The sequence below is a fragment of the Salmo salar genome, chromosome ssa04 (assembly GCF_905237065.1).
Source record: "Salmo salar chromosome ssa04, Ssal_v3.1, whole genome shotgun sequence".
Taxonomy (NCBI): domain Eukaryota; kingdom Metazoa; phylum Chordata; class Actinopteri; order Salmoniformes; family Salmonidae; genus Salmo; species Salmo salar.
Window position 1 is genome coordinate 26080291 of NC_059445.1, and position 113019 is coordinate 26193309.

The 113019-nt window shown below is 43.2% G+C and overlaps 3 protein-coding genes across 6 annotated transcripts; all 3 read left to right on the forward strand.

Moving 5' to 3' along the window:
* Positions 1-23901: 23901 nt before the first annotated feature.
* LOC106602764 (spermine oxidase) lies at positions 23902-50430 on the forward strand. Its single transcript, XM_014195606.2, has 7 exons — positions 23902-24152; positions 31452-31686; positions 32775-33001; positions 43186-43359; positions 45407-46157; positions 48388-48548; positions 49865-50430. Exons 2-7 carry the CDS (start codon positions 31479-31481, stop codon positions 50012-50014), a joined length of 1671 nt encoding a protein of 556 aa, XP_014051081.1. The 5' UTR covers positions 23902-24152; positions 31452-31478; the 3' UTR covers positions 50015-50430.
* A 3799-nt stretch (positions 50431-54229) lies between these two features.
* si:dkey-37g12.1 (atrial natriuretic peptide receptor 1) lies at positions 54230-83185 on the forward strand. 4 transcript variants are annotated; one of them, XM_014195603.2, is made up of 27 exons: positions 54230-54540; positions 55050-55240; positions 55464-55585; positions 55691-55780; positions 55902-56047; positions 56169-56299; positions 56435-56581; positions 56702-56856; positions 57197-57332; positions 57867-57964; positions 59353-59491; positions 61241-61319; positions 62972-63068; positions 63879-63977; positions 65983-66060; positions 66249-66353; positions 66490-66561; positions 66728-66896; positions 67198-67350; positions 67440-67629; positions 71494-71637; positions 72048-72192; positions 80364-80432; positions 80990-81164; positions 81413-81511; positions 82020-82111; positions 82804-83185. In XM_014195603.2, exons 2-27 carry the CDS (start codon positions 55054-55056, stop codon positions 82849-82851), a joined length of 3165 nt encoding a protein of 1054 aa, XP_014051078.1. In that variant the 5' UTR covers positions 54230-54540; positions 55050-55053; the 3' UTR covers positions 82852-83185. The 4 variants fall into 4 exon arrangements, with proteins under 4 accessions (XP_014051078.1, XP_014051080.1, XP_014051079.1 ...); XM_014195604.2 differs by having other exon boundaries at positions 54231-54540; positions 72069-72192; XM_014195605.2 differs by lacking the exon at positions 80364-80432.
* Positions 83186-96181: 12996 nt separating this feature from the next.
* Positions 96182-97801, forward strand: LOC106602795 (trace amine-associated receptor 3-like). The gene has a single exon (XM_045717643.1). It carries the CDS (start codon positions 96273-96275, stop codon positions 97479-97481), a length of 1209 nt encoding a protein of 402 aa, XP_045573599.1. The 5' UTR covers positions 96182-96272; the 3' UTR covers positions 97482-97801.
* The last annotated feature ends 15218 nt before the right edge of the window (positions 97802-113019 follow it).

Genomic DNA, 113019 nt, shown 5'->3' on the forward strand with positions numbered 1-113019 from the left:
CGTTTGACCAGGGTCAATAGGGTCCTGGTCAAAAGAAGTGCACTACTGGGAAATAGGGTGCCATTTGGGATGCAAACCAGTGTCAATTTGTGTCCATTGCATTTTGGAACTCAAGCAACTTCAGCAAATGATGGCTTGAAATTCTAGTGAATGAAATCTTATATCCAAGTTGTTGTAATAGAGAATGGCGAATACTAACTGTATCCTCTTCCTCATAACATAATGTAACACAAACTAATTTATTCTCCATAAAAGGGAAATACTAGAATGTTTAAACCTCCTTATGTTTGTTAGAACAATTCCAGTGGGCAGAACAGTTGAAATTACATTAGTATAACCATATTACAACTGGTTATACAACTGGTTGTAATGTCATTTCAACCAGCTTTGCTCACTGCATTTAAGAGACAATTGAATTTTAGACTGAAATAGAATAGCTTTGGTTTGTGCTTTTCTACTCTAGTTGGAATTTTGAGATACGCCAGCCTGCTTGTTCGTCGTCAATGGGAGATTTGCGCAACAAATTGTATTACGCAAGCAGATCTAAAGTAAGTCTTTGTTCCTCTGTTATTATCTGTCATACATTTTAACCTACTTTTGGCGTTCTTATTGTACTGTCTTTTGATGGCTTTTCATCAAAGCCTATAGAATAGTCAATGATAACTCTGCCCTCACAAGTGTCTGGATCATTTTTGAATTGCGGCGACTTTTGTGTTGTTCACCTTTGCAACCATGAAAAACACTTTATAATGACAAATAGTTACACATACATTTTTTTGTTTATATTGAATTGTTCATTAATAATAAACCATAATAAAAACGTTATTTTGCAGTATAAAGGACCCATATGGGCAAAAATCAAAAGTAGTGCACTATAGAGTGAATAGAGAGCCATTTGGGACATACATTGAGGCACACTGGCACACTCTAAAAAGGCCCTTCCTGCATGTAAACCAATGCTGATTACACAATAGCAAACAGCCATCAAACACTGGCCCGCCGTCCGGTCCATTTCCATCCTTCCATGCGCCCATGCCCTGATGGAGCTGGTAAAATGCCCAGGATTCACATCGGTTGGTGCTGGAGAATCGCTCGATGGGGCGTGCAAAAGCCAGTTGTAGCCGGCTGACTAACTCGTCTTCCACCAAGTTCCTGTGCATGGTCCCACCAACCCCCCCTCCCTCCACCCCACCCATGAAAAGGCACTTTCTTTCACTCTTTTGTGTGTTGCATGAGCATTTGAAAAGGGGAGAGGGAGGGATGGAGAGATACAGTGTGTATCCAAACCGGGCCAGACTCACAATGTGTCGTCTATATACCCCACTGGAGACACAAACAGAGAGGCCATTATACTGAATCAACGGCTCGACCAATCCCAAGCTAACAATCCACTCTCTCTGTTCCTATTTATTCAGTGAACGCATGCAAATTCAAGTGCCAATCACGTAACACCGGCTAGCCCCGCTTCCGTGGACCAGACCTGCATCCTGTGTACAATAATGAAGATAACAAGGAAGCATTTGGTGCAAGAGGATAGAAATAGGAAAGAGAAAAGACGAAGGAGATGTGTCGCCAGTTAATTGCGTAACTGCTTCAATAAAATAATTGGCACAGGTTGTTTCTAATGGTGTGAATATTGCTGTGGGAATACTACAAAGCTCTATACGAAGTCCCTCACTATTTTAGCTGGGAATCCCCCAAGGCTCTGCACTGGGTCCCTTCCTATTTTAGCTGATCTTAAATGAGACTAGGATACCCAGGCTCCATCTCATGTCAAACTGCTGATTACATTAATAGTGCTTCTCTACTACTGTATTACTGTGTATTACATCCTGCCCTTAGTAGGCCCCTTTGATTAACGCAAAGGCTGTGTCAGTCATGCAAATGGTTGTCCAAGCTGTTAGAAGACAGGCTTCAATCTGACAAAATAAGACCATCCACACACCATGTGATGGATCAAGTGTGGGACAGTCAGTCCCCCTCAGCAATCAAATAGTTGTAACACTCATGACTGGACATTACGACAGTGTACTACAGAGCTCGGTATTATTGCGTGATAGCGCCTTCATAAAAACCTTATCTTTCAATCATACTACAGTATACTGTTTTTGGCATTATGTTTCCCAATAATTATCTCCTTGGAATTCCAATGCAATTTCAGACTATGCCATGAGGTAAAATGATTTAGATTTAGCCTGAGTAACTAATAAACATTATTTTCCAACCATCTTAAAGTGACACTTCAACACTCTTTTGGGGTAATGTAGAAAGCTGAATGTAGAATGCTATTTTCCCATTTGTAGACCCAATAGTGTATATATAGTGTATATAGGTTATTTTAATAAGTTGGCGCCATACTGTATGGCTGCTGTCTTGCGTGCTTTGACTCAACTTTGCTATCTTGTGATTCTTTTGGCGTTTATCTTTTTTGCACGAAATGTATCCTCTATCATTTCCTATGATCGAAAAAACATTTGAAAATCAGATCGGCAGTTACTAACCTCAATTCAGGCTTTAACTTTGACTTCGACTCATCTGCCGAGCTGTATAAGGCCATAAGCAAACAAGTAAATCAAACAAAGAAGTCAATTTTTTTCCAAGATGGCGTAGCAGTTCAGATGTCCTTTACCCTCCTCTTGTCGTGTCCCGTGTATATATATATATATATTTACATATTTTTTCTTCACATTATCTTTTTACATTTTTTCTTCTAAAACTCAACCTCAAAGCACTCTCCTGCAACCCGCCTCACCAATTTAAAAAAGAAAGTATTATTTACCTAAAATCCGAAATCCACAACAGAAGCTAGCCAGAGGTTAGCCATTTTCACTGGCTAACGTTGGAGTTCAGCTAGCCACGGTTAGCTGTCCTCAGCTATCCATTAGCTCGAAAAGCTATCGCCAGTTTTTGTACAGCGCGACTCAGACCAGAGCACACCGGACCTACTCTCTCTCCTTTCCCCGATTTCTACCGCAGGCTCTGGACATTTACACCTGGATCTTGCAGCTAACTAGCTGCTACCTGAGTGACTATTGGCAACGTCGGTCCCGGAATTAACACACATTATCGCGGAGCTAGCCAGCTGAAGAGTTCCGTCAGCCACTCGTGGGCTTTTCCTGAGCTAGCCAGCTGAAGTGTCTCCTGGGCTACAATCACCTATCCTGACCCGCTTTACTGCTGATGCGGTGCCCCATCGGGCCTTCACGACTGGACCACCGACGTTATCTGCCCGAGGGAGTTATCCAACTGGCCCCTCCGTCGCGACGTAACCTGATCGCCCATCTGCGGCCCACTAATCGTTAATCGTTAGCTGTCTTATCGGCTGCGATCTGAATAGGTCTATCGGACACTTTTCTTGGGCCACTATAACTAACTATTTTGCCAACTTGGACTGGTCCCCCCTTCCACATGGAACCCCACTAACCCACAGACGGAAACGCATGAGGTGGCTAAAAACAGACCTCCCTCCATCTTCCACCAGCTTGCTACCTATGGCCCTGCTAGCTGTCTGAATCTCACTGGACCCTTTGATCACTCGGCTAAGCATGCCTCTCCTCAATGTCAATATGCAATGTCCATTACTGTTCTGGTTAGTGTTTATTGGCGTATTTCAATGTAGAGCCTCTAGCCCTGCTCATTATATCTTATCCAACCTCTCAGTTCCTCCACCCACACATGCTATGACATCTTCTGGTTTCAATGATGTTTCTAGAGACAATATCTCTCTCATCATCACTAAATGCCTAGGTTTACCTCCTCTGTATTCACATCCCACCATACCTTTGTCTGTACATTATACCTTGAAGCTATTTTATCGCCCCCAGAAACCTGCTCCTTTTTCTCTCTATTCTGGACGTCACAGACGACCAATTCTTATAGCTTTTAGCCGTACCCTTATACTCATTCTTCTCTGCTCCTCTGGGGATGTAGAGGTGAATCCAGGCCCTGCAGTGCCTGGCTCCACTCCTACTCCCCAGGCGCTCTCTTTTGATGACTTCTGTAACCGTAATAGCCTTGGTTTCATGCATGTTAACATTAGAAGCCTCCTCCCTAAGTTTGTTTTATTCACTGCTTTAGCACACTCTGCCAACCCGGATGTCCTAGCTGTGTCTGAATCTTGGCTTAGGAAGTCCACCAAAAACTCTGAAATCTTCATCCCTAACTACAACGTTTTCAGACAAGATAGAACGACCAAAGGGGGCGGTGTTGCAATCTACTGCAGAGATAGCCTGCAGAGCTCTGTCCTGCTATCCAGGTCTGTACCCAAACAATTTGAACTTCTACTTTTAAAAATCCACCTCTCCAAAAACAAGTCTCTCACCGTCGCCGCCTGCTATAGACCCCCCTCGGCCCCTAGCTGTGCTCTGGACACCATATGTGAACTGATTGCCCCCCATCTATCTTCAGAGCTCGTGCTACTAGGTGACCTAATCTGGGACATGCTTAACACCCCAGCCATCCTACAATCCAAGCTTGATGCCCTCAATCTCACACAAATTATTAATGAACCCACCAGGTACAACCCCAAAGCCGCAAACACTGGCACCCTCATAGATATCATCCTAACCAACGTGCCCTCTAAATACACCTCTGCTGTTTTCAACCAAGATCTCAGCGATCACTGCCTCATTGCCTGCACCCGTAATGGGTCAGCGGTCAAACGACCTCCACTCATCACTGTCAAACGCTCCCTGAAACATTTCAACGAGCAAGCCTTTCTAATCGACCTGGCCCTGGTATCCTGGAAGGATATTGACCTCATCCCGTCAGTAGAGGATGCCTGGTTAGAGGAGCCCTTGGTTCTCCCCAGACCTGACTGCCCTTAACCAACACAAAAATATCTTGTGGCGTTCTGCATTAGCATCGAACTGCCCCCGCGATATGCAACTTTTCAGAGAAGTTAGAAACCAATACACACAGGCAGTTAGAAATGCCAAGGCTAGCTTTTTCAAACAGAAATTTGCTTCCTGCAACTCAAACTCTAAAAAGTTCTGGGACACTGTAAAGTCCATGGAGAATAAGAACACCTCCTCCCAACTGCCCACTGCACTGAGGATAGGAAACTCTGTCACCACCGATAAGCCCACTATAATTGAGAATTTCAATAAGCATTTTTCTACGGCTGGCCATGCTTTCCACCTAACTACCCCTACTGCATTCAACAGCACTGCACCCCCCACAGCTACTCGCCCAAGCCTCCCCCATTTCTCCTTCTCCCAAATCCATTCAGCTGATGTTCTGAAAGAGCTGCAAAATCTGGACCCCTACAAATCAGCTGGGCTTGACAATCTGGACCCTTTCTTTCTAAAATTATCTGCCGAAATTATTGCAACCCCTATTACTAGCCTGTTCAACCTCTCTTTCGTGTCATCTGAGATTCCCATAGATTGGAAAGCAGCTGCTGTCATCCCCCTCTTCAAAGGAGGTGACACTCTTCACCCAAATTGCTACAGACCTATATCCATCCTACCCTGCCTTTCTAAGGTCTTCGAAAGCCAAGTCAACAAACAGATTACCGACCATTTCGAATCCCACCGCACCCTCTCCGCTATGCAATCTGGTTTCAGAGCTGGTCATGGGTGCACCTCAGCCACGCTCAAGGTCCTAAACGACATCGTAACCGCCATCGATAAGAAACAATACTGTGCTGCCGTATTCATTGACCTGGCCAAAGCTTTTGACTCTGTTAATCACCACATCCTCATCGGCAGACTCAGTAGCCTTGGTTTCTCAAACGATTGCGTCGCCTGGTTCACCAACTACTTCTCTGATAGATTTCAGTGTGTCAAATCGGAGGGCCTGCTGTCCGGACCTCTGGCAGTCTCTATGGGGGTACCACAGGGTTCAATTCTTGGGCCAACTCTTTTCTCTGTATACATCAATGATGTCGCTCTTGCTGCTGGTGAATCTCTGATCCACCTCTACGCAGACGACACCATTCTGTATACTTCTGGCCCTTCTTTGGACATTGTGTTAACAACCCTCCAGACGAACTTCAATGCCATACAACTCTCCTTCCGTGGTCTCCAACTGCTCCTAAATACAAGTAAAACTTAATGCATGCTCTTCAACCGATCGCTGCCTGCACCTGCCCGCCTGTCCAGCATCACTTCTCTGGACGGTTCTGACTTAGAATTTGTGGACAACTACAAATACCTAGGTGTCTGGTTAGACTGTAAACTCTCCTTCCAGACTCACATCAATCATCTCCAATCCAAAGTTAAATCTAGAATTGGCTTCCTATTTCGCAACAAAGCATCCTTCACTCATGCTGCCAAACATACCCTCGTAAAACTGACCATCCTACCAATCCTCGACTTCGGCGATGTCATTTACAAAATAGCCTCCAATACCCTACTCAACAAGCTGGATGCAGTCTATCACAGTGCCATCCGTTTTGTCACCAAAGCCCCATATACTACCAACCACTGCGACCTGTACGCTCTCGTTGGCTGGCCTTCGCTTCCTAATCGTCGCCAAACACATTGGCTCCAGGTCATCTACAAGACCCTGCTAGGTAAAGTCCCCCCTTATCTCCGCTCACTGGTCACCATAGCAGCACCCACCTGTAGCACGTGCTCCAGCAGGTATATCTCTCTGGTCACCCCTAAAGCCAACTCCTCCTTTGGTCGTCTCTCCTTCCAGTTCTCTGCTGCCAATGACTGGAACGAACTACAAAAATCTCTGAAACTGGAAACACTTATCTCCCTCACTAGCTTTAAGCACCAGCTATCAGAGCAGCTCCCAGATCACTGCACCTGTACATAGCCCATCTATAATTTAGCCCAAACTACTACCTCTTCCCCTACTGTATTTATTTATTTTATTTATTATTTTGCTCCTTTACACCATATTATTTATATTAACTTGGAACTTTCTTCAAATTATAATTCTACCATTCCAGTGTTTTACTTGCTATACTTTATTTACTTTGCCACCATGGCCTTTTTTGCCTTTACCCCCTTATCTCACATCATTTGCTCACATTGTATATAGTCTCATTTTTGTCTACTGTATCATTGATTGTATGTTGTTTTACTCCATGTGTAACTCTGTGTTTTTGTATGTTGTCGAACTGCTTTGCTTTATCTTGGCCAGGTCGTAATTGTAAATGAGAACTTGTTCTCAACTTGCCTACCTGGTTAAATAAAGGTGAAATAAATAAATAAATAAATAAATGCTCATCCAGATGCGGCGCTCCTAGTGGCCGGGGACTTTGATAATGGGCAAACTTAAATCTGTTTTACCTAATTTCTAACAGAATGTCACATGTGCAACCAGAGGAAAAAATGCTATGCTAGAGGACTGTTTTGCTAGCACAGAATGGAATATGTTCCGGGATTCATCTAATGGCATTTAGGAGTATATCACCTCAGCCACCGGCTTCATCAATAAGTGCATCAACGACATCGTCCCAAAAGTAACTGTACATACATATACCAACCAGAAGCCATGGATTACAGGCAACATCCACACCGAGCTAAAGGCTAGAGCTGCCGCTTTCAACGAGCGGGACACTAATCCGGATGCTTTTAAGAAATCCCACTATGCCCTCAGACGAAACATCAAATAGGCAAAGCGTCAAATACAGGACTATGATTGAATCCTACTACACAGGCTCTGACCCAGCCATGAGCTGCCCAGTTATGCGAGCCTTCCAGATGGGCTAAATGCCTTTTATGCTCATTTCGAGGCAAGCAACACTGAAGCATGCATGAGAGCACCAGCTGTTCCGGACGACTGTGTGATCACGCTCTCCGTAGCCGATGTGAGAAAGACCTTTAAACAGGTCAACATTCACAAGGCCACAGGGCCTGACGAATTACCAGGACGTGTACTCAGAGCATGTGTGGACTAACTGGCAAGTGTCTTCACTGACATTTCAACCTCTCCCTGACTGAGTCTGTAATACCTACATGTTCCAAGCAGACCACCATAGTCCTTGTGCCAAAGAAAGCGAACGTATCCAGCCTAAATTACTACCGCCGCGTAGCACTCACATCCGTAGCCATGAAGTGCTTTGAAAGGCTGGTCATGGCTCACATCAACACCATTATCCCGGAAACCCGAGACCCACTCCAACCGTAGATCCAATCTTATACCGCCCAAACAGATCCACAGATGATGCAATCTCAATCGCACTCCACACTGCCCTTTCCCACCTGGACAAAAGGAACATCTATGTGAGAATGCTGTTCATTGACTACAGCTCAGCGTTCAACACCATAGTGCCCACAAAGCTCATCAATAAGCTAAAGACCCTGGGACTAAACACCCCCCTCTGCAACTGGATCCTGGACTTCCTGACGGGCCACCACCACGTGGTAAGGGTAGGCAATAACACATCTGTCAAGGTGATCCTCAACACGGGGACTCCTCAGGGGTGCGTGCTCAGTCCCCTCCTGTACTCCCTGTTCATCCCCGACTGCGTGGCCAAGCACGACTCCAACACCATCATTAAGTTTGCTGACGACACAACGGTGGTAGGCCTGATCACCGACAACGCTGAGACAGCCTATAGGGAGGAGGTCAGAGACCTGGCAGTGTGGTGCCAGGACAACAACCTCTCCCTCAATGTGAGCAAGACAAAGGAGATGATCATGGACTACAGGAAAAGGAGGGCCGAACACATTCCCATTCACATCGACGGGGCTGTAGTGGAGCGGGTCGAGAGTTTCAAGGTCCTTGGTCTCCACATCACCAACAAACTATCATGGTCCAAACACACCAAGACAGTCATGAAAAGGGTATGACAACACCTTTTCCCCCTCAGGAGACTGAAAATCACCGCCTGGTATTGCAACTGCTCAGCATCCAACTATAAGGCGCTACAGACGGTAGTGTGTACGGCCCAGTACAGCACTGGGGCCAAGCTTCCTGCCATCCCAGACCTATATACTAGGCGGTGTCAGAAGAAGGCCCAAAAAATGGTCTTAGACTCCAGTCACCCAAGTCATAGACCGTTTTCTCTGCTACCGCACGGAAAGCTTTACTGGAGCACCAAGTCTAGGTCCAAAAGACTCCTTAACAGCTTCTACTCCCAAGCCATAAGACTGCTGAACAATTAATCAAATGGCCACCCGGACTGTTTTTACATTGCTGCAACTCGCTGTTTATTATCTATGCATATATTTTTTAAACTTTTGTTTATTTTGTAGATATTTTCTTAACTCTATTTTCCTTAAACTGCATTGTTGGTTTAGGGCTTGTAAGCATTTCACGGTAAGGCTGTATTTGGCGCATGTGAGAAATTCAATTTGATTTAATTTGATCTGCCCTGGGCTCTTTGTATACAACGTTTCCTCTTGGGTATCTTCGGGATACCCAAGAGGAAACGCTGTCGAAAAAGAGGCAGGAGTGGAGGTGTCCTGGTGAGACTAAAGGCCTTCCCACACTGTGAGATGCTACCAAATTAAAATATTGAAATCAACCTGGCCAGATTGTATGATTTACTTCAGTTCTGTCGTCACATTCTGCGATTAGCATGCAAGGCTACATCAGCTGACGTAGGCTATGTCAACTGCAGCGGTGTATTTGATCTTCACATGTGCATGCACCAACAGCGCAAGCCACCCAAGTGACTTAGAAAAAACTGAAATGATGCATTAGAAATAGTTTTCACATGCAAACTGTATGTTTGAACTCATAAATGAAATCGGTCGCTGTGGGAAAAATGTTTATTTTGATTGCCCATTTTGTGCATTTATCAAAATCCCATCAGGTAATCTGATATAAGATGTCATGTAAACAAGATTGTTAGGGAAATAATTATTCTTGCAAAGCATGTAAACATTTAAATCAAAGTATTATATTAATCTGACTTCATTTTGTGCATGTTCCTATTGGTCAGTCACCGGGATCGTCTCGTAACACTACACAATAAAGGCTCCAAATTTCTGATACTGACAGAACTTTGTCGGACTGTATGACTGCATGTGTTGGTACTTAATCGGCAGACCTTTTCACACATTTTTTTTATATATATATATATATTTTTTTGTCATTTAGCAGACGCTCTTATCCAGAGCGACTTACAATGCATTTAATGCATTTTTTTCTTCTTCGTACTGGCCCCCCATGGGAATCGAACCCACAACCCTGGCGTTGCACACACCATGCTGGCGTTGCAAACACCATGCTCTACCAACTGAGCCACAAACAAACCAAGAAGATCAACAATCATTTACGAGCTAAGAATTGTCCCACGATGTGGATATTTTGTCTGGGACGGAGAAATTGTGGCATAAGACAGCTAAATTCGTACAGTCAATTTTTGATGTTATATTGTTTTCATGTGTATCTGAGCTATTGTCCTTCAAGCAAATTCTCTCACTGATCATCCCCAAAGCCAACACCTCATTTGGCCGCCTTTCCTTCCAGTTCTCTGCTGCCAGTGACTGGAACGAATTGCAAAAATCACTGAAGTTGTAGACTTTTATTTCCCTCACCAACTTTAAACATCAGCTACCTGAGCTGCTAACTGATCGCTGCAGCTGTACATAGTCCATCTGTAAATAGCCCACCCAATCTACCTACCTCATCCCCATACTGTTTTTATTTGATTTACTTTTCTGCTCTTTTGCACACTAGTATTTCTACTTGCACATCATCATATGCTCATTTATCACTCCAGTGTTAATCTGCTAAATTGTAATTATTCGCTCCTATGGCCTATTTATTGCCTACCTCCTCATGCCATTTGCACACACTGTATATAGACTTTCTTTTTTTTCTACTGTCATTGACTTGTTTATTGTGTTATTGGCTTGTTTATTGTTTACTCCATGTGTACCTCTGTGTTGTTGTTTTTGTCACACTGCTTTGCTTTATCTTGGCCAGGTCGCAGTTGTAAATGAGAACTTGTTCTCAAGTAGCCTACCTGGTTAAATAAAGGTGAAATAAAAAAAGAAAAAGAAAGCAGGTAGAAAGTTGGCCGGCATGACGTAGCATTTCGATAAAGCTATCACTAGACTTGAGGTTAATAGGAATGCGACTTTTAGATCGTGAAAATGTCTATCATACATGTCAGATTTAAATACCAGTTTTCTGAGCCATTCATCATATTTTTGCAATATTCCTACCTCAAGAAATGTGTAATATAACAGAGGGTTGTCTGCCTCTTCAGTCCAGGGTGCATTGCATTGTGCCGTTGCATGGCCATTACGAAATGTCAGACTCCACTCTGCGAGGCACATCGATCTACATGTTGAACATGGTGATATTGTAGACTCCTAAATTGATAGTGCAGTTTGTTTAGGTGATTTTACAACTAATACACATGCTGATATTCACTTTGGTATTATTGTGTGGAGCTACGTTTGCTAGCTAGCTACTTACTTACTTACTTGGTTTTGGGTGTATTTTTTTCTTTAAGGTGAAGAACCAGCTATCACTTCCCTCCATCGAAAGTGGTCACTTGATAGTAAGATGGACCTCCAATCGCGGATTTGCTATCAACGGGACTCTCGTAACTCCAATATTCTACATTTTTTCTGAAACACGGTTTTTGGACAAGATAGCCCCTATGGCTATCAAACTTTGATGGATTCTTCATTCATTGAGAGGACAGAACATCAGATTCAGAGAAACCCAGACGGGGAGGGGTATGTCTCTTTATCAACAGCAAATGGTGTGCAGACTTTAGTGCAGTGGAAGTCTCTACCTATTGTTCACACGTTTGGGAATACCTGGTCAAATGCCAACCTTTCTACCTCCCGCAAGAGAGTTTTCATCTGTTATCATGACTGCTGTATATATTCCACCTCAGGACAACAACAACAACAAGCTGGCACATGACGAACTGTACAATGCTATAAACAAGCAGGAAACCATGCACCCGGAGGCTCCTTTTCTTGTTGCCGGTTATTTTAATTCCGAGTCAGTAAGACATGTGATGTCCAACTTCTATCAACATTTCTCCTTCACCACTAGGGGTGCTAAAGGACAGAGCTACCACTCACAGGGCTATCACAGGTAACCCCAAGGCTATAGCTGAGGACACGAACATGTACAAGAAGTCCCGCTACGACCTCTGCTGAGCAATCAAACAGGCAAAAAGACAGTATCGGATCAAGTTGGAATCCTATTATACCGGCTCCGAAGCTCAACACGTGACAGGGGATACAGTACATTACTGACTACAAAGGAAGCCGTGATCTGCACAATGATGCCTCTCTACTAGATGAACTAATAACTTTTATGCACACTTCGACAAAAACAACACAGAGCCCTGCATGAGGGCCCCCACTGATCCGGAGGATTTTATACATTTATTTAATCTTTATTTTGCCAGGTAAGACTGGGTGAGCTCTCTTTCCGGGGCTGATGTGAGTAAGGTTATTAAATGGGTCAACACGTAAGGCCGCAGGGCCAGATGATATTCCAGGGCGTATCCTCAGGGTACATGCAGACCAGCTGGCAGGCGTCTTCAGTCTGTAATGCCCACGTTTCAGTCTGACTATCACTCCTGTTCCCCAAATCTCTAAGTCATCCTGACACAATGACTACCACCCTGTAGGACTCACATCTGTAATAATGAAGTGCTTTGAGAGGAAGGCCATGGCACACATCAACTCCATCATCCCAGACACCCTGGACCTACTCCAATTTTTATACCGCCCAAACAGATCCACAGACAACGACACTGCACTGGGACTGAACACCTCCATCTGTAATTGGATCCTGGACTTCCTGACTGCCCCAGGTGGTAAGTGTATGCAACAACACCTCCACGGTAGCCCCCCAGAGGTGTGTACTTTGCCCCTCCCTGTACTCCCTGTACTTCCATGACTGTGTGGCCACGCATGACGCAAACTCCATCATCAAGTTTGCTGACAACACAACGGTGGTATGCCTGATCACCAACGGCGATGAGACAGCCTTAAGGGAGGAGGTCAGAGACCTGGCAGTGTGGTGCCAAGACAACAACCTCTCCCTCAACATCAGCAATACCAAGGAGTTGATCATGGTCTACAGGAAACAGGGGTGGGTGCACACCCCCATCCATATAGACAGGGCTGCAGTGGAGAGGGTCAAGAGCTTCAAGTTCCTCAGTGTCCACACGGTCCTCTCACACCAGCACAGTAGTGAAGAAGGCACAGCAGTGCATCTTCTCCCTCAGGAGGCTGAAACGAATTGGCATGGCCCCTCATCCTTCAGAACTTTTATAGCTGCACCATTGAGAGCATCCTGACTGGTTGTATCACTATCTGTTATGGCAACTGCACCACTTTCGACTGGAAGACCCAGTGGGTGGTGTGGACGGCACAGCACATCATTGGGTGTGAGCTCCCAGCCATCCAGGACGAACAAGCCGGCGGTGTCTGAGAAAAACCCAAAGAATTGGACTCCAGTCACCGAGACATGGACTGCTCTCCATGCCGGCAGGTGGTACCAGTGCATCAAGGCTCAGACTCCTTAACAGCTTCTATTCCCTGGCCATAAGACTGTTGAATGGCGAACAACTACTGCTCCCCCTCACACCTACGCTGCTGCTAAAAGTATTATTGATTCGATTTATTACTACAGCGATGTTGCTGTTCATTGACACTGAGACTCTTGCACACACACACGCACACACACACACACACACACACACACACACACACACACACACACACACACACACACACACACACACACACACACACACACACACACACACACACACACTAGCATCTATCTCAATCTCATCAGACTGTTAAATATACATCACTAGCACATTAGAGGCTGCTGCCCTGTATTCATCGACTTGAAATCACTGGCCATTTTAATAATGGAACACTAGTCACTTTAATAATGTTTACATATTTTGCATTACTCATCTCATATGTATATACTGTATTCTATCCTATTCTACTGTATTTTAGTCTATGCCGCGCCAACATTGCTTGTCCAAATATTTATATATTCTTAATCCCATTCCTTTACTTCAGATTTGTGTGTATTGTGTGTATTGTTGTGAAACGGTTAGATATTACTTGTTATATATTACTGCACTGTTGGAGCTAGAAACACAAGCATTTTGCTACACCTGCAATAACATCTGCTAAACACGTGTATGTGGTAAATAACATTTGATTTGATTTAACACACACACACACACACACACACACACACACACACACACACACACACACACACACACACACACACACACACACACACACACACACACACACACACACACACACACACACTTACAGACACCCACGCTGCTGCCTCACTGATCACTTCCCCTTTCTTCCTACAGATCTACAGGAGACTTGTCATGTGGTCGTCATGTTGTTCCCTTTCCTCCTATACTATCCCATGAAACACACTGACCTTCACAAAACCCAGTGCATGGACTCACTCTTTGAAGAAAACTCAGTGGCCGACCAATCAAATGGAGCCATATATGGGGCTAAGTGTTTCGACCCAGGGCTTTTGAGACAGAGTGAACCTGTGCAGACTTTGTTCAAGAAACAGCATCTGTTATTTCTGACCACATTGTGTGAATGGGATTTCTCATTAATTTCTTTTGGTCTATTGGTACACAGACAAGGGGATAGTACAGTCCACCTTCAGCCCCTTACGAAAACACCAATTGAAATAAAATGGCATCCGCCAACCAACATTGAGACAATTTTCAATAATATCATTTTTTATTGAAGCTTTTGTAAAAAACAAATTCATCAATTCAATTGCTTTCTTTCTTCAGAAACGAATCGGCTGGTTTGATAATAGCACACTTGGCTGTCACATTACATTTGAAGAAGTATTAAATTGTCACAGATTGTACCCTTTTAAAATTAAGTTGTCCCTCTGAATGCATCCAGCGTTCTGACGAAAGTCATCCGAGAAGAACAAAACAGGTTCAAATCATTCATTTTCATCCCAGACATTTCAATGTTCCTGTCTAATAGTGATCCCTGTTTGTTACAAGCTGTACAAATTCACTATAACAAACACAATTGCATATGCAGCTTCTAGATCTGCTTATTTGGCTCCTATGAGCTATTTCTGTGGGTGATGGTTGACTGTTTCAACGCCAACGTTCTGATCTCTGCAGTTTGCGCAGACAGACAAACAGATGAACACAGAATGACAATAGATCCCAAAGTAACAAGACAAAAAGCTGTAGGAGAAGAGTAGTTAGCTTCTGCTCGGAGGCTGAAACATCTTCATAATCAGAGGCATGATGAGAGAGAAATCAACAGAGTGGGAAAAAGATTGAAGAAGAGGAAGAAAGAGGAAAAGAAAGGAAGAAAGAGGAAAAGACAGCAAGAAAGAGGAAAAGAGAGTGATATGGCACGTGAACGACTGTGACACTTTCCAAGTATAGTTATAGTTTTCAATGTTCAAAATAATTTTTCCAAAACGAAAAACTAATATTTTTTTCCCTCTGGTCACAGTCAGCCTGTCTGCATGTGTTTCTTTTAAATGTGAACACAAAGGAGCTCAACTGTCATACCTGTGATGAATACTACCCCTTTAAATAAAAATGGCTCCATTTTATGATAAAAATAAAAAACAAATCGGTTTGCTATTGATGTGGGGACTTCTGGTTCCCACAAGTATAGTTAAACACATCCGCAGACACACACACGCACACACACACACACACACACACACACACACACACACACACACACACACACACACACACACACACACACACACACACACACACACACACACACACACACACAGTTCACTATGCTACAATAGTTGTCGTTTTAGGAAATCTTCAAAAGCATTGGGTTATTATTATCAGGGATTAGCGTTGGGGACAATTCCTTTTTAATTGAGTAAATTCAAGAAGTAATCAGAAAATCTAATTCCACATTTTCTACAATGCTTCTCTAAAACAAAACAGTGGAATAGGAATGTCAGGTTTAATCCTGAAATGACTATATTGAAATCAAAATATGTCATTCATTGGTTTAATATGTTGGTAATCCGTTTTATAAAAGCAATAAGGCATCTTGCGGGTTTTTGGTATATGGCCAATATACCACAGCTAAGGGCTGTTTCCAGGAACCTACAGAGAAAACAAGTGGTCTTTAGAGATGTTAAAGGGTCAGTATGCACAGGCCACACCAAAACAAACAACTCCCCCTACTGCCTGAGGGGTTTCCGTGGAAAGTTGTGTACACAAAATGACTGGTTTCCAGTGATGCTCATGTAGAAGACCCTGTTACACAAAGGCCACTCATTTTAAACAGGTGTTGGACCACTAAAAAATCAGGCAGATATGTACACTCCCCCTACGTACTGTATTTATTTGGACAGTGAGGAGAGAACGTTTTGGATTTGAGAGAAAATGTTTTATATGAGGTGACAGTACAGAATGTCACCTTTATTTGAGTGTATTTGAGGATACCCTTTACTTGAGAGTATTTTCATACATATCTGTTTTACCGTTTAGAAATGAAAGCACTTTGTCCTCCCAACTGAATGTGTCATAAGTATTTTGGAGTCATTTTTATTGTAAATAAGAATAGAATATGTTTCGGAACACTTTTACATTAATGTGAATGCTAACATGATTACATGTAGTGCAATCATGAATGAATCGTGAATAATGATGAGTGAGAAAGTTACAGAGGAACAAAGACCATACCCCCAAAACATGGGGGAGGTAAGCATTTTTTTGGGGGGTATGATCTTTGTTCCTCTGTAACTTTCTCACTCACCATAATTCAGGATTAATTCATGATTATCCATAATTCATGTAGAAGTGTTCAGAAAAATAATCTACTCTTATTTACAATAAAAGTGACTCCAAAATGACACAATACATTATTCACCATTCAGTTACTACTGGGCAAAACATAATCTGAAACACAACCAAAACAAACTGCAAATGCATCATATAGTCATAAGCTTGATGTAATCATTGCGTACTAGGAGTATGAGACCCATACTTCTTCATGAATTTGTCCAAATAGTTATGGAAAAAATGTGTTCTTCAAATGGGAGGACTAGATACATAAAGTGCTTTCATTTCTTTAAATGGTAAAACAGATATGTGTGAAAAAAACCCTCAAATAATAGGTGACATTGAAACATTCATATGAAACATTCAATCTAAAATCCAAAATGCTGGATTATAGAGTCAAATCTACATATTTTTGCTTCACCAATATAGATACGTAGGGGAGTGAAGCTGTCCTCACATCTCCTCTATCTTTTAGTCTAGTACTCTCTGATGGAAGGGTTGAAGATACTCTTTAATCAACTAATACTAAAAGGTTTAACTGATTGCAGGACTGTCCACGGGCTATTATTGTCCCTCTGGAAACAAAAGGCAGATTAGTTCCCGGCCCCCTGGAACACCCAATGATGGATGGATAGGCACTGAAAGGGTTTTGCTTTTGCCAACTGCCCACTCTTATCCTCAGACAAACTCTGACAAAGACCTCTTTGTAGGGACAGACTGTTTATAGTTTGGCCATGATGAATGCTGAACACACTGAGAACACATATTTCAACAGTACACCGTGCTACAATGGTTGTCGTTTTAGGATATCTACAAAAGCATTTGGTTATTATCAATTCCTTTTCAACGCAGTTCAAGAAGTAAACTGAAAATCCAATTCCAATATTCCACAATGCTTCTCTATAAGAAAAACATGGAATAGGAATTTTAGTTTTCCTCCTGAATTGACTGAATTGAAAATTAATTGACCCCAACTAGGGTTGAAAAATTCCAGTAACTTTCCACAAATTCCCAGTTTCCTGAAATCCTGGTTGGATTCCGGATTTCCTATTTACACACACAGGATGGCGTCGGCAGACACGGCCACCCTATTTCTAGCTCCTAGCCAACTTTGCATTATTTCTTATGAAATTGTTTAGTTTTTTGTGTTATTTCTTACATTATTTGCTCAGAATGTTTGTTGCATTATTACCTACAGCCGAAAATAACTTTTGGATATTAGATCGGCGGTCACTCACCAGCATTTCGACCAGAAATTAGTTTGAACTCCGAGGCAGTTCCAAAAATCAGGCACTCGGGGCGAGGATCTCCTTCCAGCGAGACATCAGGGACTGTAACACACTTTGTTTTATGGAATCATGGCTCTCTCCGGATATATTGTCCCCTTCAATTCGGCCAGCGGTGTACTCCGTCCATCGCACGGACAGGAAGAAAGAACTCTCTGGGAAAAAGAAAGTTGGAGGTGTTTGTTTCATGATTAACTACTCACGGTGTGATTTTGGTAACACACAGGAACTCAAGTTCTTTTTGTTCTACCAATCTGGAATACCTCACCATCAAATGCCGACCGCATTACCTCCCGAGAGGATTTTCTTCGGTCACTGCTGTGTATATTCCCCCCTAAGCTGACACCGTGACAGCTCTCAAGGAACTACACTCGACTTTGTGCAAACTGGAAGTTGCATATCCTGAGACCACATTTATTGTAGCTGGGGCCATTAATAAAGAAAATCTGAGGAAAACGCTTCTGAAATTCTATCAACACATCTCCTGTGCTACTCGCGCATCGGACACTCATTGGATCATTGCTACTTCCCCTTCCGGGATGGCTACAAGGCCCTCCCCCGCCAATCCTTCGGCAAATCAGATCACGCTTCCATTTTGCTCCTCCACTCTTATAGGCAGAAACTTAAACAGGAAGTGATAAGGACTGTTCAACATTGGTCTGACCAATTGGAATCTATGCTTCAAGATTGTTTTGATCACACAGACTGCGAAATGTTCTGGGTTGCCTCTGAGAAAAACATTGACGTATACACTGACACGGTGACTGAGTTCATCAGGAGGTGCATAAAGGATGTTGTTCCCACTGTGGCGATTATAACTTACTCAAACCAAAAACTATGAATAGATAGCAGCATTCGTGCCAACCACTGTATTTACCCACGGCAAGGTGACTGGGAACATGGAGGTGTACAAACAGACCAGCTATGAGCTCCGTAAGGCAATACAAGAGGCAAAACTACAATACAGGGACAAAGTGGAGTCACAATTCAACAGCTCAGACAGAAGATGTATGTGGCAGGGACTCCAGACAATCACAGATTATAAAGGGAACATCGCGGACACAAATGACTCGTTCCTGGACAAGCTAAACACCCTCTTCACCCGCTTTGAGAAAAACACAGAGCCGCTGACGTGGGCCACCAACGCTCACAAGGACTGTGAGCTCTCATTCTCTGTGGTCGTTTAAGCATGTTAACTCTCGCAAGGCTGCTTGCCCAGATGGTTTCCCAATCCATGTCTTCAGAGCATGTGCATTCCGGCTGGCTGGAGTATTTACAGACATATTCAATCTCTCCCTATCCCAGTCTGCTGTCCCCACTTGCTTCAAGATGTCCACCATTGTTCCTGTACCCCCAAAACAGAAGCTAACTGAACTATATGACTATATGACAGTCATAGTAAGTACATTTTTCCTCAATAAAGTAGTTATCAGCAAAGTCAGAGCTAGTAAGGGGGAATCTAAAAAAGAAGTAGGAGGGCCAGAGCTGGCAGAATGGAGTGGGAGGGTATGGGTGTAGGGTTTGAGCATAGCCTGAAAGTAAGGAGGGGCAGTTCCTCTTGTTGCTCCGTAGGCAAGTACCATGGTCTTGTAGTGAATGCAAGCTTCAACTGGAAGCCAGTGGAGTGTGTGGAGGAGTGGGATGACATGGGAGAAATTGAACAACAGGTGGCCTGCAACCTCCTGGATAAGTTGCAGGAGTTTGATGGTCAAGTGGGTAGCCCAGCCAACAGCGAGTTGCAGTAGTCCAGACGGGAGATGACAAGGGCCTAGATTAGGACCTGAGGCACTTCCTGTGTGAGATAGGGTCATACTCTACAGATGCTGTAGAGCATGAACCTGCAGGAGTGAGTCACTGCTTTGATGATTGCAGAGAATGACCGGGTGTTGTCCAGGGTCACACCAAGGTTCTTTACACTCTGGGAGGGGACACTTTGGAGTTGTCAATGTGATGGAGAGGTCTTGGAGCGGGCAGGCCTTTCCCAGGAGGATGAGCTTGAGGTAGTGGGCCGACATCCAAGCTGAGATATCTGCCAAGCACACAGAGATGTGTGTCGCCACCTGGGTGTCAGAAGGGGGATGGAGAAAAGTAGTTGAGTATCAACTGCATAGAAATGATAGGAGAGACCATGTGAAGTAATGATGGAGCCGGGTGATTGGTCTATAGAGAGAAGAGGAGAGGGCCTAGAACCGAGCCCTGGGGGACACCAGTAGTGAGAGTACGTGGTGCAGACACATTCCACTCCACGTCACCTGGTAGGAGCGGCCTGCCAGGTAGGATGCAATCAAAGAGAATACCCAGCCCTGAGAGGGTGGAGAGGAGGATCTGATGGTTCACGATGTCGAAGGCAGCGGATATATCTAGAAGAATGACAACAGTGGAAAGAGAGTCAGCTTTGGCAGTCAGAGTGCCTCTGTGTCACAGAGAAAGCAGTCTCGGTTGAGTGACCCGTCTTGACCCTGGTTAGGGTCAAGAAGATTGTTTTGAGAGAGATAGCGAGAGCGTTGGTCAGAGACAACACGCTCAAGAAAAAAAAGAAGGGATACCATTCTATAATTTTGACGTCAGAGGAGTCGAGTAGAGAAACGGCAATGCCATCCTCCTCTCTTTCATGTTGACGGAATGGTATATGACTATCATACAGTACACACTTTTATTTTTTGTTGTCCTAGGCTACCTGGCTAAAACGCTTGCTCGCTAGCCTAACTTCCTTTCATGGGCAGCGTTAGCTAGTTAACATTAACCTTCTACACCCTTCCTTGAAACGTAGTCACTGTTACTAGCTGGGTACCACCCAGTACTCGATAGTTCACCTTAGAGACTGCTGCCCTATGCACATAGTCATTGAACACTGGTCACATTAATAATGTTTACATACTGTTTTACTCACTTCAAATGTACGTACTGGATTCTAGTCATGGCTCTTCCTATATAATTATTTTTAAAAGAAAAATAATATTGAACCTTTATTTAACTAGGCAAGTCAGTTTAAGAACAAATTCTTATTTTACATTGACGGCCTACACCGGCCAGCCCCGGTCAACTGTAAGTAAGTGCTGTTATTGTGAAGTGGAAACATCTATGAGCAACAACAGCTCATAGCGAGTGGTTGACTACACAAGCTCACAAAATGGGACCAGCATGTAACAATCGTTCTTCCTCAGTTGCAACACTCACTACTGAGTTCCAAACTGCCTCTGGAAGCAACGTCAGCACAATAACTTTTCGTCGGGAGCTTCACAAGCCAAAGATCACAATGTGCAATGCCAAGTGTTGGCTGGAGTGGCGTAAAGCTGGACTCTGGAGCAGTGGAAACGCATGCGTTCTCTGGAGTGATGATCTTGGGTTTGGTGGATGCCAGGAGAATACCACCTGCCCGAATGCAAAGTGCCAACTGCGAAGGGGCGGCAGGTAGCCTAGTAGTTAGCGCATTGGGCCAGTAACTGAAAGGTTGCTAGATCAAATCCCCGAGCTGACAAGGTAAAAATCTGTCGTTCTGCCCCTGAACAAGCAGTTAACTCCTAGGCCGTCATTGTACATAAGAATTTGTTCTTCACTGACTTGCCTAGTTAAATAAAGTTTGCTGGAGGAGGAATAATGGTCTGGGGCTGTTTTTCATGGTTTGGGCTAGGCCCCTTAGTTCCAGTGAAGGGAAATCTTAACTTTACAATATACAATGACGTTCTAGACGATTCTGTGCTTCCAACTTTGTGGTAACAGTTTGGGGAAGGCCCTTTCCTGTTGCAACATGACAATGCCCCCATGTACAAAGCGAGGTTCATACAGAAATTATTTGTTGAGTTCGGTGTGGGAGAACTTGACTGGCCTGAACCCCCTGACCTTAACCCCATCAAACACCTTTGGGATGAATTGGAATGCCGACTGCGAGCCAGGCCTAATCGACCAATATCAGTGCCCGACCTCACTAATGCTCTTGTGGCTGAATGAAAGTCCCCGCAGCAATGTTCCAACATCTAGTGGAAAGCCTTCTCAGAAGAGTGGAGGCTGTTATAGCAGCAAAAGGGGGAATAACTCCATATTAATGCCCATGATTTTGGAATGAGATGTTCGACAAGCAGGTGTCCACATTCTTTGGGCCATATGGTTTATTAAGTACACCATCCTGTTCACGAAAATGGATTGCTCCTACAGATGGTGAGTCACGCTGCTGTGGCTTTTCATATAAAACAGGCAGACAGGCATTGAGCATTCAGTTACTCTTTGATTGAACAACCCATCCTGCCTGGTGTCAACAGTACAGGCTGGTGGTGGTGGTGTACTGCCGTCCAATCTGCAGCAACTGCATGATACCATCACATCAGCACGGACTATCATCCCTGTGGAACGTTTCCGAATCCATGCCCCGAATCCATGCCCCAAAGAATTCAGGCTTTTCTGGAGACAAAGGGGGGTCCGACCCAGTTCCTAATAAACTGGCCGGTATATATACACTGAGTATACCAAACATTAGGAACACCTTCCTAATATTGTGTTGCACCCCCCCCAGGCATAAAAATCTTTCTTTAACCTATCTCCTTCCCTTCGTCTACACTGATTGAAGTGGATTTAACATTAATAAGGAATCCTAGCTTTCACCTGGATTCACCTGGTCAGTCTATGTCATGAAAAGAGGTGTCCTTAAAAAAAAAAAAAGGGGGGGGGGATTTTTGTGTTGTTTCATAATGCTAGGTATTACTGCACTGTTGGAGCTAGAAACACAAGCATTTTGCTGCGCCAACATCTGCAAATATCTGTATGCGACTAATAAAATGTGATTTGATTTTGATTTGATTCCTTCCTTATTGCAGGATTCTTCCAACCGGGATTTAAAAAATGGGAATTTTAGGGACGTTTAGAATTTTGGAACTCCAGACCTTTCTGTAGTTTGAGTGACACACTTCAGTTGAGCATCTTCATCTCGTAAACCAGCACCTGCACAGTTAATTTACTGTAGTCCTTCTATAAAATTATAATTTATCCAGTTTTTTTTCTAATTTTCTCTCAAACACTTTTTCCTAGAGTCTGACACATGAATAGCTCCGCTGTTGGCCAATATACAATTACAGTTTGTGGTGTCTACACAGGATCCTTTCTCAGTTAGCCATTGTGGGCACTCACCTCAGGCAGTGTTGGTTGGGCTGGTCTTCTATGGACAAGTCAGGGTTGCTCATATTAATTAAGCCCCAATGCAGTCTTTTTTTTATTTAATTTTTTTAATCATCACTGTATGTCTAATAAATCACTGTGTGTGTTTATTTTAATGAAAATAAATCCAAATATATTTCAATTGCCGTTGAAATGCTCAGTCTGATCGTGTGGTTGTTTTGGGTTGGGCCAGTAACCGAAAGGTTGCTAGATTAAATCCCAGAGCTGACAAGGTAAAAATCTGTCGTTCTGCCCCTGAACAAGGCAATTAACCCACTGTTCCTAGGCCGTCATTGTAAATAAGAATTTGTTCTTAACTGACTTGCCTAGTTAAATAAATGTTAAACAAACAAAAATAAAAACAATATAGTTGCAAATATATATATATATATAGCCCTGATTGGTAGGCAGGATTGTCTAGACTGTCTAGACTAGAGCATACCCCATACCACTTCAAAGTAAGAGGATACATATTATGCAAATAAAAGATGACTGGTGATTGGTTAAAATAATCAGATTGTGATGTTATGGTCTAGGCAAAAAAAAAAAAAACATGATCAGTGCTATTCTGGATCCTTGGGACATCCGTACCCTAACCTTAACCTTAACCCATACCTTAACCATAACCCTTACCCAACCCTAATCTTAACCCTTACAGTAACCATTGTTAATGTCAACTTCAATTGGGGAAGGGAAGTCCCAAGGATCCCGAATAGCAAGGACCAAAACTCTATCCCACCTGAACAGGCTGAAATTCTAGGCATTTTTTTCTCCCCAAAAGCTGTTAAACTAAAAGTGCATTTTCAGAATGTTATTTCGATCTCATATTGTGGAAATATTGGGTAAATCACGTTTTTGATTGTACTGCTCCTTTAAGCGGGGAGGCAGCGGCAACATGGAACTGGCTGCTTCTGGTTTCAAGGCACATATAAATACAAAGCGGAGCCGGGTACGAGGAAAACACAAAGGAGAAGAGGAGAATTCTCACGTTTAAAACTGAAGACTAACGGAGTCAGGTAATGAGCGCCTCCTGAAATCAAGCTTGTTTCCTAGAAGGTAAAACATGTAAAACGCCATTCGTCGCAGTCCAGTCATGGTTATAATATTCATCAACATTGTGGATAGCAAAGAAGTAAACAGCTGAGCTGCAGCTGTCAGTAGGCTACGGTGTGTACTTGTTGTAGGCAAGTATATTTATGCCTAGTGTTGAATTATGTGCCATATTAGGCTACAAAAAATAGGTAGCCAATAAAATACAATGTAAATGATCCTAATTCGATTGTTTACATCGCTTTGTAAAATTATGCTGTTGGATGTTCAAAACATGATTGCAATAGCCTAAGTTTAATTCTGTGTAAAATGTGTATACTGTTGTATTTTCTATTCCGTTTTGACTAGATATTTCTCCCCATTGAATGGTTTCAGTGAATCAGGATATCTCACAGAAGAAGAACTAGTCGTTCTTCTTTGTTTCAAACTGTGGTCTGGTGGTCTGTGTTGCTACTTTGACTATTACGTGGCAGAGGATGAGATACACACAGCCGTGCGTAGCCTGTCTGGAACTCAACGCTACTTTCTCTGTGGTCAGCAAAATAAACTTGACAACTTCAATTACATTTTCTCCCTCTTTCCGTCTCTATCTTGCCTGTATTATTCGTCCCTCTCTTAATTTCATATTATATGAATAGAATATGAATGGGATGGAATATAATTTTATTCAATTAGCTTGTTTTACAATGTTATTGTAATTTGATTAAATCCCAGTCCCTTATCTGTAACCCAAGGAATAAGAAAATAGATGGAAAAAAATCATTACAGCTGTTCTTGCGAAATTCCACTAGTTTATGCATGAATAATTACCAGCATATGTACATTGCCTAAAGGTGTAATACCCTTGTTCTACAAAATAAGTCAAGGTTTATCGTTACGTAAAGTAAAGAATATGATCTGTCTGGACTCAATGCTGTCAGGGGGTATCCACATATCTTCACCATTCAGAATCATCGCTCTTTGTTTTCAACCTTTTCAAAAGGCACTACTGTCCATTGTGCACCACCCGACCGCATTCCAACCTGTTCCCCTTCCGGGCAGTACCCTTTTAACTGCGGCTTACCTTTGGCATTACCACTCTTGTCCTAGGGGCACCGCACGCCTGTTTATACGGCTCCAGGGTGGATGACACCCGAGCATCAGTTCTAGCACTGCCAGCCAGAGGCCCTCCCCTAGCCCTAGCATCCCAGCTCTGGAACACCGGAGCTGGGAGAGAGGTGTGGAATTTCTGGGGCCTGTCTGGCACTGGACCCGGGCCCCCAAGGCTAGAGCGCTCTTGTCCTTTTTGATGTCTGCGGTCTTGAGGAAGTGAGACGTCATGTTGCCACACTAGCAAGCACTGTAGTGCGCACTAGGGGTTTGATCCAGACCAGAGATGTTCCAGGGTTGTCGGATATGGCATGAAAGCAGCTGTGGAGTGGACTGAAGTGCAGACGGTGAGGAATTGGATGGAGGAAGGGTGTGTGTGTGTTTTAGGAAGGCCGATATTTGGAAGGAATAGGGTGGGGGTGGCCTTACAACTCAACAAATGACAGGCAGACTTCTTTTTAACCTTACAGTCCCTTTTTATGCCCTGGCCTGCCCCTGGAAAGAGCAACCTCGAGCAATGTCAGTCAAATGTAGGCTAGGTTGCTCATTTCTAGGTCACACACTGTAGAGTTCCTCACCCCGGTCCAGCCCCCGTTAATCTGCATTCTGCGGCATGACTAGAGAGAGAGGAGTGGTGACATGTGGTGAGTGCGTTAACCAGCCAGGGATAATGGAATCACAGCGGCTCTATGTCTTGGTCCGGGGAGGGAGAGAGGGTGTGTGTGTGTACATACACACGTGTGTGTGTGTGTGTACATGCACACGTGTGTGTGACAGAGAGTGTATGTGACCTGGGAAACAGCAGCCCAATTCTGTGATCCTTTCTCTGCAAATGTTATTGCTGTTTTGTAGTAAAACCATAGTATTACTGTAATAGTACTAGGCAGCTTTACTGTATATGCAATACACTAAATACACCATCCTAGGACATTCAATACCTTTTTACTCTCCTGTGATTCAGAAAGTAAGGCTGAATGTGCGTATTGCCATTTTACCCAGTGATTTATAGTAGTGCTTGCATACAAATCCCATATTGCTTCACAAGTAAATGTGGATGCAGGAATAAAGCTTTGGAGAAGCATATATCATGAGCAGGCTTTTCTGTTATTACAATCAGAAAGGAAGGCCATCTTCCTACAGAATCCCTGAAGGAATCCAGGGCCCACTAACAGTTTGTCCCAAATGGCACCCTATTTCCAGTACTTTTGACCAGAGCCCTAAGTAGTGCACTATTTGGAACACTCTGTGTCTGATTTATTACATAGTTACAGGCCCTTCTAGCCTCTGGGAAAGGGGATACCTAGTCAGTTGCACACTGAATGCGTTCAACCGAAATGTGTCTTCCATATTTAACCCAACCTCTGAGTCAGAGGTGCGGGGGGCTGCCTTAATCAACGCTGGCCCAACACTCTTAACCACTAGGCTACATGCCTCCATAGAGTGACTGTGGTCTTACGGATGAGAAGGGGTATTTTTCCGGTTTAGATGTGTCACCTTGTGTTGTGGGGAAGGAACAAAGGGAACGTGTTTGCTTTATCTTTTTCCCTGGATTTCCTCTCACTCGATGAGAAGCATCCCTAACACAGATTGAGGACTCTGCCTTGGAACACTAATAACAAAAAAGATACAAACTCTTTACTTTATCTGCCTGTAACTGTGGTGCTGCTCTGCTGTGGGCCCCATGGGCTCCTTGAGCGAGCTCCACTGTGGGTCCTTCAACAGGAAATGTCTCGGTGACCTACAAAAAGGATGTGCTGACATCACACCCCGCTGTGTGTCCTCACAGAGGCCCGCGGTGTGCTCAGTGTGCTTGTGGCTTATCTTACATGTGTCTGCCTGAACATAGCAAGAGGTCCAATTCATCCCCCATTACCTCTCAATTCAATTACATTAAAACAACCTTCTTTTTTTTTCTTTTGGTCCATGAAACAAGCTGCACCACAAATGAGAAAAGCATAAGTGTGTGTGTTGGTGTGTATTAACATTTCACCTCTAAAGCTCTGTATAAAACCCATCAATTATTATTAATATAACACAGAATTAATAGGTTAATATGTGACAGAAGGAAGGATTGAAAAATACCAAATCATGAGCAGTAAAAATACATTTGAATTGTTCCTCAGCCTGCAGGCACTTAGTCAGCTGACTCTTAACTCCACCATCGTTTCAGTTGTGAGGTGACCCAGGGATGCCTATTATCCCAAAGAAATGGATGAATGTTGTCATAATTAGGATCGTCATTATCGGGAGTATTATTGCTGTGTGTGAATGAGTGATTGATTCTGTGTATGCACCAGTGGAGGCTCCTCAGAGGAGCAAGGGAGGACCATCCTCCTCAGTGAATTCATAAAATAAAAATAGTGAAACATTTAAAACGTTATCCTTTTTAGATTAAACTAAACATATACACATGTCGCCAAGTAATTTATTAAAACACTGTTTTGCAATGAAGGTCTATCTGTAGGGTAGCACCATGGTGGAGCCGGTGGACAGCTGGCTTCTGTCCTCCTCTGGGTACATTAACGTCAATACAAAACCTAGGAGGCTCATGGATTTCACCCCCTCCAATAGACTTAAACAGTATTTATGACTTCCGGAGGACGTCCTCCAACCTATCAGAGCTCTTGCAGCATGAACTGACATGTTGTCCACCCAATCAAAGGATCAAATAATTAATCTACTACTGAAAGCATAAACTACATCTAGCTAGCACTGCAGTGCATACAATGTGGTGAGTAGTTGACTCAAAGAGAGAGAAAAACTATTAATTTATTCCAAAATGGGAAGGGAGGGTAGAGAGAGTCACTTACATAGCTAGCTAGTTTTGCCTGCTCAAACAGAGGGATGTTACAGTATGTGTGTGTAGCCACTCTATTCTTGTTGATGAGGGTTTTCCCCCTTTGCTGCTCAGTTCTATGCCTCAAGGCCACAAGGCTGTTCCTCTGTTCCTAGAATCTTATTAATTTGGAGACTGTGTAGTGGCCTTGTTAGTGTAACACTGTGTATGACTAGGTTCCTGGCCTCGGTATTCAGTCCACAACGCTGGTCCTGTTCGCCGGGTAAAATCAGGCAATAAACATGGCTTATATACGTAGAAACCGTCATTGCTATGCCAAATGGGAATCCATTCTGAAATAATAAGTCATTTCACAGGATTATGTTTTTTAAATATTAGACGTTCGGCATCTGTGACGAATACCACAACTTTGTTGATAGTTTGTTGAGGTATGATCAGCACTTTTCAGGATCGTGTGAATATTCCAATGAAGCCATCACAGAAAAATGAATGTGAAGAAATAGATGCAGACAGAGGATTGTACTACTTTTGACCTTTGAGGGCTATGAAACAGATGCAGAAAGAGGATACATCCCAAATGCAACCCTATTCCCTATGTGGTGTACTATATAGGTAATATGGTGCCATTTGGGATGCACACAGACTCATTGAACGGTCTAGCCAGCTAGGACTTGTCCAGACATGTTTTGCTTCCTTCTCAGCCCGCTACTATTATAATTTCCTACTACTCAACACTCTTAGTCTTGTGATGCAGACAGCTGTGAGGTTAAAGGTGAACACATCTGGGAAGAAGGTTCTGAACTTCTTGTGTTGCAATCACTGCTGTTTGTGCTTGAAATGTATCTAACCTTTCTGCAATATACTGTGAACTATATTAGTTCCCATAGTCTGTACAGCATTTTGAATATGATCCACACTGCAGTTGGTGCCTGAAATGTTGGTGTCTAACTTTCCTGAGCTGTTTAGGCTGCGTTTACACAGGCAGCCCAATTCTGATCTTTTTTCCTCTAATTGGTCTTTTGACCAATCCCATCAGATCTTTTTACAGCAGATCTTTTTCAGAGCTGATCTGATTAGTCAAAAGACCAATTAGTGAGAAAAAGGTCAGAACTGGGCTGCCTGTGTAAACACAGCCACTGTGTACTGTATTCGAGCCTTGTGAAACACAACTAGTTTGAAACCAGTTTCGAAGAGACATCTTGCCCACGGTACATAGTGTGAAGAGAGTTAGTTCCCATAGTCTCTAAACAGCATGTGATATAATTAAGCAATAAGGACCGAGGGGGTGTGGTATATGTCCATTATACCATGGCAATGCGGAGTGCCTGGATAAAGCCATTAGCCGTGGTATATTGGCAATATACCACAAACACCTGAGGTGCCTTATTGCTATTATAAACTGGTTACCAACGTAATTAGAGCAGTAAAAACATTTCTTTGTCATACATGTTGTATACGGTCTGACATACCACGTCTTTCAGCCAATCAGCATTCAGGGCTGAAACCACCCAGTTTATAATCCACATTTTGGTCTGGGTGGTACTAAGTGTACTCAAATTGATTTGTTTTGGCTCCGTCCTCTTGCACTTTGTGTACCAATATGGTGTCATCTCAAACAGTAAACAGCAAACCTTTGGGAAGCTCAGATGAGCAGCATACCCTAGACCCAGCTGCAGTTCTAAATAGACGGTAACGGATTCACTGAACGGGTTTAACCGGTTTGACCGCTTGACCCTGGTTTGGGAGAAACCGCCTTTTTCTTGTGTGTGCGAGACGGTTTCTCAGTATGGTACCGCAGCATTGCCATGTGCAGCAGCGTTGCTGTGGTGACAGAGCGGGGAGGTTTTGTGGGGGAGAGGGGAGTGGAGTGCGTCACATGTAGGAACTGGAGGTAGCATATGGTCTCACCTCTCAGAGGAAGAGGAGGGGGAGGGGGAGGGGGGTGCGCTCAGGGAGGAAAAAATTGAAAAATGAGGATAATGGAACACGTTACTGCTCTGTTTAGTCTGCTTCCTAATGCATTTTCCTCCTTGATCCTTCCATCCCCTCTTCTTCTTTCACACACAGATGTACTTTTTCTCTTTGTCTCTCTTGCCTTTCCTATTTTTTTCTTACCATCTCCCCCTCTTTCTCTCTTTCTCTCTCTTCTCCTGTGTCCTTTCTTCCACTGCCTGCTTTCTGTCAAATGTGCCTATTTTCCATTTGGCAAGGCCCCGGCCTCAGCTCACTTGCGTACACACATGCTACTTCAGTGAGTGGTGGAAGGAAGTCTGTGAGAAAATAATAAAATAAAACGTATTTCACCTCAACATTTCAACCCTGCGACGCCGTCGCCCCAAACAGTCAATTAAGGACCCTTAGTGTTTTGTTTTGAGACTACATTAAATTAGTATAATGGGATCAGGGAGATGCGCTTTAAATATGCTCCATTTTGCATTTTGTTTCCTCAGACACAGTTGTCTATATGTTATTATAAACTGAGTGGTCGAGCCCTGGATGCTGATTGGCTGACAGCCGTCATTGTAAATAAGAATTTGTTCTTAACTGACTTGCCTAGTTAAATAAAGGTAAAAAAAATGGGTATGACAAAACATGTATTTTTACTGATATAATTACGTAACCAGTTTATAAAAGCAATAAGGCACCTCGGGGCTTGTGGTATATGGCCATTTTATACCAAGGCTAAGGGCTCTGTCCAGGCAATCCGCGTTGCGTTGTGCATAAGAACAGCCCTTAGCCGTGGTATATTGGCCATGTACCACACCTCCTCGGGTATTATTGCTTAAATATAATAAGCCCCCACTACACAGCACAGCTACTTCTTAGCCATGCAACGGTAAGGTGTTTTAACAAGGATAGGTATGTTATCCAGAGACAGTGGCTTAGACAGCTAGACCACAAAATAGCAAGACCTTTTTGAAATAGCGACTGTTTTAATAACATGATGAACCCGTTTCCCTTTCACACTCCAAGTATGCATACTTAGGAAAGCGCGATGAAATTCTATTTCCGGAATGGATTTGATGTCATAACGGGAATTTGATCTGAAAGAGGTTTTGTGTACAGTACTGTGTACGGAGGCTTTTACTTTGAACTGAGAACACTCAATGGAGTACCCACTAATACCCAATGATGCGTGTAAAGATACTTTCTGTCCTCATCTTGCCTGAGGGAAATTGACTTGCTTTGTTTTTTGTGTGTAGTTCCATTCATGTTTATTAGACAGGATAGTGAGGACGAATGAGAGAGCAATGAGTCGGATTCGAACCTGTGCTGGCAGCGGTATGGGTTCTAAAGTCAGCGCTTTATACCGCTGGACCACACAAGGATCGACTTGTTTTTAACTAATGGCTTGTTTCTCTGTTTCTGTTCCCCTCAGACCCCCTAGAAGAGGAGCTTGGACGGCATGCAAAGTTGTGAAATATCTTCAGACAGCACTGATGACCCCCTTAGTAGAGACCTACGCACTCGTCGACAGCCTCGAATAGTAGTGATCGGCGCGGGCTTGGCCGGTCTCGCAGCTACAAAGAGCCTCCTGGAAAGCGGCTTCACGGATGTCACAGTCCTAGAGGCGTCAGACCGCGTCGGAGGGAGAGTTCAAAGCATTCAGCACGGTAAGAAATGATGCTATGAACTTTATACACTACAAACAGACGAAGCGTTAGTAAGAAACAATACATGGAGGAAATGACGCTAAACCAGACCCTGGAATTTCATGGGTTATGACTCTATGGGTGTTTGTTTCTTAAATAGTTAACATTTTCTGTAAGCTGAAAGCTCCAAACCTCACTCACTGAGACATTCGACATGTCTGTGTGAGTGTGTAATCATCAGGTTGTTTCCCCCGCACTCACATCTAGCTGTCAAAAGGTGCCCCCGTCTATTCTCTATGGGGCTAGGCTATCAGTTGCTAATGCTAAAAGCCTTCCCAAAATAACACTGGATCAGAATGTGTGCTTAGCAAAGCCCAATTAAGCTTTCTCAATTCAAAATGTGAAATGTGATTGGGGAATTTGTCTCTCGGATGGATGTGTGGATAGTCCTGTAAAATCCCCTTTGAGCTGAACAAGTTAGATTACTCCCATTGCCACACATGGATTCAATTCAGTATATAAAAAAACCCACGTATTTATCACTATTCCTCATTCTCTACGAAGCCCTTTTCAATAACAAGTACCTCTCGAGTAGGTGGTTGTAGCATCCTCATAATGTCCAGTAGGCTGCAGTCACATTCATTGAATTGAGTGTAGTTCCTTTCACGTCCATTCAATTACAACAACTTCCCGTTCTCATTTCTCTGCTTATTTCATTGAATTCAAGTTCCATTCCATTCAACTTATTCCCAAATAAACTGACACAAACAATCAAGTTCTTGGGGTAAACCGAAGTTTGTAAGTGTGACCCCAAAGGTGCATCTGATATGACACATTATTCCCTATATATTGCACTACTTTTGACCGGAGCCTAAGCTTGTCCCAATATCCTCACTACTTGCATGGCCAAAACATTACTTAATATTGGGACAGAGACGAAGTGTATTATGTATTTATATGCCATTTAGCAGATGCTTTTTTTATCCAAAACGTACATTTTGTATGTATGGTCCCGGGAATCGAACCCACTATCCTAGCATTGCAAACGCCAACTGAGCTACAGTGAGGACTACATTCTTCTTCATCTTCTTCTCCTCCATCTATTCCAGGACAAACGACTTTGGAGCTCGGAGCTACCTGGATCCATGGTGCTAACGGGAACCCGGTGTACCACCTGGCGGAGGACAACGGGCTGCTGGAGCACACCACGGACGGCGAGCGCAGCGTGGGCCGCATCAGCCTGTACACCAAGAACGGCGTGGCCCACTACCAGACCAACAGTGGTACCAGGATCCCCAAGGACCTGGTCGAGGAGTTCAGTGACCTCTACAATGAGGTGAGGGGAGAGAGGTGTGTGTGTGTGTGTGTGTGTGTGTGTGTGTGTGTGTGTGTGTGTGTGTGTGTGTGTGTGTGTGTGTGTGTGTGTGTGTGTGTGTGTGTGTGTGTGTGTGTCCAGATTACCACTGATATGTGCACAGGGAGCCACCCATGACTGAATGTAGATACTGTATGTACATAGGGGCACGTATGCACTGGTGTGTATAGTACAGGTGTGTATAGTACAGGTGTGCAGGGAAACTCATGCACACACACAATTTGTTTACAGTGGTCCAGTGAACCGTGTCATGCCCTGTTCAGCTACCTCAGAGCGTTGTTATTCACGCAACATTGGCTTCCCCCCACTACCCTTCAGATCAGAGTAAATAGACACTGTGCAGAGGAAAGGGGGACGCTTTCTACACATTTCCCTTTCTCTATGTCCCTGAGTAATTCTCACAATAGTTATGTTCCATAAGTGTTGCAAGCAGCGAAGTTACCAATAAAGAACACAAATACCAAAGTCAATTTTTAAAGGATTCGCATTGGGTGGGCCAGAAAGAGGCGTAATCAAGCTTGTGGTGACCTGTTCCCAAGGCTTACGGAACTATTTCAAGGCACTTGAATAAACAAGAACTTTCTCTATTATCCACCTTAACAACACAGCATTCTCCACAGCAGCACCCATTCCTTTAAGAACACACTGTACGAACAGGAATAACTACACAGTAATAACAGAGTTTCTAAACCCAAGAGGCGCAACATTGCGAGACGTCCGAGAACGCTTGCGAAGCACTCGGCAGACCAGGGTTTGGGGTTTGAGAAGTTCATTTAGAGAAGTGAGAAATTCTTCCGTAGTTGTTCATTTTCTTGTAATCTGAAGGCACAACTTAGATTCGAGCCAATAAGTAACTGAACATGTTAATACTCCAACATGGTGAAAGTGACAAACCGTCACATTTTCATTTTCGTCAAAAACGACTTCATGTCTAAGGAGTGCCTTGGATTTGACGGCCTGCACATGCAGAGTTCGGCGTGAGACGACCGTTAGACCCAATAACGTATTTCTGCGCATGAGCTTAGCTAGCCAAAGTCTCCATGATATCGCCTACAAGCGTGATTGAAGATTTGTATTGGGGAAGCAGTTTCTACATACACTACCGGTCAAAAGTTTTTTAGGGCACCTTCTCATTCAAGGATTTTTATTTTATTTTTTTACAATTTCCAACATTGTAGAATAATAGTGAAGACATCAAAACTATGACATAACACATATGGAATCATGAAGTAATCAAAAAAGTGTTAAACAAATCAAAATATATTTTATATTTGAGATTCTTCAAATAGCCACCCTTTGCCTTGATGACAGCTTTGCACACTCTTGGCATTCTCTCAACCAGCTTCATGTGGTAGTCACCTGGAATGCATTTCAATGAACAGGTGTGCCTTCTTAAAAGTACATTTCTGGAATTTCTTTCCTTCTTAATGCGTTTGAGCCAATCAGTTGTGTTGTGACAAAGTAGGGGGCTATACAGAAGATACCCCTATTTGGTAAAATACCAAGTCTATGTTATGGCAAGAACAGCTCAAATAAGCAAAGCGAAACGACAGTCCATCATTACTTTAAGAGATGAAGGTCAGTCAATCCTGAAAATTTCAAGAACTTCTTCAAGTGCAGTCGTAAAAACCATCAAGCGCTATGATGAAACTGGCTCTCATGAGGACCGCCACAGGAATGGAAGACCCAGAGTTACCTCTGTTGCAGAGGATAAGTTCATTAGAGTTACCAGCCTCAGAAATTGCAGCCCAAATAAATACTTCACAGAGTTCAAGTAACAGACACATCTCAACATCAACTGTTCAGAGGAGACTGTGTGAATCAGGCCTTCAAGATCTAATTGTTGCAAAGAAACCACTACTAAAGGACACCAATAATAATAAGAGATTGGCTTGGGCAAAGAAACATTAGCAATGGACATTAGACCTGTGGAATTTTGTCCTATGGTCTGGAGTCTAAATTGGAGATTTTTGGTGCTAACCGGCGTGTCTTTGTGAGACGCGGTGTGGGTAAACGGATGATTTCCGCATGTGTATTTCCCACCATAAAGCATGGAGGAGGAGGTGTTATGGTGTGGGGGTGCTTTGCTGGTGACACAGTCTGTGATTTATTTAGGATCCAAGGCACACTTAACCAGCATGGCTACAACAGCATTCTGCGGTGATACGCCATCCCATCTGGTCTGGGCTTAGTGGGACTCATTTGTTTTTCAACAGGACAATGACCCAACACACCTCCAGGCTCTTTAAGGGCTATTTTACCAAGAAGAAGAGTTATAGAGTGCTGCATCAGATGACCTGGTCTCCACAATCCCCCAACCTGAACCAAATTGAGATGGTTTGGGATGAGTCGGACCACGGAGTGAAGGAAAAGGAGCAAACAACTGCTCAGCATATGTGGGAACTCCTTCAAGACTGCGGGAAAAGCATTCCAGGTGAAGTTGGTTGAGAGAATGCCAAGAGTGTACAAAGCTGTCATCAAGGCAAAGGGTGGCTATTTGAAGAATCTCAAATATAAAATATATTTAGATTTGTTTAACACTTTTTTGGTTACTACATGATTCCATATGTGTTATTTCGTGGTTTTGATGTCTTCACTATTATTCTACAATGTATAAAATAGTAACAATAAAGAAAAACCCTTGAATGAGTAGGTGTTCTAAAACTTTTGACCGGTAGTGTATCTTCATACTTAACCATCTTAGGTAATAATTAGGGAGCTGTAACATACAGTGTGAACAATGCTTTTATCCTGATTTCATGTGTCAGTCTGCATACCTCTATGCTGTAATCCCTTGGATAATCCATTTCCAAGATGCCAATCGCTTTGCAGTGTAGCAGCAGCATCAACACAGCAGAGCTACGCTATGCATTAGGCTAACCCCCACTGTGCATCATTACAGCAGCGCTAAATGCTTATCCCTTCCATGTATCATTACAACTGCGCTAAGCGCTAATCGCCACCTTGCCTCTGCCTGGAATCCAGCATAATTAATTAAGCAGTAGGATTAGCATTCCGAAGCTGACTTGGTTGTTTTGTTTCACATCAGGATTTGAGGTACATAGAAATCCTATCTGTTTAGATCTAATGTTTCATGAGTGTGAGGCAATGGACAAGAAATAGCTTTACAATTATTTGTCTTTGAAAATGTGTTTCTTGAGGATCCCATTTCAACTGGAGGCTATTTTATATTGTCAACAAAGGTGTGCTGCATCCTGGGTCGGGTTCATTAGGGCACGCAACGGAAAATGTTTTTTAAGTTTTGTTAAGGAATTTAAAAATTTAGTTTTCAGGTTGTTTTCAGTCTGTTTTCTTCCGTTTGTTGCCTAATGAACACACGCCTGGTCTTTGTATGCAAAACGTTCCACCAGGGAGGTAAGACGATGATAAGGTTATGCAATCGAATATCATGTCATATTATCACATGACCTTTGTGGTTACAATGTAACTTAGTGCAGCAATGATAAACATAAACATTCTGATTCCATAGAAAAAGAATGTGAACTTCACTCTGGGGCAGCTAAAGCAGTCATTTGAACTGCTCATGAATAAAAAAAAATATTCAACTCTGACATTTTTTAAGTCATGCCCCCTCCTTCCTTGACTTTTCCTAAATAAGTCTATATAACACACTGTCGTTGTTAGAATCTTAATATCACTAACATACAGTGGCTTGCGAAAGTATTCACCCCCTTAGGAAAAATTTCAATTTTGTTGCCTTACAACCTGGAATTAAAATAGATTTTTGTGGGGTTTTTATCATTTGATTTACACAACATGCCTACCACTTTGAAGATGCAAAATATTTTTTCTTGAGAAACAAACAAGAAATAATACAAAAAATCTGAAAACTTTAGCATGCATAAACTTTAGCGTGCATAACTATGGCTCTACAAAGTAAATACATTGTAGAGCCACCTTCTGCAGCAATTACAGCTGCAAGTCTCTTGGGTTATGTCTCTATAAGCTTGGCACATCTAGCCACTGGGATTTTTTCCCATTCTTCAAGGCAAAACTGCTCCAGCTCCTTCAAGTTGGATGAGTTCCGCTGGTGTACAGCAATCTTTAAGTCATACTACAGATTCTCAAGTGGATTGAGGTCTGGGATTTGACTAGACCATTCCAAGACATTTAAATGCTTCCCCTTAAACCACTCATGTGTTGCTTTAGCAGTATGCTTAGGCTCATTGTCCTGCTGGAAGGTGAACCTCCGTCCCAGTATCACATCTCTGGAAGACTGAAACAGGTTTCCCTCAAGAATTTCCCTGTATTTAGCGCCATCCATCATTCCTTCAATTCTGACCAGTTTCCCAGTCCCTGCTGATGAAAAACATCCCCACAGCATCCCCACCATGCTTCACTGTGGGATGGTGTTCTCGGGGTGATGAGAGGTGTTGGGTTTGTGCCAGACATAGCATTTTCCTTGATGGCCAAAAAACTCAATTTTAGTCTCATCTGACCAGGGTACCTTCTTGCATATGTTTGGGGAGTCTCCCACATGCTTTTTGGTGAACTCCAAATGTGTTTGCTTATTTTCTTCTATAAGCAATGGGTTTTTTCTTGCCACTCTTCCGTAAAGCCCAGCTCTGTGGAGTGTTCGGCTTAAAGTGGTCCTATGGACAGATTCTCCAATCTCCGCTGTGGAGCTTTGCAGCTCCTTCAGGGTTATCTTTGGTCTCTTTGTTGCCTCTCTGATTAATGCCCTCCTTGCCTGGTCTGCGAGTTTTGGTGTGTGGCCCTCTTTTGGCAGGTTTGTTGTGGTGCCATATTCTTTCCATTTTTTAATAATGGATTTAATGGTTCTCCTTGGGATGTTCAAAGTTTTTATAACCCAACCCTGATCTGTACTTTTCCACAACTTTGTCCTTGACCTGTTTGGAGAGCTCCTGAGTCTTCATGGTGCCGCTTGCTTGGTGGTGCCCCTTGCTTAATTGTGTTGCAGACTCTGGGGCCTTTCAGAACAGGCGTGTGTATATATATATATATATATATATATATATATATATATATACTGAGATCATGTGACACTTAGATTGCACAAAGGTGGACTTTATTTAACTAATTATGTGACTAATTATGTGACGAAGGTAATTGGTTGCACCAGATCTTATTTAGGAGCGTTGTAGCAAAGGGGGTGAATACATATGCACGCATTACTTTTCTGTTTTGTATTTTTTAGAATTTTTTTAAACAAGTACTTTTTTTTATTTCACTTAACCAATTTGGACTATTTTGTGTATCTACATTACATGAAATCCAAATAAAAATCAATTTTAAATGGCAGGTTGTAATGCAGCAAAATACTAAATGACAAAAATGTTATGTTTTCATAATTTCATCGCGCGTCTTGCTGACTGTGCGTCTTGGTGGTTGGTGTCACGTCCTGGCCAGTATATAAGGTTAATTGTTTTGTAGTTTGGTCAGGGCGTGGCAGGGGGTATTTGTTTTATGTGGTTCGGGGTGGTGTGTTTTGTGTAAAGGGTGTTTGATTTAGTAATTCCGGGTTTTGGTTTATGTTTAGTATTCTATGGTTAGTCTAGGTTGTGTGTTTCTATGTTTGGTTGATTGGGGTTGGGACTCTCAGTTGAAGGCAGGTGTTGTCTATCTGCCTTTGATTGAGAGTTCCATATATTAGGGTGTGTTTGTATGTGTGATTTGTGGGTGATTGTTCTGTGTTTCGCCTTGTGCCTTACCAGACTGTTTTTGTTGATCGTTCGTGTTTTTGTTATTTTGTATGTTCGTTTTGAAAGATAATTAAAAATCAAGATGAGCATTCACGTACCTGCTGCGTTTTGGTCCTCATTCACCGACAACAGCCGTGACAGAATCACCCACCACCAAAGGACCAAGCAGCAGAGGAAGGAGCAGACGGAGTTCGAGTTGGACTGGCGGGAGAAGTGGACTTGGGAGGAAGTTCTGGACGGGGCCGGACCCTGGCATCAGGCTGGGGATTATCGACGCCCGCAGTGGGAAATTGAGGCAGCCAAGGCAGAGAGGCGGTGGTACGAGGCAAAGTACGCGCTGAAGGAGAAGCACGAGAGGCACCCCCAAGAAAATTTTGGGGGGGGGCACACGGGTAGTTTGGCTAGGCGTAAGAAGAGCCGGAAGCCAGCTACTCGTGGTTATATGGAGGAGCGTATGGGGTGGAGAGCGCTATGTTTCGCTGAGGAGCGCACTATCTCACCCATACGCACGCACAGTCCGGTGCGCGTTATTCCAGCCCCTCGCAGGTGCCGTGCTAGAGCGGGCATCCAGCCTGGTAGGAGGATGCCTGCGCAGCGCATCTGGTCGCCGGTACGCCTCCGAGGACCAGGCTACCCAACTCCCGCTCTACGCACGGCTACCATCAGGCCCCTGCACAGCCCAGTCTGCCCTGTACGAGCACCCCGCTCGTACAGGGCTACTAGTTCCATCCAGCCAAGGCGGGTTGTGCAGGAGGTAAGATCTAGACCGGCTGTGCGCCTCCATAGCCCTGGGTTTCCAGCTCCTGTCTCTCGTGCGGACCCGGAAGTGCGTCAACCCAGTCCGACTCGTCCTGTTCCCGCTCCCCGCACTAGCCTGGAGGTGCGTGTACATAATCTGGTAAGCCCAGTACCAGCACCACGCACCAGGCTACAAGTGCGTCAACCCAGCCTCGCCAGTCAACAGTCTTCATCAGAGCTGCCCGCCAGTCAACAGTCATCGTCAGAGCTGCCCGCCAGTCAACAGTCATCGTCAGAGCTGCCCGCCAGTCAACAGTCATCGTCAGAGCTGCCCGCCAGTCAACAGTCATCGTCAGAGCTGCCCGCCAGTCAACAGTCATCGTCAGAGCTGCCCGCCAGTCAACAGTCATCGTCAGAGCTGCCCGCCAGTCAACAGTCATCGTCAGAGCTGCCCGCCAGTCAACAGTCATCGTCAGAGCTGCCCGCCAGTCAACAGTCATCGTCAGAGCTGCCCGCCAGTCAACAGTCATCGTCAGAGCTGCCCGCCAGTCAACAGTCGTCAGAGCTGCCCGCCAGTCAACAGTCGTCAGAGCTGCCCGCCAGTCAACAGTCGCCAGAGAGGTCAGACTGCGCTGAACTGCCGGAGTGGTCAGACTGCGCTGAACTGCCGGAGTGGCCAGACTGCGCTGAACTGCCGGAGTGGCCAGACTGCGCTGAACTGCCGGAGTGGCCAGACTGCGCTGAACTGCCGGAGTGGCCAGACTGCGCTGAACTGCCGGAGTGGCCAGACTGCGCTGAACTGCCGGAGTGGCCAGACTGCGCTGAACTGCCGGAGTGGCCAGACTGCGCTGAACTGCCGGAGTGGCCAGACTGCGCTGAACTGCCGGAGTGGCCAGACTGCCCTGAACTGCCGGAGTGGCCAGACTGCCCTGAACTGCCGGAGTGGCCAGACTGCCCTGAACTGCCGGAGTGGCCAGACTGCCCTGAACTGCCGGAGTGGCCAGACTGCCCAGACTGTCCCGAATTGCCAGACTGCCCAGACTGTCCCGAATTGCCAGACTGCCCAGACTGTCCCGAATTGCCAGACTGCCCAGACTGTCCCGAATTGCCAGACTGCCCAGACTGTCCCGAATTGCCAGACTGCCCAGACTGTCCCGAATTGCCAGACTGCCCCGACTGCCCCCCGGCGATGCCAGAGTGGCCCGACAGCCTGGAACGGCCGGAGCCAGAGCCACCTCCAGAAATAGGTGGGTTGGGGAGGGGGGTGTAGCACAGTGCCGTCGTTGACGGCAGCCACCCTCCCTTCCCTCCCTTTAGAAAAGGGGACTTTTTGTTGGTGTTGCTTGGGATTATTTTTTGTTAAGGTGCTTCTGGGGTAGCACCTTTAAGGGGGGGGTACTGTCACGTCCTGGCCAGTATATAAGGTTAATTGTTTTGTAGTTTGGTCAGGGCGTGGCAGGGGGTATTTGTTTTATGTGGTTCGGGGTGGTGTGTTTTGTGTAAAGGGTGTTTGATTTAGTAATTCCGGGTTTTGGTTTATGTTTAGTATTCTATGGTTAGTCTAGGTTGTGTGTTTCTATGTTTGGTTGATTGGGGTTGGGACTCTCAGTTGAAGGCAGGTGTTGTCTATCTGCCTTTGATTGAGAGTTCCATATATTAGGGTGTGTTTGTATGTGTGATTTGTGGGTGATTGTTCTGTGTTTCGCCTTGTGCCTTACCAGACTGTTTTTGTTGATCGTTCGTGTTTTTGTTATTTTGTATGTTCGTTTTGAAAGATAATTAAAAATCAAGATGAGCATTCACGTACCTGCTGGGTTTTGGTCCTCATTCACCGACAACAGCCGTGACAGTTGGGATATTTATTTATTTATTTTGTTATAAAAAGAAGCTGTTACCAAGTTCCAACACATGCCTTCTGTTTCATAGTTTAATTTAAGGATCCCAATTTTATTTAAACTTTTAACGTTTAAACGTTCACACCCCTACATGACACATATGTATTTATACTGTATCAACCGTGACTTTGGGTCCTTGAAAAGTGTCCTTGAAAAAAATTTTTTTTTATTATTATTATTATTATTATTATTGCACACAATTATGTGGTTACAACACTCTCATACCTTGGTAGAATCTCATCACCCACACAGATTACGGAATAGGTGGATGCCTTTGGCTTCAAGACATGGCATGACTCATGTCACATGTTTGTTCCTGTGTCAACTAAAGATATTCTGTGGTAGCCTACCCCATCACCCTCATACATGGGCAGAAAACCCCCAGGCTACTGAATAGGCGGATTCCTTTTGGCTACTTTACGGTAGCCTACCATAGATATTATTTCCCAGTGCCAGTGGTGTTTACCTGTTGTAACCCGGCACTCCCTTGGAATGGCCCCCGGGCGATCACCAGTCTCGTGACTGACGGCTCAGCTCCAGTTCCCTCCACCCTCTTTGTTCAGCTCACCGTTTCACTTCATTAGATAAGACACCTTCACGGTTGCACCCTTTTTGACGGCACAGAAATGGCTGTATCCCAAATGCAACCATATTGCCTATACTGTAGTACTTTTGACCAGAGCCGTATGGGTCAAAAGTAGTGCACTGAATATGGAATAGGGAGCCATTTGGCATCATCCCAGGTATTTACTGAGAAATTACACGTGAAATGTCTGTATCCCAAATGGAACCATATTGCCTATACTGTAGTACTATTGACCAGACCCGTATAGGTCAAAAGTAGTGCACTAAATATGGAATAGGGTGCCATTTGGCGTCATCCCAGGTATTTTCAGTGATTAATTACATGTGAAATGGTGCACAGTAATAATCTATGAATTACTTGTTTGTTTTTAAAACAGGCACCATTTGGTACCAGGTCATTACCAATTGTGTTAAATTGTTGTAACTAAGTACCAGAAAGTATGAATTAAAACAACATAGTTTCCTAGTAAATACCAATGGAAATAGTGCTACCCCCTTCACTGTGTGACCTCCACAATGATACTCTCCCTTTAGTACAATGAGTGGGCAGTTCCTTCTAAAAGAGGTGTGTGTGCTTTGGATAAAGAAGTTCTGTCATGCATGTTGCTTTATATCCTGTACTGTAGAAGTCACAGGCCTTGGAAGAAAGTGTGGAATAATGTAAAACAATCCGTTGTTGAATAATGTACTAAGTTCCACCCTCCCTTGCAGTCATGCCAAGGCGTTAAAGGATGTCATACATTCTCACCTGGCGGCACCCTTTTAAAGGGCAAATTTGGCATTCAAACAACAACGAAGCGATCACCTTACAGATTGCCCCTTTTAAAGTTTTAGAAGCACCCCAGTAGATTCTGAATGTTCAGACTCTGTTATAGACTCTGTTGTAGCAGGAACACTCTATGCATATTTTGGATTGCTTGGCTGTTGGATGAAGTAGTAGCAAAATACTGCCTGTCTATGCCAATGAAACTCTGGATTGTCCAGTGTAGAACCAGAATGAAAACAGACTGGTACCCAGACCAACCCTGCCTACGTCCCAAATGGCACCCTATTCCCTATATAGTGCACTACCTTTGACCAGTGCCCTAATTGCCATGGTCAAAAGTAGTGCACTATAAAGGGGAAATGGTGCCATTTGGGATGCTGACCCTCTGCACATTCATTACTGCTTATACCATGGCCATCAAACTCACATTTCTCCCCCCTCTTGCCATCCGCTCTACCCCTCTCCTCTCCTCCCCAGGTATACGAGCTGACTCAGGAGTTTTTCCAGAATGGGAAGCCTGTGTGTGCTGAAAGCCAGAACAGCGTTGGGGTGTTCACGAGGGACGTGGTGCGGAAGAAGATCACGCTGGACCCCGACGACTCGGAGAGCACCAAGAGACTCAAGCTGTCCATGCTCCAGCAGTACCTCAAGGTGTGTGTGTGTGTGTGTGTGTGTGTGTGTGTGTGTGTGTGTGTGTGTGTGTGTGTGTGTGTGTGTGTGTGTGTGTGTGTGTGTGTGTAGGGTGTGTGTAGGGTGTGTGTAGGGATGGGGGTGAATGTGTAAGGGGGAGGGTCCTTCTGAGAGACTATAAAAGATGCTAGAGCTCTAGTTAATGATTGGAATGCATTAACTACGCAAACATTATGCAAATCCATTAACGTTTCCTTCTCGGTATGTAAGATTGCTCGATGTGTTCCAAGAAAACTCATTTTAAAAGTCGTTACGGAAGGCAGTACTTTCTATTTTTCCATATTAAATCAACAGTGCTGTATTCTGAATCACTCATCTCTGGAGAGAATTGGTGCACCTCCTTGACCTCTCGCACAGTTCTGGTTCAAGCCTGTTCTTTATACGCAGATAAATGACTGAGCATGTGATGCTCCTGCTAGATTTAGACTTGCACTCTCACGCAAGTCTCACACAATACAAGAGTTTATGGCATGCTTTATGACTCAACTGAACAAGCAGGACAGGAAATCAAGTGCAAATAGGGCGGCAGGTAGCCTAGTGGTTACGGCGTTGGGCCAGTAACCGAAAGGTTGCTGGATCGAATCCCCGAGCTGACGAGGTACAAATCTGTCGTTCTGCCCCTGAACAAGGCAGTTTTTTAAAATGTATTTTTTATTTCACCTTTATTTAACCAGGTAAGCTAGTTGAGAACAAGTTCTCATTTACAACTGCGACCTGGCCAAGATAAAGCAAAGCAGTGCGACACAAACAACAACAGAGTTACACATGGAATAAACAAGCGTACAAGTCAATAACACAATGGAGAAAAAAAAGAAAGTCGATATACAGTGTGTGCAAATGGCGTGAGTTAACCCCCAGGCGCTGAAGACGTGGATGTCGATTATGGCAGCCCCCCGCACCTTAAATGCGGAAGACACATTTTAGTTGAATGCATTCAGTTGTACAACTGTAGGTATCCCCCTTTCCCTGAAACTCTGGCTAATGTTAGCTTTAGCTACATTATCTTGTTTATGTTAGCAATAGTTTAATTTAGCTTGGTAATGTTATTGCTCCATCGGTGATCCTTGCTCCTTGTAATTATACCCAATAACTCATTGGATTCAATTTAGTGTTGATCACTTAAAGGTCAGTTTGCTAATGAAATAGAAACACAGCGGACAACAAAATGGAAGCCCTTTATTACGCGTAGAGCCAACTGTGGTACAGGGCATCCAGGAAAGAGAAAGATGAGGACGACAACAACAGTTTACCTCAGGAAATGTAGCTATTGCAAGCCTTATTATGTTTGTGTATTTATTCAATTCATTTCCTGGTTCACCAGCACTCAGTTATTAGGGCTACATCCCAAATGGCACCTTATTACCAATGTAGTGCACTACCATTGACCAAAACCCTATGCACTATGTAGGGAGTAATGTGCCACTTATGTCCAAAGTTTCCTTTAGTGGCAGCCAAGGCCATGTTTTAAGACTTTTCCTCAGGGGAAATGTTAGGGTCTGTCGTTGAGGCTCTAGTTAGGTAAACAAACTATTGGGTTCGAAGACTTGAGCCAAAAAGTGATAACCCAACGAAAGTTTAATAAGATGTAATGGCCAATAAATAGGCAATTCAACTAGGATTAAGTAGCACTTTGATAGAGGTGGTTAATTTGGCCTCAATTCAATAAGGAGTTTTAGCCAATCAAAGAGTAACAGAAAATAAATCTACTTGAAAGAAAGTAGATACATTTGACCAGAATTGAACAGACGTATTTGTCTGTGTTTCTATATGATACAGCCATCGTCTGGTTCCTCTTTAGGTTTCTTCCATCCACTGTTCTGCTACTTGCTCTCTGGGCTTCTAGGCTGAGTTATTAAAAAGAGCTTCAATACATTTGACTGATTGCTTGATTGATGAGTTGATTGATTGATTGGAAAGAGGTGGAGAGTTGTTAGAGCAGCTAATAAAGGAGCTCAATTTGATCTGAGTCAAACTAACTTTGTTTGTTTGTATGTGTGTTGTCCTTCAGGTGGAGAGTTGTGAGAGCTCGTCCCCCAGCATGGATGAGGTCTCGCTGAGTGAGTTCGGCGAGTGGACGGAGATCCCAGGGGCCCACCACGTCATCCCGGGAGGCTTCATGAAGATCGTGGACCTTTTGGCGCAGGACATTCCGTCCCGCATGATGCGCCTGGGGAAACCCGTCCGCCGCGTCCACTGGAATTTCTCCGCCCAGCAACAGGAGGAGATCGCTCACGGCGACAACAACAATCGGCACGACGACGGCGACCATAACGACGACCAACGTTGCCATGGTGAGCCCAACCCCAATCCGGGTCACGCGTACCCCATCAGCGTAGAGTGCGAGGACCTCGAGTCGCTCCCAGCCGACCACGTGATCGTAACCGCCTCACTCGGCGTCCTCAAGAACCGCCATGAGGCGCTCTTCTCACCCTCGTTGCCTGAGGACAAAGTCCTCGCCATCGAGAAGCTCGGCATCAGCACCACTGACAAGATTTTCCTGGAGTTCTCTGATCCCTTTTGGAGCCCCGAGTGCAACAGCATCCAGTTTGTGTGGGAGGACGAGGCGCAGCTGGAGCAGCCGGTCTACCCCGAGGAGCTGTGGTACCGTAAGATCTGCTCATTTGACGTGCTGTACCCGCCTGAGCGCTACGGCCACATGCTGAGCGGCTGGATCTGTGGCCAGGAGGCACTGCTCATGGAGCGCTGCGACGACGAGACGGTGGCCGAGACCTGCACCAAGCTGCTGCGACGCTTCACAGGTCAGTGTGCATGTCTGTGTGTTTGTCATTGTGACATTGACGTGCGTCCGTTGACTTTGTGTGTCTGTGTGTGAGTGAGTGATATACAGTAGCAATGGGAGTTTTCTGAATCGAGCCGCAGCTTTTAGACAAGTCTAGCACTAACTAGATTTCAGCTACTCAAGGTCTTCGTTGATGAATCAAATCATGTGTTCTTGATGGAGTGAGGACCACTGACCTTAAATAACTCACTGAGATAGGCCATCATCAGCATTCCCTCACTGAGTATGAATCATGCTCAGTGCTTCAACTCATCAGTATAGGGAAGGAATACTTTTAACACACACACCACACACACTGTTACGAGCACACTGTAACCTTGAGGGCTGAATGAGTGCAACAATACTGTGCTCCCAGTGAGTCACGGTGACCCATTGAAGAGTCATTCCACTTATTCAGCCCTAGTGGGCCTCTAGGTATACATTAAATACAGGAAATGACATCATCATTCTGAGCCTTGAGGTATATCGCCTTTCCCAGAAGGGGGTTTGGGGGGCTGATGCTGAATGAGTCACATAGACGTCTGGCAGAGTGATGGTGTTGAATACATGTGCATCCCATAACAACTGGCCCAGGGTCAGTTTTAGTCACTGTGCTCTTAATAGGTGGAGTAAGGATTGGATGAAGAAATGCTAATCCCACAAAGTTGTTAAAGGAGTTGCCTGTGGGTCTGCATCCCAGACATACAGGCAATATTCTCACAGAAGAGATGAGTGAGTCACTGCCATAGCTGCTCGACTGTATCAAGTTGTCTTTCACCCATGAACAGCCCCCTATTAAGAGTAATGGTGACGAAAAGAAACACAGCAAATTGAAAATGGCTGCAACTGTGGTCGAGACTCATGGGTCTTTTTTAAGAGAGAACCTGACAGAAAATCAATTGTTCGATTCGACATGAGACAGAAAAAATTGCTCTCTTACGTTAAGGCCATATTAAGGTTCCCGCTCCCTGGAAAACACTGTAAATGATAGTGTAGACAACACGCACACAGTTGTCTTTGGGCTGCCCTACACCGTGAAGCAAATAATTACTATTGATAGAGATTAGCCTTGTGGCTCTGTATTGCGTCAGTCTTTTTCCTGTTGACAGAGAAAATAGGTTAAGGGATATAAGAACGAAGTCCTGGTTTAAATAGTTTAGATGAAGGTGTGTGTGGAACGAACATTAAAGACTTTTGACAGGGTCACTATTACGCTGTAGACGGGTTGGTTGTTTAGAAGCAAAACCGACGCGTGCGCAACTATGAAGCAGAACAGACAGGGTTGGCTTTGAATGTTGACAACACGTAATCTATATTTTGTCTCCAGTGTTTATTGAAAACGTAAATACATTTTCACAATGAGCACTTGTTGTCTCTTAAGTACGTCGTCACAGTTGTTGGTTAGCTAGCTAGCGAATTTGAGAGGTTGCCATTTGGGATGCATCCCATCTCATGGGTGGACAAAGCTCAGTATTGTGGCTGACAGTAAGTGACTGTTGTCCTCCTTCAAGGACTAAGTTATCCTCTGGTCAAGCCAGTTAGCTGACAAACGGATCATAGGAGAGTCAAGTCTAAGCTTAGCGTATGTCACCGACCCGGTTACCATCACTTAATGACGACGTCAGAGGCTTTCCTGGACACACACACACGCCTCACTAGGGCTTTACAGTTACTCCTCCCTATACAGCCAAGCCAACGGACACAATCAACCATAAACCCTGTCTTCCGCTCTGAGCAATACTCGCTGCCTGCCCTCACATTGTTTACTTCCGTAGGGAGTACCCCCCCCCCCCACACGGAAACTCATTAACCCACACACTGACACACTCCCCTGATGTAGGTCACTTCGGTTTAATCCCCTACGAAGCAGATTCATTACAGATAGACTAGAGTGTGTATGGTCTCTAAGAGGGACCGTAGCTGATTAGTACCGATACAGGAGATTGGATTGGATGTGTTGGAGGATCACCTATGTTAGATGGGTGGAGGATCACTCACCATGCATCGCCATTACCTTAGGAAACTTTCAATGGCTTATTTCCACCTGCGGAAGAGTTGTGTGTGTGCCTGTGTGTGTGAGAGAGTGTGTTGGTGTGGGTGGATGTTGATGTTGATGTTTCAGTGTCCATCCAAAGGGTTTTTATTGGACTGACCGCACTCACCATCCACCTCACTGTTCCTCCCTCTTCCTCCTTCTCTCCCTCGTTCAGGGAACCCCAACATTCCTAAGCCGAGGCGGATCCTGCGCTCATCGTGGGGCAGTAACCCTTACATCCGGGGCTCCTACTCCTTCACCCGGGTGGGCTCCAGTGGGGGTGACGTGGAGAAGCTAGCCATGCCCCTGCCTTACACCAAGAGCACCAAGGCTCCGGTAAGAACAGCATCTGGATCTGGATGCAGACTTGGGTTCAAATACTATTTAGGGTATTTCAATAAATTTTAAAGAAATTTCAAAGTAAGTATTTTGACATTTTTTCTTTGAAAATGCAAGTAGTTGAATATTGGAATGCATTTGAAAATACACTTGGGAAGTATTGGCTTGTATTTGAAAATACTTTTAAGTATACAAATATTTAAATACTGCATGCATTTTAACCCAGGTCTGTTTGGTCCTAGGGCTATTTGAAAAATAGTTCTGTATATTTATAGGAAGTTATTTGCAAATACTTAAAAATTTGGCCACATTATTTGAAATCACTCCAACAGAAAAGAAGTATTTAAATAACACATACTTAAATATGCATGTATTTGAACCCAGACTGGATGTAGTGTATCAGCTGGGTCGTGAAAAGCCTTCCCCAATGACTAAGTGGTGTTTGTGGTATAGTATGTTAATGACAGCGTAATGAGAATGTATTTACTTTCATTGGTCTCTGTAGGCGTGATGCTTGTTTCCAGCCACGAGAGGAACTTGTAGCATGTTGTCAATGTGCCTGTTTCATCACTATGCCACCTAATAAGGCAGTAAGGGATGTGACAGTCACAGTGTTGGATCGATTATGAATCATGGGCCTTGGCCACCACCTTAGCCCCTGAAACCTGACGCATGTGTCCTTATCTTAGTCTGTGTGTGTGTGTGTGTGTGTGTGTGTGTGTGTGTGTGTGTGTGTGTGTGTGTGTGTGTGTGTGTGTGTGTGTGTGTGTGTGTGTGTGTGTGTGTGTGTGTGTGTGTGTGTGTGTGTGTGTGTGTGTGTGTGTGTGTGTCCATTTAAAGACTGCTAAAGGAGCAGCGTGACCTTCGAGAAATCCCCCTCCCGTCAAAAGAGTGACAGATCGTCACAAGCAGCCTTCTTACATATAGACAGAGACTAAAATAGCTCCTCATGGCTGCATCTAAATGGCTCACTATTCCCTATATAGTGCACTACTTTTGGGACCATAGTGCACTACCTTTGACTAGAGCCCTGTGTAGAGTATAGGGGGCCATTTGGGATGCGGCCCATAGAGTATGCATAACATATGCGGCAGTAATAGAGTATGCATAACATATGTTGGGTCATGACGACATTCACTGATTTGTTAAGGTCTTGTCTTTTTTTTTCTTCTCGCCCCTCCTCTCTTCTCTATCTCTGCCCTCTCTATCCACATATCTCCTTCTCTATTGTATTCTTCTGTATGCCTCGTTATCCTCTCCTTTTTCCAACCTCTCTCCTCGCCCTTCCTCTCCTCTCCTCTTTACCCTCTCAGCCTCTACAGGTGTTATTCGCCGGGGAAGCCACCCACCGGAAATACTATTCCACTACCCATGGTGCATTGCTGTCGGGACAGAGAGAGGCCACTCGTCTTACAGAGCTGTACCAGGACTTGCACAAAGAAACCACAAAGCCTAACATGTAAAAATGACTAATGAACCACTGACTAGTGATAAAAAATAAACAACTTGTGTTTTATTCTTTCTATATTTTACGTTTTTTTAGATTAAGTTATGCATGTGAAAGCATAGTAGGGGCATTAACAATTAAAATGATGATAATGATGAATACAGTTTTTACTGTATTGTAGAGATACATAGAGGGAGAGCGTGGTAGATTTGACCACTTATATGAGATGTACTGTAAAAAGGCTGCAAAGGGTGCCGTCATCTCTTGTCCATCAATCTGTTGTTTAAATAAAAAATTGATAAGTTAATGTTTATATAATAACACGTCTATAATTTAACTGTTTTTTGTAAGTGCCTTCTTTATTTAATGTCATGTTATTGAAAACAAACAAAAAATGATGGCAAGGATTAATAAACTTGTATATTAATGTGAGATACGGTCATGTTTAATTGTAATACCATTTGAATATGTCCCAGACGGTTCCTGTCGAGGACAGACATTGGCAGACGCTGACACTGTGTTCCTTGAAACACGACCAATCATAGACGAAGACACTGTGTTCCTTAACTCGACCAATCATAGACGAAGACACTGAAGCACACTGTGTAACTGTGCCAAGGTAGCAGATGGCAGTGGAGCCTCAGTCAAAGTCTTCACACCTCTCAGATGTGTTATTATGTGTGTTTGTTCTTTCCTTGTGTGTGAAATGAAACGACGTGTTGTTGTGCGTGCTACATCAGGTATTTACCGTTGCAAAGAAATATTGGCTCAGTTAGCAGAACTAGATCTGAGGGATGCAATGCAACAAAACTGCTTCAGTTCCAATAGCATATTTACAATGTGCAGGGATACTGGAGTGATGGAGGTAGATATGTATAGGGGTAAGGAGACTAGGCAACAGGATATTATTAGATCAACCAGAGTAGCAGCAGCTTACATGTGAGTGGGTGTGTAGAGTCAGTATAAATGTGCATATTGTGCGTGAGTGAGCAAATGATGGAGTGAGTGTTTATGTGTGTGTGTGTTGTGGTGACAGTGTGTGTGAGTGTGTAGGGCCCTGTGAGTGTGCATAGAGACAGTGCAAATACTGAAATAAAAGGTCTGTGTAGCTATTTTGTTAGCTATTTATCAGTCGTATTGTTTGGGGATAGAAGCTGCTCAAGAGCCTGTCGGTGTCAGACTTGATACACCGGTACCTCTTGCCATGCGGCAACAGAGAAAATAGTCTATGGCTTGGGTGGTTGGGGTCTTTGACGATTTTCTGGGCCTTCTTTTCACACCGCCTGATATAGAGGTCCTGGATGGCAGGCAGCTCGGCCCCAGTGATGTTCTAGGCTGTCCGCACAACCCTCTGTAGCGCCATGTGATCGAGGGCGGTGCTGTTGCCATACCAAGCTGTGATGCAGCCAGTCAATATGCTCTCAATGGTACAACTGTAGAACCTTTTCAGGATTTGAGGGCCCATGACAAATTTTTTCAACCTCCTGAGTGATTTGGACTTGAAGCTGGCTACCTACTCCACTGTCGCCCCGTCGATGTGGATGGGAGGGTGCTCTCATCCCTGTTTCTTGTAGTCCACGATCAGCCCCTTGGCCTTGCTGACGTTGAGGGAGAGGTTGTTGCTCCGGCACCATACTGCCAGGTCACTGACCTCTTCCCTGTAGGCTGACTCATCGTCGCCGGTGATCAGGCCTACCACCGTTGTGTCGTCAGCGAACTTGATAATGGTGTTGGAGCCGTGCATGGCCACACAGTCGTGGGGTGAACACGGAATACATGAGGGGACTAAGCACACACCTTTGTGGTGCCCCTGTGTTAAGGGTCAGTGTGTTGGAGGTGATGTTGCCTACCCTCACCACCTGGTGCCGGCTTGTCAGGAAGTCCAGGTTCCAGTTGCAAAGGGAGATGTTCAGACCCAGAGTCCTAAGCTTGGTGAAGAGGATAGGGCTGCTGATTTAGGATCAGTTTTGCCTTTTAAGATCACAAACAATATTACACGGACAGAGCAACCTGATCCTAGATCAGCACTCCTACTGTGAGACACTTTATGAATACAGGCCCAGTGTTTGATTATATTTGTCTAGAGTTTAGAAAGGATATGACTGCCATCTACAGGATAATATGATGTACTGTATATGGGACTCAAGTGTATGGTGGTCCCAGCAGTTTTTCCATCTGTTGTCTCTAGTTACTTGATATACTCCATGTAACAGTTAATCACCAGCCTAGACTATGACCAGTGGTAGAAATGGGAAAGGGAACCCCCAAATGTAAAATCCTTGAATTCAATGTAAAAATTCCCATTTTCCATGTCAAAACGATTACAATCCACGAACCAGGTTCCCCCTGGAATGCCGAATATGAACCTAGCAGGTTAGGACATGTCATGCTATGCTATGCTATGACATTGGTAAAAAAAAAAAAATATCAATCCATCTCCACCATTTAGCTCAGCAGCAACCAGCACTAATGCGTGTCATCATCTTGTTGACAATAAATCACTGAAGCAAAGCAACAGTCCATGACCTGATAGTAATGGAGGGTCGCCTAGAACCTCATCAACACCTCTCTATGGCAGGCCTGCAGACACATGACTCTCTCTCACGCTTTCTCTCTCGCTTTCGCCCTCACTCACGCAGTCGCAGGCACAAATGCAATATCAACAGTAACGGAGAGTAAATGGCTCACCGATATCTGACTAATGACCAACTAGTGCCAGGGGTTAGGGGGTGAGATGGTCATTAATGAGTCAGAGGTCAAAGGTGAGACTGAAAGGGGATGGAAGGTTAGAGTCTAACCAAACCTACTGTGGTGATAGATGAAACTTTTGGATGGGAAAAAACTCAAGTGTGTGTGTGTGTGTGTGTGGGATAGAAGGGGAAACTTCCCAGAGGGCCTTATTGTGTGATCATTATTTTTGCAGAGGGAGATGACCCAGATTGTGTGCTCAGTGCTTTTTGGTCCAGGAGTAGGTTTAATCCGGGTCAGGGACTCAGACCCTTAAACTTTAATCTTATCTACTCAATGTGACAATTCAATATTTTGACATTTATTAATCCACCGCTTCTCACTGGAACATTGCCACCATGAATTACGTGCACAAAGTCAGAAAGTGCTATCCTGTGTTCTAACATTGACTTCTAAATAATTGCTACGACACTGCCTTGGGTCCAGTCCTCAATATAAACATAACTGTTTTCTAAGAGGAAGCTACTCTTTTCTTAAACCATCTTCAGGCTGAGCAGATATCATTTGTCTTTATTTGTCATACAGGCTAGTGGTGTTGAGTCTATTTGCAGTAGTGATTGGCCTCCTTTTGGCTTTCAGCCTGGTTGGAGCTTCAAGCCATTTCCCACGATCCTGTTTTCTCACAGTTCATAGATAAGGGGACTTTTGTCAATTTTAATCCAATCAAAAAAATACGTTGTTGTTTTATATAAACCTTTTGGATATTTTACTTCCCCAATCCCCTGTAAAATAAGACAAATGAAAACAACCATTCCTAAAAAGGGAATTGTTTGTAACTGCACTTGGAGAAATCTATTAAATTCAATTTAAAATCCCAGTTGGGACTGCTACACTGTAGCCCCAAGGAGGAAGTGAACCTGAACAACTTAATTTATTAAACATTTAACAATCTCAAGGTTAGGTAGGTTACTTTCTAAATGTAATCCATTACAGTTATTAGTTACCTGGCCAAAAATGTAATCAATTACGAAACTTTTGGATTACCCGAAAATCTGTAACATAATTCGATTACATTCTGTTACTTTGGATTGCTTTCCACTTAAAAGGCATTAGAAGAAAACAACAATGATCTATTAAACGCATTTGGTGTGCCATCATAGTGGTCTCTGATTTATAGTCAGACTCACTCAGGTGGAACAAACTTAAACTTGCACCTTTTTTTCAATTCTGAATTGAATGTCATTGAGAAAACAGAAAAGTGTCAATGTATTTTTTTTTTTCAAACCAATAATCATGTCGTTTTTCAAAGTATCTGTAATCTGATTACAATATTTTAACTGATTACATGTTGTTTGTAATCAGATTACATGTAACGAATCACTCCCCAATCCTAATTATCATTGACAATTGATATCTATTAAATTCCCATGTATTTATTCCATGACATCAGGAAGTATTACTACCAATATAAACAAGCCAGCACTCAAGTGGTTCCATAATTGTCCATGTCATCTGTTTACTTGTGCAGTCGTTAAGTTAAACAAATTCGTGGTGGGTTGTACCTTCCCAGGGTTTAGCGAACATGTTGTAAGATTAATTTGAGAACCGCGAGATGTATCATAGGCAATTAGGGAGCATGCTTGTGTTCTCTGGCCAGTAGTTGATGCAGTTGCGAGGGATATGTATTTGAGTACGTTTCACCGATGCATGCTCATCACAACGGAGGCTTTGATATACTAACTAGGCTAACTGATGGACAACAGGTGGTGCTAAATTGTAATTTACTGTAGTGGGGCCTCGGAGAACATCATTTGGAAATATGCCACGTTTTTATAATATTTGACTGAATGACTGGTAAGTGAATTTCATATTTAAATGTATATTGAACTGTTACAAACCATGTTTTTTGTGTGAATAGGCCTATATTACATTATTTTATGTAAGGTGTCATGTCGAGATTTTTCTAAACAATGTTGTTGAATGTTGCATTTTCAACCCCGGGCCATCTACATTCAAACAGTCTACATTCAACAGCATTTCTTTGAACGTTTTTCCAAATCTTACACGTTTGGGATTCTGAGTAAAACAATCTACACAGTCAACATTCAACAGCATTTCTTTGAATGGTTTTCCAAATCTTACACATTTTGGATTCTGAGTAAAACAAAGCGAGTTTTACCCCCCATGCAATTTGGAAACATATTACTGTATAATGAGCCTATCGTATGCCTTAGCTAAAACATTATCAGAGCACATCCAGACACAAGCCATATAGACTTCACTCAAGGCTTTGTCCTTTTATAGAGCCTCCTCCACAGTGAGTTATTAACCAGGGTCCATACTTCCATTCCTTTATCTCCCAGAGTGATGGCGTTTCTGCTTAGGGCTCTAGTGCTACCTGTCTTCCTGTCCTCGGTGCCCTGGGTGGCAGGGTCAACGTTCACCCTGCTGCTGTCCTTGCCCAACACCTCCATGCCCTTCAGTGTTGGCAGGATCGGGGCAGGCGCCCTCATCGCCATCGACGCCGTGAACCGGAGTCCCGATCTGTTGGCAGGTCAGCACACAGAGACATTGTATAGTATATATGTGATATATAATATTTATGACACAGATCCGTTGTTTGCTATAACAAATGGACAAGGAAGTTGTATTGTATTATTGTGATGTATTGTATTGCATGCAACTGCTGTGAGTCCCTGAAGCACACTGAGAAACACTGGCCAAGAGGACATCAGAAGTCGTACTCATTCGATAGCTACTGTGTTGTATGTCCTCAGGGCATTGGCTGGAGCATGAATACGTGGATGACGAGTGTAGCGATGTGAACGGCCCGGGGAAGATAGTGGAGCTACTGCACAGACGGAACTACAGCGCTTTCATCGGCCCCGCCTGCTCCGACGTAAGGCCCCCACCTTCACCTGCATGAATAAACAAATCACACATCATATTGCACTAACTACATTATCTGCATTATGATCCAATGACGATAGAACACCCTCTTTAGGTGTGTGCGATCACTGCCAAGCTGGCAGCCTTCTGGAACATTCCCGTGGTCAGTCCCACCTGCGCAGACCAGCAATTTCTCATCAAAAAGGTCCAATATCACTTTAATATAACTCATATGCCAATAACTATCTGTAGATAACTTCCGTCCCTCAGAATCTGGAGTACACAGTTGCAACATTATCACATGCTTTGTTCTTTGATGGTGACAGGCTTACCCCACTCTTACCAGAGTGTTTGGCCCCTTCACCAAGATGGGCTTGTTCTTTGTGAAGATCTGTGAGAAGTTTGGCTGGAGACGTATAAGCATTATCTACGACCACAGACCTGCCTGGATCATTCCTGCTGAGGGAATCAGGTACAAAACGACACAGGACGATACAATACATTAGATACACTTCAAATAGACACTGAAATGTGATGTACTTCCACATAGGGAGGAACCTGATGAAATGACCTACCATTTATATTTCTATAAGGTACCAAGCTGAAGTCAATAACATCACTGTGGCTAAATACCTGGCATTTCAAACACCTCTCGGGCAAGACAACACTCACACAGCCCTCACACAAGCGCGCATGCTACAGGAGGTTGCCGAGGTGTCTCGCAGTAAGTTTTCTGTGTTCCAATGTCCACACCAGCATACTATTTACATTGAAGTAATTGGCCATGCGTGCTAACTGGTATGCTAATAGGGTTATTTTAATGTAGCCTATGTTTGGTGTTTTGTGTCTTGCCCTGTAGTCATAGTGATCTCAGCGCGTGGGGAGGTGGTCAGGGACTTCCTGGTCGAGGCCCACAGGAGAGGCCTCACCACAGGGGACTACGTCTTCTTCTGCTTCGAGCCCTACAGGCTGGAGGAGATGTTTGGCAACTTTGACTGGAAAAAAGGTAGGGTGTGTCCCAATTGGCACCCTACGATACGATACAATACTACATGGGCATTTTGGGAATGCTACTGGAATTTCATAACCTCAGGACGAATCAATGAATGGTGTTGATGTGTTGCAGGGGATGTGGATGACTCAGTGGCTAAGCAGGCCTACCAGGCTCTGTTTCTACTCTCTCTGTACAAACCCAACGACCAGAGGTACTGGAACTTCTCCAATGACGTCATCCGCAGATCCAGAGAGGACTTTGGCTATGCCTACGCACCCAACGAAAAGGTGTGCTATAAAAGACACACACACACCTGTAGATTGACCCTGTCTGGAGTGCCAGAAGGGGTGGGCTTTGTACTTTTGGGACTATTTCATTGGTTCCATTGTGCCAGGCAAGCTCAATTGAGCGCAGCTAAAAGATTTGACCGATTTCCAAATATTATTTTGAACCCGGGTCTGGTTCTTAGCTACTATGTTTAACTGTATATATACTCTACACTCTTAGAAAAAAAGGTGCAATCTAGAACCTAAAAGAGATCTTTGGCTGTCCCTTTGAAGAACCTTTTTTTGGAGTGTATATACAGTATATGTAACTCTCTATTTCTGACTGTTTGTCCAATGGCAGGTGTCGGTGCTGGCAGCCATAGCCCATGACTCTGTATGGCTGTATGCTCAGGCTCTGAATGAGACCCTGGCGGAACGCGGAGACCCATACGACGGCTTCACCATAACCCGCAAGATGTGGAATCGAACCATCACAGGTCAGCCCTTTTGTATTATTCATTTCACCTGTATGTTATCACGTAGGTAGGTATAACTTTAACGGTTAATGGTTGCAGTTAAAGGTCATTGATATTATTTACAAGAGTAATTATATTTCATTTATATAATACAATTATTTCATTTTATTTTTTATGTTTTGCACAGCAGACCCATTGAGGTCAAAATACCTATTTTTCAAGGGAGACCTGACCAAGAAGGCAGCTTCATTGCCTCACAGAGAGATGTACAGGTAACTGCAAAAACAAAGAAAAACCTGAGTAAATTAGGAATACAAAGTATATTGAAAGCAGGTGCTTCAACACAGGAGTTAATTAAGCAATTTACATCCCATCATGCTTTGGGTCTCGTATAAAAATAACCAGTAGCCCATTCATTTGGCCCCATGCCTTATTTAAGACACTATGTTGGTGTTTCCTTTATTTGGGCAGTTACCTGTATATGACTGTGTTTAAAACATAATGACACGCGGTGTGGATAGCCCATATGTTTTTTTTCTGGACTCTATCTGTTAGGTATCCAGGGTGACGTTACCATGGACGCCAATGGAGACAGGGAGTCTGCCTATATGATGAAGCACATCCAGGGTGGAGAGAACGACAGGGAGTTCAAAGTCAGACGCTAATACCCTATCGCACTTTCTCTTGATCTCTGTCACTCGCTCTCTTTTCTTTCTATCACTCTAACACTTCCTTTCTGTCTATTTCTATCACTTTGTCACTCTCTGTCTTTCAGTCCTTCTGTCTCCTACATCGCGCTCTCTGTCTCTCTGTCACTCTCTCTTTCTTCATCTTTATCTTGCCATACCACTGTCTCTCTGTCTGCCTATTTCCGTATTGAAAAAATAATATAATACCTTTCTGTCACTCTTTCTTTCTCTCTCTCTCTCTCTCTCTCTCTCTCTCTCTCTCTCTCTCTCTCTCTCTCTCTCTCTCCTTTCCAACCCTCTGTTTTCCCCTTATTTTCTACTAACGTCTACACAGTGTTCACATTTTAAGCCACTTTTATCACAGCCTGTCAAAAAGTAAAACACCCATGTTGACACTCTTCTGAACAATTGCAGTGCTGATTTAATTCTTTGCCACTGAATTTATTGTCGTTTTGCCTTTCAACCTGAATCTATCTCCTCGGCCCACATTTCAGTTGTCTGATTACAGTGTATTTCTGATCCTGAACATCCACGCACACATAAATAGTCCCCGAAATCTCCAACCATGCCCAACTGGCACTGCAGGCAGTCTGAAGCAAATGCTCAAAGTATTTGAATAGCAAACAAATACTACTTGAACCCAGGTGCGGTAATAAAAAATAACATGGAGAGTTACAGAGTGCGGGAAGCCCCATTATACAGGTTAGGGATGACCGACTCCCACTTGCAGTACACAAAAGGGTGACATGACGGGCAGACTCCTGGGAGAGAGAGAGAGAGAGAAAGAGAGAGGTGGACATGCAGTGCAACACGCACACGCACACACACACGCACACACACACACACCACAATAAACAAAACAAAATGTTATTTAAAACAAAATGTTATTTTGGTTTCTGTCATGCATCACCATGCATCACCTTTCAAGTCTCATGTCTTCTCAGCAAACGAGTGATGTGGCAACAAAATTTGTACATTTAAAACAGATCTAAGGGAAATGTAAACCGATCAGCCAGGAGATTTTGAGCTTCACAATAGTGAGAGCATGCATACTGGGAAAACAATAATGATCATGCACTGTGAGACATTCAGTATTACAGTAGATCTGGCTTGTATTTTGGATAGCATTTGGATGCTATATTGATTACTATGGCAAGTTAAGATCATGCCAGCATCTACTGGTATGTGACATCCATACATCATTTCTAAAAGGAAAATCACTTGTAAACTTTAACTTCCTGTCCCTCCTTCTTGTGATTGACATCCTTGAAATGGGCTGCATTCAACACACAGCCTTTACTGTGCCAAAAATGTTAAGTAACCATAGGTCATGGTATCTTCTCCCCTGGTAGGTAATCGCCAATTACTTTGGTACGAATAAGGCTTATGAGCCAGTGGAGGGGGTCCAAGTCTACTGGCCAGGAGGGAGGAAGACTCCACCAAAGGACACACCCCACTTTGGCTTCAAAGATGAGCTCTTCATCAATATTGGTACTGTGTGTTTGTTACACCAATGGACCTTCTCTAGTCTTCTCCAGTCTCTGCAGTAGTCACATGATCATTTTGTGTTGAGTTGATAGCTGACCCTTACCTGCTTGTGTTAGGTAGATATGACCAAAAATGCAGCTGCTGGTGAATTTTTTTCCCCATGCTTTCTGGTAATACTCATTATCAGTCTAATGCAATGATGTAGATATACCCTGGATTGCTGATGATTTGCGCCATTGAGAGGCTTTGAGGCCATCGGTCGGCCATATTGGCACGCCCCAGTAGGTACAGTCATCCATAGGAATGAATGGAATTCTACATTATTTCAATTAAATGTTTCAAGGACAAAATGTATATAAGTATTTTGATGTTGAAGTGGGGACAGTACCATTAGTAATCCAAAAAAATAAGGAAAATGTATATATGTTTCTATGTTTAGCTCACGTAATATAATTTAAAATTATGCATTAAGGTGTCTGTAATATAATACATGTGGCAAAAACGAATGTAGTCATAAATGCATTTCTATAGCTTCCAAAAATATTTGGTGCCAAGATGTGCCAAGATGGAGGCAAAGTGACTTCATCACAACACCTCCTGTTAGCCATCTAGTGTATATATAAACCATTGGTCTCATGATATAAATGTATAATTTATTTAGTCATAATTTATTTACGATCTTTATTAATTTATCAAAGTACATTCATTTGATTAGTTCATTTGTTTACTTGATGAAAAACAGCAGGCAGCAGGCATTGTGGTCTGTCCTCTCCAGGCTTGTATGTCCTTATATGTCATGTAAGTATTGTCACTTGACAGCACTTGCAGTGTTTTACCACACCAAATGGGGGGGCCAGAGCCCCATATATCCTCTAAAGAACCAGAGAGAATGAGAATTGACTCCCAAAAATAGTTACACATTGAATTATTCACTTATGCCTGCTGGACGAAAGGAAATCATTATATGGACTGAAATATGGACTTCTTTTAATACTGTTTTATGAAAGTCCCCTCAGCTACCTAGGTAGAGCTCAGTCTACCTCATAACGTTCTAGCCAGGGTTATGTAACAGGGGTTGCGTTACAAATGGCACGCTATTCCCTTCACAGTCCTGGTCAAAAGTAGAACACTATGAATGGAATAAGGTGCTATTTGAGAAGTAACCAGGGTTTTATTCTTTGTTATCAATTGTTTTCTATCTGGAATTCTCTATCTGGATTTGATATGGTCCGAAAATGTTTTCTTTGCCGTTGCTTCCAGCTTGCTTTGGCAGACAGGGACTTGTACATATGTCCCCTAGAATAATGTGTGGAACTTATTGATGTTTGGGCTTTATTATATAATTATATAATTTTAAATATATATATATATATTTAAAATTAGTGTTAAGAAGGGATTAATGTGGGAGATATGCAAGAATGCAAATGAGAAAGTTTTATTTGACAACCTGTTTATGAAAATAAGACTTTTGTGCATTTATTGATAAATTAATCCCCTTAAAACGATGATAAAGATTAGAATTTGTAATCTAATACATTAGTTATTTATTTCCCCTTTATTTATTCAGGAGTTTACATTGAGATGAGAAAATCTATTTTCCACACGAGTCATGAAAAGCAGTAAAATCAATGTTTAATAAATGTTTTGTTTGAAAACAGTCCATGCTACCACATATTTCGGGCGGGACCATTTGGCGTTGTTGACCTGTCATCGAAGCTTATGCTACGGTGTACGTGTGTATTTGTGTTGCAGAGAAGAGGTTTGCGATAGCTGTGGGGACCATTGCTGTTTTCCTGGCCACCGGGACACTTATCGTTTGTCTTCTCTACAGGTACACACACACACACACACACACACACACACACACACACACACACACACACACACACACACACGTATTGTCATTTTTCCATCTAACGGTAGCCCAGCCGTGCAAACGTACAACGCACAGCGCTGTTCCGGTAAGTCATGTGGATGGTCCGTAATGTGGAGCTCTCTCTCGCTTTATCGCTCTCTGTCTCCCGTGTAATTAAAGGAGTTTGGCAGCCAACGTAGGGATTCATTTTTGAATATCCCAGCATTATTCAGGAAAGTGGGGAGAGGGCATCATAAGGCTCACATTGCTTTCACACAAAAGATCGATTAATGAAGCATGAATCTGTACCCACTTGCTTATCTTTTTCTCGTCATGAACTCACCCAAAGCCCCAAGTGTGTGCGTGCATGTAGTTTGTGTGTGTGTGTGAACCCACTCCAACCTGTGTGTGAGTGAGCATGCAGGAAACTATCATCCTTAGGAATAAGTCATTAGCTCGGATGTCTCGGTGGCTCAGCCCCTAGTTTAGCCTACATGACCCTTTCACGTGATACATTTTCCTTTCCAAATTATTACTTTTAAATTGGGGGCGGCAGGGTAGCCTAGTGGTTAGAGTGTTGGACTAGTAACCGGAAGGTTGCTAGATTGAATCCCCCAGCTGACAAGGTAAAAATCTGTCGTTCTGCCCCTGAACAAGGCAGTTAACCCACTGTTCCTAGGCCATCATTGTAAATAAGAATTTGACTTGCCTAGTTAAAAAAACATTTAAAGAACAAATTCTTATGTACAATGACAGCCTAGGAACAGTGGGTTAACTGCCTTGTTTATGGGCAGAAGGACAGATTTTTACCTCGTCAGCTCGGGGATTCAATCTAGCAACCTTTTGGTTACTAGTCCAACGCTCTAACCACTAGGCTACCCTGCCGCCCCTAACTGACTTCTTCTGACTTCTTAACTGACTTGCCTAGTTAAATAAAGGTTAAAATTTTTTTATTGAAGTGGGAACATTTATGCAATAATATGAACGGCGTCGTGATCGCTAGTCCTGGGAGGAGGCCTTGATGCCCACGAGCATTAAGAACGACGGTTCAATAACAGTTAACAACGGAGAGAGATAAAATAGAGAGAGAGAGAGAGAATGGTACACTTTACTACTGTGAAGGCCCTATCTGCAGCCGACGTGTAGGCATTGCGTTCACGACACATGAAACACGTTCTGCCATTGTTTATTAGGTAGAGCAAGTTAGTCGATGTTAAATTGTGTGCAAGTCCCATATAATAGGTCTGCAGTATTGTTGCAGACACTAAAATGATCTAAATGCATGAAACAAGAATTGACAATTGTGTTCCCCTACCTGTAAATTAAATAGATGAAATATATTTGACATTGCGTATAAAAAGCTTGTTGAACAGGTGCCAGTGTTGTGACCCAGGCACAAACACATGCATGTGTGACAGAGTGGAAATTCCAACAGTTGCATATGCACTGCACCCCCAGGGAACAGGCTTTGACGTTGCTTGGCACTGTTATATGGGGTTTGCATACAATAAGAAAACCTGCACAGTTTCACAGGAGAAACACAATTCGATGTCGTTGCCCATGTAGTGTTAAGTGCAGTAGGTCATCATGATGTTTTTGACCCAGGAAGTACTTCTCTTGTGACACAGGAAGCACATCATCCAGAAGAAGGTGTCTGTGGTCCTATGGAGGATTAGCCCCGGTGATGTCACCATGATGGGGCACAGCTCATCCTCGGCAGGAAAGGTGAGGCAGGGGAGGAGGAGTTTGAGCCACTGGCCACGTTCCAGGCTGACTACACTGCAGACGCTTGCCAGATCTCTCACGCCTGGATAGGTGTTTAACGTATCAGCTAACATCTGATGCCTGACTGCACAGTTGATGACGTTACACATTATCTTAATGCCAAACCCCCCCAAGGCCTGTATTCCCTACAGTACCACCTTACTCTCCTTTCCCAAAAAACTGCAGCGTTACGACCGTACTGAAGCAAGCACTTTTTCTATTCCTCTACTTTCTTTTAGCGCATCATTTCATCATTATACATTTTCAATGACCATACTACAGTACCTTTTACTATTATGAATTGGTACTCAACTTTGCGCACCCACTCCTCTCAGTTACTGTGCCCTGTTTTGTTGTTTAATGAAAACCACAACTAAGGAGAAACAACAAATTATTCAGTGTAATGACTTTGACAAGGATCAACTAATTAATGCAGGTTTTCCACTAACATATGTCATTTAGCAGACACTTTTATCCAAAGGAACTTACAGCCATGGATGCATACATTTTAAGTATGGGTGGTCCCAGGAGTTAAACCAGCTATCCTGGAATTGCAAGCACCATGCACTACCAACTAAGCTACAGTGGACCACAGAGAATCTCTCTCTCTCTCTCTCTCACACACACACACACACACACACACACACACACACACACACACACACACACACACACACACACACACACACACACACACACACACACACACACACACACACACACACACACACAATAAAGTACATGATAAAGTGGATTGCTGTGTGTTTACAGGTACCGTACCTCAATTCCAAGTCCATCCATGCTTCTCTGGAGTCAATCCTGGGAGATATTAAGGACAAACCATCCTCCCACGGAACGGCTGTCTATAAAGTGAGAATTGCTCGTCCTCATTGCTAACTTTTACAATGTTGCATTTAGGGCCTTGAGTTTTTCCTATAAGTGCGAATCAATTACTTGTCCATATTGGCAACACTTTACTTATACAATGTTTCATTTAGGACCTTGAGTTTTTGTAATAACTTACTTGACTGGAGGGGGAGAGAGAGGTAGAGAGAGGTGCGAGGGGGAATATAACTTGGGCCCAGAGCTTTTCCGGGCTAGGCGTTATTTATATTCCATCCCCACCATGCCTCAGAAGTGGAATAACTACACTACCGGTCAAAGGTTTTAGAACACTTACTCATTCAAGGGTTTTTATTTATTTTTACTATTTTCTCCATTGTAGAATAATAATGAAGACATCAAAACTATGAAATAACACATATGGAATCATGTAGTAACCAAAAAAGTGTTAAACAAATCTAAATATATTTTATATTTGAGAGTCTTCAGATAGCCTCCCTTTGCCTTGATGACAGCTTTGCACACTCTTGGCATTCTTGCAACCAGCTTCATGAGGTAGTCACCTGGAATGCATTTCAATTACAGGTGTGCCTTCTTAAAAGTTCATTTGTGGAATTTCTTTCCTTCTTAATGCGTTTGAGCCAATCAGTTGTGTTGTGACAAGGTAGGGGTGGTATACAGAAGATAGCCCTATTTGGTAAAAGACCAAGTCCATATTATGGCAAGAACAGCTCAAAAAAGCAAAGAGAAACGACAGTCCATCATTACTTTAAGACATGAAGATCAGTCAATACGTAAAATGTGAAGAACTTTGAAAGTTTCTTCGAGTGCAGTCACAAAAACCATCAAGCACTATGATGTAACTGGCACAGGAAAGGAAGACCCAGTTACCTCTGCTGCAGAGGATAAGATGAAACTGGCACATGAAAGGAAGACCCAGAGTTACCTCTGCTGCAGAGGATAAGTTCATTAGAGTTACCAGCATCAGAAATTGCAGCCCAAATAAATGCTTCACAGAGTTCAAGTAACAGACACATCTCATCAACTGTTCAGATGAGACTGTGTGAATCAGGCCTTCATGGTCGCATTACTGCAAAGAAACCACTTGGTTTGGAGTCCAAATTGGAGATTTTTGGTTCCAACCGCCATGTCTTTGTGAGATGCGTTGTGGGTGAATGGAGGATCTCTGAATGTGTATTTCCCACCATAAAGCATGGTGGAGGAAGTGTTATGGTGTGGGGGTGTTTTGCTCGTGACACTGTCTGTGATTTATTTAGAATTCAAGGCACACTTAACCAGCATGGCCAACACAGCATTCTGCAGCGATACGCCATCTCATCTGGTTTGGGCTTAGTGGGACTACCATTTGTTTTTCAACAGGACAATGACCCAACACACCTCCAGGCTGTGTAAGGGCTTTTTTACCAAGAAGGAGAGTGATGGAGTGCTGCATCAGATGACCTGGCCTCCACAATCACCCAACCTCTACCAATCTTTAGGTTTGGGATGAGTCGGGCTGCATAGTGAAGGAAAAGCAGCCAACAAGTGCTCAGCATATGTGTGAACTCCTTCAAGACTGTTGGAAAAGCATTCCAGGTGAAGCTGGTTGAGAGAATGCCAAGAGTGTGCAAAGCTGTCATCGAGGCAAAGGGTGGCTACTTTGAAGAACTACAAATATAAAATATATTTTGCTTTTTTAACACTTGTTTGGTTACTACATGATCCATATGTGTTATTTCATAGTTTTGATGTCTTCACTATTATTCTACACTGTAGAAAATAGTAAAAATAAAGAAAAACAGTTGAGTGGGTAAGTGTTCTAAAATGTTTGACCAGTAGTGTATACTTTGAGACTTTCTACGCAGGTGTCCAATCTCTGACACCTGGTCCTGTGAAATGACATCTAATGAAATGATCATGCCGATTAGAAGCCAGGCTGTGCCATTATGTATTTTTCATCATCATCAACATGGGGATTTGGGTTATTTTTAGTCTGCCATTTTGGCTCTGTCGTTCCCCCTGGTGCTTTCAGGAGAACATCTGTTCAGTGCGACTGCTGAATGTGAAGAGTGTATGTCTGAACAGAGAGCTGCTCACTGAACTGAAGCAGGTGAGGACCTCCTCGTGTTTGTGTTTGTGTTTGTGTCTGTTATCGAGTGTTAGTAGAGAGTGAAGTGCTTAATGTGTATGTTATGAATTCTGTAAGTTTATAATTTTGTCATATCTGTTTTTTATGGACTCCTCTCTCACTCTCTCGCTCTCTCGCTCTCACACACACATGTGCGTGCATGTGTGCAGTGTAGAGATTTGAGCCACCCAAACATCTGCAGCTTCATTGGTGCTTGTCTGGAACCTCCACAGCTCTTTCTGCTGACTGAGTACTGCCCTAAAGGGAGCCTGCAGGTAACGCACACACACACACACACACACAGACACAGACACACACACACCACTGCTTTAAACGCACATAACCCTCTCTTCACTGCTTCTTCGATACATCACAAGAGCATAAAGTCCAATTGCACCTCCCAAACTCCAGGACATTTTGAAGAATGGTTCCATTAAGCTTCACTGGAGCTTCAAGTTCTCCCTGATGCTGGACATTGTCAAGGTACATTTTCTCAAAACTCTCGAATTACATAATGTCTATGGCTGTCTCTATGGGCGTGATACAAGGCAGACATAACTGAAGTGGATGTTGATATCAGTGTAATTCCAGTCTGTGGGGGAGTTGGTCCTATCAAACTGAAAAGTGTGTGTGCACGTGTCTGCTTCAGGGGATGGACTACCTGCACCGCAGCCCCCTGCGCTCCTATGGTCACCTGTCGTCATCTAACTGCGTGGTGGATAGTCGCTTCGTCCTAAAGGTGACCGACCATGGCCTCAGTCTCCTCAGAAGACCCGCCGGCCAGGACGAGGAGGGCTGGTCTAAAGAACACTGGACATGTGAGTGTAGGGTCGCAACATTCCGGGTAACTTTCCCAAAATTCTCAGGTTTCCCAGAAATCCCAGTTTCTCTGAATCAGGAGGGAATAAGCACCGAATCCAGAATCTTCCTACCAGGATTTCTGGAAAACCTTGGAATTTTGTAAAGTTACAATAAAGCGAAAGGGGCGAGAAAGAAGAAAGAAGAAAGGAGAAGAGGGAGAAAGAGAGACAGAGAGAAAGAGATTACAGATGCACAGTTGTAAACAGTATAACTAACAACATGAGCTTCTCATACATTTAAGCCCCTCTCTCTTCCCAGCCTTGCTGTGGAGGGCCCCGGAACTGCTGAGGGACAGCATGCCCTCCTCTGGCACCCAGAAGGGGGATGTCTACAGTTTTGGCATTATTGTTCAGGAGGTGGTGTACCGCAGGGGCCCTTTCCATATCCCCAACAACAACCTCGAGGCAAGAGGTACGTAGAGAGAGACCCCCATACCTCGCTGCTCTGGGGTGTGTTCTCCTCACTGTCTTATTCAACAGTCTCTCTTCCTCCCCCCCCAGACATAGTGGAGGGGGTCAAGGCCGGGGTGTGTGTGGGGGGCGGAGGTAGCCCCCTCAGGCCCCACACGGACAAGGCAGAGTGTCCAGAGGGTGTGGAGGCTCTGCTGGGGGCGTGCTGGAGTGAGAGGCCCAGTGACCGACCAGACTTCTCCTCCCTCAGAGTGACCGTAAAGAGACTCTGCCCCAGCGGGTGAGACACCACAGTGCACAATCACATATACACTGAGTGTACAGAACATTACGAACATCTTCCTAATGTTGAGTTGCACCCCCCCTTTGCCCTCAGAAAAGCCTCAATTTGTCAGGGCATGGACTCTACAAAGTGTCGAAAGCGTTCCACAGGGATGCAGGCCAATGTTGACTCCAATGCTTCAAATCAAATCAAATCAAATGTTATTTGTCACATGCGCCGAATGCAACAGGTGTAGACCTTACAGTGAAATGCTTACTTACAAGCCCTTGACCAACGATGCAGTTTTAAGAAAAAAAGTCTGGGTAGCCATTTCATTAGCTGTTCAGGAGTCTTATGGCTTGGGGGTAGAATCTGTTTTGAAGCCTCTTGGACCTATACTTGGCGCTCCGCTACCGCTTGCCGTGCAGGTAAGTAAGAGAACAGTCTATGACTAGGGTGGCTGTAGTCTTTGACGATTTTTAAGGCCTTCCTCTGACACCGCCTGGTATAGAGGTCCTGGGTGGCAGGAAGCTTGGCTCCGGTCATGTACTGGGACGTACGCACTACCCTCTGTAGTGCCTTGCGGTTGGAGGCCGAGCAATTGCCATACCAGGCAGTGATGCAACCCGTCAGGATGCTCTCGATGGTGTAGCTGTAAAATCTTTTGAGGATCTGAGGACCCATGCCAATATTTTCAGTCTCCTGAGGGGAATAGGTTTTGTCATGCCCTCTTGTCTTGGTGTGGTTGGACCATGTTAGTCCCACAGTTGTGTCAAGTTGGCTGGATGTCCATTGGGTGGTGGGCCATTCTTGATACACACAGGAAACTGTTGAGCGTGAAAAACCCAGCAGTGTTGCAGTTCTTGACACACTCAAACCGGTGTGCCTGGCACCTACTGTACAACCGTACACCGTTCAAAGGCACTTAAAGCTGCAATATGTAACTTTTTGGGCGACCTGACCAAATTCACATAGAAATATTAGTTATAGATCTGTCATTCTCATTTAAAGCAAGTCTAAGAAGCGGTATATCTATTCTATGTGCGCTATGTCTATGCTTCCCGTTCTTAAGTTTCGTTTTTGCGTCTTTTACTTTCAGTTTTATATATCAGCTTTAAACAGCTGAAAATACAATCATTTTGATTATAGGAAAGATGCAGTATTTCACAGCGGTTTAGAAACAAAATGTATGAGACCGACAAGTGGTTTCCTTTAACTTAAGCGATAATATTGCGGACAAGATTTTATACCAGTGAGTGTATTGTTTGATGTAGAATCTTAATGATTCTCTACACTATATATACTTGCTTGTTTTGTCACTTAAATTGAAATAAGGCGAACTACTTGAATTTTAGCAACCAGGAAATGGCAGAGCGATTTCTGCATAGTGCATCTTTAAATCTTTTGTCTTGCCGATTCACCCTCTTAATAGCACACATACGCAATCCATGTCTCACTTGTCTTCAAGGCTTAAAAATCCTTCTTTAACCTGTCTCCTCCCTTTCATCTGCACTGCTTGATGTGAATTTAACAAGTGGATTCACCTGGTGAGTCTATGTCATGGAATGAGCAGGTGTTCCTAATGTTTTGTACACTCAGTGTATATCAAAGATGTCAGAACAAGAACACAGTGATACAGTGTTGTAACAAGATGTCTGAAGATCTTGTCGGTTCAACCCCACCACTCCGACCGTAAGATAGGATGTATTTTTTTTTTATTGTTGCAGTTCCAGTTCAGTTTGACAACCCTACTTGTGTGTTAAGTACCCTGTGCTCCCTCTAAATGTTGTAGTGTTAAGGGCAATAAAGGCCCTGTTGGGACTAAAGATCTCTGAGAGGGCCGTTGGACACGTTACACACAGACTGGGTTCAAATAAAATTTGTTTTCATTCAGACACTTTATCCGTGCATGCCTGGCACAATAGAAGAAATACAATTGTCCCAAAATGTTCAACCTTGCCCAACTGGCACTGCAGGCAGGCTGAAGCGAACGCTCAACGTATTTGAATAGCAAACAAATACTACTTGAACCCAGGTGCTGTACTCGGAAAGAACAACAGAGAGTTGCAGAGTGGCGGAGGCTCCATTATACAGGTTAGGGATAAAACAGGGCAGACTCCTGGGAAAGTGAGAGAAAGAAAGAGAGAGAGAAAGAGAGAGAGAGAGGGACATGCAGTGCAGCACACACACACACACACACACACAGTCTCTAGGGACAGGCACTGTCAGCATGCATCACGACATTAATCCTGCTCAGAGATAGAGGGAGGGAGAGAAAAAGAAAGGAGGAGAAAGAAGGTGGCATGGGGAGCAACAGATAAGGAGAGGAGAGGTACAGAGGAAATACACACGCATATCCATGTGACAGCCAACCAAACATCCTTTGAGCATCCAACTAATACCCTTTCCCGTAGTGTGTGCGCCTTCATCTGTGCATGTGTGCATGTGCCATTGTCTGTGTTTGTTTGTGTGTGTGTGTGTGTGTCTGAGTGCATTCTGCATGTGTGTATGTTTTTGTGTCTGCATGCATGTACAGTGCATTAAGAAAGTATTCAGACCCATTTTTTCCCCCTACATTGTGTTACTTTACAGCCTTATTCTAAAATGGATAAAATAAATAAAAATCTCATCAATCTACAAACAATACCCCATAATGACAAAGCGAACACAGGTTTTATATTTTTTTGCAAATGTATTAAACATAAAAAAACTGAAATACCTTATTTCCACAAGTATTAACACCCTTTGATATGAGATTAGAAATTGAACTCAGGTGCATCCTGTTTCCATTGATCATCTTTGAGATGTTTCTACAACTTGATTGGAGTCCACCTGTGGTAAATTCAATTGATTGGACATGATTTGGGATTTGTCCATAAAGCTCCGAGACAGGATTGTGTCGAGGCACAGATCTGGGGAAGGGTACCAAAAACATTATGCAGCATTGAAGGTCCCCAAGAACACAGTGGCCTCCATCATTCTTAAATGAAAGAAGTTTTAACCACCAAGACTCTTGCTAGAGCTGGCCACCCGGCCAAACTGAGCAATCGGGGGAAACAAGACTCTATGGTCTGTTGAAACCAAGATTGAACTATTTGGCCTGAATGCCAAGCGTCATGTCTGGAGGAAACCTGGCACCATCCCTTCAGATAAGCATGGTGGTGGCAGAATCATGCTGTGGGGATAGTTTTCAGAGGCAGGGACTGGGAGACTAGTCAGGACCGAGGGAAAGATTAACGGAGCAAAGTACAGAGAGGTCCTTGATGAAAACCTGCTCCAGAGCACTCAGGACCTCAGACTGGGGCGAAAGTTCACCTTCCACAGGACAATGACCCTATGTACACAGCCAAGACAATGCAGGAGTGGCTTCGGGATGAGTCTCTGAATGTCCTTGAGTGGCCTAGCCAGAACCCGGACTTGAAACCGATCGAACATCTCTGGAGAGACCTGAAAATAGCTGTTCAGCGATGTTCCCCATCCAACCTGACAGAGCTTGAGAGGATCTGCAGAGAAGAATGGGAGAAACACCCCAAATACAGGTGTGCCAAGCTTGTAGCGTCATACCCAAGAAGACTCTAGGCTGTAATCGCTGCCAAAGGTGCTTCAACAAAGTGCTGAGTAAAGGGTCTGAATACTTATGTTAATGTACTATTTCACTTTTTTATTCTTTATAAGTTAGCTAAAATTTCTACAAACCTGTTTTTGCTTTGTCATTATGGGGTATTGTGTGTAGATTGATTAGGGGGGGAAAAAATAACAAGGCTGTAATGTAACAAAATGTGGAAAAAGTCAAGGGGTCTGAATACTTTCCGAATGCACTGTATACGTTTGTGCTGCACATGTGTGTGCTATTTGCTCATGTATGTGTGTGTCACCCACCAGCGTGGGCGAGAACATTCTAGATGACCTGCTGTCCCGCATGGAGCAGTATGCAACCAACCTGGAGGAGGTGGTCAGCGAGCGCACCGCCCAGCTCCTGGAGGAGAAGAGGAGGGCCGAGGGCCTGCTCACTCAGATGTTGCCACGGTAACACACTCCCACACACACACACACACACACACTTGTCTCCTTTCGGTTTCGATGCAGATGAGGAACGAAGGTTTGTTGATTGTAAACGAGCAACCTTTTAAAAAAATATATTCTGTCTATATTTCTCTCTTTGTGTCTGTCTTTCTTTTATACTGTGTTCATGTCTGCCTCTCATTTGGCTAGCAGCCTGTCTTGTGGACACCTGGGGGGGGGGTGGATGACAACATGACCTTGTGTATATGAAACACCAGAGTATCATCGTCCACTTTTAGAAGCAGTGCAAAGTTCATGCGATCCCTCCATGTTTGTGTGTGTGTGTGTGTGTGTGTGTGTGTGTGTGTGTGTGTGTGTGTGTGTGTGTGTGTATGTGTGTGAGTGCTTCTGTCTGTCTGTGTGTGTCTGTTTAGATTTGGTTTCTGTATTTATAGATCGGTGGCCGTCCAGCTGATTGCTGGGAAGACGGTGCGGGCGGAAACCTACGACTCTGTCACCATCTATTTCAGTGACATCGAAGGATTCACCGCCATGTCGGCCAGTCTCACGCCAATGCAGGTAGTCAGATGACCTTGAACTTCCTGTCTCCGCACACTGAAAGGGTGTCACAATTGTTGTCTTCGTCTTCTGACGATAATGCGAAATCGTCATCAGAAAATGTGGACCAAAACGCAGCAGGTACGTGAATGCTCATCTTGATTTTTAATTATCTTCAACACGAACGTACAAAATAACAAAACACGAACGATCAACAAAAACAGTCTGGTAAGGCACAAGGCGAAACACAGAACAATCACCCACAAATCACACATACAAACACACCCTAATATATGGGACTCTCAATCAAAGGCAGATAGACAACACCTGCCTTCAACTGAGAGTCCCAACCCCAATCAACCAAACATAGAAACACACAACCTAGACTAACCATAGAATTAACTAAACATAAACCAAAACCCGGAAATACTAAATCAAACACCCTTTACACAAACACACCACCCCGAACCACATAAAACAAATACCCCCTGCCACGCCCTGACCAAACTACAAAACAATTAACCTTATATACTGGCCAGGACGTGACAGTACCCCCCCTTAAAGGTGCTACCCCAGGAGCACCTTAACAAAAAATAACCCCAAGCAACACCAACAAAAAGTCCCCTTTTCTAAAGGGAGGGAAGGGAGGGTGGCTGCCGTCAACGACGGCACTGTGCTACACCCCCCCTCCCCAACCCACCTATTTCTGGAGGTGGCTCTGGTTCCGGCCGTTCCAGGCTGTCGGGCCACTCTGGCATCGCCGAGGGGGCAGTCGGGCCAGTCTGGCATCGCCGGGGGGCAGTCTGGGCAGTCTGGCAATTCGGGAGAGTCTGGGCAGTCTGGCAATTCGGGAGAGTCTGGGCAGTCTGGCAATTCGGGACAGTCTGGGCAGTCTGGCAATTCGGGACAGTCTGGGCAGTCTGGCAATTCGGGACAGTCTGGGCAGTCTGGCAATTCGGGACAGTCTGGGCAGTCTGGCAATTCGGGACAGTCTGGGCAGTCTGGCCACTCGGGCCACTCCGGCAGTTCAGGGCAGTCTGGCCACTCCGGCAGTTCAGGGCAGTCTGGCCACTCCGGCAGTTCAGGGCAGTCTGGCCACTCCGGCAGTTCAGGGCAGTCTGGCCACTCCGGCAGTTCAGGGCAGTCTGGCCACTCCGGCAGTTCAGGGCAGTCTGGCCACTCCGGCAGTTCAGGGCAGTCTGGCCACTCCGGCAGTTCAGGGCAGTCTGGCCACTCCGGCAGTTCAGGGCAGTCTGGCCACTCCGGCAGTTCAGCGCAGTCTGGCCACTCCGGCAGTTCAGCGCAGTCTGACCACTCCGGCAGTTCAGCGCAGTCTGACCACTCCGGCAGTTCAGCGCAGTCTGACCACTCCGGCAGTTCAGCGCAGTCTGACCTCTCTGGCGACTGTTGACTGGCGGGCAGCTCTGACGACTGTTGACTGGCGGGCAGCTCTGACGATGACTGTTGACTGGCGGGCAGCTCTGACGATGACTGTTGACTGGCGGGCAGCTCTGACGATGACTGTTGACTGGCGGGCAGCTCTGACGATGACTGTTGACTGGCGGGCAGCTCTGACGATGACTGTTGACTGGCGGGCAGATCTGATGATGACTGTTGACTGGCGGGCAGCTCTGATGATGACTGTTGACTGGCGGGCAGCTCTGATGATGACTGTTGACTGGCGGGCAGCTCTGATGAAGACTGTTGACTGGCGAGGCTGGGTTGACGCACTTGTAGCCTGGTGCGTGGTGCTGGTACTGGGCTTACCAGATTATGTACACGCACCTCCAGGCTAGTGCGGGGAGCGGGAACAGGACGAGTCGGACTGGGTTGACGCACTTCCGGGTCCGCACGAGAGACAGGAGCTGGAAACCCAGGGCTATGGAGGCGCACAGCCGGTCTAGATCTTACCTCCTGCACAACCCGCCTTGGCTGGATGGAACTAGTAGCCCTGTACGAGCGGGGTGCTCGTACAGGGCAGACTGGGCTGTGCAGGGGCCTGATGGTAGCCGTGCGTAGAGCGGGAGTTGGGTAGCCTGGTCCTCGGAGGCGTACCGGCGACCAGATGCGCTGCGCAGGCATCCTCCTACCAGGCTGGATGCCCGCTCTAGCACGGCACCTGCGAGGGGCTGGAATAACGCGCACCGGACTGTGCGTGCGTATGGGTGAGATAGTGCGCTCCTCAGCGAAACATAGCGCTCTCCACTCCATACGCTCCTCCATATAACCACGAGTAGCTGGCTTCCGGCTCTTCTTACGCCTAGCCAAACTACCCGTGTGCCCCCCCAAAAAAAATTATTGGGGGTGCCTCTCGTGCTTCTCCTTCAGCGCGTACTTGGCCTCGTACCACCGCCTCTCTGCCTTGGCTGCCTCAATTTCCCACTGCGGGCGTCGATAATCCCCAGCCTGATGCCAGGGTCCGGCCCCGTCCAGAACTTCCTCCCAAGTCCACTTCTCCCGCCAGTCCAACTCGAACTCCGTCTGCTCCTTCCTCTGCTGCTTGGTCCTTTGGTGGTGGGTGATTCTGTCACAGTTGTTGTCGGTGAATCAAAACGCAGCAGGTACGTGAATGCTCATCTTGATTTTTAATTATCTTCAACACGAACGTACAAAATAACAAAACACGAACGATCAACAAAAACAGTCTGGTAAGGCACAAGGCGAAACACAGAACAATCACCCACAAATCACACATACAAACACACCCTAATATATGGGACTCTCAATCAAAGGCAGATAGACAACACCTGCCTTCAACTGAGAGTCCCAACCCCAATCAACCAAACATAGAAACACACAACCTAGACTAACCATAGAATTAACTAAACATAAACCAAAACCCGGAAATACTAAATCAAACACCCTTTACACAAACACACCACCCCGAACCACATAAAACAAATACCCCCTGCCACGCCCTGACCAAACTACAAAACAATTAACCTTATATACTGGCCAGGACGTGACAAAGGGGAACTAGATTTCGAGGGTGCATGTGTCTAAAATGGGGTTATAGGGCTCTGGTCAATGTACTGCACTATATAGGGCAGTGGTATTCAAACTATTCAAACAGCGGAGACCTGGGGACCCAGATCTCATGACACAACCTTAAAATCGATAAATTTCGATTTTTACATCAACAAATAACCTTCAATTCAATGCATTCTCAAACATTTTTGTATATTGCCCCATACAATAATATGTACTCTTGTTTTTTTTCCCCCTAAATTATATATTTTTTATTTGGCGACCGCACTGCAGTTCCCCCGCGACCCCATGAGGGGACCCCGACTTTGAATACCCCTGATATAGGGAATAAGGTGCCATTTGGGAAACAGACTTTCATGTGGTAAACAGGTTGTCACAACACCTAGCTATTTTGATTGAATTAATATGGAAAGATGAGAAGAGCTACAATGCCTTCAGAAAGTATTCACACCCCTTGACTTTTTCCACATTTTGTTGTGTTACAACCTGAATTTAAAATGGATTAAATTGAGATTTTGTGTCACTAATCTACACACAGTACCGCATCGTTACTAAGTAGAATTATGTTTTTAGAAATGTTTACAAATTAATTACAAATTAAAAGCTGAAATGTCTGAAATGTCAGTACGTGTTCAACCCAAAGTCCAAGTACTCAAAAGTGGAGCTGCAGTTTTTGTGGTAGGCGTGTGTCTTTCACATTGGAGAGAGGTCTGGGAGGGAGCACTTGTACTTGTACATCAAAACACATCATAAGACATTCATAACACATTAAAAACACATTCATAAGGCGTTCATAGCACATCGTAAGACATTCACAACATTAAAATACATTCGTAACACATCAAAGACATTGCAGAAACACTGTTCCCTTTTATATGAACAGCAGCTGAAAAAGGATACATCCTTCCTCACATGAAGCTAGTTTTCCTGTAGCTTTTTCTGCATGAAAGACTAGTACCCTTTTCACACTATTGACCGCCCCGAATGGTACTGTGCTGGCTGGGACATTTTCTTTTCACAATGTCCTTTACCACACAGTTCCGAATCCGGCATCTATGCTTAGCTCTTCTCAGTAGTGTCTGCATAGATACACATACTGTCTGCATCTCTAACATCTCATCTGTTGCCATACTTTTGACCAGAACCCTATGGACACTCCTCAAAAGTAGTACACTAAACAATACTGTAGCATACTATGGTAAAAGGGATACAGACAGACAGTGTATTGATATCTCCCCTGGGGGCTGGTGCTATTACTGGGTCAGTCACTTGTAACCTAAGGTGTCAGACTCAAACACAGAGTGGAACTGACGCATAGACGCCTGATATTTCTGGATGTAACACACACAGCTGCGTCTCAGCGGAAAATGTTTGTCACCTCCATGTATGTTTATGTGTGTGTGTGCAGTAGCGGTGCTTAGGTCAAATCTATGGGGAAGCCAAGCCAGTAAAAAAGCCATATTACTACCTATGTTGTAATATCTGCGCCGTTTGCTCTATAACCCATTAGTTCATATGCCACCGTGATATACAATAAGGCCGTGACAATAAAAAGAGAACCGTCACACAGTGGAGGAATAAATTCAACTACAGATACGTCACAAAACTGGAGAGCAACATCTGTCCGGGGAAGTCCACAAAGCAAATATTGCATGTAACGAACAGTTATATGACCTGTAACATGGTCAAGCAAGTTCATGTTTTCGACAGTTTACTAAACAACTACTGATTTACAGTGCCTTAGGAAAGTATTCAGACCCCTTGACTTTTTCCACATTTTGTTACGTTACAGCCGTATTCTAAAATGGATAAAAAAATATATATATGTCAGCAATCTACACACAAAACCCATTTATAAAAAATGTAAAACAGAAATACCTTATTTACACAAGTATTAAGACCCTTTGCTATGCGACTCGAAATTGAGCTCAGGTGCATCCTGTTTCCATTGATCATCCTTGAGATGTTCCTACAAGTTGATTGGAGTCCACCAGTGGTAAATTCAATTGATTAGACATGATTTGGAAAGGCGCACAACTGTCTATAAAAGGTACGACAGTTGACAGTGCATATCACAGCAAAAACCAAGCCATGAAGACGAAGGAATTGTCCGTAGAGCTCCGAGACAGGAGCTCCAAGACAGGAGCTTCCCTATGAACAATCGGGGAAGAAGGGCTTTGGTCAGGGAGGTGACCAAGAACCCGATGGTCACTCTGACAGAGCTCTAGAGTTCCTCTGTGGAGATGGGAAAACCTTCCAGAAGGACAACCATCTTTGCAACACTCCACCAATCAGGCCTTTATGTTAGAGTGGCCAGACGGAAGCCAGTCCTCAGTAAAAGGCACCTGACAGCCCACTTGGAGATTGCCAAAAGACACCTAAAAACATGATTCTCTGGTCTGATGAAACCAAGATTGAACTCTTTGGCCTGAATGCCAAGCATCACGTCTGGAGGAAACCTGTCACCATCCCTACGGTGAAATATGGTGGTGGCAGCTATGTGGATATTTTTCAGCGGCAGGGACTGGGAGACTAGTCAGGATCGAGGGAAAGATGAACGGAGCAAAGTATAGAGAGATCATTGATGAAAACCTGTTCCTGAGTGCTCAGGACCTCAGACTGGGGTGAAGGTTCACCTTCCAACAGGAAAACGACCCTATGCATACAGCCAAGACAACGCAGGAGTGGCTTCGGGACAAGTCTCTGAATGTCCTTGAGTGGCCCAGCCAGAGCCCGGACTTGAACCTGATCGTACATCTCTGGAGAGACCTGAAAATAGCTGTGCAGCAACTCAACCCATCCAACCTGACAGAGCTTGAGAGGATCCACAGAGAAGAATGGGAGAAACTCCACAAATACAGGTGTGCCAAGCTTGCAGCATCATATCCAAGAAGACTCGAGGCTGTAGTCGCTGCCAAAGGTGCTTCAACAAAGTACTGAGGAAAGAGTTTGAATGATAAATTAGCAAGCATTTCTAAAAACCTGTGTTTGCTTTTGTCATAATGGGGTGTCGTGTGTAGATTGATGAGGGAAAAAAACTATTCAATCTATTTTAGAGTAAGGCTGTAACGTAACAAAATGTAGAAAAGTCTAGGGGTCTGAATACTTTCTGAAAGGCACTGTATAACTACTGGAGTTACTGTAAGTCAGCACAAAGACAACAGGAGGACTGCCCCTGCTATTCCAGCACTATTTACACCTAAACATTTAAACATCATCAAATCAACAAGGCTATATATGCTTAGTTTAATACATTGAAAACAAACAAAAGTCCAATTAGTGTGGCCAAATATCACTTGGCTGTCCATGGTACTGATTTCTGTGTGTGTGTGTGTGTTATTTTTTTACTCACCTACTTGTAGACTAGTTGAACGCCAATGCCATCCTGCTTTCTTTAATGTTGGCAAAACGGTCTATGGTTCTGTCATACAGTATGATTTTACTTTTAGTTTTCATAGGCTACCTAGCTAAAATGCCTGCTAGCCTAACTTACTCGCATGGGCAACAATCAACCAGCTAAGTTAACTTGTTAGTTAACGTGAGCCTACTAGGCAGTCTGCTTGAACTAATAACACACAAACAATTATACTTTTTTTTGTCTTTATTGAACACACCGTGTAAACATTCACAGTGAAGTGTTGAAAAAGTATGTGAACCCTTGGATTTAATAACTGGTTAACCTCAACCAAACGTTTTCTGTAGTTGTGGATCAGACCTGCACAACGGTCATGAGGAATTTTGGACCATTCCTCTTCACAAAACTGTTTCAGTTCAGCAATATTCTTGGGATGTCTGGTGTGAACTGCTCTCTTGAGGTCATACACCAGCATCTCAATTGGGTTGAGGTCAGGACTCTGACTGGGCCACTCCAGAATGTGTATTTCTTTCTGTTGAAGCCATTCTGTTGTTGATTTACTTCTGTGTTTTGGGTCGTTGTCCTGTTGCATCACCCAACTTCTGTTGAGCTTCAATTGGCGGACAGATAGCCTAACATCCTCCTGCAAAACATATTGATAAACTTGGGAATTCATTTTTCCGTCGATGATAGCAAGCTGTCCAAACCATGATGCTCCCTCCACAATACTTTACAGTTGGGATGAGGTTTTGATGTTGGTGTGCTGTGCCTTTTTTTCTCCAGACAGTGTTGTGTGTTCCTTCTAAACAACTCAACTGTAGTTTCGTCTGTCCACAGAATATTTTGCCAGTAGCGTTGTGGAACATCCAGGTGCACTTTTGCAAACTTCAGACGTGCAGCAATGGGTTTTTTTGAACAGCAGTGGCTTCTTCCGTGGTGTACTCCCATGAACACCATTCTTGTTTAGTATTTTACGTATCGTGGACTCATCAACAAGGATGTTAGCATGTTCCAGAGATTTCTATAAGTCTTTAGCTGAAACTCCAGGATTCTTCTTAACCTCATTGAGCATTCTGCGTTGTGCTCTTGCAGTCATCTTTGCAGGACGGCGACTCCTAGGGAGGGTAGCAACAGTGCTGAACTTTCTTCATTTATAGACAATTCGTCTTACCATGGACTGATGAACATCAATACTTTTGTAACCCTTTCCAGCTTTATGCAAGTCAACAATTCTTAATCTTAGGTCAACTAAGATCTCTTTTGTTCAAGTCAGGGTTCACATCAGGCAATACTTCTTGTGAATAGCAAACTCAAATTTTGTGAGTTTTTTATAGGGCAAGGCAGCTCTATACAACATCTCCAATCTCATCTCATTGATTAGACTCCAGGTTAGCTGACTACTGACTCCAAGGGAGGCCAAATGAAAATTCTGAACACACAGAGAGATGAAATTATTATTAATACATTTTTATTGATCAAATATTTGAGGAAGCTTGGATTCCCTTGGCATCGATGAATACACGCCGGTGTTTGTGTGTGTGTGTGTGTGTGTGTGTATGCATATATAGGATCTTAATTTGACCACCCTGTTGCAGAAGAACTACCCTGCAATGCAGGAAATGTAAAACTTGTAGTGTATTTGAGGTTTAAAAAGGCTACTGAAGTTTGTAATCAACCCCTAAAAAAATGTATATTAATTATAATCCTTATAATAATTCACATTTCCTGTTGCTGTGGTATTATTTTCCTGCTGTAGCGAACTGGCTCAAATTAAGATCCTACATCTGTGTCCATGCATGTGGGATGAGACCAAAAAATTCCACAATGCTGAAAGTTTCTTTCCCTTTAGGTGGTGAACGTGCTGAATGACCTGTACACGTACTTTGACAATATCATCGACCACCACGATGTTTATAAGGTAGACCAACAATCTACAGATGTGGGATCTTAATTTGATCACTATTTTGTTGCTGAGAATGTTCCAGCAAAGCAGGAAATGCAAACTTGTAGTGTATTTGAGTTTTAAAAGGGCTTCTAAAGTTTGTATTTCCACTTTGAAATTTCAGACTTGATTTCCCCTAATGAAAAATGCATCAATCCCTACAAAAATGTCCATTAATTATAATCCACATATTAATTCACATTTGCTCAAATTAAGATCCTACATCTATATTGCTTGTTATATGGTTTCCATGTGTTTGATGCCATTCCATAGCTCCGTTCCGGCCATTATTGGGAGCCGTTCTCCCCTCAGCAGCCTCCTGTGCTGTATAGATTGTAAATGTACTGTTCAATGTGTGTAATGTTGTATGCATGTAATATGTCTGTTTTTACCTTTTTACCCTGTAAGCCAGAGTGCTGAAGTCTAATTGTCATTTGGTAACAATAAAATGATCTTACCTCCTTGGTCTGAATGGAATCGACATGGACTACTGTACCAACAAAATGGATAACTTTTACCATCCTCTTTTTCAGGTGGAGACCATTGGCGACGCGTACATGGTGGTATCTGGCCTGCCCATTAGAAACGGGGACGACCATGCGAAGGAGATCGCCCGCATGTCTCTGGCAGTGGTGCGGGGCATGAGACAGTACAACAGTCCACACGTGCCTCAGCAGCAACTCAAAGTCCGCATTGGACTCCACTCAGGTACAAAGCACATCCTAAACTAAGATAAACTGTAGTCTTAAGAACAAGAAACACCCTAACGAATATCGGCCATCCGCAGTAGATCATCTGCTGGGTTTTGATGAAGTGTGGCGATTCATCATGTAGAATCGTTGGGAAATGAACAGGAACGGCGGCTGATGTTCTTGGGTCAGAGGCGATAGGACGGCCAACCGCTTTTAACTGTTTGCCAGCACACCCTGTTTTGGCCTTTAAAATCTGTCTCTCAGGTCCATGTGTGGCTGGTGTAGTGGGACTGAAGATGCCCCGGTTCTGTTTGTTCGGAGACACAGTTAACACTGCCTCACGGATGGAGTCGCACGGCTCACGTAAGCTCACATCACTACTTTCTATACTGTCAAAATGTCTCCCTTCATTCAAAATGTCTACAAGGAAAATATGCAAATCACATACAAATAAAGGCTTTTAGGAGTTAAAGCTGGAGTGCCTTCACTGCCTCGAATGAAATATATATATTTTGTTGCCAAAAAGGAATATCATTTTTATTTTATTGCCTTTCATCCAAAGTGCACCCTTCCTAATACTCTGATAATGAACCCTCTATGCTACAGTAAGTAGCACTCTTACTACCACCAACCATTCTCTTCAGTATTCATTATGTCTCTGCTGTCCTCAAAGCTTCTTGAAACCACTGCATGCCGAATTGGTGCGTTTACCAAAATCAAAACCTAAGATTCCGTGTAGAGGGTCGGCACTCCAAAAAGAGAGTGGTTATTTGATGCTGTTTATTAATTTCAGAGGCAACAAGAGTAAAACAAACATTTTGGCTGTAAGGTCATCGTCAGTGTTTGTGAAAGTGTTTACTGTCCTCTTCAGCATTGAAGATCCATGTGAGCAGCTCCACTAAAGCTCTCCTGGACACATTTAGGACGTTCCGCTGTGAGCTGAGAGGAGACATCCACATGAAGGTACAGGAGCTCTTTACACACATAAATATCAGAGAGGGACACTCTTCACTTACACACCCACAACATACTGCACTTAGGTCTACCTCTAAACCACCATCTCTGACATCAGCTAAATGAAATCATGGTTTCAAAAAGAATGGCTTGTCTTTTTAGGTTGTGACTCGTGAGCATAAAGACACATTTCCTGTGAGTTAATGGACATTAAAGTACATCTTATCGTACCTTATCTTATATCATTAGTGATATAACCTGGGGACGTGTCCAAGTGAGGGGAGACAATTCTAAAAACTCTGATGTAATAACCTGATGCAAATATGTTTCCTCTATAGCTTGGTGAGATGGCTTTATGCATATGCACTGGTTCAGGCTAACAAAGCATATACAAGTAGACCAATTCCGCTAGGACTTTGCAGATCATTCTGTAGATGGAGAAGAAGATAAATCCAAATTAAACAAATGGGTTACTGCTTTTTGTATGACCCCTATCTCCTCTCATTTGTATCTATTATGGAAGATACACAAACGCATACAAAGTATGCAACATTTTTGTAAAGTAGTGGCCATTTTAGTTGATTGGCCACAGCTGGGGCATGGGATAAAAATACGTTTGGCTGCTTTTGACAGCTTTTTATATTGAAGGCAATTTCTAAGTTTGTCCACTATAAATGTTCCCTCTCTTTGTTTTATTGCAGGGGAAAGGGCTTGTGAGGACATTCTGGCTTTTGGGAGAAGACCAATGAAAATGTGATGTTTTCTGTAATTTGATTTGGTCCGTCTCTCAGAAGTAAAGATCAAATCTTTAAAAACAAAATCTGATATACAGTTGAAGTCGTAAGTTTACATACACTTAGGTTGGAGTCATTAAAACTCGTTTTTCAACCATTCCACAAATTTCTTGATAACAAACTGTAGTTTTGGCAAGTCGGTTAGGACATCTACTTTGTGCATGACACAAGTCATTTTTCCAACAATTTTTCACAGACAGATTATTTCACTTATAATTCACTGTATCACAATTCCAGTGGGTCAGAAGTTTACATACACTAAGTTGACTGTGCCTTTAAACAGCTCGGAAAATTCAAGAAAATGATGTCATGGCTTTAGAAGCTTCTGATAGGCTAATTGACATCATTTGAGTCAATTGGAGGTGTACCTGTGGATGTATTTCAAGGCCTACCTTCAAACTCAGTGCCTCTTTGCTTGACATCATGGGAAAATCAAAAGAAATCAGCCAAGACCTCAGAAAAAAACTGTAGACCTCCACAAGTCTGGTTCATCCTTGGGAGCAATTTCCAAACGCCTGAAGGTACCACGTTCATCTGTACAAACAATAGTACGCAAGTATAAACACCATGGGACCACACAGCCGTCATACCGCTCAGGAAGGAGACGAGTTCGGTCTCCTAGATATTAACGTACTTTGGTGCGAAAAGTGCAAATCAATCCCAGAACAACAGCAAAAGACCTTGTGAAGATGCTGGAGGAAACAGGTACAAAAGTATCTATATCCACAGTAAAACGAGTCCTATATCGACATAACCTGAAAGGCCGCTCAGCATGGAAGAAGCCACTTCTCCAAAACCGCCATAAAGAAGCCAGACTACGGTTTGCAACTGCACATGGGGACAAAGGTCATACTTTTTTGAGAAATGTCCTCTGGTCTGATGAAACAGAAATAGAACTGTTTGGCCATAATGACCATTGTCATGTTTGGAGGAAAAAGGGGGATGCTTGCAAGCCGAAGAACACCATCCCAACCGTGAAGCACGGGGGTGGCAGCATCATGTTGTGGGGGTGCTTTGTTGCAGGAGGGACTGGTGCACTTCACAAAATAGATGGCATAATGACAAAGGAAAATGATGTGGATATATTGAAGCAACATCTCAAGACATCATTCAGAAAGTTAAAGGTTTGTCGCAAATGGGTCTTCCAAATGGATAATGACCCCAGGCATACTTCCAAAGTTGTGGCAAAATGGCTTGAGGACATCAAAGTCAAGTTATTGGAGTGGCCATCACAAAGCCCTGACCTCAATCCTATAGAAAATGTGTGGGTAGAACTGAAAAAGTGTGTGCGAGCAAGGAGGCCTACACTCCTGACTCAGTTACACCACCTCTGTCAGGAGGAATGGGCCAAAATTCACCCAACTTATTGTGGGAAGCTTGTGGAAGGCTACCCGAAACATTTGACCCAAGCTAAACAATTTGCAGTCAAAGCTACCAAATACTAATTGAGTGTATGTAAACTTCTGACCCACTGGGAATGTGATGAAAGAAATAAAAGCTTAAATAAATAATTCTCTCTACTATTATTCTGACATTTCACATTCTTAAAATAAAATGGTGATCCTAAACAGGGAATTTTTACTTGGATTAAATGTCAGGAATTGTGAAAAACTGCGTTTAAATGTATTTGGCTAAGGTGTATGTAAACTTCCGACTTCAACTGTATTTGTATGTACTGTAGCTTATTTTCATACTTTTTTTGTGGTAGGCAATTTGTAGTTTGAGTGTAATATCAAGGATCACTGAGCAAATGCTTATTCTTTGAAAACAGATGTAATATCAAAATATCAAAGCTATCACCACTCCGATTCTTGGATGTTGTGTAATGTACAGCATTTTCTCTACATTTATGTTTTTTTATGGCTTCTTATTTATTGGTTCACCTTTAAAGAGCCAACTCTATTCACTAGAGGTGTTATATATTTCGACATTATTTTATATATACAGTATATCTTTTTTTAAATATTATGTAATCACAAAAAAAATGAACTATCACGCTCATTGCTTTGTGTGTTCTTAATACTTTCCAAGGGCATGATCATTTATTTAATATATATATATATATATATATATATATATATATATATATATATATATATATATATATATATATTGTTTCACAAATGATTGATGTGTGAGACTAGTAGAGTGGAACATATCTGTTATGTTATTTGATCCACTACATTTCTCACAACATTTCTTTGTTAAGAACCAATTTGGATAGATTACGCAACTAATGGAGCTCTGTTATTGAGCAGTGATAATGGTAATTTCACTCTGTACCAGAGAGATAAGCTAGTTCAGCTTAGTTCACTTCCTAAACGGGTGCAGCCTGTGTCAGCACATTTTAATGGAAAACATTGTTTATCATTGTTTTGACTCGGTGGCAGATCGTTTAGGAGAGATCAATCGTTAGGACTAAATTAGACTTGACAATAACAGGCCATTCAGGCCATTGACAGAAAGCACACACACAGACACACATATGCACACTCACTCCTCTACTCTTCTATCAAGTACCTACCTAGGACCAAGCTTGGTCATTAGGGCCACCACTAAAAGCTCTGGAGAGTGCAGTCTCTTAATTATTGCTTTGAAATGGCTTTGAAGATTGGATCTTAATGTTGTTTCAAATTACAGTTGTTGAAATGAACTTCTTTTGATGCAACATTCTTCTCTCTTGGCCTTCGCTGCTGGTATCTATGCAGCAAAACAAATTGAAGGACTTTGGTCCTGTCCCATGTTATTTTGGTTTCTGTCAACGTGGTTTCATCTGACCATGCATCACCTTTCAAGACTCATGATTTCCCAGGAAACGAGTGACTGACAACAAAATGAGTCAATTTAAAGAAGATCAAGGGGAAATGTCAACCGATCAGCCAGGAGGTTTTGAGCTTGCCAATAGTTAGAGTGCATACCGGGAAAACAACAATTAGAAATGGCATGCACTGTGAAACGTTCAGTTTTACACTAGATTTAGCTTGCATTTTGGATAGCAGCCGGATGCTACATTGATTACTATGGCAAGTTAAGATCATGAAAGCTGCTATGTGACGTCCATAGACCATTTCTAAAGGGAAAATGACTCGGAAACTTTTACTTCCTGGTCCCTCCTTCCTGTGATTGCCTTCCCTGAAATGGTCTGCTTTCCAAATGGCACCCTATTACCTCAGCCTATAAATTGTAAGCACTATAAGGAATCAAAAGTAGTGCATTATATAGGAATATAGTGCCATTTGGAATGCAGTCATAGTCCTACTGATGCAACTAAACTCCTAAGTCAGCATTTCCCAAACTCGGTCCTGGGTACCCCAAGGGGTGCACCTTTTAGTGAGGGAGGAGGGACAAAGAGAGACAGATAAAGGTTAAAACCCTTACAAAAATGACTCATAACAGATGGCTTTAAAGGTTGCTCTGCATGCTTGAAGATTGTCCATTGAAAAGGTGATCCTAGTGTGTCATAGTCTAAGGTTCTTTTATTGATCTAAAATGCCAGGCTTTGTATTTCTTAAAGCACTATGTTCACCCTCAGTGTGACTATGACTATTTAAAGGTGGCCCACTTGGACAGTTTTCTTTCTTGTCTACTGTTATGGTCTGGTCTGGTCAGGTCTCAAACCTTTATTAAACAGTTCCCCAAAAATATTTTTGATAAATGTTTTATTAAACATTAACCTTTATTAAACATTTACTCCCCTTCATTGTGTGTTCTTTGATGTGTCTTCTTCAGAATATATAGTTTTTTTTATAGGGAACATTATTGCCCCAACTATTGTTGTTTAGAGACGAGGACCAGTCTTCTGCTATCCTTGATTCAATACGGGTTTTTAGTCTGTGGAGTTGACATTTCATATGCATTAGGTGTCGGGTGGTACAGTACATCTACTGTCCTTCCGAAGTGGCACATTATTCCCTACATATCCATAGGGCTATGGTCAAAAGTGCACCATGTAGTGAATAGGGTGCCATTTGGGACACAGCCCTAATAAAACTATTAATAATAGGTACATGGAAGACCTTTAGCAGTTAGGAAATGAGCCACATTTTATGATTGGATATTATGGAAGTGAATCAAAGGAACGACTGCGGCTTAGTCTGCATGCAGCACTGTATTAAAAGATTGCTTTTTAACACACACGTCTATTTGAAAGCATCCCGACTTCATTAAAGGAACACAGATGAGGATGAATTGATCCCTAATATACAAACTCATGAATATTGAATTGGTCTCCATAGCAATAGCAGTGAAATAGGATATGAAAGAATAATTATGCACAGGGCTGAGATGGGTTTGACAAGCCTCACAAGACTCGTATGAAGTCAGTGCAGCCTCTTCTGCCAACTTCTGTCTGTAGCGTCTGAACGGTTTGGACTTCACACTAATTTGACCCCTCTGTCGGAGTCAGTCTGAGATGCTCACGAACATGATGGTGTTCTCCACAACCCTCACAAGAGTCGTCTGAAGGTCCCAATACAAGTAAAAAAAATATGAACGCATGTATGGAGATAGTTTAGTGCCTAAAATAATGAGATAAATAATCCTGATATTTCTTATATCTCACAGATATAGGACAGACACTCCAGAACAAACTTCATTTTGATTTTTTGGGGGGATTATCTGTTGTTCCATGTAGTTGTCGTGATGTGATTAATATGACGATGGCTATTTTATCAAATCAATTAACTATGTTTCATTATTACATGATTCAATTAATAATGTAACAATTAACTCATTAGTAATTTGGGGCACCATGGAAAAGGTTTGTTTAATGAGTTACCGTTTCTCGAATTAACTCAAGAATATATTGATATCGTTATCATACCAGTCATCCATTAATCGTTATTACCTCATAGCAGTCTCATTCTGAACGTCGCAAAATTCTTGGATACCTGCACGAACCCTAGTTTAAATGATGATTCAGCTATACACAAATTGTCTTAATTATTTATTTTCTAACTAAGTAAATAATCAGACAGAAATGCATAGACACACACACACACGGCATACGTTGAATTTATTACTAACATAATGCAATGAAAAGTCCCTAGTGGACTACCTTGATATGACGGCTTGTTTCACAATGGAAGGGGAGGGGTAAGATAAAGAGAGTGGGAGAGACAAAGAGAGTGGGCAGGTACATACATGTGGAAGCTATACTCATGAAAAATGAACATGAAAGACCGCTCATTCGAAAAGAAATGCAACACATATTTACGCTTGTATTCCTTTGTCATCTCTCTGTTGAAACCACTCGTCCGTCGATGGTGAGTAGTTCAATGTAAGTCTCTGGTTGTGTAAGTCTCTGGTTGTCCACCAGAGGTCACAATGTCCTCAGTTGTAGTAGTTCATTACACTAGATCCTTCAAAGGTACACACGCGTTAAACAGCTGCAGACTGAAGGTTCCGATGTAGTCTTTATCTTCTTCACTCGAGAGTTTGAGTCTTACCATTTTCTGGTCTGGTAGGTTTAAACCATTTCAACGTATTCAGCTCACGCTGAACATATACTGGTCTTGATGTTTTAAACAATTTCAATGTGTAGCCACCACTCCACGCTTTCTGGTCTTGTAGTTTTAAACCATTTCAACGTGTAGCCACCTGGTCTAATGAAAATGTTGTTAGCAGTCATTTTATGCACTCACCTTGGAGGGCGGTTCCATCACATTGTCACAATGCCTCACGTGGGCATGGTCACTGACTCGACAAAAGCTTACATGAAAAACAATTCTCCTCTAGAAGGCTAAAATCACATTTAATGTTCACACAAATAGTTTCATATTTAATCACATACGTTTTACAACATTTAGATGTAAATCAGATATCTGGGCCGTATACAGTTGTAGAATTACAGTTATTTAGTTATACCATCGTAATGATATCACAAAACAATCAACTTTTGACAGGATTTATTGTTTGGAATGGTTGGTGGGGATCCAGATGTTTGGATTTGAAAACTAATGTTCCCATGTCCAATCTTTTGAGGTTTTGGCAAGAGTCTCTCTCGACACACGAAGGATTTTTGACTTCTCTATACTGCACTGCAACGACCGGTTGTTGAAGTCAAAGAACCAGCCCCACTCCCCCTCTTCCTCTCTGGTGGGAGAGAGAGCGGGAGGGGGCTACCTTTGATCCTCACCCAGGAGCAAGAGTCATGACATAGTGAATCTGTTATTCAATGTGTTTCTATTGGCGAATAACAGAAATGCCAAATTCAATTTTTCATCCAATAATTTTTGTAATATATTTTTGATACCTTAATTCAAAATCAAATATCTAAATGATCCTTGGTATGACCATCTTAAAACAATTCCATATGTTAGTCTGGGTCACAGTGCCCTGGCCCTGCCCAGAGTAACAGTCGGAGACAATTAGACCTGGATTTAAATCGTACTTGTTTTCTTTCATGAGAGTTTGATTGAAAGTCCCTTCCCATCCTGCACTCTAGGCAGTTTCAATCAAATATTTAAAGTGTTTGGAAGAAAACAGATACTATTTGATCCCAGGTCTGGAGTGAGCCATCCGACTCCACTGTAAGCCATCAAACTCTTGTGGCAGACAACTGATAGCCCTTTGACAATTAGAGGTAATTTTGGGCCAGTTTTTTGGGGATAAGGGTTGAGAGGATTTTTTGATTGGCCATGAGTGTTTTTTCTGGTACTCACAGAAACAATTAGGTGCCATTGTTGTGAGAAAGGCCCCATCTTGAGGGACAAAAATAATCAGTAGACCATACAAGCCTTTTAGCCAAAGCAAGGTAAGGTTACTTGAGCATGGTTTACTCCACCGACTCGCCTCTGTTACATCAGTTGCACATTGACAACATTAAAACATATTCTGCCCCACCATAACCCTCATGCTGCCTCTTCCTATAATAATATGCGTGATCATGTTCTCGATTAAACAGCCAGGCCAATTAAACCCCCTTGAGTGAACATAACAAATCGCCCAAGAATCCAACCACGTCCTTCCTTTTCAAAAGCAACAGATGTGCCCGCCGACCGTCGCTCCTCTCTTCCTCACCTTTCCTCTCCTCTCCGCTGCAGAGGGAAACACTCACATTACACATATGAATGACTGGTCTGAAAAAACACTAGTTGGGCAAGCGAACAAGGCCTTTTATCCCTGCTTAATTAAAAAACTCCCAGCATGGTTAATTCATTCAAATACATCCGCCATGCTACACTTGAGACAGAAAGCGGTCCCCATCCCTGGCTGAGCTAGAGAACCTAGGTATGTTGAATAGGGGTGGGGAAATTGGCTCCACTTTAATGCATTACTGGGGAGATGAAAGAAGAGCGTGAGAGCCAGGCTGCGTACCAAAGGCACCCTATTCCCTAAATAGTGCACTGCTTTTGACCCGGGCCATAGTCAAAGGTAGTGCACTATATAGGTATTAGGGTGCTATTTGGAACACAGCCCTTGTCTAGTGGTGGGAGGACAGCAAGGTTGGTAGGTACCTATCAGATACTCAGGTAGTCACCCACTATGCACTTATGCTCATGTAACAGGGTGGTTTGGAACCACACTCAAGTGAAGAGTAACCTTGCTTGAGACCTGAAGACTTGCATTGGCTCCCAGAGCTAACGCCTTGGCTTTATCTCTGCGGGCTAATATAGTCGTGTGGGTAGTAGTCTTGCACAGTATGTGAGTCGTTCCCATCTTCTGGTAGAATCAAGCTGATAGAGTCAGGGATGTAGTAAAGGTGTCTTTAACAGAGGGATGAAAGTGAGAGACAAGTGTCAGTATTAGCATCACAATGCCCAACCCTGCCTTTCCCCCCCGACCACCTCCCTTTTGTTACCCATCCACCCTTTTGTGTATGATGACAGGGGACTGTCTTAGTTTACCTTGATTAGCGCCTTTCATTAGAGCGACACACACCTCCGCATCTCCTCATCCCTTCATCATGATGAGAGATGAGAGATAAGAAAGGAACCAGACTCCTGTTGTCTTGTGATGTGCAGTATGGCGAAATGAGGACGGACGACCAACCGTCTCAGTCACAGGTGAGTACTATCGTTCCTTAATGTGTTTTCACGCTTTTCCTCTTTTCTAAAAAGGTGTTCGTGCCAGGCATTCTTTTGTAGATCAAATGTTTTCAAATCAATGGTTGGATGAATTGGAATTCCTCTCTATTGACTACAGATGGTATCTTGAATAAATTTTACTCAATTATGAGTGCGGATGAAAATTAGCCGGCTGGTTAAATCTGGCAAATTCAAATCAATTTGGTTGAATGTGCAAAGTTACAGTTTACAGCTTTATTATACATTGATAACAATATCACTAGCTCTTTTGTAAACAATTTTTCACATTGGTTTAGCCATATCACATTGGTGAGACATGTGTTATGTGTGCTTTGCCATTGTCTTGCTTAGGTTAACTGTCTTTTTCTCAGTGTGGCATAACATGCAGTTTTTTAGCAGTGACAATATTATTTTCTATATTGTAAATTTAGTCCAGTCCCAGTTTATATCAGTATCAGTTTCCACATTTCCACAATTAATTACACAATCCACAGCCATCCATGTAAATTGACCCCTGATGAACATCTAGCATTTTTAATCTGTGATAATTCTGTCAGCACTGAATGTAATAAAACTCATATAAACCGGCCAGGAGTCAAATTATGATCCATTTGAATGAATAATTTGCAATAATTACTAAACTCACATGCTACCCTTCCGACAAAGATATCTAGTGATACTCTCAAAATGATAAATTATGGATTTACAGTCATTTTTATTTATTTTACCTTTATTTAACTAGGCAGGTCAGTTAAGAACAAACTCTTATTTTCAATTACGGCCTTGTTCAGGGGCAGAACGAAAGATTTGTACCTTATCACCTCGGGGATTTTGAACTTGCAACCTTTCGGTTACTAGCCCAACACTCTAACCAATAGGCTACCCTGCCGCCCCATGATAATGATAAATATACTGCTAGACAATTTGGAACAACTCCTCACTTCCAATAGAAAGTGAAGTGAATCTGCTTACTTTAGATAATGCCATAGGAGAGCTTGTACAAAAATAACATGACTCAAAAGTGCAATAATAGGCTAACTCCGCTCCAAGGTCTTATTCACAAGGCACAAAACAGAAGAAACCCAGCTGAAATGGGAAGATACGTTTTCCGTTGCACAATCTTTTGAAACGCTGCGCCCTAATGAACAATCCCAACATACAATCCCTCTGCTTTTGAATATGTGGAGAGATTAAAAGGGATGAACAGGAAACGATCAGTGTCAGTCCTTAGTAATGATTAGATAAGAGGTAGAAGCTAAACAAATAGAGGACATCCAAAATCATCCTGGAGGGATTAGAGTGGGGAGTTATGTGCTGTCCACTCCAATGGATTTTAATGAGCTTCAGGCTATTATGGGTTTTATGTAGACTAACTGTGTTGCACTCCTCTGATCATGGAAAGTACATGTTTAATGTTGGTGGTTGTTAGCAACGTTGCATCAAATCCTCTGCAGTGTTTCTCAAATGATGCAGATATATGGACACAACACTCGATAGACAGGAAGACCAGCCTGATCGCCACAAATAGACAGCGATTTTGGAGTCTGGAAAGGTCCTGAGAACATCCTGAGATATATGCCTTCTTCGGCACACAACAAAAAAAAGATTACCCAGCACTGGGCACCAACTCGTGATGTTCGGAGCAGAAGAGCGCTGCTTAGAACGCTATACCACCGCCGTTCCACAATGCTCTAGCAAGCCGCGAGAATACTTGATACTAATAGCCCTAACCTTTAACCACTCAGAATTAATACCTACTGTAAACTTAACTCTTTGAGTTGTTTAGAATCAAGACAAATCTAAGTTTATTGGTCGCGTGCACAGATTTGCAGAGGTTATCGCAGGTGCAGTGAAATGCTCGTGTTTCTCGCTCCAACAGTTCAGTAATAAAATAAAACAATTAAAAAACTATACACATAAATCCCCCCCCCCCAAAAAAAAAGAAAGACATATCAGATTGAGCAATATAAGAGTGCAGAATATATATATATCATATATCATATCAAATATATATATATTTGTTTGTTTATATAATGGTGTGTATAGACAGTATATGAATAGAAAAGGTGTACAGCAGTAGTTATATAGGATGAGCCATGACTAGAATACAGTATATACATATAAAGTGTGTAAAACAGTAGGTAAACATTATTAAAGTGACCAGTGTTCAATGACTCAGTTTCTGTTCTTACCCTGCAACCACACAAAATGAACGAGTCAAAAATAGATGTTCATCCATAATACATCGAAACTATGAGATCCTGTTGAGGAAGACAGGCTCTCTCTCTCACACACACACACGTTCTTCCAACCTCAGAAAGACACGCACAAACACAAACCCCCACTCACATTCCCTGCTCCTGTTCTGATGTGTTCTGCCCTTCTCTCTTAACTACTCAGTAGTGGGCGCCGTGTTCTGTCTGTCTGTGTCTGTTCACACGCCCCCTTCTTAGAAGACCAGAAGCAACAAGCAACCCTATGTGCACCGGGTAGAGTTATTATTTTAGCTTGTACTCATACTGTGTTTTGAAGGTGTTTGTGTGTGTGTGTGTGTGTGTGTGTGTGTGTGTGTGTGTGTGTGTGTGTGTGTGTGTGTGTGTGTGTGTGTGTGTGTGTGTGTGTGTGTGTGTGTGTGTGTGTGTGTGTGTGTGTGTGTGTGTGTGTGTGTGTGTGTGTGTGTGCGCACTGTGTGGAGTCTGTCTGTCTGTGAAGTTGGGAGAACATAACATATTTCTGTAATCACATCGACCGAGATCCATCGTGGCCCTTGATCCATTGAACCAACGTCCAAAACTCCCAAAACCCATCATGCACTGGAAAGAGCCAACATATCGAGTTTAGTGGAGAGTCTTTTCAGAGAAGCCTAGTTGATTTCACCCACTGATTTACTGATTGAGATAGAACTTTCTGTAAATGTGGAGTCTGGGACAATCCAAATCGAACTGCTTGTCCCATTAATTGTCCGACAGACATTCTCTGTCTGCGTACTCTTTATAGTGATGTGGGGCCCTAGTAAAATTTGTGCACTATATAGGGAATAGGGTGACATTTGAGACGAGACATTCTGTGTCAGGCCGAGAACTGATTAGATTCTGTTTCATTGGCAGAGCCGATATAAGTAGGTCATGTGGAGTTGCTTGATTTACAAATGCAGTATTGGTTTAAGTATAAGGAAAGGTGAGAACTATCTGATAGAATCAGGTCAACTGTCATAAGATGAGAGGAATGGTGTTCCTTCCTGCTATTTGGTCTCTCGTAAAAACGTGAATTCTGCTCATGAGAATGATGACAACGATGACGACTAAGATGACCAGAATAGGAATGACAGCGTCGTTGTTGATAATGATGGTAGTAGTGGCAACAATATTCACATGTACGCGACCGTGATGAAGATGATGATGATGATGATGAAGGTCTTTGTTTTGACATGTCAGTATGACTGACAGGAGCAGGGGATATTGCTTCACTCGGCCCCCTTCCCTTTCCCCTCACTACAGCACTACAGTCCCTTTGGTGTTAATTAAAAAGCAATTCTTACTGAACCAGAACCGTTTCTCTATGCTTCCTCTGCTTTAGTCTCCCAAACAATGAACACCTCCAGCTGCTGCTTTCCTACCGCAGTCACTCGATGAGTTGCGTACCAAACGCCCATCTGAGTAATATTACGTTCACTGTGCATGATAATGTCTAACAGATTAGACATTATCACTGCAACAGCAAAGCAGTGCTAACCCTGCTTTCAATCAGCCCTTCTCAGGAGTATAGTGGACATATTAGGACAGTTTGTGGACAGATGCTATTCTAATATGGACACCAAACTTGACCACTAACAACCTACTCTACCAACCTGCCAGATAGGAAATCCCCAGAACACCCTGCAAGCATCAGTTACGTTCAGGAGAGAAAGGAGGATACTGCTTTGTGCCATGGTTAAATGGGTCACCCAAAGGGTTCAGTTGAAAGGTGTAAAATGTTATGCCTGTCTACCTGTCACAGTGTGTGATTATGTTCCCTGCTGGACAGTTCCATTCCAACAGAACTGATGACAGCTGTATCCACAGGGGAATATTCTTGAAGGTTCCACTGGGGAAAAGGGAGCCCAGGGAAGGTCAAACAAAGTGCTTTCTTTTGCATTGTGCTTGACAGTTTTCCAAAATGGCCGCCGAGTCCCACATAGACATCATCCCAGCAAACATGACCCCATTGACACCATGTGGGTAGTTGAGCTAGGTGAGCATGGGCTAGCACACACCAAGCTCACACCAGCCCAACAGGGGCTAGCCCACACCAGCCCAACAGGGGCCAGCCCACACCAGCCCAACAGGGGCCAGCCCACACCAGCCCAACAGGGGCTAGCCCACACCAGCCCAACAGGGGCTAGCCCACACCAGCCCAACAGGGGCCAGCCCACACCAGCCCAACAGGGGCCAGCCCACACCAAGCCCAGCTAAAGGCGGGGACTCTTCAGAATATTTGGGGGCGTGGTTTGTACACAGTTCTTTTTGAGGCACAAGTGTTCTGTTGTGTGATGGATACATTTTAAAAAATCTTGTACACTGCCCATGATGAAGTCATCTTACTTAAAAAAACTTAAGTGCATATGTTATATGAGAAACTTAAAGGTAGACTCAGCAAAATGACTTTGCCACGAGCAGCACTGCAGATATTGAGATGAGTGAGATGCAAGACTTCGCTCTCTGTGTGTGACTGTTCACACACAGTATCTGTCCATGTGCATGGGCTCGCTTCATGCTGTTCACACCGTGGTAGCCAGGGCACCAAAACAGAAGAGAAGTCGTGCCTCGACGCTCTTAGTTGTTGCGGAAAAATGACCCACTGAATTGATGCATTTAATTAAGTTGTATAAAAAAAAAATATGAATAAATAAATTCCTATTAAATAGAAAATGCGCATTGGCCAAATGTTGGCAGCATACATGGGGATAATCATGCCAGGGTGAGCATGTTTACTGGGAGATGTCTCGCTGTTTGATTGTTTCTGATAAGATTTGCCAACATCGTTCATTTGTCATTTCCTTTGTGCTGGCTGGCAGAGAGCGAGAGAGAGAGAGAGAGAGAGAGAGAGAGAGAGAGAGAGAGAGCGAGAGAGAGAGAGAGAGAGAGAGAGAGAGAGAGAGACTGGTTTTCCTCAGATAGACCACCAGGGAGATTGCCGTCTAGATAGGAACTCGAACCCGGCACCAGAACTATTAGCTTCTTCTGCCAGGCTAAAAACACACAATTTAAGGTTTAACTAACGATGAAGTGCCTTGGAGAGGGATGGATTAAGCAGAACCAACATAATTCTGGGTGGTTTGTTTGTATTGGTAAGATTGTTTAAGCATACGGAATGCTCACAGGGGCAATATGTTCTGTTTTGGAAATGTCTCACCATACTGCTAAATCATGCCAAAACGTTCACATCATGGATGTTGTGTGTATTTTGACAGAACAAGACCAAGCCATGAATAATACCAGTTTGGGATGGCCCGAGGATCTGGATGGTGATGCCAACCTTTCTTCTCTCCATGGTGACCTGGAGGACTTCTGCGCTACGTCATCGAGGCACCAGGCATCTCGGGTGATCCTGTACGCCTTCTTTACGGCGGGCATCTTGTGCACAGTGGTGGGCAACTTCCTGGTGGTCTTGGCCATCGCTTACTACAAGCAGCTGCAGTCACCCACCAACTCGTTCGTCATGTCCTTGGCGGTGGCCGACTGCCTGGTGGGGTTGGTGGTCATGCCCTACAGCATGGTGCGCACCGTGGAGGGCTGCTGGCTCTTCGGCGCCCTCTTCTGCCGGGTCCACTCCAGCCTGGACGTCATGCTGTGCACCGCATCCATCTTCCACCTCAGCTGCATTGCCTTCGACCGCTACTATGCCGTGTGTAACCCCTTGGTCTACCACCTGAAAATGTCCCAGGGCCGGGTAGCCTTCCTGATCGTGGTCTGTTGGGCCGTCCCGTTACTCATCTCCTTCGGCCCCATCATGCTGGGCCTCCACAAGGCCGGGGTGAACATGGTGCCCATGCCGCCCGAGGACGCCTGCGTCTTCCTGGTGAACCGCGTCTACGCCGTCATGGCCTCCCTGGTGGCCTTCTACCTGCCCATGGGCGTCATGCTGGCAGCCTACTGGAAGATCTACAAGGCGGCCAAGCGGCAGGCCATGCAGATCAGCGCCATGGAGAGCCAGTTTTCGGCCGGGGTGGGCAAGGACTCCAGCAAGAAGCAGAGGCACCGCAACGCCATGAGGAGGGAGAGGAAGGCAGCCAAGACCCTGGGGATCATCATGGGGGTCTTTCTACTCTTCTGGCTTCCCTTCTTCACCGTCAACATCGTGGATCCCTTCATCGACTACAGCACAGCGGTGGAGGTGTGGGAGTTTTTCCTGTGGCTGGGGTACGTTAACTCGTCGCTTAACCCATTCTTGTATGGGTTCTTCAATAGATCCTTCCGTAGGGCGTTTATGATGATTATGGGATGTCGGATATGTCTGTCGAGCTCCTCACCGGGTATGGACTTATCAAAAGAGAGCAACGAACGCAAGGTCAACCAATAGTAGATTGCAACACTCCACACAATAGAATTGCAACACTCCACACCTGGACTGGGCATGGACCTATCACACGCCAAGAAAGAGGGCAACGGGACACACAGACAACCAATAGGAGACTGGAGACTTTTAAAATACTTCAATACCGGCTAATTGGTAGAGGACAATTTAAGGGATTAAGTTGTTATTGTTATATTAGAGAGAATTAAGCCACTGACTGATGAAGGAATTGACATTTAAAACATTCTGTGCATTTCTGAGGGACAAAACTGAAATAAACACAAGATTGAACTGCAAAACACTCAAATGACAGGGTGCAAATAAACACTCTATTTTAGTAGCAGTTATACATAAAAAAGAGAGAAAGAAAATACATTTAAGAAAGAAAGAGGTGAATACTCTTCAGCAAATGTTATTCTAGTTTGTAAATAAATACAATGTCTGGTTCTTCTTTTGCATTTCTGAAAACCTCAGCAATCCAAAATAAATTGTCATGTCTGCTTGTCTGAACTGGTCACTCGATTAAGTGTTTGGGTTTCTATGATGATTGACGTCATTATTAATATATGGGGTATAATGATGTACACAACCAAGGTTATTGTAGTTTTTTATATTTTTCTTTTATTTCTATTTGTTTTTTGATTTTGATTTTGAATTCAGTTTAGTTTCAGTTAGCTGAGGTGATTTGGTCAAGCGTGAAACTAAGTGTATCTTTTTCATTTGTAAAGTTATTTTTGGATGATAATCAAGTTGAGCGTTCAATCAAGGATCAATGGTTTCTAGATAGAGCATTTCACGCTTGACCAAATCACCTCAGCTAACTGAAACTAAACTGAATTCAAAATAAAAATAAAAAAACCACAGAATTCAAAATAAAAAATAAAAAAACACAGATTTCCACAGTAGTTTTTTTGTGTTACAGCTTTGGGCCGGGTTTTTTTTTGGTTCCCTCTCAAGTTTCCATTAGCTCAAAAAAACCTCAGTGGGAATCTGTGTTAAAATGTATTTGTAAAATAATTTTGGGCTGATATGAAAGTAGAATTTCTGAAGTTTACGTATTGAACGCAGTGATTATCAACTTGTAGGCACAGTGTCTGTACAGTTGTACATGTAGGCCCCTCTGTGGTCAATTGTTCAAATTAGAACCCTATGGCTGTATGTCCTTGGGTTCTTGAGAGCTAAGGTTAGGCTAAGTTTAAATTATAAAGTCAATCCTAATGTAACCTTGTCCCCAGGCTATTGCTCACAGTGCATATAAGCCTGGTACATCAACGATTCAAAGTTAGCCTTAGTGGGGCTGACCATTGAATTCTATGGGATTGACCTTGAGTAAAGTATTTGTCATCATCAAATCACACGACTGCGAGGCATGGCTTTGTGCTTGTGCTAGCGTACCGGGGAGGGCTAGGGGGAAAGTGTTGTGGGAGATGATTGGTTGGCAGCCAACGCGCCAGGAGTTTCTCCCGGTCTTTCTATATTGGCTAATGAAGGCCAAATTTGACATGTTGGTTCACCAGACTCTTCACACATTTGGGATTAATCTTAATGTGTCTTGGATATGAAAGGAATAGTGCCGAGACTGGTGCAAAAAAAATATGGTGATTTTCATATAAGAATAATGAAAGTTAGCCACCTAGATTTTTTAAAATCTTTTAGCAAGTGATCACTAGTGACAGTGATGCACAAGCTAGGCCTTTATGAAACGTCGCCATCTCCTGGCCACATTAACCCGCCAGATTCAGTTGCTTGAAAATGCCCAAAAAGCTTGAAAACCCCATTCGGTTTTTGGCCAAAGTTTAACGAAACTAAAACTAAACATAATTCATGCTGGGTTTTATTTTATTTTAAATCAAATGGGCTAGACAATCTGGACCCTCTCTTTCTAAAATTATCCGCTGCCATTTTTGCAACCCCTATTACCAGTCTGTTCAATCTCTCTTTTGTATCGTCCGACATCCCTAAAGATTGGAAAGCTGCCGCGGTCATCCCCCTCTTCAAAGGGGGTGACACTCGAGACCCAAACTGTTACAGACCTATATCCATCCTGCCCTGCCTTTCCAAAGTCTTCGAAAGTTAATAAATAGATCACTGCCCATTTCGAATCCCACCGTACCTTCTCCGCTGTGCAATCCGGTTTCCGAGCTGGTCACAGGTGCGCCTCAGCCACGCTCAAGATATTAAACGATATCATAACCGCCATCGATAAAAGACAGTACTTTGCAGCCGTCTTCATCGACCTGGCCAAGGCTTTCGACTCTGTCAGTCACAGTATTCTTATCGGCAGACTCAACAGCCTTGGTTTCTCAAATTACTGCCTCGCCTGGTTCACTAACTACTTCTCAAATAGAGTTCAGTGTGTCAAATCGGAGGGCCTGTTGTCCGGACCTCTGGCAGTCTCTATGGGGTACCACAGGGTTCAAATCTCGGGCCGACCCTTTTCTCTGTATATATATATATACCATTCGGTATACATCTGGCCCTTCTTTGGACACTGTGTTAACAAACCTCCAAACGAGCTTCAATGCCATACAACACTCCTTCCGTGGCCTCCAACTGCTCTTAAACGCTAGTAAAACTAAATGCATGCTTTTCAACTAATCGCTGCCTGCCCCTGCCCGCCCTTCTAGCATCACTACTCTGGATGGTTCTGACTTAGAATATGTGGAGAACTACAAATACCTAGGTGTCTGGCTAGACTGTAAACTCTCCTTCCAGACTCATTTTAAACATCTCCAATCCAAAATGAAATCTAGAATCGGCTTCCTATTTCGCAACAAAGCCTCCTTCACTCATGCCACCAAACGTATCCTCGTAAAACTGACTATCCTACCAATCCTCGACTTCGGCAATGTCATTTACAAAATAGCCTCCAACACTTTACTCAGTAAACTGGATGTAGTCTATCACAGTGCCATCCATTTTGTCACCAAAGCCTCACCATGCTCTCGTCGGCTGGCCCTCGCTACATATTCGTCGCCAGACCCACTGGCTCCTGGTCATCTATAAGTCTTTGCTAGGTAAAGCCCCGCCTTATCTCAGCTCACTGGTCACGATAACAACAACCACCCTTAGCACGCGCTCCAGCAGGTATATCTCACTGGTCATCCCCAAAGCCAACACCCCCTTTGGCCACCTTTCCTTCCAATTCTCTGCTGCCAATGACTGGAACAAATTGCAAAAATTGCTGAAGTTGGAGACTTATATCTCCCTCACTAATTTTAAACATCAGCTATCAGAGCAGCTAACCGATCGCTGCAGCTGTACACAGCTCATCTGTAAATAGCCCATCCAATCTACCTACCTCATCCCCATATTGTTTTTATTAACTTTTTTGCACACCAGTATTTCTACTTGCACATCATCATCTGCACATCTATCACTCCAGTGTTACTTTTCTGAATTGTAATTACTTCGCTACTATGGCCTATTTATTGCCTTACCTCCTCACGCCATTTGCACACACCGTATATAGACTTTTTTTTCTATTGTGTTATTGACTGTACATTTGTTTATTCCATGTGTAACTCTGTGTTGTTTTTTGTGTCGCACTGCTTTGCTTTATCTTGGGCAGGTTGCAGTTGTGAATGAGAACTTGTTCTCAATTGGCCTACCTGGTTAAATAAAAAAATAAAATAAAAAAGTTTGTTTTGGAGTCAAAGATAATAGTTTCAGTATAGTTTTAGTTTTTCAAACAGGTTTGTTAATTATTTTATTTCAGTTTACTAAATATTTTTTTCATGATTGGTTTTCGTTTCAGTTTTAATTTATTATAATAACCTTGTACACAACTCTGATGAAAGTTTTTATAATCTTATATAGTCACCTTATAATGAGGATACTGTCCACACTCTGTTTGCATAGAGTTCTTCTCACTACCGACTATCGTGTTGATTAGAGAAGAGGGAAGCACACAGAAGTAATTTGGCTCAACTAGTTTATAATAAGAGGATGGTCTCTATATGACTTGGCCATGAATGTGCGATGTGTCCCCTGCCAAGTGTGGACCCATTACTAACTAGTTTCAAATTGATTGCTGTAATAAAGCAGTATGCGCGCACACACACACACACACACACACTCACGCATGCAAACACATACGGTATAAACACTTGGGTTTAGATTGCCTCTCAGGACATATTTGTTCGAGGAAATAGCCAGGCGAAAATAGAATCTGAAATATGGTTATGTTTTGATTAAATGGTGCTTATGAAAAGATTACTGCCTGTGACTGGACAGACAGGGTCAAGCACTGGCACCAGCCAGTCTGGCCGTGCCAAATAAGAATAATAAGGGGGAGGATGGACTTCAGGTCCATGCCAAGGAGAGAGAACGAGAGTGGGAGAAGAGGAGAGAGAGAGAGGACAGGGGAAAAGGAGAGAACAAGTAAGAGAAGGAGAGGGTGTAAGTGAATAACAATGTGAAGAATGAAAAGAGGGAATGGAACAAGATGAGAAAGGAAATTCCACCTGTGTACTTTTATGTACTTTGTCCAAAAACACATCTCACAAACGTTCTCTCCACTCTCTATTCTAACAAAGTGAGTCTCCACTTTCTTTTAGAGACCAGATGAACCACAACTAAATCAGATCCGGCCCAACATTGAAAACAGCCAAGAAAAAATATATCCTTCAAGCAGAATACTGAGTGATATCATTTTGGGAACATTTATTTGAATTTTACAAGATATGTATTTATGGCAGAACCAGGGGGAGTGGAGAGACAGATAGGATAACACATTGTGACTTGAAGCATAGCTTTGTCATGCTGAGTGCTTTCTGTTTACTCCCAGAGAGATTCACATCTCACACACACCTCAGGTGGATTAGTCATCTGGAGGTGCAACAGGAAGAACCCATGCACACACACACACACACGCACATGCACACAGGCACACCACACACACATATTTCAGATTTGCTTCTCCATCCTTCATCTGTGACAAAGAGTCTTGAGATCTGGCTTGTGTAAGGGAGATGAGAAGAAGAGGAATACACATTTCCCATGTTTACCTATACAGAATCTGATGTGTAACTCCATATGGTTTACCTTCTCACTAGAAAATCAAACCGTTCCATTATTCGAATGTTTCTTCCTATAACTTCCTTCCTTCCTAAAAAGGACCCTACCCTATTTCATCACAGCGGGAAGCCTTTGAGAGGCGTTAAAACACGTGTCCTCCTGGACTTCCCAATCTGCCCTTGCTTGGATGATTATTGTGATAACAACAGTTCTCCCTGCATGGGATTGGTGATTTGGAAGAGGGAAAGGAAAATTAAACTTCTCTCCTTGCAAAAGGTTATATAGGCTGTTTGATGAGTATTGCAGATTTGTTCTCACAGCTCATAGAGCATCATTTGTTATGGCTGTTTTAGTCTGCAAGAAACATCAAAACAAGCTCTGATGGAGGATGCACCTCATAGGCTGGGTAATAGTTTATGTTATAACACAGTAGGTTACCATCCTACAGCTGTGTTGCACCAGTTAAGTTTGTCAGTAAAGTCATGTGTATGTCATACTAAATCCTTAGGGATTACTAGTGAGTTTATAATGAGTGGTTTACTGCATTTAGTTACACCATGGACATGTACAGTGCATTTGGAAAGTATTCAGACCCTTTGACTTTTTCCACATTTTTGTTACGTTACAGCCTTAATCTAAAATTGATTAAATTGTTCCCCCCCCCCCCATCAATCTACACACAATGCCCCATAATGACGCATAAACGCATAAACAGATTTTTAGAAATGTTTGCTAATTTACTACAAATAAAACCAGAAATATATATATTTTTTTAATTTAATTTAATTTAACTAGGCAAGTCAGTTACGAACAAATTCTTATTAACATTGACGGCCTATCCCTAGGCGACTCCCAATCACAGCTGGATGTGATTCAACCTGGATATGTCATATTTACATAAGTATTCAGACCCTTTACTTACTCAGTACTTTGTTGAAGAACCTTTGGCAGCGATTACAGTCTTGGGTCTTCTTGGGTATGATGCTACAAGCTTGGCACACCTGTATTTGGGGAGTTTCTCCCATTCTTCTCTGCAGATCCTCTCAAGCTCTGTCAGGTTGGATGGGGAGCGTTGTTGCGCAGCTATTTCCAGGTAAACCATCACCCCAGTCTGAGGTCCTGAGTGCTCTGGAGCAGGTTTTCATCAAGGATTTCTCTGTACTTTACTCCGTGTATCTTTCCCTCAATTCTAACTAGTCTCCCAGACCCTGCCACTGAAAACATCCCCACAGCATGATGCTGCCACCACCATGCTTCACCGTAGGGATGGTGCCAGGTTTCCTCCAGACGGTGTTCAATCTTGGTTTCATCAGACCAAAGTTTGGTGTTTCTCATGGTCTGAGAGTCCTTTAGGCGCATTTTGAAAACTCCATGTGCCTTTTACTGAGGAGTGGCTTTCGTCTGGCCACTCTCCATAAAGGCCTGATTGGTGGAGTGCTGCAGAGATGGTTGTCCTTCTGGAAGGTTCTCCCATTTCCACAGAAACTCTGGAGCTCCGTCAGAGTGACCATCGGGTTCTTGGTCACCTTCCTGACCAAGGCACTTCTCCCCTGATTGCTCAGTTTGGCCGGGCGACCAGCTCTAGGAAGATACTTGGTGGTTCCAAACTTCATCCATTTAAGAATGATGGAGTTCTGTGTTCTTGGGGACCTTAAATGCTGCAGAAATGTTTTGGTACCCTTCCCCAGATCTGTGCCTCGCCATAATCCTGTCTCTGCACTCTGAGGACAATTCCTTCGACCTCATGGCTTGGTTTTTGCTCTGACATGCACTTTCAACTGTGTGACCTTATATAGACAGGTGTGTGACTTTCCAAATCATGTCCAATCAATTGAATTTAGCACAGGGGGACTCCAATCAAGTTGTAGAAAGATCTCAAGGATGATCAATGTAAACAGGATGCACCTACGCTCAATTTCAAGTCTCATAGGGATGGGTTTGGATTTCTAAACTTTGAATATTATTAATCATTAGTTATGCTAGAGACATGAGGTGTGCCACAGTCTTAGGTCTACACCAGAAGTTAATGGTTATCTGTTGGAGGAAGGTATTAAGCTCTGAATGTACTGAGTATAGGGAAAACGATCACATGTGGCAGTCATTGATAACGGGAGAGGGCCATGGATTAGTGATGAAGGGGGTCAAGGTCCGGTCATGTCATGTTAAGGGAGAAGGAACAGTTTATTGCCCATATCACTTAGTTTCCTGCCTAGCAAAAAAGATGCAACGTTTAGTGAGAAGGAGGAGACTCCACACAAAGTGGGGTATGTATACCACCACTGGTGGAACCATGTCTTTGTCGGTACAGCTGTTCGATCCTCTGGGATGAATAAACTTGGTTTAAGCTTTCACAGTGTCCGTCGAGTTCTTACTTTGATAATTAGAACCTAACAATAGCAAAGGGTATGGAATATTTATGTAAATACGGTATTTCTGTTTTTTATTTGTAATAAATTTGCACAAATTTCTAAAACCCCTTTTTTGCTTTTCCAATATGGGGTATTGTGTGTAGATTGATGAGGATTATTATTTTTTGAATCCATTTTAGAATAAGGCTGTAATGTAACAAAATGTGGGAAAAGGGAAGGGGTCTGAATACTTTCCAAATACACAATGTCGTAACTACAGTAGTAATGTATTATTAGTGTTAGTTGTAGTTAGTGTTAGTAGTGTAGGCAATTGTTTACTAAAAGTAGTATGGAGTTGTGATAACGTAACCAATCAGTAATCAGAAGAAGACTCCTATTACCATGGTTACCAGGTAGCTAGCAAGCTAGCTAGTTAGCTAGTTCAGCTAGCTAGCTGACATTTATAACCAGTCAGGGAAAAATTGGAGAACAGATGGTTTTAAAACAGAGTTATGTCATTCTGTCAAGGCTGTGTGTGTGTGATTCTGCGTGGGACAAACTAAAATGTGTGTGTGTGCATTAGTGTGTAGATCTCACTCTACTAGCTAGGCAGAACAGTCCAGAGAACGTCAGTCTATGGTGAGCGGAAGGCCGTGATTCTCACTGTTGCTTTGTTAATGTTACTTGCTACTAATAAGCTTTTTGTTTTGATGTTTAAAAGTGGAACTCTGTAGAGCTCTGACAGAGCTAGGTTTGGTTTTGCCTTGTTCAAAATGTTTGCTAACTGAGGTGGATGTCCAACTTTTTCCAAAGCAGTGGTCCAAAGAACTGCAGACTGCCTTGAAAGGCCAAGTTTTAGCTGGAGGTTAAAATTCTATTCAAAAGCCGTCTTGTTTGCACCTCGCTCTTTTTTCCTGTGGCTTATCCCCTTACTTTCTGGGAGTCCCTGCCTATGCTTGACCACCAAACAGTGGCAAACCCTTGCACTGTCACAGGCCATTGATTTGGATACAAAGTAACACTGGCAATCCTGTCGTCATTCCTGCAGAGATATTCATATGAAGTATGTCATGACACCTTACAAAAAAAGATAGTAGTTTTGAATCTGCAGTAATACTGCAGTAACTGCAGTCGACTGTGGTATTTTGGACGCAGTAATTGCAGCATATTGCAGTTATACTGCACTCTAACTACAGTCATAGTGCAGTGTACTGCAGTTATACTGCACTCTGACTGCAATTAAGGGATGCGGTGATATGTGACAGAGCTAAAGCGTTGTTTGTCAGACCATGAGACATCCCGAAAATTGGTCTTCTCACAAAATCGTCTGTAGTGTCCGAACGGTTTGGCTTACAAACTATTATGACCCCTCTATGGAAAGACGAGACTCTCACAAGCACAATGGTTTTGCTCTACGACTTCCACAAGTGTCAGGAGACTCGCCAACTTCTGTTTGTAGTGTCTAAACCACTTGGGCTACACACTAATATGACCCCTCTGTGCAAAGCTGAGACTCTCAGGAACATGTACAGTACCAGTCATAAATTTGGACACACCCACTCATTCAAGGGTTTTTCTTTATTTTTACTATTTTCTACATGTTAGAATAATTGTTCATGCATCAAAACTATGAAATAACGCATATGGAATCATGTAGTAACCAAAAAGTGTTAAACAAATCAAAATACATTTTATATTTGAGTCTTCAAAATAGCCACCTTTGCCTTGATGACAGCTTTGCACACTCTTGGCATTCTCTCAACAAGATTCACCTAGAATGCTTTTCCAACAGTCTTGAAGAAGTTCCCACATATGCTGAGCACTTGTTGGCTGCTTTTCCTTCCCTTTTCTGTCCAACTCATCCCAAACCATCTCAATTGGGTTGAGGTCGGGTGATAGTGGAGGCCAGGTCATCTGATGCAACACTCCATCACTCTCCTTCTTGGTCAAATAGCCCTTACACAGCCTGGAGGTGTGTTGGGTCATTATCCTGTTGAAAAACAAATGATAGTCCCACTAAGCGCAAACCAGATGGGATGGTGTATCGCTGCAGATTGCTGTGTTAGCCATGCTGGTTAATTGTTCCTTGAATTCTAAATAAATCACTGACTTTGTCACCAGCAAAACACCCCCACACCATCACACCTCCTCTTCCATGCTTCACAATGGGAACCACACATGCAGAGATTATCCGTTCACCTCCTCTGCGTCTCGCAGGCGGTTGGAACCAAAAATCTCCGATTTGGGCTGCAATCTGAGGTGCAGTTAACTCTAATGAACTTATCCTCTGCAGCAGAGGTAACTCTGGGTCTTCTTTTCCTGTGGCGGTCCTCACAAGAGCCACTTTCATCATGGCGCCTGATGGTTTTTGCGACTGCACTTGAAGAAACTTTCAAAGTCATTTTTTTCTGGATTGTCTGATCTTCATGTCTTAAAGGAATGATTGACTGTTGTTTCTCTTTGCTCATTTGTGCTGTTCTTGCCATAATATGGACTTGGTCTTTTACCAAATAGGGCTATCCTCTGTATACCACCCCTACCTTGTCACAGCACAACTGATTGGCTCAAAGGCATTAAGAAGGAAAGAAATTCCACAAATGAACTTTTAGCAAGGCACACCTGTTAAAATTGAAATGCATTCCATCACGAAGATGGTTGAGAGAATGCCAAGAGTGTGCAAAGCTGTCATCAAGGCAAAGGGTGGCTACTTTGAAGAATCTCAAATCTCAAATATATTTTGATTTGTTAAACACTTTTGTGGTTACTACATGATTGCGTATGGATTATTTCATAGTTTTGATGTCTTCACTATTTTTCCACAATGTAGAAAATAGTAAAAACAAAGAAAAAACCTTGAATGAGTAGGTGTTCTAAAACTTTTGACCGGTAGTGTGTTTCCTGATCTTTCTTACACACTTCCTTTTGATATTTTTTGGGACTATCTGTTATTCCATGTAGTGAATCTGTTATTTGATGCGTTTGTATAGGCTAATAGCATTAAGGCCAAAAATACTTTTTCATCAAATAATTTGTTAATATTTTTTTTTATACTTCAAGGGGTCTTACATTTCAAAATCAAATAGCAAAATGATCCTTGGTATGACCTTAAAATAATTCTATATAGAAGAACCTTGTATTCAGACTTACCTTATGAAGGTGCGTAACGGGCTTTGCAGTTGTGGTTCCCTTGCTCGCTCTGAATAAATATAATTCAACCACTGAAAACCCTCCCATTTGCTGGCCAACTCATTTTCTCATGGAGTTTTCATTCAACAGGGGTTTCAGTACATTTATCTTAAGCCATCCCTTTAAAATCAGTGTACCTTTAATTTGAATTTGGTTGGTAGACTAGAATACATCAAGACAACGGGCTCAGACGATAGGGCTCAATGAAAGAAAGACATCTAAATGCATATTCCTCTCTGTTTCAACACCAACAGGTAGATTTAAAAATACTCTGATGTAGATTATTTAGGCACATTTTGGGGTTAGAGAAGTATGTATGGTAAGCTTTTTACGCAGAAAATATATTAACCCATGGTAATGTAGGAAGATTAGTGTACATAGAATTATAATATGGAGAATAGTGAACAATAGTAGGCTATACTCTCCTCTATTGCCTGCACTAACCATGGAACAGTGTGATGATACAGCCAAGTATTGGGCCATGCGTCAGGTTCAAACTGTTGTAGCTTTGCCTGCGCTCAGCTCCATAACAATTTAATTAGCCTACATTTCTTTTTATTTTATTTTAAGAACTGTTACTAAGGATCCTCAGCAACAACCACATGTCCGTGACAGTGTATACAGAGGAAACAAATGAAGGTAAATGAAACAATGTAATTAAATGGAATGATAATGTAGGCTATACCAACTGAAGGGAATTAACAGTTAATTGGCAGTTGAATACGTGTGATTATTAGGCCTACTGACGGTCAGTACTGATAGTGGCTAATATTTAACATGATAGAAATAGGAAACGGAGAAGGTATGGGTAGCATTCATGTCGTAATTTCTTTCCTTTTTTTTTCATGCTGGTCCCCCGTGGGAATTGAACCCACAACCCTGGCATTGCAAACACCATGCTCTACCAACTGAGCCACATGGGACCACATGGGACCACTTCTGCAAGAACTATATTTTAGTTATTTAATTTGTATTAATTTGTTTACATCATAGAATTATCTTTTCACTTTCACATTAAGGAGTATTGTGTGTATGTCAATGAAGAAAATCACAATAAATCTATTTCAGTCTTGGTCATGCAACAATGTGAAACAATCCAAGGGGGGTGAATACTTATCATACCAAAGCAAGCTATACCAACAGTAAGTTGAGACGCCGACTGACTCCCCCCTACGCGCAGCAAGTAGTCTGCATATAGGCTGTATGCACACATGCACAAACACACTCTCTCTCTGCCCCCCTCTCTCTCTCTGCAACATTGAGAGAATCTTGAATGGCTGCATCACTGGTTGGTATGGCAACTGCACCAACCTTGGACGGCCCAGTACATCACTGGGGCCGAGTTTCCTGCAATCCCGGACCTCAATATCCAACCTGGTCTCATAGACTAGACGTAACGGAGTTAACGTTAATCCGGGACACTCAAATTATTATGATATGTTACGTTTGGTATGGACAGGTTACTTAATTCACACTTTAACCTTACTCCTAATCTTAACCCCTAACCCTGAGCCTAGCTAACATTAGCCAGCTAGCTAACTCTAGCATTAGCCACCTAGCTAATGTTAGCCACAACAAATTGGAAGTTGTAACATATCATGCATTTAACAAATTCGTAACACATTGTACATTTTGCAAATTCGTAACATATCGATATGCGATACCGGAGTAACAAGTCTGACACCAAATGCTCCTGAACAGCTTCTATCCCTAAGTTTTAAAACTACTAAATGGCTGACAGAATGGCTACACAGACTATCTGCATTGACTCTTCTATTTTTGCACTGACTCTATACACTCACTCACTCACTCACTCACTCACTCACTCACTCACTCACTCACTCACTCACTCACTCACTCACTCACTCACTCACTCACTCACTCACTCACTCACTCACTCACTCACTCACTCACTCACTCACTCACTCACTCACTCACACAGTCACACACATAACGCCACATATTCATACTGACTCTACACACACACATACAATCATCATATACTGTATGCTGCTGCTACTCTGTTTATCATATACTATATCCTGATGACTAGTCACACCTTACCCTTATACTTATCTGCCCCTACCACTCCAGTATTGCTGCACATTGTATATATGGTATTGGTACTGACCCTGGAACTGACCCTTTATATAGCTCACTTACTTTCTCGTCTTCTTCTTTTTTGTTCTGCTTGACTTTTTTATATAGTACTACTGATATCGATTACTTCATTGTTGGGAAAGCAAGAAAGTAATTTCACTGTTCTTGTGCACATGACAATAAACCTTGAAAATCTCTCTCGCTCTCTTCTCTCTCTCTGTCTCTCTTTCTCCCTCTCTACGTCCTCTTAGCTGAAGTCTCTGTCTGGAGTAATTGCTTGTATGGCCATTTTGTTATTGTCAGCTCGGCAGAGATTTTGGCTGGGCCTCTCACACAGCGGCTGACTCATACAGTACTTAAGGCGGCATCCCAAATGGCACCCTATCCCCATTAAGCCCCATATGGCTCTGGTCAAAAGTAGTGCACTATATAAGGAATAGGGTGCCGTTTGGGACACAGACCTATAATTTATGTCTAGTGCTTTCCTTTGTCTTAATATTTATGGGGAAGAAAATACACTGAGTGTACAAAACATTATGAACACCTGCTCTATACATGACAGAAACTGACCAGGTGAATACAGGTGAAAGATATGATCCCTTATTGATGTCACTTATTAAATCTACTTCGATCAGTGTAGATCAGGGCTGTCAAACTCATTCCATGGAGGTCCTTGTGTCTGCAGGTTTTTGGTTTTTCCTTTCAATTAAGACCTAGACAACCAACTCTATATTAGGAAGGTGTTCTTAATGTATAGTGTATAGTGTCTTAGTATAGTCTTAGTGTATAACACACAGAGACAAGGAACCATTTTTTATGACCTCATCTGTGGTAGTTATACTACTCTGGTAGTGCTACTATTACTCAAATGGTGTCAGAGAAGCCATCTTTGATGTGATCATGGAAATTTGAAGTGAATTGTGATTGTGAGGGATTGCAGCTGGTAGGGCATTACAGTAAATGGTAAATAGCAGCTGCCAATAGTGACACCTGCTGGGAATGACAGGTACAGTACAATAATAGTTAAAATGCATATTTGGTGTGCAGTGGCGACCCGTCATTCAGGACTGGTGGGGCAGAGCCCCACATGTTTTGAGCCCCACATTTTTTGCAAAAATAAATGAAATATTTTAACAAAAAAATTGGGGGCTTGCCTGTTAAGGCATGTTATTTTGGCATTCATACGTGTCACATCTCAGTTTGCAAACAATTAACAATATATATATATCATTCTGCTAATAAAGCTGAATACACACATGGTCTCTTTTTTGTTTTCTTGAGTAAGGCAGCTCCAAAAAGCAGGTGTTTCAGCCTAGCTCAGTGCTTTCTGTGGTGGTGGGGCAAGCCAGCAGAAAATAGGAGCCTTGCGCCGTGATTGGCTCAGTGTTCTGTCACTCACAGGGACAGTACGTCATCGGCAAGTTTAAGTCCTTAGTAAGGGTGGACATCCGAAATGTCAGCCCTTTGGGTCCTGCCATAGAGTTATATTACAAGTGTCCTTCCAAGAAGGCTCAAGGTCATTGGCCACAGATAAAATTACGTCAACTCACGTTATATGTACAATAGCTTTGATTGGACTGATCATGTCAATGTCTTACTTTTAATGTTTTAGCAGTCATCATCATGAATCAAGTCAACAATCTACTGGTAAATCCTTTTTAATCCTTGTCATATGAAGAGAAATAATGAAGAGAAATTATAGATAAAACGTATCATCGGCCATTGGACATAAAGATTACCCTACAAGTTGGAAATCGCAAATTCAACAATGGGTCATTTGGAAGGAATCAGAGGCTAACTGCAAGCATTGCAAAGCAACCACTAACATTAGCTTGCTATTCAATGGAGTAGTTGTGTGTTTTTTTCCCCGAGTTCCCACCATTAATCCAGAGAATGCCAGACTTTGATGACAAAATTTTCCCACAAAGGACCGCCGCGCCACCTTCACAAGGTGAGTCCAAGAATGTCTTGTATGCTGCTGCATAAATTATGTAATATGCCAGGGAGATATGTATACTGTAGCTAAGAAAGTCATACTAAGTGCATGATGTGTAGTAAGCTGTTAGTAGCCCATGTGCCTCACCCTAAAAATGTTGTCTATTTTCACCAACGCTGTATTGTAAACACATCGTACGTGGCCGGTGTATGCTTGTTTGACAACTTTTTTTATACAGCTTTGACAGCGCTACTGATAGTAGTGGTGGTGCTTGGCTTGCACATGCAAATTCAGAACATAAAACATTCTATAATAGAATTGTGTTGTTTGACGTGTCAAATTAAAGCTTATTTAATGTGTCAAATAGTGTTATGACATGGATCTTTTTTGACACGCAAAGACCCAAACGGCGTTCAATGTGCCTCACCCTAATAATTTGGTCTATTTTCACCTCTTAATTTCACCTACTGTTCTAACTTGTAGCCATAACCTGTTTTAGAGAAATGTAATCATCGAATATTGTAAGAGCTTTCATTGTCTGTTTATATGCCCCCTTTATTTATCCTACGGTTCTGACTTGTTGTACAGGGAGTACACAGTAAGAACGCCCCGTGTTCTGAATTCTGTTGCTGTACATTTCACTGGTGCTGAACAAATAGTTATATTGACTACGTCCGTCGTCGCTCGCTCATTAATGTCTTAATGGAAATCACGGACTGCCTCTTATCCGATTGTCGTCCCCTTATGCCATAGTTTACACATCTCAATTGTCAGTAGAAACCACATTTGTTTAAGCAAGTCAGTGAATGAGGCTGAATGAACTGTTTCGCTGCCACACCAGGCTCTGCTGAAAGCCAGGTGTAGAGGTGGAAAGGTGTTGGGACTGCTGTTGGGACAGCTTTATGTAGGCCCTAACAGTTTGTGGGCACCGTTTGTCACTGTTATAGTGCAATTC

Coding starts and splice junctions, on each gene's coding strand:
- LOC106602764 (XM_014195606.2), top strand. CDS start 31,479: ATGCAAAGTTGTGAAATATCTTCAGACAGCACTGATGACCCCCTTAGT. Junction 31,687..32,774: donor AGTTCAAAGCATTCAGCACG/GTAAGAAATGAT, acceptor CATCTATTCCAG/GACAAACGACTTTGGAGCTC. Junction 46,158..48,387: donor GCTGCTGCGACGCTTCACAG/GTCAGTGTGCAT, acceptor TCCCTCGTTCAG/GGAACCCCAACATTCCTAAG.
- si:dkey-37g12.1 (XM_014195603.2), top strand. CDS start 55,054: ATGGCGTTTCTGCTTAGGGCTCTAGTGCTACCTGTCTTCCTGTCCTCG. Junction 66,562..66,727: donor TGATGCTGGACATTGTCAAG/GTACATTTTCTC, acceptor TGTCTGCTTCAG/GGGATGGACTACCTGCACCG. Junction 66,897..67,197: donor GTCTAAAGAACACTGGACAT/GTGAGTGTAGGG, acceptor CTCTCTTCCCAG/CCTTGCTGTGGAGGGCCCCG.
- LOC106602795 (XM_045717643.1), top strand. CDS start 96,273: ATGCTCACAGGGGCAATATGTTCTGTTTTGGAAATGTCTCACCATACT.